Genomic DNA, 144179 nt, shown 5'->3' on the forward strand with positions numbered 1-144179 from the left:
AAGGAAACCATAAACAAAAGACAACCCTCAGCATGGGAGAAAATATTTGCAAATGAAGCAACTGACAAAGGATTAATCTCCAAAATTTACAAGCAGCTCATACAGCTCAATATCAAAAAAACAAACAACCCAATCCAAAATGGGCAGAAGACCTAAATAGACATTTCTCCAAAGAAGATATACAGATTGCCAACAAACTACATGAAAGGATGCTCAACATCACTAATCATTAGAGAAATGCAAATCAAAACTACAATGAGGTATCACTTCACACCAGTTAGAATGGGCATCATCAGAAAATCTACAAACAAGAAATGCTGGAGAGGATGTGGAGAAAAGGGAACCCTCTTGCACTGTTGGTGGGAATGTAAATTGATTATAGCCACTATGGAGAACAGTATGGAGGTTCCTTTAAAAACTAAAAATAGAACTACCATATGACCCAGCAATCCCACTACTGGGCTTATACCCTGAGAAAACCATAATTCCAAAAGAGTCATGTACCACAATGTTCATTGCAGCTCTATTTACAATAGCCAGGACATGGAAGCAACCTGAGTGTCCATCAACGGATGAATGGATAAAGAAGATGTGGCACATATGTACAATGGAATATTAGCCATAAAAAGAAATGAAATTGAGTTATTTGTAGTGAGGTGGATGGAGCTAGAGTCTGTCATACAGAGTGAAGTAAGTCAGAAAGAGAAAAACAAATACCGTATGCTAACACATATATATGGAATCTAAAAAAAAAAAAAAAAAAAAAGAAGTTCTTAAGAACCTAGGGGCAGGAAAGGAATAAAGACACAAAGGTAGAGAATGGACTTGAGGACACGGGGAGGGGGAAGGGTAAGCTGGGACAAAGTGAGAGAGTCGCATGGACTTATCTATACTACCAAATGTAAAATAGATAGCTAGTGGGAAGCAGTCACATAGCACAGGGAGATCAGCTCGGTGCTTTGTGACCACCCAGAGGGGTGGGATAGGGAGGGTGGGAGGGAGATGCAAGAGGGAGGAGATATGGGGATGTATGTATATGTATAGCTGATTCAGTTTGTTATACAGCAGAAACTAACACACCATTATAAAGCAATTATACTCCATAAAGATGTTAAAAAAAAGATCATGTAAGTTATCATTTAATTATTTTCCCCATAAGTTTTATAGCCAGTAATACATATTATTGGTAATCATATATTTTAACTATAAAAGTTTATGATTTTTTAAACTGAGATTTTCCTGCTGTCCTTTAATGTAGCTGGTGTTTTTTTCTTCAATGAGTTTAAATCTATATGTCATGTCTTACACACTGTCCATGTACTTGTTAAGCACACTGTGAGACCTCAGCTCTAGATAAGAGGTGTCCTGAGGCAAGGGCTTAAAGACTAAGTGAGGCCACCTTGTGAATCAACTGAGTACCTCAAAAGCACTTTCAAAACCCTCTCAGGAATGCCGTGCTCTTGCACACTCTCGAGTGGCTCAGGATTAACACCTCCACCCGCCCAAGGTGGGCCAGTGGAAGCCATCACCACTAGCCACATTCAGCTGCACAGGTCCTGGCCCTTCTGTGTGGCAGGTAGAGATGGGAGGCTTTGGTGCCTTGGCCGGCTGACCTCCCCGGTGTGGAAGCAGCTCATCTGCTCTGCTGTGGGAAAGCACGAACATTCTGAGAGAAGCAGGGACAAGCAAGGGAAAGAAGGGTCTGACAGAATTTGATCCTGGTTCCATGTGCCCAGAGGCCAGATACCTCCCTGCACCAGCCCCCCACAGGTACAGGAGTGACTCAGTTCTCTTTAAAACACATCACAATACGCCTCTCTTTGAATTACAGAAATGAGGATGTGTCTAGAGCCTGGCACTGCTTTTGGTCACTCCACGAGCACTCCAGTGTCATGAATCCCAGCTGTCAGGAAGCCAAAAAGAGTGGGCTCCCAGCCCAGGGTCAGGCGGCCCCTAGAGAACGGGGGCACCAGCACACATTCTTCTGAGATGTCCGTCCTCCTAAGCTTTGGGGTAAGTGGGGATGCTATCCTGGCCCAGCACCCCTTAACTTTCACCTCTTTTCTTTAGAAATCACAGCAAAACTACTATACTGGGAGTTTACAAGTCATAGGAAAATCTCTTTTACTGCTTATAGAATTTGAGATGTAGTATTATAAATATAAAGAAACCATCAATTAATAAGTATTTCAATATTAAAGTAAGACTTTCTTATTGTTGTTACGATCAACAATATTAATAAACAAAAGGAAAACGCTCTGCCCTTTGGGGGTCCAAGGACAAAGAAACATGCATCCAAGGAAGCAAAATGAAACCAAGAAGCCATAGATCCAGACGATTTGTTTCATATGTGTGTGTGTGTGTGTGTGTGTGTGTGTATGCATATATAAACATATACAAATATGTACACACGAACTAACAAAATGTAACATAGGGATTATATATATATATAGTATATATTGTATATATATATGTATATATGTATATATATATAGTATATATGTATATATATATACATATATATATGTATATATATAATTGTATATACATACAATTCCTTTTTAGTGTGAGCACTTAAGAAGGTGGCTCTTCATGTTAACAGCTTGACTGAGGACAGCTTGGGGAGAAATTATGCCACACTTAACAAGTTTTTATGCTTTTGTTCTACTTATGTAGGAGCTTCCTTCCAGGACTTGTTTCATAACAAATAATGGCAGAGTTTAGATAGGGTTTCTTAAAAATTATCATAAATTGTGAATAATGAAATACAGTCATCCCTCAGTATCCCCGGGGGAGTGGCCCCAGGAACCACCACCCAACCCCTGCCACCTCGGATACCAAACTCTGCAGATGCTCAAGGCACTTATATAAAATGGCATTAGTAGTATTTGCATATAATGTAGGCACAGCCTCCTGTATACTTTAAATCATGTCTAGGTTACTTACAATAGCTAACACAATGTAAATGCTATATAAGTAGTTGCCAGGTGAGGCAAATTCAAGTTTTGCTTTTTGAAACTTGTTGGAATTGTTTTTCCCCAACATTTTCAATGCACGTTGGACTGTATCCGTGGATACGGAACCGTGGATATGGAGGGCCGACTGTAAACAAACTTGATAAACGAGCACTAAGACATGATCAATGGGAGCTGAAAATGTAGATCGAAGAGACAACTGTGTGGCGATAGTACGTGCAGTTTCATTGTGGCTGGATAACTGCTTTAAGTCAGTGTCTCTCTTTGACCCTGGGAGCTAAGGGAGCTAAGGAATGACATGGATTCTAACAGGTTACTCGGTGACTTTATTTATTTATTTATTTTGCGGTACGCGGGCCTCTCACTGTTGTGGCCTCTCCCATTGCGGGGCACAGGCTCCGGACGCGCAGGCTCAGCGGCCATGGCTCACGGGCCCAGCCGCTCCGCGGCACGTGGGATCTTCCCGGACCGGGGCGCGAACGCGCGTCCCCTGCATCGGCAGGCGGACTCTCAACCACTGCGCCACCAGGGAAGCCCATCAATGACTTTAAAAGACGTGTCCTCGTAGTGATCAGACCAGTGTCTCGATCTAATTTCTAACCATAAAAATGATGTTTCTTTGCCATATTATATATATATATATATATATATATATATATATAATATTTATAAATATGTAAATAAAACTCTAAGATCCTTTTTATAGAGAACAGCTCCTAGGGAGGAGAAATTAAGACTGTGGCCATCGAAAGCCAAACAGCCTGATATACAGAGATGTTCAGGTTTTCCTTTGAAGGTGGCAACAACCGTAAGCCCAAGTCTTTTTGTGTATTGCGTAGATTGCCCAGCAGTGTGGCATAGACACGTTCCCCCTTCTTTCAAAAAGGGAGGCAGCATAATCACACCATGACTATAATGATATGTCATGATATTTCCTGATATTTCATGCCAAAGATAATGGTAGCTTATCTTTATAAAATCTTACCTGAGTATGCGAGAAATGCTCTAAAAATTCACAATCTTTGAAAATAAATAATAGAGATCTTAAGTCAGGAGAAACCGGAAAACTGTTCAGCTGTTCCATGTTGACCCCTGCTCAGGAAACTTTCTTGTTCCCCAGATAATGCAGAGAATGTGCACTGCACTCCTTGGACAGATATTTATTGGTTCATTGCTTGAAAAGCCTCTATGTATGGGATTATTCACAACTGGTCACATGTATTAATTTTTAAATACTTTTCCAGTTCCTTCTGGGTTAGAGAGGCATCACATTACAGTGGAAAGAACAAGAAACGGATAGACTGACAGACATGGAAAGAGGGAGAAAGGGGCAGCAAAGGGGAAATGGATTCATTATGACACAGATGTAAAATTCCCTGGTTAAGAACAATGCAGCATTAAAAATATAAATGTAAAGGTCTGGTTTGTTACTTTTCCATTAATTTTTCAAAGGTCTTGACCTCCTAAAGAAAAATTTCTGACTAAAAGGGGGTTTCCTCACCACTCAGTTTTCTTCTCCGGCTGGGTCCTACAGCGAAACAGCAATCCTATGTTTGGCCCTTCAGACAGTTGCCATGGAAATGAGAGTGGCAAACACTTTCAGCTTTCTGGCTTCACTGTGGGATCCAATGTAGAACATGATTAAGTTGTCAGAGAACCACCTTAAGTCAAGTTTTACCTGATTATTAAGAGTTTCCAGAAAAAATGGTGACACATATTGGAAGGAAAATAGATTGCTTAACTCACTCCGAAAAATCCCTTTTGATTCATAGACTGTCTACATGATTGAAACATAAGAAACCATCTCTTTCTCTAATCAGACACTTCTCAATTCACAGACTCATACCTCAGGGGGCAAATAAAACCTCCCTGTGCTTGCATGAGGAGGAATCACATTAACAAAAGGAAAATAGGGTTCCTGAGTGCTGAAGAAATGAGAAAGCAAGATGCTAAATTAGGGGAGAGGAGTGACAGAGGAAATGAGAGGGAGGGAATCAAATGCTGTTTAAACCATTTTTAAGGAAAATTGCATATCTTTTTACAAAAAAAAAAAAATCACTGTGGATGTCAAAGAACACTGGCTTTTCATAGCTGGAACCAGAGACGACTGGGAACTTGAGGGGCTGTACTGAAATGGACTTGAAACTTTCTTTGTACCATTTGTCCCCAGCAAACAAGACCTTGCTGCTCTGGGAAAACTCTCTAGCTGTCACTCTGAATCCACTGAGAAGTTCTGTTCCACATCACTGACCCCTAATGAAGCTCTATTGGATTGAGTAATGTCAGTCATTTTTATATTGGGATTAAAGAGGAGGACAGACCACTCCATGTAGCACAACGGCTACAAATGAAAGAACCGATTGGCAGAAGCCAATACTTAGCTACTTGGAAGAAGACTTTCCAGATATTGGTGGAATTGGAAAAAGTTGCAACTTGAAAATATACACTCTGTCTTCCATTTGGGATTTTTTAGTTCTTGTAGTTAAAAATATCCCTTCACTGGGACTTCCCTGGTGGTCCAGTGGGTGGGACTTCACGTTCCCAGTGCAGGGGGCCTGGGTTCAAGCCCTGATCGGGGAACTAGATCCAGCATGCATGCCACAACTAAGAAGTCTGCATGCCACAACTAAGACCTGGGGCAGCCAAAAAATAAATAAATAAATATTTTTAAAAATACCCCTTCACCTGTAAACTTGCTGGAGAGTGTGTAAATTATTACAACCACTTTGGAGATCAATTTGGAAATATCTAGAGAAGTTGAAGATGCAGATTTCACACAACCCAGCAATTTTACTACTAGGTGGCTACAATGGAGTGAATTGTGTCTGCCCAAAATTCATAAGTTGAAGACTTAACCCCCATGGGACTGTATCTGGAGATAGGATCCTTAGTAGGTAATTAAGGTTAAAGGAGATCATAAGGGTGGGACCCTAAACTGATATGATAAGAAGAGGTGAAAAGAGACCTCTCTCTCCTTCTATCTGCCTTGTGAGGACAGAGTTAGAACGTGAACATCTACAATTCAGGAAGAGAGCTTTCACCAGGATCCAACCAGGCTGACACCCTGATCTTGGACTCCCAGCCTCTGGAACTGTGAGAAAATGAATTTTTGCTGTTTAAACCACCCAGTCTATGGTATCTCTTTATGGCAGCCGAAGCTAAGACAGTGGCTCTCCTAGAAAAGCTCTCATGCATGTGCATGAAAGAAATATAAGGATGTTCATAAGAATATTGTTCCTAATAGTCAAAATAAGGAACCAATCTGACTTCCGGTAGAGAAAGAAACATTTGTTCACATAACAGAATTCTATAGAGCAGTTGAAATGAATGAACAATATTAACATGTACCAATGTAAATAAACCTCAACAATATAATGTCAAGTAAAAACAATCAAGCTGTCAAAGAATACTTACATATGCTATCATGTAATATTTGAAACACCCAAAACAATAGTTTATAATTTTAGAAGTACATACTTACATAGTTAACAAACATATGCCTGGAAATGATACACACCAATGACTTCTGAGAAAGGAGGGAAAAATGATACCGGAGGCAAGGGGGTGATTTTTGCTATATCTGTAGTGTTTATTTTTTAATACGAAATGAAATTTGTGCCAGTTTCAGCAGATTGTTCACATCTTTTAAATCTGGGTGGTAAATGCATGGTAGCTGTTAATTGATTTTCTGTAGGTTTCACATATTTCATAAATAAAAGACGTTTTCTCTTATCATCTGGGTTTTCAGCAGTACAATAGTACATTTTAGATGGTTTTCTTATCTACCTTTTATATATGCTGTAACAGAAAGCCTAGAGAACTAAGCTGACATGGGCAAAGTGTCCAATCTAGTTAAATGGTAACTTGAGAATTAGAAAGTAGTTTTCTGTTCCATAGTGTACCCTGTATGTCTGTTAATTATGTGCTACGGAGTCCAGGACTCCAACTTTATCATCTAAACCAGAAATAATCCAAATCATGCCCAACTGTGGAAGAGCATGTTTGAACCCACCGCACCCTTCCTGTCCCCCAAATCATACTCCACGGTTGATGTGTTACCTAGTTTACTTACTCACAGGCATCAGCCCTCCTTAGGAGGGTTCGGATGTTCCAGTTTTTTTTTAAAAAAGATATAAGGAAGTAAGACTACTGAGCTAGAAGTTTTCCAAAACAATTGAAAAGTTGGCAGAAGCTTTAAAATGGAGGTTTACTGATTATAATTAATTTTGGCTACAAGATTTTAATTAGGACATTTAAATTCTTTGTAAGATAGATTTTTAGTGCTGTTCAACATAGATTTATAGCATGAGAATGAGTAGTCACATACTGAATTTCCAAATTAATCTAAATAATTGAATTTTTTAAAAATAGGTGACATGAAGAATTCTGCAATATAATTCTGAAATAATAAGTAGAAAATATCCAGGGACATTAAGAATAAGATTTGTTGAGACTTCCCTAGTGGAGCAGTGGTTAAGACTCGGTGTTCTCAAGGCAGGGGGCCTGGGTTCAATCCCTGGTCAGGGAACTAGATCCCACATGCACGCTGCAACTAAGGAGACCATGAGCCACAACTAAGAGTTCACATGCCACAACTAAGGAGCCCGTGTGCTGCAACTAAGGAGCCCGCCTGCTGCAAATAAGACCTGGCACAACCAAATAAATAAATATGTTAATATTAAAATATATATATATGCATATATAAATTTTTAAAAAGAATAAGATTTGTTTCTGCAACACCTAACATATCCAGACCAAAAAAAAAAAATGTTTATCAGATGCTCTTTATTATGTATTACACAGTTGGGGTAAAGAATTTTGGTTACATTAATTAGGTAGTGTCAACCCATTTCAGACACCTGATGGTATTATCTAACCTACATTTCATAAAAAATAAATACGTAAATAAAAAGGACTTGAAGGAAGACAACTTATTTTGAGAAATAATGACTAAATATGCAAGTTATGCATAGTTTCATACTACAAATTTACCAAAAATACACAGTTGGGGGAAATGTGGTATTATTCAAACACAGTGACTAGTACACACACACACACACACACACACACACACACACACATCCTGTGTTTAACCAGCTGTAGGTAAGAAAATGGTCTCTATTCTTGCTCAAACAAGATTGCTGTCTTTTTTCTTCATTGTCTGGATTTTGCTGGTTCTCCAAAGTGTGTCCCATAGTATTCTCATCTGTTTCTTCCATCATCAGAGCCCTCATCTCTATTTCCAAAAAAACCAAAAATAGCCTCCTGCTTATCTGATTGTTCAAAATTTATTTTCTTAATTCTATCTTGATAATTAGTATTCCTGAAACGTTCTTTCCTTTCAACATGCTTGGTAAAACGTACTTGTGCTCTGTGTCCCCCGGCTGGCTGCCTCTGTGATATTCCCCTGCTGGGTTGATGGAAGGGATGTTTTAACTCTAGTCCTTTGGGCAGGAAGAGGGCCCCTTTGATTGGGTTAGCAGTGAAAACATGAAGGCCCTGCCACTGCTTCCACCCAACCATCCGACACTCCTCAGGGCACAGCAGTTCAAGAGTGCTTAGTCAATGACAGTATGGGGTTGCTACTCACATTTATAGGTTTTTACTTCTTATTTTTATATGGTTTGATATTCGATTTATCCACAATATATTCCTAAGAGAGGTAAAAGGTACTTACATATTTCTAATAAAAACGCAGAAGGAAATAATGTAATCAGTGCACCTATATATTTTCCCAACAGCTTATAATTAAAGGACCCCATCCCAGGACATAATTTATTTTGACTATAAGTGTTTCTGTGTTTATATATAGTTAATTCTTTTGTATGTCACTTTTTTGCAAACAGAGGGTTATACAACTGTGTTATTCACTCTTTTGTTAAGTGTGAAGAAAGTGTTCCATTCTCAACTAAACTGGAGCTAGAAAAAATTGTTTCATTTTTGAAGACTTCAGAGCCTGTGTGTGACTATCCACTACACAACCCAAGAGATGCTAAGGTATACAGTGGTAACAGCAACCTTCCTGCCTTTTTCGGTGTTCTACTGTGGAATGCTTATTAATATTATTTGGACACTGAATTTATACTTAAGCAGATTATATTGACTTCTATTTCTAATTCATTTTTATAGTAGCTTCCTAACCAAGTTTTAAATGCAATTGAATTTTCTTCTTTTTATTTAAATTATAAACTTTATGTTCATAAAAATTCAAACCATATATAGGTATGGTGTATAAAAAGCAAACATCTTCACCCTCTCCCAAATCACACTGTCCTCTCCCGGAAGTAACCATTGTTAACAGTTTAGGGAGTCCCATTTTGTCATTTTTACATGAAATAATTGAATTCTTACCTCAGATAGAGGAAAATGTCAAATATCTTCAAAATCGGGTTGGAGGGAAAAAAGTCTTTTTTAAAAATCTTCAAATAATATATTTTCCCCTGATAATTCCATGGCTTACCTTATGAGTAGCATCAGATTTGGTTTTAAGAGAAACTCCTGACTTTTCATTAACATAAATAATTAGATACCAAGGAAGTGGGTTCAAGAATAATACAGTTTCTATAAACTTTTCCCCAAATTGTGCTAGATAAATTACATCTTTAACTTTGATCTTTCTTTAAATCCTTCACTAATTTAGGTCAAACTATCAGAATAAGAATAAATCAAACCACACCTTTACTCACCAAACTGAGAAAAGACCTCAACGCCCTCTAGTGGAGTGACCTCTCCATGCTCCATCATGTGGGACCAACCCTCTGATTCCAGTGGGTAAGATGAATTGATACAAGCTCTTCATATTCGAATTGTACTTCCTTCTTTAGTTCATTTAATTAATATTTAACTTGTATTTTAAATTTTCTGGTTAAAATGAACCATCACCAAGAACACAAGGGAAAATACTGGGGCGGGCCATGCCCATATATAAAATATCAATTAATAACTTTTATCACTCTAATTATCTCAGATCTTCCAAGTTATCTGCTTGTCTCGACTGCCTACTCTTGGCCATATCATGACTCTACCATTAAATCTACAAAGACTTGAATCTATTCCTTTGTTTAAAGAAATTGTCTTTTTCTTGGGCTTCCCTGGTGGCGCAGTGGTTAAGAATCCGCCTGCCAATGCAGGGGACACGGGTTCGTGCCCTGGACCGGGAAGATCCCGCATGCCTGGAGTGGCTGGGCCCGTGAGCCATGGCCACTGACCCTGCGTGTCCGGAGCCTGTACTCCGCAACAGGAGAGGCCACAACAGTGAGAGGCCTGCGTACAGAAAAAAAAAAAATTGTCTTTTTCTTTAATTTCACTTCTCCAGATTTATCACTTCCCTTAAGTATTACTTCATTGATTTTTCCAAACAACTGCAAAATAACCACTGAATTCATTTTTCTGCTTTTCTCCCTCTGAGAATACGGATTATCAGCCTCTCCCGTTTATAATACCTGTTGCAAGGAATGATGAGAGCAGCAGAGCATAGTAGTTAAGAGCAGCAGGTGGAGCTAGAGGCCCTGACTCAAAGTCCAGAGCAGCCAGTTACTGTCCATGTGATGCTGGGCTAGTCATTTAAACCCTCAGTGTCTCAGTTTCCTCGTCTGTAAAATTCAGAATGATGATAATAGTATCCGAAAAGCATAGGACTTAAATGAGAAAATCCATGTGAAAGAGATAGAACAATGCCTAACACATAATAAGCACTCAGTGACTATTGCTTAAGATTGCTATTTCATCAGAGCCTTATGAATAAATAATAAGGTAGCCTAAATGAAAGATTCGAATCCAATCCTAAATGCAGCTCTTCACTGGTCAGGCTCTCACCATCCCTTGTTTACATGATTGCAGTAGCCTCCTAACAGACCTTTAGGCCAGCAGTCTCTCCCAGTTATAGTCCACTGTCATCAGTCTGGTTACGGAACTGACCTAGGGTCTGCTTGCCTACTGCACAGCAGAGCCAAATTATTGACACTGGGTTGTGGTGGAAAAAAGTACAGTGTTTATTTGCAGGGATCTAAGCGAGGAGTGTGGCAACTCATACTCAAGAGATCCAAACTCCCCACTGGCTTTCAGGGAAAGGTTTTTAAAGGCACCATTTCAGGTGAGGACTGCAGGGTGCACGACTTTCTTCTGATTGATTGGTGGTGAGGTAACAGGGTGATGTTTCAGGAATCTTAATCATCAACTTTCTGGTTCCAACCGGCCTAGAGTCTAGTGCTTGTGCTCAACAAGAAGTCACCATCCTCCATCTGGTGGGGGTGGGGTCCTTAGCTCCTGCAGAACAACTCAAAGATATATATCAGATTGTTATGGATATCCCTAATTAGTAACTGTTTAGGTCTGCTTTTTGGAACTCAGCAGTGGCCCAGGAGACTAAAGCCTTTTTCTACAAACAAGAAACGGGGCAGAGGGGCTTTGGTACCTGGGAGGGCCCCTTAGGGTCCTGCTCGGTTTCAGTCCCCCCTTTCCTCTGATACTCCTCAATCCTGAGGGCAACAGGTATGGGACAAGAAAGAGAATAAAGTTTTGGATAGAGAGGTTAATTATAAACTCGGCAGGGGAACTCGGTTTTAGGGCGACTCAGTTTCAGATTTATTGTCCTAAAAATAATGTTGACATTTCTGGTTCAGGATATGATGAACTAATCTTCCTCCTGAAAATAACTGTAAAAGCTAATATGTGAAACAACTGCATGAAGGAACTGAAAAGCACCCAGTTCGGGTAGGATTGGAAAGGAAAGATTACAATCCTTGAGAGAAGAGAAGCACTGGAGTGCAGGTCTGCACTCACCATGACTCTCCCCTGAGGGCATTTTCTAATTCACAAAATAGGGGAAATAGGCCCCAAGCAGAAAGGTAGGAATCTTATTGGGCTCAGGGGAAGTAGGCTGGAATCTGGGCCTGCCTAAGTGTCTAGGACTTGAGAGGAAAAATTATAGATAACAGGGATTCAAGGTGGAGTGAAATGAGAAAATTGTCCAAATCCTCCAAGTTTACCCCCTCATTGACTAACTCCTTAGTTACACATGCCCAGGGTGAGACCCCAAAAACCTCAGCAGAAAATAGCATCTGAGAGAACAAAAGAGCTGAGCAAAAGTTTAATTAAATAGCTGTGCAATGTTGCAAAGATTGAAATTTGAGTTCAAGCCCAGGTAAGATGAAGGAAGGCAGGAGGTGTTGATAAATACCCAGGGCTTTCAGTCAAAACACGGAAGTACTGTATCCTGGGAGTAAGGACAAACCTAAAATATAGAAACCTTGATAATAACTAAAACCATCTCTCAAAAGAATTAAAATAATCCTTCTGTATTTTACATACCTACTGGAAGAAAACTTAATCTTCTGTGGAGGAATATGATAGCATTTATAGCCTCTCCAATTTTTCATCCATAATATCTGGCAAAAAAAAACCAACCCAATAACTAAAAGCCATAATTTAAAATAACAGTAAAAATAGAACTAGGGATAATTAAGATATTGAAGCAATCAGACAGGGACTTTAAAATAAAAATAATAAACGGGTTCAATAAAACAGAGGAAAATATGGAGAATTTCAACAGAGACCTGGAACCTATTAGTTATGGTAGAACAGAGACCTTCTGGTAAACTGGAAAACAAGTAAGTAAACTATACTTAGTTTGAAGCAGAAAGAGAAAAAGCGATAGAAAATACAAAAAAGAATGTAAGAGATGTATGAAGAATAGTGATACAGTCTAACATGCATGTAATTAGAGTCCTAGAAATGGAGATGAAATGATAGTTCAGAAAAACCATTTGAAGAAATACTGGCAAAACATGTTTCAAAGTTGATAAAAGACATTAAACCACAGAATCCAGACACTCTATGAACCTCAAGTAGAATAAAAGTATAAAGAAAACCACACCTGGCTACATCAGAGTTAAGCTGCTAATAACCAAGAAAAACAGAAGAATCTTGAAGCACTCAGAGGGAAAAAAAAAAACACACATTACCTTCAAAGAAGCAACAATAAAGCTGTAAGCTTACTTTTCAACAAAAATGATGGAAATCAGAACATAATGGAATGGCATTAAAATGCTAAAAGAACAAAAAAATCTTCCTACCTTCTCACCTAGAATTCTGTACACAGTAAAAATATTATTCAAAAAAAAGAAGGCAAAGATTAAAGCCTTTTCAGACAAGCAGAAGCTGAGCTTATCACCAGTAGATCTTTACCACAACAAATACTAAAGAGTTATAAAGGCTGAAGAAAATGATCCTAGATGGAACGACTGGCTTGCATAAAGGAATGAAGAGCACCAGAAGCGTTATGTGGGTAATCTAAATGAATACAGACTGGTTTATAAAAGACGAATAATTATAATATCTGGTAGGGATTTTAATATATATAGAAGTAAAGTATATGACAATAGCACAATAAAAGAGAGATAAATGGAGTTAAACTTCTTTTGATTATCATTATAATGTAAAATTCTATTGGGGGCAATTGGTAAAAGTACTAATTAAAGGAAAACTGTGATAAGTCTAGGATACAAAGTGTATTCTATTATTACTTAATAAACCACCCCAAAATTTACTGGTTCAGAAAAATCACAGCATTTATTTTGCTTACAAATCTGCAGTTTAGGCAGAGTTCAGTGGGGACATCTTGTCTTCAGTGGGGACATCTTGTCTTTACTCGGAATCAGCTAGGATTGCTCAAAGTCTGGATGCTGGAAGCATCTGAAGGCTTCCTAACGTTCCTTCCTGGTTAGTTGATGCTAGCTATTGGCTGGAACCTCCATGGGGCTATGCCCAGAACACCTACATGTGATTGTTCCATGTGGCTGCCTAACATAGCATGGTGGCTGGGTTGGAAGCTTAGAAAGAGAGCCAGACAGAAGCTATATCACCTTTTCTAATCTATCTTCAGAAGTCATGTGTCACTTCCATTACATTCTATTGGTTAGATGCAAGTCACTAGGTACAACCCATATTCAAAGGAAGGGAAGTGAAGACTCTTCCTGTTGATGGGAGAAATGTCACAGAATTTGTAGACATATTTTTTTGTTCTTTCTGTTGCTTTTTGCTTTGTTATACTGGAAGAATCACAATTCTCATTCTTTTTTTAAAATTGAATTATCGTTGATTAACAACATTGTGTTTATTTCTGCTGTACAGCAAAGTGATTCAGTTATACACATATATATATACATTTTTTAATATTCTTTTCCATTATGGTTTATCATAGGATAGTGAATATAGTTCTCTGTGCTATACAGTAGGACCTTGTTGTATATCCATTCCATATATAAAAGCTTACATCTGCTAACCCCAACCTCCCAACCCATCCCTCCCCCAACCCCCCCACCTTGGCAACCACAAGTCTGTTCTCAACGTCTGTGAGTCTGTTTCTGTTTCATAGATAGGCTCATTTGTGTCATATTTAAGATTCCTTATGTAAGTGATATCATATGGTATTTGTCTTTCTTTTTCTGACTTGCTTCACTTAGTATGATAATCTCTAGTTGCATCCATGTTGCTGCAAATGGCATTATCTCATTCTTTTTTATGTCCAAGTAGTATTCCATTGTGTATATGTACCATATCTTCTTTATCTATTCATCTGTCAATGGACGTTTAGGTTGTTTCCATGTCTTGACTATTGTGAATAGTGCTGCTATGAACATAGGGGTGCGTGTATCTTTTTGGATTAGAGTTTTGTCTCGATATATGCCCAGAAGTGGGATTGCCTGATCATATAGTAATTCTAGTTTTCGTCTTCTGAGGAACCTCCATAATGTTTTCAATGGTGGCTGTATCAACTTACATCCCCACCAACAGTGTAGGAGGGTTCCCTTTTCTCCACACCCTCTCCAGCATTTGTTACTTGTAGAGTTTTTAATGGTGGCCATTCTGACTGGTGTGAGGCGGCACAATAAAACTAAAATTAATGAAATAGAAAATAAAAACACAATAGGATAAACAAATTCAAAAGTTTATTCTTTGAAAATTCTAATAAAACTGAGAAACCTCTAGCAAGATCGATTAAGGAAAAAAATAGGGCATAAATAAACAATGTTATTATTGAAAAAAAGGGACATAACTAATATTCAACAGAGATATATTTCATTGAAAAGATTTTCATATTCATTACAAACATAGTTTCTTTCCAGTATTGGCTCTGACGATTAATAGGAGTACATAAGAGATAAAGTTTCACTAGATCTTCTTGTAACTGAATGCTTGGCATCCCTCTCTAGTCTATCAGTGTGTTGGCTGATAACTTCCCTCACCCCAGGACTCTCTCCACATTACTGATGTAAATGACACAAAATTATCATGCCTAACAATATGACATGAATTTTTTTTCAAATTTTTTTTAATTGAAGTACAACACTCACACAAATGCACAAGCCAAATAAACAGCTCAACGGATTAAGACAATGTAAACGCTTAAGTAATTACTACACAAGCCAAGATATATGAAGTTACCAACACTTCAGAAATCCCCTGCAAGCCCCCTCCTAACTACTATTTCCTCCCCCTTCCCCAAGGTAATCATTATTTTGTCTTTTAGATATGCCTGAGTTTTGAACTTTATAGAAATGGCATTTATGCAGAACATATACTTTTGTTCCTGGCTTCTTTCTGTCGATGCTATGCTTGCAATCCATCCATGTTGCTGCATGTGAGTGAATTTGGTTTTTCATTATCATATGCATTCCACTATACAAATATATAGGGCTTCCCTGGTGGCGCAGTGGTTGAGAGTCCGCCTGCTGATGCAGGGGACACGGGTTCGTGCCCCGGTCCGGGAGGATCCCACATGCTGCGGAGCGGCTGGGCCCGTGAGCCATGGCCACTGAGCCTGCGCGTCTGGAGCCTGTGTTCCACAATGGGAGAGGCCACAACAGTGAGAGGCCCACGTACTGCAAAAAAAAACAAAAACAAAAAAACAAATATATAACTATTTATTTATACATTCTACTGTTGATGGACAAACTGAATATCTTCAGTTTGGGGCTATTATGTATACTGCTGCCATGAACAGTTTTTATGTCTCATGACCCATATGTGCACACATGTCTGTTGGATATGTTCCTAGGAATACATGCTGACCATAACATATGCATATGCTACTCTTTATCGCATAATGCCAACTGTTTTCAAAGCAGTTGAAGTGATTTACACTCCTAGCAGCAGTAGTTGAGAATTCTCATTGTTTCACGTTCTTACCAACACTTTGAATGACTGGTTATTTTAGTTTTAGCCATTCTGGTGGATTTATAATTCTCTCATGGCGACATTAATTTGCATTGCCCTTGTATTTGTTTCATGTGGCTATTGAAACAAATTATCAGAGACTTGGTGACTTAAAATGACAGAAATTTACTCTCTCATAGCTCTGGAGTCCAAAAATTCGAAATCAGTTTCGCTGGGCCAAGATTCAGGAGCCAGCAGGGATACGCTGCCAACAGGTGAGAATCCATTCCTTAAGTCTTCCGGCTTCTGGTGGCCGCCAGCACTCCTTAGCCATATCACTCCAATCTCTGCCTCCATGGTTACATTGCCTTCTCTTCTTCTGTGTGTCAAATGTCCTTCCGCCTCTCTTTCATATGGACACTGTGATTACATTTAGGGCCCACCAGATAATCCAGGAAATCTATCTCACAATCCTTAATCATATCTGCAAAGTCGTTTTTTTGTCATATAAGATAACATCCACATTTTCTAGGGCCTAGGACAAGGATATCTCCTGGGAGGCCATTACTCAGCCTACTACGTTCCTTATTTTGATTAATTTTCACATGTTTTTGATCACTTGGATATCTTCTATGATGTGTCTGCTTAAGTCTTTTGCTCATTGTTTTAAACTGGGCTTTTTCTTATGGATTTTTAAACAGTTACTTATATATTCTACATACAAGTACTTAGTCAGGTTTATTTATTGATTTTGAATTTTTTTTTATACAGCAGGTTCTTATTAGTTATCCATTTTATACATATTAGTGTATGTATGTTAATCCCAATCTCCCAGTTCATCCTACCACCAACCCCCCACCACCACTTTCCCCCCTTGGTGTCCATACATTTGTTCTCTGCATCTGTGTCTCAATTTCTGCCCTGCAAACCAGTTCATCTGTACCATTTTTCTAGGTTCCACATATATGCATTAATATACGATATTTGTTTTTCTCTTTCTGGTCAGGTATATGTATTGAAAATATCTTTTTCCACTTAGTAGCTTACGTCTTCATACTCTCTGTTTATGAAGAGAGGTTCTTATTTATAATATAGTCCAATTTATAAGTGTTTTCCTTTAAAGTTAGTGCTTTTTGTATCCTAATTAGGAATCTGATTCCAAGATCATGATGATATTTTCCTAGGTTATCTCCTGGAAGCTTTATATTCTTATTCTTCATGTATAGATCAACAATCATTTAGAATTAATTTTAACGTATGGTGTGAGTTTGGGGTCATGTTTTCCTTTATTCCTTATGGATATCCTATTGACTCAGGACCATGTGTTATAATGAAAACGTCCCACTGATCTGCATAGTTACTTTTGTTTTAATGCAAGAGCCATATATGTATGAGTCTGTTTTAGCACTTTCTGTTCTATTCCATAGGTCCATTAGTCTCTCCTAGTCAGCACCACACTATTTTAATTACTATGGTTCTATAATCAATCCTGATATTCAGGCAAGCTAGTCCTCTCACCTTGTTCTTCAAATGTGTACTGGCCCCTTGGATTTCTGTAAATTTTAGAGTCAGTTTGTCAAGTCCCACACAGGCTAGGATTTTGGTTGCACTATATCTACGGGTCAATAAAGGGAGCACTGACACCTTTATAGTATTGAGTCTTCCAATCCATGACCATAATAATATTCCTCTATTTATTTAGGTCTTTAATTTCTCTCGATATTCTTTTATAGTTTTTGATGTAGAAGACCTGTATAGCTTCTTCAGATTTAGTCATAGGATTTTTATATTTTTAATACTATTATAATTAGTCTCTTAAATTTTTTCATTTTCCAGTTATTTGTACCTGGTATGTAAAAATACAATTGTATTTATAGTTGCATTTGCGTAACAACCTTGCATCAGCTATATATGAGTTCTTTTCAATATTCTGTGTATACATCATGTCATCTGCAAATAAAAAGAATTTTATTTCTTCCTCTATTGGCTAGCTCATCAGGACAGTATTGAATACAAGTTAGTGATAAAGGACATTCTGTTGTTATTCCTCATTTCAGAGAGAAAGATTTGAATGTTTTGCAATTAAATGATGTTTGTAGGTTTTAAAGATACCTTCACATAGTTAACAGAAATTCTCTCCTATTCCTGGTTTGCCACAAATTTTTATAATGAATGTAGGTTAAGTTTGGTCAAGTGTGAGATTTTTTTTACCTACTGAAATGATTACATCATTTTGGGGTTTTATTCTAAAATGTGATATATTAATTACATTTATCAAATTTCAAATGCTAAACAAATCTTGTTTTTCTGAAACAAAACTAACTTGGTTAAAATGTATTATGCTTGTAGCTTCTGGTAACAAAGTTTTGCCAACCTCACAAACCAAGTTTGGAAGAGTTACCTCTTTTTCTATTTTCTGGAAGAATTAAATATCCTCTTCATTAAAAGGCAGAAATCACCAACGAGTTATTTGGACCTGGAATTTTCTTTGAAGTAACATTATAATTTTCAGAGTCAATTTCTTTAATAATAAAAGAATTGTTTAGATTTTGCTACATATTCTTGTATCCTTGGCTTGCTGCTGATTCCTAGGCCTGATGGTGATCCATCCAATATGTATTTTCATCCATTTTAAGGTGTTTGTTGGTCTGCTTTTGTAGTTGCCAAGATTCTATCAGCACCAACCTTGAAATCACCCCACTTTTAGCGCTGCCTGAAGCCCAGTAGTTAGTTACTTTCACTGCCAACACCTGCTTGTTAGCAACTGAAATATCAGTCAGAAGAACTCTAGGACATCTATACCAACCAATGGCTCTAAGGAAAGGGTCATTTGAGTGACAGCTTCAGGTTGCAGGAACTGCAAAATGGAACTTTATAATAAAGTTCTTAGGGGTCCTCTCATTGGTTGGCTGAATTCCTGATATCCAAGTGCTATGATCTGAATGTGTATGTTTCCCCCCACCAAATTCATATGTTGAAATCCTAACCCCCAAAGGTGATGGTATTAGTAGGTGGAGCCTTTGGGAAGTGATCAGGTCATGAGGGTACAGCCCTCATGAATGGGATTCGTGTTCTTATAAAAGAGAGCCCACAGAGCTCCCTAGCCCCTTCCAATGAGGATACAACGAAAAGCCTGCAATCCAGAAGAAAGCCCTTACTTGACCATGCTGTCAGTCTGATTTCAGACTTCCAGACTTCAGAGCCATGAGAGGTAAATTTCTATTGTTTATTCTGTGGTATTTTGTTATAGCTGCCCAAACAGATCAAGTCTCCAAGCTACAAATATTAGGTAGAAAACTTGCTGAATTTCAGATATGTGGCTGAAAGTGAGTAGTCAGAAAACAGTAGCACCCTAATGAATGGTACTGCTGTTTAACTATATTCTCATGTGATAAATCTAATTAATCTCCTCTATATTTAGTATGGATAGTTGTAATTGTTACTTGGTTACTTATATATCTAGCAACCCAATTGGTAAGAAGTAAACACACAAGTTTCAAGATGGGGGACTGTATTAGTTATCCCTTGTTGTGTAGCTAATTATTCCCAAGACTTAGTAGCCTAAAATAACCTTTATTATCTCAGTTTCTGAAGTTCAGGAATCAAGATGTGGCTTAACTGAGTCCTCCTCTGCTTCAGGGTCTCTCAGTGGTTGTAATCAAGGTGCCAACAGGGGCTGCAGCCCACCTCAAAGATAAACTAGAAAAGGATCCATTTTCAAGCTCCTTCAAATGGTTGCTGGCAGGATTTGGTTCCTTGTTGACAGACTGAGAGCTTTGGTTCCTCTGCTGTTGGCCAGAGGCTGCCCTCAGCTCCTTGCCATGTGGTTCTCTTCAGAGGGCAGATCAAAACACAGCAGCTCGCTTCACCAGAGCAAGCAAACAAAAAGGCAAGAGAGTGCTAGAGGGAAGTAAACGTCTTTTAAGACCCAATATTGTAAGAGACCTCCCATCATTTTTGCCATGTTCTATTCATTAGTAGCCAATCACTGGATCTACTCCACACTCAACGAAGGGATTACACAAGGGCAAGGATACCAGGAAACGGATCGCTGAGAGCCACTTCAGAAGATGCCTACCACATGAACTACCAGCCAACTTAGAGACAATAAGATCCACATCGAATTCATTGTATCCTTCACAGCCCCCCTACCTAGCAGACAATCTAAAAACTTTGATGTGGATTAGTGATTGAAATGATTTTTCTTTTAGTAAGTAGTATTCTAATTTCGACCACCTTTATGAGAGCTTCTTAAGTTGTCCACATACTGTTGGATTTGATCTTGCTCCCAGAAGAGGAAGGAAAATGTAGAAAACTAGGTAAGTTTGAACTTGTTCTGGGATAAAAGTAAGTGAATTCTAAGATCTTTGGCTAAAATGATTCAAGCCTTTTAAGTCTTATCATCTTACGTTATCTGCCTTTATTTGTGAAACCATAAAATAGTCATAATTTTCAATTTTTTCATTTTTTACAAAATTTATAAACCTCAAAAAGTATTTTTAATACATTTATTTATTTTATTTGTACATTTTTGGCTGCATTGGGTCTTTGTTGCTGTGCGTGGGCTTTCTCTAGCTGCGGTGAGTGGGGGCTACTCTTCGTTGCAGTGCGCGGGCTTCTCATTGCGGTGGCTTCTCTTGTTGCAGAGCACAGGCTATAGGCACGCAGGCTTCAGTAGTTGTGGCACACAGGCTCAGTAGTTCTGGCGCATGGGCTTAGTTGCTCCGCAGCATGTGGGATCTTCCCGGACCAGGGCTCGAACCCATGTCCCCTGCATTGGCAGGCGGATTCTTAACCACTGTGCCACCAGGGAAGCCCTCAAAAAGTATTTTTAATAGGGCAACATTTTGAGATGCAAATACCCCAACAAATTTCACCTCATCTTAAGGAGTTAATTTCTGCCACAGCAGTCATAGAAGCCTGAATATGTTCCAAAATAGCTCAAGAGTTCTGGCCTGGTCCTGGATTTTCCCTTCTAGCAATATTCCCAGGGCCATTTTTAGAGTTTGAGGAATTTTAGTTGGGTTCAGTCAAACATAAAGCAAACTCAAACAGATCTAATGCTTATAAAACTCTCCCTTACTCCAGCATTGGATTAAATCCAGATCATCTCATCTAAAAATTAAAGATGATTATTTTTCCAATGGAAAATTCAATGGCATGATAAATAATCACCTTGTCCCCCACTTTTTAACTCTCAGAATTAGACTACAGTCTCATAGGACAAATACAGTTATTGTGAGAATAAATACTGATAAAAGACACATCATTGCCATCTTTCTGTTACAATAGTTTGAACATCTATAGAAATAATCTCATGAAGTAAACTTTTTAAAATTTAAAAACTGATCCATAATTAAAATCAAAAGACAAACAACAAACAGGAAAATACATGCAACACATATGACAAGATTAATTTCCTTTGTATATAAAGAGCTCCTAGAAATCAATAAATTTTTTAAAATCCACCAGAAAAATAGGCAAAGGACACAGATAGACAATACACAGAAAGGGAAAAATAGATCCTAAATATGAAAAGATACTCAGTGCCTCTCATAATAGAATTGAACATTTAAAGCTGCAATGAGATATGACTTGCAACTTGTTACATTGGCAGAAATCAAAAAGTTTGGTAATACTTTATCAAAAACTGGGCATTTTCATATACTATTAAGAACGTAACTTGGCAAACATATTTTTAGAAGACAATATCTATCAAAATAAAAAATGTTTAAATTAAAATGCATATAGCTTTTGACCCAACTATCTCACTTGTAAGAATTAATTCTACAGACATACTCACATCTATACAGAGACATATGTATAAGGATATTAAGGAAAAGATTAGAAATAAAGAAAATGTCCACCAATAGAAGACTATTAAATAAAATATCTTTACAATGGGATATTATATAGCCATTAGAATGAGTCATTTTATTTGCATTGCTCTGGAACTATCACTAAAATATATTAAGTGAAAAAATTAATATATACAATGTATGTAGTATGCAATCATTTGTGGGAAAAAATCTATTCTTTATTCATGTGCATAGGTATATGCACCCTCTGCAATGATCCATAAGAAACTGGCAAAAATAATTATCTCTGAGGAGACCTGGGGCTGAATGGTAAGGAGACTTATTTAGAACTCTTTGAACTTGTTCATGTGTATTTTTAAGTATATTACGCACTTAAAAATATAAATCTTTTAACAACTTAAAGGCCATAATTTTCACGTATGAAGCATGTTTAGTAGGTATATCGTTCTTTAGAGGAAATGCTACATAATTAGGAATTTTAAATACTGTGAAGCACTTAAGAACATTCATTAGCATATGCCAACCTAGCTTAAATCAAATTAAAACCTCTCTTGTGTTGACAAAACAAAACAAAAAACTTTAGTCTTCATTTCAGTTGAGCTAAAAATAAATTAGCTGGGGCAATTAAAGCGACATTTTCTACCAGCCTTTCTTGCTCCAAAGACGATTACCATGTACTTGATTTTAGGAAGAGTTTTGTCCAGCAAGTGGCATCTGTTACCTATTATCAGGAGCAGAAGCCTGAAGCACTTCTGCCCACTGCATCTTGGTATCAGAGTTGCTAAGGAAAACACAATGCAGTTAAGTACTGGCTGGAACAGTGCTTTACTAGAATAGAGAAGAGACAGAGCAAGATCAGCTTCACTAGTGAGTGTCAGTTTCCTATAGCCAGCAGGTCCCTCCCAGAAGCCAACACAGGGCAACTGGCCAACACACCCCCTTCTTGTGCAACAGAAGAACCCCGTCCTCTCCCCAAAGGGGACAGATAGGCACTGGGGTTGGCCAGGTGCCATAGGACACATGTATTAAGCAGAACAAAGTAGTACACACTGAGTCTGAAATAGGGAAAGATAATTACAGACAAGGTGACAAGTCCAGCGTAAGCTGTTAAGGATTCCATCTCTTGGTAAGGCAGTGTTCCAGGCCCGAGGCCCATTCTTGTGCGGCCCAGAGGGGGTCAAAAGACTCCCCATAGTTTGGCTCTTTCATAAAAAACAAATAAAATTAAATTACAAGAGGGTCATAGAATTTTATGAGTTAGAAAGTACACACAATTATCCTAAGAGTTTTTATCCATAGGGAAGCAACATAATGAAGAGTAAGGTTATAAGATTTAGAATCCATATTTTATCCTCTATGGGCAAATTAGCAATTTTAAAATTTAAATTCTCTGAACTTTAGTTTTCTCATATGTAGTAAGATGGAGCTAATAGTACTGCTTCCAAATAGTAACTGAGATAATATATGTAAAACCCCTAGCACCTGTCCTAGGACACAGGTATTAAATAAATGCTAACTTACAAGGTCAAATGTATGGGGAAATCTGGATGATATAAGTGCTGCTGTGAATTTCTTTATAAGAAGAAAATTAGCAAGTAATGAAGTTGCCAGATGGTTTTATTTAAGGCTTTACGTATCTGAATAATTGGTTAAAAAGCAAATGTTCATCAGTTTTAGAGTTGCACAAAAGGAAAGTAACAGGGAAAGTAATGGCTTGCTTGTCAAATGCATATGATGTGGGGCTGATTTCCTTAAATTAAAAAAAAAAATCTAAGTCTTTGGAGCCTGGGGCTCTAAAAATAGCACTTGGAATTAATACTGTTCTCAGATTCATGGTTCAAGGAAGTCACTACATTTCCTTTGTTTCTTGATGCTACAGATTTAACAAAAAATTGGTAGAAACATGTAACTTCTCACATGGACTAGATATCAAAAGACCAGTCTGTGTATATAAACACTGAAAATGAATACATACAGATATTATGGAACTTATAACAAATACGAACTTGTTAACAACTTTCCAGAAGGAATGAAAAACAGTATTAATAAAGAGTCATCTTTTGCATCATTCTCAAAAATTCTTCCTCATTTATTTCTCCATCCCCATCATGATCAGCTTCATCAAGCACTTCCTGTAAAATGAAATGTAAATAGGATATTTGAAATCTATTAAAAAGGAATCATGATATAAATAACATTCAAATACATACTCAAAACCAAATTTTATTTTAAATGTATTTATTAATACAACTAAAGAATATAACAATAAATTATAATAAATTATAATTGTATATGTTATATGTGAAATTATAATTATACAAATAAGTAAAATTTATCTGAAGTTCATCATCTGTCAAATTATCCCCTAGTTCCTTAGCAACCCTCTTGATATTGTTTAGTGATATACTTCCTGTATTATCATCATCAAATAATTTGAAAGCCTTCAATATTTCTTCTTTTTCATCTTTTTCACTCTTAAAAACAGAAACAACTAAATGTCATTAGTCTTTATTTATTTTATCAGTCTGGATGTATAGGTCTTTGAGGTCTAGAACAGCAATACAGCAGGTAGCTGAGCTCTATTTACGGCTCTGACTTTTAACAATTATTCCAATGCATTCACATCTGCCCTCAAGGTACTGAAACTCAGGGTTTATTTAAGTGGAAGAGCCACAGGGTGATAAAGAGAATCTATCCTGTATTAACCTCAGTAACTGAGATCCATTTCAAAAATGTAAGCTCTAAGGGCTTCCCTGGTGGCGCAGTGGTTGGGAGTCCGCCTGCCGATGCAGGGGATGCGGGTTCGTGCCCCGGTCCGGGAAGATCCCACGTGCCGCGGAGCGGCTGGGCCCGTGAGCCATGGCCGCTGAGCCTGCGCGTCCGGAGCCTGTGCTCTGCAATGGGAGAAGCCACAACAGTGAGAGGCCCGCCTACCGCAAATAAAAAAAAAAAAAATGTAATCTCCAAGAGAACAGGGAGGTTGTCTCATTCAATGCGCCCTAGGATAGTGCCTGACAAAAATAGGCACTCAATAAGTTGTTTGTTGATTTCAAGGCTTAAAAATGCTGGCCCTGTTCTCTCTATCCAGCCATATATCCTTATTATTTCCTAACAAAAAACCTGTTCTCCACACTGGACAGTCTTCATTACTACCCTGAAAACATCTTTAATCTTGTTATTCCTATCTATCTAAATCCTACCCATCTTTAAAGACCTAGTTCCAATTCTTCCTCTGATTGCTTCAGCCAAAAATTGTAGAAGGCTACTGTTTGTATTTCATTGAAAAACAAAATCACTACTATACCATTTTTACACTCATTATGAACAAAAAATCTTCAAAACTAATGGTGCCGTGGGCTTCCCCGGTGGCGCAGTGGTTGAGAATCCGCCTGCCGATGCAGGGGACACGGGTTCGTGCCCTGGTCCGGGAAGATCCCACATGCCGCGGAGCAACTAAGCCCGTGAGCCATGGCCGCTAGGCCTGCGCGTCCGGAGCCTGTGCTCCGCAACGGGGGAGGCCACAGCAGTGAGAGGCCCGCATACCGCAAAAAAAAAAAAAAAAACAACTAATGGTGCCGATTCCTTCTTTGTCAATTTCAGCTATCATTTAAAAAATTTCTTCTTTCTTTGGTTCAAATCCTAAGGCCCACATTGCAATCTGAAATAGAAAGCAGATAAATTATAATAGGCCACAATCTCATTCCTAGCTCTTAAACTACCTATTAATTACTAGATTCTCTCTTTTTCACTATGGACTAGGCTTAAACCTACAAAGTCAGGTCAGCAGGCTTAGGTTCCAATCCTACCATGCCATAGGATGTCACTGTCACACGATGGGCTTTGGCCTACTCATTCATAAAACAAGAATAAAATGCTTAACAAGATACTGTTTTGTTAATTCAGGCCAGGCATGTACACTGCAGGGGTAGGTGTCTGCACTGAAGAGATTTTATATCAAGCTTTCAGAAGGCTACTATTAAAGATTTAAATATTGCAACAAACCAATGATAGTTTTTCAAATGTTTTGGAATTATAAGTAATTTCAGAACCTTCAATTCTTTCACATCTCTGGTTCCAGACCCATCAACATCGAATAAATCAAAGCCCTCTTTAATTTCTTGCTTTTGGGTTTCATTCAATTTCTGCTGCTCTTTTCTTCCATTGGCCTGAACTTGTGCGGCAGTTGGATGCCTGTAATAAATACACATGTGGGTGAAAGATAAACTGTGTAACTGGAAAAAGTACCAGAACCAGAAGAGTTAATGATGAACTACTTAAATATAATAAACATATTCAAGTATTCTATTCCCTACCATATAATGAACTTCAAGAATTTCCCCCTTTCCCTTTGCTAACATTTGTGCTTTTAGTTATTCATATCTTGCTGGAAAGCCTGGTTCTTTTTTACATCTTAGGTTTTTCCTTCAAACTAGTGACTTTTGATAGGGAAAAGAGGCAAAGAAGACATGCTAGAATAGTAGATGTTATGTTAGAAAATAATTGGCCTTACTTGGTATATCTTTTCTTAAATTTTATTTTATTTTTGGCTGCATTGGATCTTCGTTGCTGCGCGCAGGCTTTCTCTAGTTGCAGTGAGCGGGGGCTACTCTTCGTTGTGGTGTGCGGTCCTCTCATTGCAGTGGCTTCTCTTGTTGTGGAGCACGGGCTCTAGGCGTGGGGGCTTCAGTAGTTGTGGCACATGGGCTCAGTAGTTGTGGCACACGGGCTTAGTTGCTCCGCGGCATGTGAGGTCTTCCCCGAGCAGGGCTTGAATGTGTGTCCCCTGCATTGGCAGGCAGATTCTTAACCACTGCACCACCAGGGAAGTCCCTTACTTGGTATATCTGAACAGCAGTGTTTAAGGAATATTTACTTTCATCTCTGCCTGTATGTCTCATAATAAAATTTATTTTGTGAGACATGATTGATTGGAACATCATTTCCTTTCCCACCTTCTCACATACTTTTCTATGTTGCAGAGACTGAGAAATGAAAAAAATACATTTTCCAGGTGAAAAATTACTCCAGGGACCTGGAGAAGAATAAATGTTGGACCAATTATCAGTATCTGGGGAAGACGGAGGTCATCTTCCTGCTACTTGCCATTTTCTGCTGGCAAGCAAGGTCCCAGAGTTACTCCTGGGATTCTTCTGCAGCCTCATTTCAGTATCTTGTCTCCAGCTCTGGGTTAAAAAGCAGTGGTGGCAGAGACTCCACGTCTCGTGTATCTAGACGCCAGCTTCACATATGTTAAGACTGGTTGTGGCAGCATCAGATTCTTGATCCCTGGACTGCAGATACTCTCGTCTTCAACAGTTCCAGTGGCAGATTTCGTAGCTCCCCCGGCCAGTTTTTTCAGAGTTCTGGATGTCTTTCCTAGAGGCCCAGGCTCTCCAACGGTTTTAAAGCATCTTATTCTCTGTATTCAGTTCATTTCTGGCTAGAGAGTGGTTTCTGTCTCCAACACCGTCGGTAGCAGCGGTCACTGGGGATGAGGAGGGGGAAAAATGAACTGGAGAATCGCTCTTCTGTCTCTAGAGTTATGGACAGTGCGCTTCTATTCAGCGACGAAGGGAGGGTTTACTAATGACAGTCGAGGATCATGAAAGGAGGCGAATAATACATTTCATAAACTAAACTCCTTCCTTGTTCCGGGGAGAAACTTCAGCCCCAGCCCAGCCCAGCCCCAGTAAGCGGTTGCAGCTTCGCACGCACCGCGTCCCCGACCGGCGCCCTCAACCGGGACCTCCGGGGTTCAGCCGCCTGCCGCGCAGCCCGACTGTAGTCTTCAAAGCCTGCTAGCCGTTGCTAAGGCCGCTCTCGGCGACCTCTCTGCGGCCCCGCCCACACAGGCTTGCCCCCACTGATTGACAGTCATCCCACCCAATGGTCAGAAAAGAAGGTCCTTGAGGCCATCCCCCTCTCTCTATTCTCTACCAATAGCGTAACGCTCTGCCTTTCCCAGGCTACCGTTAAGCAGAACTTTCCATAGGGTTTCTTAGCAACCAGGACTGTCTGTCAGCCCAGCTGGGCCTGCGGCGCACTTGCGCAAAATGCGAACCGGAAGGGAAGGTTCTTCCCCCGGGCGTTTTGGCGTCCCAATGCCAGGCAGAACTTCGGGGAACTGGAGCCTCCCGTAGGGATGGAGAAAAGAGCGAGGTTCGTAGCGAGGTGCTTCTACCAACTGCTAAGTCTTTGACGGAGATGTGGGGAGATACTGTTTGCTTTTCTAACCTCTTGGGGCCGGGGGAAGGGATAAGACTCTAGAGCCTGGTGGGTCTGGGGAATTGGTCCATTTTCGGTTTACCGGCTGGATTACCAGAGGCGGAGGACACTGCCCTTACCTTGCGCCGCTAGGCATCCCTTAGCCTCCACAGTGCCTGGGGCTTGGCCTTTAGCGGCTTCCCTCCTCCTTGGTTCACAGCGATTCTGGCCTGGTAGGCAGCATTTCTTTACAGGAGGGGTGTGGTGTGGGCACGGGGGCAGTGCGGGTCTTAGGATGCACATGAAGACTCCCTGCATAGGAAAGAGTTTTTACCAGTGTTGTAGCGTTTATTTACGGGTTTGGACTTTGGACCCACCCAGAATCACCATCAGGCTTTTACACGCCCCCGACATTCTCACCCACAGCCGTTCAATTGGTTGAATCCCAAGATTTGGCCGGTTTTCCAAGTATATCCAGCATAGATCCGCACTGATTCCGACATAGGTAGCCTGAAAATCCACTTGATTCAGTAACTGTCGAGATTCAGATGCCCATATAACTGCTGTAAATCAAAGCAAATTCTTTTTTCTTTAAAAATTTTTATTTATTTATTTATGACTGTGTTGGGTCTTCGTTTCTGTGCGAGGGCTTTCTCCAGTTGTGGCAAGCGGGGGCCACTCTTTTTTTTTTTTTTTTTTGCGGTACACGGGCCTCTCACTGTTGTGGCCTCTCCCGTTGCGGAGCACAGGCTCCGGACGCGCAGGCTCAGCGGTCATGGCTCACGGGCCCAGCCGCTCCTCGGCATGTGGGATCTCCCCGGACCGGGGCACGAACCCGTGTCCCCTGCATCGGCAGGCGGACTGACTCTCAACCACTGCGCCACCAGGGAAGCCCCGGGGGCCACTCTTCATCGCGGTGCGCGGGCCTCTCACTATCGTGGCCTCTCTTATTGCAGAGCAGAGGCTCCAGACGCGCAGGCTCAGTAGTTGTGGCTCACGGGCCCAGTTGCTCTGTGGCATGTGGGATCCTCCCAGACCAGGGCTCGAACCCCTGTCCCCTGCGTTGACAGGCAGATTCTCAACCACTGTGCCACCAGGGAAGCCCAATCAAAGCAAATTCTTGGCCAAAGGGCCAGACTTGCTGGTTCTGTCCAGTTCTGAATCTGGTCCAGAACCAGCTAAAGGGTGAGGGGGAAGGACTGAGGTGGTAGGAATGAAGAGGTGATAGTCTCTTAAAACTTCTAACGCTTAATCGTTTACACATCAGGACTCTTTTATGCCTCCTGCAGTGCCTTCTCTAGAGTAAGTACTTTATTTTCTAAAAATCATACTGGATTCTCCAACAGTGGATTCAGGAAGAACATTAAGTTTTGCCTAGGTCTTTCCCTTTATCCCACTTACCTCCTTGAAGGTAAGGAAAGAAAAATGTGCAAAGTACATTCTTGAAGTAGTCTCCCAAATCACTTTTCCTACTTTAGTTAGTTGAAACATGGCACATTTTCCAAAACCATCATCCTTTCTTGCTCACATTATATACCAGGCAGCCACCCAAGCATTGTAATAATTGATCTAAAAAAAATCCCCCAAAAACAAAACCTCATTAGGATTCTGGAAAATAGGTAAAGTTATTCTAATATTAGAAGTGATTTTTCTGTGTAAAGTTACCCCAGTGGAAATTAAAATGATGCAAATTCAAGATAGTTCGTGAATTAAGTAAAATATTCACTCAATTATAGTATATTGATTTTTCAGGCCATTAATCTCACTGAGAAAGTTGCTCTTGATTAGTTTCAAGGACATATACTTCTTCTTTACTAGTAACATTAAAGGGATTTCTGAGACCAGAAATGAATAATGACCAAATATGTAGAAACAATTCTAATTTTTAGGCTCTCCTGGATCAAGTTTGATCTTATGGCAACTAAAAAGCTGCGTAGTGTGTTCACCTGCTTTAGGCTTTTATATGTTGTACATTAACTTCTAGTGAAAATGATTTTTCAGTTATAGGCTCAGATTGCAGTTTCTAGGTCTTAGGTAAGAAGTACTCAGTCTTGAAAAATGGCTGTTCCTAATCTAATTTTACTATAGAACATTAATAATATTAATCTGGAAAAATGTTAAACCTATTATCACTCTTAAATCTACTAAATTTATTTAATGCTTTCTACATATCATGTACTATGCCATGTATTGGGTGAGTTTGAAAGGAACTGAGTGTAGAGTATAAAGATGAATGAAAGCAAGGAACCCACAGAGTAGTGGGGGAGATAGGCACAGACATAAATACAGTATTTTAAATTCAGGGTGCTAAGTGCTTTAGTAGATGTGTGTAGACAGTACTTTGGCAGCCCAGGAAGGAGGTGCTACTTCTCCTTGAGGCATTGGAGGAGGCTGTATCAAAAATGTGGCATTTGCCTTGGGTCATGAAAGATATATAGCATTTGCCAAGGTGAAGAAAGCGTAGGATATTCAAATCAGAGTATAGTATGTGCAGAAATGAAAGTAAATGTGTGTTGTAGTGTGACTAGATCATTGGATTTATAAGGACATGTGGAAGATGAGCCTTATAAATTAGATTGAAGTCGATTATGGGACACCTCTACCTAGGTAAAGACTTTATTATCTAAGGTGAATAGTTATTTTAGACAGTGGAGTGATCCGATTAGGTTTGTGCTTTTCAAAGATAATTCTGACAGCCATGTGAAGGAGGAATCGTTTTGGAAGCAATTAAAGGGCCTCAACCAAAGCAGTGCCAAATAGCAGTCATGTCGACTCCAGAGGTGGTAGAACCTTAAATTTATGGTGGAGGAATACTGACGATGGCATCTGTTTAGTCTTATTTCAGTTCTGTACTTAAATGTAAGATAATAAATGTGGTGGAAACCGCATTGTCAAATATTCATTGAGTACTTGCAATGTGTCAGACAATGTTGTCAGTATATGGGATACGTCAGTGACTAAAACCGCCCTCCTGGGAATTACATTCCAACAGAGGGACATAGTCAATAAGTAGTAAATAAATAAGTAGAGTATGTACTATTTTATAAAGTGATAATGTTGTGGGAAGAGAGAAATTAGAGCGAATAAAGGGGATCCAGAAGTAAAGGGAAAAGAGGAGTTTGCAGTGTTAAACGGGGTGCTCAGGATAGGCCTCGTTGAAAGGGGGAGATTTGCATAATTATATAAAGTTGTGAGACAATAGACTTCTTGGGGTAGAGCATCCCAGAAAGAGGGAAGAAGTAGAACAGAAACACAGGTAGGAAGCATGTCTTGCATGTTCCAGGAGCAGAAAGGAGGCCAGAGCAGAGCGGTCAAGGGATAGAGTAGTAGAAGAGAGAGGTAAGAGGGAGGAGTGCAGGTTCTTAGGGCACCCTGAGGACTTTGACTTTCACTCGAGTAAAATGGGGAGGCTTTGCAGATATTTGAGCCGAGGAGTGAAAACATTTCAGTTAATTTTTTAAAGGGACTTCTGTGACAGACAAAGGAGTAAAAGCTTTACTTTCTAAGTTGGAGGTTTTTAAGCAGTGGAGTGATATGATTAGACTGTATTGGGAATGGACCGGAGGTAGGCAAACTCTTGGTTTTGTAGCTAATCATACTTGTCAGAAAATATTAATTTTTTTAAAATGCAACTCCTGAAACGCATTGCGTATCTTAGTGTTTGAAGCCAAGTACCTTAGACAAGACTAGACGTGATCTTAGGGAAAGAAGGCTACTTCTGATGTCAAAAATCTCAGTCAAGTAGTCTGACTCTGCTCTTCTATGACACACTTAAAAAGTTAAAGGAGGGCTTCCCTGGTGGCGCAGTGGTTGAGAGTCCGCCTGCCGATGCAGGGGACGCGGGTTCGTGCCCCGGTCCGGGAAGATCCCACATGCCGCGGAGCGGTTGGGCCCGTGAGCCATGGCCGCTGAGCCTGCGCGTCCGGAGCCTGTGCTCCGCAACGGGAGAGGCCACAACAGTGAGAGGCCCGCGTACCACAAAAATTTAAAAAAAAAAAAAAAAAGTTAAAGGAACATTAAGGTGGCAAGTAAAGTTGTTAGGGATCCCAGTAATGAAATGGAGAGCTGTTTGTGGAAAACACTGGTGCTGACGTATAGCAGACAAGAATCAGATCGTGTCAGTTCAGTGCCAAGAAAAGTCGCCAGAGGTATTTTTCATCTTTGAAATTATCTATTTCGCCGTCCTCTTTACGGTCTTTACCTTTTTATACTCAGTCTCTTCTAAGAGGGATTCTTGTTTGAGTTTTTATTTTATGTTAATTATAGGGAATTGTAATCTCTTCAAAATAATCATTTAGGAACTCTTCTAAACTTGGGAATGCTAAGACTGTTTTTTAAAAAAATTTACTGCTGAAACTTGGAATAGATTTTTCAAATGTTGAGACAGATCTCTTGAATATTAACTTTGCTAATCATCTATATATGACTTTTTGCTTGTAGATTAGTTTTGTTTAATTTCATACCTTCTCTGGGAAAGGTTTTTCACATAAATTAAATACAGACTAAGTTTGAAATAGCCCATGGCTTATTGCTTTTGCTCTAAATTCTCTATGACTTTTCCATTCATACAGTGATATGCTGTGATTTAAACATAGTATAGAAAGGAAACCATAAACAGAGACTCTGACACCTGCAAAAAATTGGGCATATCCATGTTAAGGCTATAAACAAGGCTTGGAAAAAAGCTGAAAGGCTTGGAAGTGGGAATTGCCGTGGAAGATTCTACAAAAGAGAGTGTGAATTACTATCATCCTAGGTAGAGGAGCAGCCAGAAAGCAGTATTGTAATAATAACATGGGACTTTGGCATTAGACACATGTGGGTTTTAGTTCCAACCTTTTACTTACTAGCCGTGAGATTTTATGTGTTACTTAATTATTCTTCATTTGATACATAATTAAAATAGGTTAATTATAGTATATTTATATATATGTGTGTGTTAATTATGGTACAGTAATAAGTTAATCATATTATTGTTGTGAGAGCTACATTGCGTAATGCATGTAAACTGCTTCATATGTAGTAGGCTCCCCAAATGTGTTAGGAATGAAAAACAAAAGGAAAAGCCCAGTCTTGTCTTTTTAAATTTATCTTTTCAACAAATTATTCTGGAGCACCTGGATATCCAGAAGGAAAAAACAACCCCTACTCCACACCATTTACAAAAATCAGCTTAAGATGAATTATAAACATAAATGTTAAAGTTAAAACAAAAAGAACAAAGTCGGAGGACTCACACTTCCTGACTTGAAAATTTACTACAAAGCTAGAGTAAAGAAGTGTGGTCCTGACTTAAGGATGCTCATATAGACCAATGAAATAGAATTGAGAGTCCAAAAGTAAACCCATACATGTGTTGCCAACTGATTTTTGACAGAGGTGTGCCAAGACCAATCAATGGGGAAAAGAATAGTCTCTTCAATGAAGGGTGCTGGGACGATTTGATATCCAAATGCAAAAGCATCAAGTTGGAAACCTACCTCATGCCATATACCTAAATCAACTCAAAACATATCAGTTAACTTAATATAAGATATGAAATGATGAAACACTTTGAAGAAAAGATTGGGTTAAATCTTTATAACTTTGGATTTGGCAGTGTGTTCTTAGATATGACACCAAAATAGACAAATTAGACTTCATTAAAATTAAAAACTTTTATGCATCAAAGTACATTATCAAAAAAAGTGGAAAATACAGCCTACAGAATCAGAGAAAATATTTGCAAATCATATTTTGATAAGGTGCTGGTATCTAGAATATATAAAGAACTCTTACAATTCAACAACCAGAAGACAACCCAATTTTTAAATGGGCAAGAGATTTGAATAGATATTTCTCTAAAGAAGGTGTACAAATGGCCAAAAAGCACATGAAAAGATGCTCAGCATCTTTTGAAAAACAACCACAATGAAATATCGTTCACATCCACTAGGATATCTATTATTATAAAACAAAAATGATGCAAAAAAACAGAAGTGTTGGTGAGCGTACTGGGTTGCATAGTGTTCCCCCCGCAAAATTCATGTCCACCCAGAATCTCAGAATGTGATTTTATTTGGAAATAACTTATTTGTAGACATAATGAGTTAAGATGAGGTCATACCGGATTAGGGCACACACTGAATCCAGGGACTGGTTGTCTTTTTAAGAGGCCATATGAAAGGGAAGCAGAGATTGGAGTTATGCTGCCAAAGCCAAGGACCTCTGGGAACAATGAGAGGCTGGAAGAAGCAGGAAGGATTCTTCCCTAGACCCTTCAGAAGGAGCGCGGCCCTGCAGATACCTTGACTTCAGGCTTCTAGGCTCTAGAACCATGAGATAATAAATATGTATTGTTGTAAATCACCCCATTTGTGGTAATTTGGTAAAGCAGCCCTAGGAAACTAATACAGCAAGGGTGTGGAGAAATTTCAGTGCTTGTACAGTGCTGGTAGGAAAGTAAAATAGCTCAGCTGCTACAGAAAAGTTTGGCAGCTCCACAGAAACTTAAACACAGAATTATCAAATGACCACTCCTACGTATGTACCCCCAAATAATTGAAAACAGGTCCTCAAACACTTGCAAACAAATGTTTTAGTATCACTGTTCACGATAATCCAAAAGTAGAAGCAGGGGACTTCCCTGGTGGCACAGTGGTTAAGAATCCACCTGCCAGTGCAGGGGACACAGGTTCGAGCCCTGGTCCAGGAAGATCCCACATGCTGAGGAGCAACTAAGCCCGTGCCTCACAACTACTGAGCCTGCGCTCTAGAGCCCGTGAGCCACAACTTCTGAAGCCCACACACCTAGAGCCTGTGCTCCGCACCAAGAGAAGCCACCGTAGTGAGAAGCCTGCACACTGCAACGAAGAGTAGCTCCCAATCTCCGCAACTAGAGAAAACCCACGCACAGCAACAAAGACCCAACGCAGCCGTAAATAAATAAATAAAATTTAAAAATAACAAAAGTAGAAGCAATCTAAATGTCCATCAACAGATTAATGGATAAACAAAATGATAGCTACCTACCTACATACATAAAAAGGAATGAAATACACATACTACAATGTGGATGTACCTCAAAAACATTATGCTAACTGAGGGGTGTGGGATGAATTGGGAGATTGGGATTGACATACATACACTACTGATACTGTGTATAAAACAGATAATGAGAACCTACTGTACAGCACAGGGAACTCAGTGCTCTGTGGCGACCTAAATGGGAAGGAAATCCAGAAAAGAGGGGATTTATGTACATGTATAGCTGATTCACTTTGCTGTACAGCAGAAACTAACACAACATTGTAAAGCAGCTATACTTCAATAAAATTTTTTTAAAAAAATTATGTTAAGTGAAAGAAACCAGACACAAAGGGTCCCATATTATATGATTCTATGAAATATCCAGAATAGGTAAATCCACAGAGACAAGAAAGCAGCTTGGTGGCTGCCAGGGGCTGGTGGGGAGACATACAGGGAGGGACTGCTTAATGGCTACAGAGTTTTCTTTTGGGTGACGGAAATATTTGGGAACTAGGTAAAGGTAGTGGTTGTACAACACTGTAAATGTTCGAAGTGCCACTGAATTGTATACTCTAAAATGGTTAAGTTTATGTTATATGTACTTTACCTCAATTTTAAAAAATGACTAAAGCCATAAAGCTTTTAGAAGAAATATGGAATGTCCTTTGCACTCAGGGGTAGATGAAACTTTTAATAATAGAACCCAATAACCATTAAAAAAAAGACAAAAGGACTAACAAAATAGATTGCCAGGCAGTATTAAGGGCCACTTGCAGTGTGGAGTCATGAACTTAAAATGACATCAGTCAGCGTGGTTGTGTGTGTTTTTCTGTTTATTTTCAGCTGCCCCAGGGTAAACGCGGAGTAGACAGAGTTGGAGTTCATCAAGGTTAGTGGCTTTGCAAGGTGAGTAAGATGAGCCAAAAGAGAGACAAGGACTTTGAGAATCTATGTACAAGAGAGTGATTATAATCCACAAATGGGAATTTAAACTGGGTAAGTAGAGATTTGATAATGTGGGGTGGAGGACAGCAAAAATATGGTAAGATTAGAGAGCTGTAAGACAGGATGGGTCTCAGGATTGTTGGAGTCCAGAGTATAATTTGATGCTGTCTAGGGATATACCTGGGTATATCAAGAGTTTTATTTTTATTTTATAGAACTGAAAGTTTCACAAAAGAGGTTTTGAAGCTGAGTTCGAACAATTCGTTGTATGTTTTCTTAGGCTGTACTGGCTTTTCTCCTTAGTCCTTGAAAGCCTCTAGGAAGCTACTCTTGAGCAACAGGTGCTGTGGCTTCCTGCTGATCCTAAGGTGTATCTGGAGCTATGGAGCTCTTCAGAATCAAGGATGGCTCTAGGTATTATAGGAACAAATTTACCAGTGCTGTGGCCAGCATTAGAGGAAAAGCAAAAACTCCCGAGAGTTGTTTGCTTTTTGATATTTTGGATTTAAAAGGTTGTGGTAAAAAAATATGCTTGAGGGACTTCCCTGGTGTCCAGTGGCTAAGACTCCGCGCTCCCAATGCAGGAGGCCCAGGTTCTATCCCTGGTCAGGGAACTAGATCCCGCCTGCTGCAACAAAGATCCCGTGTGCCGCAACTAAGACCTAACGCAGCCAAATAAATAAATATATTTTTAAAAATATTAAAATATGTTTATATACGTACTTGAAGAATTATAAAGTCTTAGAGTTGGAAGAGAAGTGTATGTTATCTACAGTTTTAGCTGTAGTGCTTTAAGAGCCCATACCTCACAAGACAGGTTATTTTATTACAGACAGCTTTTCAATTAGAGGGTACTGGGGCTTCCCTGGTGGCGCAGTGGTTGGGAATCTGCCTGCCAATGCAGGGGACACCGGTTCGTGCCCCGGTCCGGGAAGATCCCACATGCTGCGTAACGGCTGGGCCTGTGAGCCATGGCCGCTGAGCCTGCGCGTCCGGAGCCTGTGCTCTGCAATGGGAGGGGCCACAAAAGTGAGAGGCCCGCGTACCATTAAAAAAAAAAAATTAAAAAAAAAAAAAAAAATTAGAGGGTACTTCGTTAAAAAGTTCTTTCTATTGGGCTAAAGTCTTTCTCTTATAACTTCTTCCTATTAGTTTCAGATGTGTATTCTGAAATATTACCTGGAAAAAGGCTAATTGCTCTCGAACTTCCTTTTTTTAAAATTTAAATTTATTTATTTACTTATTTATTTTTGGCTGCATTGCATCTTCATTGCTGCATGCGGGCTTTCTCTAGTTGCAGCGAGCGGGGGCTACTCTTCGTTGCAGTGCGTGGGCTTCACATTGCGGTGGCTTCTCTTGTTGTGGAGCATGGGCTGCAGGCGCGGGGGCTTCAGTAGTTGTGGCGCACGGGCTTAGTTGCTCCGTGGCATGTGGGATCTTCCCGGACCAGGGCTCGAACCCGTGTCCCCTGCGTTGGCAGGCGGATTCTTAACCACTGTGCCACCAGGGAAGCCCTCGAACTTCCTTTAAGACAGTACTTTTCCCCCTTTATATTCTAATCAATAGCTAAATCCATCCTTTACCTCCATCCCTCTTCCACATTTCTCATCTAGATGACCATGGCCTCTCTGCCTCCAGTCTGGCACTCATTCAATCAGTTCTCTACACTGTTATCAGAGTGGTAATATATCTAAAACACTAATAATAAATAATAATTTTAATTTTACTTTATTTTTAATATTATTTAGGTTTATATTATAAATTTATTATTATTTTTTTATTTTTAAGGTCTTTGAGTATAACTGTTTTACAATAGTGTGTTAGTTTCTCCTTTACAACAAAGTGAATCAGTTATACATACACATATGTTTCCATATCTCTTCCCTCTTGCGTCACCCTCCCTCCCACCCTCCCTATCCCACCCCTCTATGTGGTCACAAAGCACAGAGGTAATCTCCCTGTGCTATGCGGCAGATTCCCGCTAGCTATCTAATTTACATTTGGCAGTGTGTATATGTCCCTGCCACTCTCTCACTTCGTCACAGCCCACCCTTCCCCCTCCCCATATCCTCAAGTCCATGCTCTAGTAGGACTGTGTTTTATTCCCGTCCTACCACTAATCTCTTCATGACATTTTTTTTTCTTAGATTCCATATATATGTGTTAGCATACGGTATTTGTTTTTCTCCTTCTGACTTACTTCACTCTGTATGACAGACTCCAGGTCTATCCACCTCATTACAAATAACTCAGTTTCATTTCTTTTTATGGCTGAGTAATATTCCATTGTACATATGTGACACATCTTCTTTATCCATGCATCTGTTGCTGGACACTTAGGTTGCTTCCATGTCCTGGCTATCGTAAATAGAGCTGCAATGAACATTGTGGTACATGACTCTTTTTGAATTATGGTTTTCTCAGGGTATATGCCCAGTAGTGGGATTGCGGGGTCGTATGGTAGTTCTATTTGTAGTTTTTTAAGGAACCTCCATACTGTTCTCCATAGTGGCTGTATCAATTTACATTCCCACCAGCAGTGCAAGAGGGTTCCCTTTTCTCCACACCCTCTCCAGCATTTATTGTTTCTAGAGTTTTTGATGATGGCCAATCTGACCGGTGTGAGATAAAGCACTGTGTGCCAGGCACTTTTCTTAGCACTGTACTCATTCACTCCAGGTAATAACGCTATGAAGTAGATTCTGTTATTATCCTCATTTTTCAGATGTGAAAACAGGGCAAAGAAGTTAAGAAACTTGCTGAAGGCTACACAGTTAGTAAGCAGTAGAGACAAGTTCAAACCCAGACTTCTAGATTCAGAATACATGCTTTCAGACACTACATCAAGCTGTTTCTTCATCTCCCTCCCCTTAAAGCACTTCCACGTTTCCCGTTATAAGTAGGGTCAGGTTTGACGTGGCGCTTCCTGCCCTTCGTGACCCAGCCCCTTTCCTCTTCTAACGCTTCATGTCCTACTATTCCCCGCTCCTTGCTTTATATTCCTGTGAAACTAAGTTACTTGCAGTGCCCAAATACACTGTGTTTTTGTCACATATATGTGCATTTACTACTACCTCCTTCAACTTGCTAATTATTTTTTCAAATTATTCTTCAAGACTCATTTCGGACATTGTGTTTCTTCTGGAAATATTGCCTGTTGCCTGCATGATCCACTCTCCCTGCTGGATGAAGTGTTCCTCCTCCACACACCAATACCCTTATCATTAATATCATTATAATGCTGAATCATTGCACTGACCATATTTAATGGAAACTACATATATCAGAAACTCCTCGAGGGCAGGGACTGTATCTTACTTTTCTTTTATAAGCATCTTTTATAACCATGAATTGCACTGAGTAAAGTTCCAAGTTTTAATTTCATTTGCAGATGATGATTCATGGTGATGGCTTGCAGGGTCATAAACAAAAGAAGGCACGTGGGACTTCAACAGCTTTCATCGTTTGCAGAAACAGGAAGAACTTTCCTAGGCCCAGTAAAATCATCCAAATTTATTATAGATGAAGAGTGTCATGCAAGTGTGTTAGTCAGTTCAACAGTAAGGCTTCTTGAGAGTTTGGATTTAACCAGTGCAGCGGGACAACTTCTCAGTGAAGCAGTTCGAGCACAAAATAACACATACAGAACTGGAACCAGTACTCTTTTGTTTCTTGTTGGTGCATGGAGCAGTGCTGCTGAAGAATGTCTTCATTTGGGCGTCCCCATTTCGTTAATAGTGTCTGTAATGTCAGAAGGCTTGAATTCATGCATTGAAGAGGTAGTTTCCCTTCAAGTACCTATCCACAATGTATTTGACCCTATGGGCAACACAAAGACATTTTCTGGACCTGAAACATTTAGTGTCAGCGTATACCCTTTTCTCCAAATCCCTTCAGGTACTGGTTTGATACAGAAAGAGCATGATCTCAAAGATGTTGCCTCTCAGTCATTGGCCATTTACAGTCCTTCTGGGAGACCTGTTAAATCACCTCAACTCTTTAGGTCTCAGGCTAAGGTTGAAGCAGATGAAAACACATCACAAACTCCTCAAACTCTGAAAAACAGTCTGCTTGCAGACACCCGCTGCAGAAAGTCAGTACTAACCCACAGTAGACATTTTAGTAGGACAGGTAATAATCAATGGATAAGCAAACCAGATGGAGTTCCAGAACAGCTTAGTGCAGCTGCTTCCAAGACTTATAGATGCGATGATTTGGTGGAGTTGGAGGTGGGTTTGAGTCACGGAGGTCACAGCAGCATGAAGTTAGTAGATGAAGCAGTACGGCTACAATATCAGAACGCAGGTATGCAACAAGGCAGCTGTACAATGCCATTTCTTTTTGACATTTCAAGAATCTTCACTTGCTGCTTACCGGGTTTACCTGAAACTTTTTCTTGTGTCTGTCCAGGATATATCTCTGTTGTATCAATATCTAGTACTACTCTGATCAAGGAGCTGCAGAATCAGCCTATTCGGGTAGTTCTTGTTGAAGGGGATCTCACAGAGAATTATCGCCACCTGGGATTTAATAAGTCTGCAAGTATTAAAACAGTATCAGAAAGCTTGAAGGTTCAACAAGGTGGCTCAGAAGAACTGTGGACAGATCGTGTGTTACAGGTATTAATCAAGTTCAATGTGAACCTTGTCCTGGCACAAGGAAATGTGTCTGAACGCTTAATTGAAAAATGCACAGACAGCAGGAGGTTGGTAATTGGGTCAGTGAACGGCAATGTAATGCAGGCTTTTGCAGAGGCTTCAGGAGCAGTGCAGGTGGCCTACATGACACAGGTGAATGAGAACTGTGTAGGCACTGGCGTCTGTGTGACCATCTGGAGAAGCGCTCCCTTCGATGCTGTACGTCGGACCAACAGAATGGCAGTCATGTTAAAAACGGAAGGAATTAATTTGGTTACAGTAGTGCTGACTAGTCCAGTCACTGCCCAGGTGCAAACCAAAGAAGATACCTTCTGGACTTGTGCCTATCGTCTGTATCATGCTCTGAAAGAGCAAAAGGTCTTCCTTGGAGGTGGCGCCGTTGAATTTTTGTGTCTTAGCCATCTTCAGATTCTTGCGGAGCAGTCTGCGAGTGAAGGAAACCAAGGCTGTTCGGGGTGGCTTCGTAATACTTCCTCTTGGCTGGCCTCATCTGTGACACAGTACAGACCGACTGTGCTTAAATGCCTGGCAAAGGGATGGCACAGATACCTTTCAACTCTCCTGTATAACACTGCCACTTACTCATCGGAACTTGAAGCCGGCGCATTCATTCAACATCATCTACAAAATGCTACAGACTCTGGCTCTCCTTCATCTTACGTCTTGAATGAATATAGTAAACTAAATAGTGGGATCTTAAATTCAGACATTTCAGATAAACTGGAACAGATTCCAAGAGTTTATGACATTGTTACACCAAAGATTGAGGCATGGCGCCGAGCTTTGGATTTAGTACTGTTAGTTCTTCAGACGGACAGTGAAATTATCACTGGACTCGAACGAACGCAGATAAATTCGCAGGAATCAGAGGGCTTTTTATTTTTGTAGTGTTATTGGCTAAGTCTTTGGAAAATAATCTTTGGTAATATGTCGTGCTAATAATAAATTTTCTAGTAGCCAAGTCACAGTTTCTAAAATGCCAGCTTTTACCAAGAGAAAATAATTGATCTGTGTCAATAACTGTACAGAGTCGGAGATTTCACCCTACTTACAATTTTGTTTTCTATTTCTATAATTTTATTCTATTCTATAGCTGGACATGTCTCTTTTTTTAAAACATTTTATTGGAGTATAAATGCTTTACATTGTTATGTTAGTTTCTGCTGTATAAGAAAGTGAATCAGTTATAAGTATACATATATCCCCATATCTCCTCCCACTTGCATCTCCCTCCCAGCCTCTCTATCCCACCCCTTTAGGTGGTCACAAAGCACCGAGCTGATCTCCCTGTGCTATGCGGCTGCTTCCCACTAGCTATCTCTTTTACATTTTGTAGTGTATATATGTCCATGCCACTCTCTCAGTTCGTCCCAGCTTACCCTTCCCCCTCCCCATGTCCTCAAGTCCATTCTCTACCTTTGTGTCTTTATTCCTGTCCTGCCCCTAGGTTCGTTACCACCTTTTTTTTTTTTTTAGATTCCATATATATGTGTTAGCATACGATATTTGTTTTTCTCTTTCTGACTTACTTCACTCTGTATGACTGATTCTAGGTCCATCCACCTCACTACAAATAACTCAATTTTGTTTCTTTTTATGGCTGAGTAATATTCCATTGTATATATGTGCCACATCTTCTTTATCCATTCATCCGTCGATGGACACTTAGGTTGCTTCCATGTCCTGGCTACGGTAAATAGAGCTGCAACGAACATTGTGGTGCATGACTCTTTTGGAATTACGGTTTTCTCAGGGTATATGCCCAGTAGTGGGATTGCTGTCCACCCTACTTACAATTTAACAGGTTAGCCTGTTGCTGTTTCATGGGATGCTACAGAATACACAAGATGCTTGGATCAGAGACAAAGGACTTTTATTATTCACAGGAAAAGCAGTAGCCAGAGCTTCGGGTTGGTTTGCATCAGTTCCCCAGTTCTCTAAGTCCCACGAAAGCAACCCAGAGGGCCGCTGGTGGCAGCCTGCACACGCAGTGTGTTGTGTTATGGGAGAGGAACACTTGGGGTCGCCACTGCTTTTACAGTAAAGCAGAGACAATCCTGCTCTTTGTCCAAGGGCAGTTGTCACCTCACGCCTCAAGGCTGCTCAGTGTAAACACAAGCCTGAGCCGTGGACTGGGTGAGGCTAGGCCTGGCGTCCTGAGAAAGTGTGCAGAGCCACAGTGGATAGGCGCCTCCAAAAATTCACTCTTCAGCCTGATACGTTCTTGGCCGGACATGAATTTCCACGCGAGCATGCCACTCTGTCGGCTACTCCGATTAATCTGGCAAACAGGTTGCTTAGTCACTACCAAATCTGTTCAATTGGTCTCATATACCAACTAAATTAAGGCTACTAAAGCAGACTCTGAGCGGCAGGGTGAAGCCGGGCTGCAGTATTGACCTCGCTCATGTTCCCAAGGGTCTTGGATTTAGTCAAATGTAAGTTCCAAGGGAGGGCCAGTAGGTCTTTTTATTAGCCAGAATGTAGTCTAAGACCAATTTGTTATCCATTATGAACCACGCAAGGGAGCTTTGACTGTCTTACCTGTCTTTGGCGTCATTGCCAGAAATTACAGGAGGCAGTGGATGGGCCAAAAGGCAACTCCCATCGCTAGCGGAGATACCTTTGTGGCCCATTTTCCCCACATACAAGCACATAACCCCAGTAGGCCCAGGTCACTGTATATCAGGATTTCTCGTTAAACCTGAATTGAATCACCATTATATAAATTTGATTAAGTCACATAGGTAGTGTCACCCGGTGGTTTCAGCCTCAATTGCGATACATGGCAAAATCCAAGGCCACTCAGGCTTTAAGAGAAGCATATGATCGGTCACATTGAAACAAGGCTGTCCTGGTTCCTGTGTTTGTAAGTGTTCTTAACTGGGGGCTGCCATCGATGGCATCATGTCCTGCCTCCTGTACCAAATAAGAGGCTTAACAAGGAGTTGAGCCTCCTTTGTGGTGGTGACTTGTGGTGGTCAAGGAGGTATCGCATTTGCTTGTTTGACTCCCGGAGGGATGAGTGCTATGCATCTCTCCAAGTGGTATCGAGGAACTTTACTTGGCAACCAGTGTTCTGAATTTTATTCAGGTTTATCAGTCACTCCTACTGGTAGAGGTAGATAACGCCGCAGTCAGGGCCATTGAGACAGGCTTCTAACTTGTCAACCGCAGAACATCTATATATCACCTGTACAGTGAAACATCTTGAGGCATCAGAGCACAGAGGCACGCACACTCAGTCTCAACCTGTCGATGGGTCAGGATGGGTTAGGGCATGGTGGTGGCTGGCAGGAAGCTTGTCTCACTTCTCTCCTTGTAGCAATACCCCGAGTGGGAGAATCTCCTCTGGCACTTTATGAGCGTTTAAGTTTTAGCACCTAACACCTCGATGCCAATTATGTATTTTCATGATAATAGTACATCGAATTGGGCCATTGGGGGGACCCACCCACAGGGTCACTTTTTTCCCTTACTGCCAAGATTTGCTCCAATCCTATCAGTTACCTTGGGTCACTTTTGCCGCCTATGGAAACATGGACCAAGAAGTTTAACACTTTCACACTAGGGGCTTTAACAGTCGCCAAGAGTTGGTGTTATCTCCCTGACGGGTAGCTCAGGAGGGAGCAGAGAGTGAGGGCGGCAGGCAGGGAGGTTTTGTTTGGGGGGTGGTTTTTTTGACTCTACATTTCAGTGTTGGTGCCAGCGTCTCTCCGTGCCCTTCCTAGTATCTGGAGAGCGCCCAGGCTCCAGGGATCTTTCCCTTGGGCCACCCTGTGCCCAGTAGCCACGTCCCTCAGGGACTGGGTAGCATGGTCCCTTGGGCACCTGTATCTAACAGAGCTATAAAAGTTTGAGTGGCTTGCTTCCCCAGAGTTCCCCCGTTACACTTGGCTTTTTCCGTACAGCAGATGACTTCAGGGTGGAGGGTGCCGGAAGTATTAAGTGTCGAGGGAGAGGACGGCTCCTTGCCAGGAAGCAACACTTCGTGTTTACTTTTGGTTTTGATCAGCTGCTCAACTTGTGCTCAACAAACTGGTATTTTTGGCCTACTCAAAGTTGTATTTCTTCCGCCACTGGCGGTCCAGCGGTTAAGACTCTGTGCTCCCAGCGCAAGGGGTGCGGGTTTGACCCCTGGTCGAGGAACCAAGATCCCACATAAAAAAAGTTGTATTTCTTCCCTGCTGACAGCATTTCTTTCAGCTCTGGGGACCCCTGGACTTGGTGGCCGCAGCCGGTTTCTTCTCAGGTTGTGCCATGGGGCACGCTGCCTTGTCGTCATGTTCACATTCTCCCTTCTCCCACCCAGCGTGAGTGGGCAACAAGCAGGACACCGTTTGGTCGTATGACCTCTCTCTCATACTTAGTCTCCAAACGTTCATTAACAGGTAAACAGTAGGCCCCTCCCCCTTACCCACTACTTGAGTGAAAGCATTCACTATGGAACCCATGGAATCATATCTCTTAACCCCACCCACTGGGGCTCATCTTTTCCAGAGAAGCATGGCTCTCTCAAGTTAAAACTGGCAAGAACTGTGCAGGGTCTGGGATTTTGCTCTGTTTACAAGCTAGCAAGTTGGCCTATTAAAATTTCATGCGACACTGGCAGAAGACTCGAGACTCCTGGGTCAGAGACAAAGGACTTTATAAAAGTAACCAGAGCTTCATGTTAAATTATGTTGGTCCCCTGTGCTCTGAAGTCCCTCAGGGGTGACATAAGGAGCCCATGATGAATGCCTGCACACATGGTAGTTTGTGTTACAGTAGAGAAACACTGAGCTCAGGCGATTCACAGCTTTTATAGTAAGCACAAGTAAGCCTATTCTTAGTCTGGAGAAAGATATTACATCATCATTCAAGGTTGCTCACTGCAAACACAGACTTGAGAAATGGCCTAGAAAAAGAGAAATCAATACCCAGCAAGGACATGCAGGGATGCTCAGAGCCCATGGCAGACTGCCTATCCCAACAAAGTCTCTTTTGCTACTTAGCCATAAATTGAACATTATAAGGCCTGAATTTATGTGTGTAGTTTTGGGAAATGAATATTAGAAGAGCTCTGAGAAAATAATAGTATTAATTAAGTTACTGATTACCTATCATGTTCCAGGCACCATTCTAAATTCTTTATGTATTGCATTACTTTGCTAAGGTCGCCTCGACAAAGTACCACATACTAGGTGGCTTAAACAACAGAAATTTATTTTCTCACAATTCTGGAGGCTAGAAGTCTGAGATCAAGGTGTGGGCAGGGCTGGGTTTCTTCTGTGGCCTCTCTCCTTGATTGGTAGATGGCTGTCTTTTCCCCGTGTCTTCATAACATCTTCCCTCTGTACCTGTCTTTGTCCAAATTTCCTCTTCTTGTAAGGACACCAGTCATATTGGATTAAGGCCCACCCTAGTGACCACATTTTAACTTAATTACCTCTTTCAGGACCCTATCTCCAAATACAGTCACATTTCGAGGTACTGGGGTTTAGGACCTCAGGGTATGAATTGGCGGAGGGACACAATTCAGCCCATAACTCATATGTAGTCTCAATCTTTGCAACATCTATTTTCTCCATTTTATGGTTGAGGAAATTAGCTTAGTGAGGTTAAGAAACTTGCCCAAGTAATAGGTAGTAGAGCTGGAATTTGAACTAAGGTTTTATCTGGCTCCAAAGTCTATATTTCTAAGCATTAATTGTGATATGAAGCTTTTTTTTTTCTATAAGGTAACAACAAAACAAAAGAGAATGCCTGGTTTATTTACAGGGCTAATTTAAATGTATCCGAAAATGTAATTTGATTATGCTCATGCTTGGGTAAAAGAATTTTCATTTTTGGTTTGGTGCTTGTCTTATAATGTGATAATGCGAGAACTTTGCACAAATAATCATTCCAGTTATATATATCATCTTTGTTCATAGTTAGAATAATAACAATGTTGAGTATTGAACTGTTTTTTTTGTTTGTTTGTTTGTTTTTTTGCGGTACGTGGGCCTCTCACTGTTGTGGCCTCTCCCGTTGCGGAGCACAGGCTCCGGACGCGCAGGCTCAGCGACCATGGCTCACGGGCCCAGCCGCTCCGCGGCATGTGGGATCTTCCCAGACCGGGGCACGAACCCGTGTTCCCTGCATCGGCAGGTGGACTCTCAACCACTGCGCCACCAGGGAAGCCCTTTGTTGAGGATTTTTGTGTCTATGTTCTCCAGTGTTATTGGCCTGTAATTTTCTTTTTTTGTGGTATCTTTGTCTGGTTTTGGTATCAGGGTCATTGTGGCTTCATAGAATGAGTTTGGGAGTGTTCCTTCCTCTGCAATTTTTTGGAATAGTTTAAAAAGGATAGGTTTTAACTCTAAATGTTTGGAAGAATTTGCCTGTGAAGCCATCTGATCCTGGGCTTTTGTTTGTTGGGAGTTTTTTAATCTCAGTTTCAATTTCAGTACTTGTGACTGGTCTATTCATATTTTCTCTTTCTTCTGGGTTCAGTCTTGGGAGATTGTATCTTTCTAAGAATTTGTCCATTTCTTCTAGGTTGTCCATTTTATTGGCATATAGTTGCCTGTAGTAGTCTCTTATGGTCCTTTGCATTTCTGTGGTGTCAGTTGTAACTTCTCCTTTTTCATTTCTGATTTATTGATTTGAACCCTCTCCTTTTGTTCTTGATGAGTCTGGCTAAAGGTTTATCAATTTTGTTTATCTTTTCAAAGAACCAGCTTTTAGTTTCATTGATCTTTTCTATTGTTTTCTTCATGTCTATTTCATTTATTTCTCCTCTGATCTTTATGATTTCTTTCCTTCTACTACCTTTGGGTTTTGTTTGTTCTTCTTTTTCTAGTTGCTTTAGGTGTAAGGTTAGGTTGTTTATCTGAGATTTTTCTTGTTTCCTGAGGTAAGCTTGTATCACTGTAAACCTCCCTCTTAGAACTGCTCTTGCTGCATGTCAAGCTTTTGCATCATTTTGTTTTCATTTTCATTATCTCTGTTTTTTGATTTCCTCAGCGATCCATTGGTTGTTTAGCAGCATATTGTTTAGCCTCCACATGTTTGTGTTTTTTGCACATTTTTCCTTGTAGTTGATTTCTAATCTCATAACGTTGTGGTTGGAAGATATGCTTGGTATGATTTTAGTTTTATTTAATTTATTGAGGCTTCCTTTGTATCCCAGCATGTGCTCTATCCTGGAGAATGTTCCATGTGTACTTGAAGAGAAGATGTATTCTGCTGTTTCCAATATAAATAAATATAAATATCAATTAAGTCCATCTGGTCTTATGTGTCATTTAAGGCCTGTTTTTCCATATTGATTTTCTCTGGATGATCTGTCCATTGATGTAAGTGGGGTGTTAAAGTCCCCCACTATTATTATGTTACTGTCGATTTTTCCTTTTATATCTGTTAACATTTGCCTTATATATTGAGTGCTCCTTTGTTGGGTGTATATATATTTACAATTGTTATATCTTCTTCTTGGATTGATCCCTTGATCATTATGTAGTGTCCTTCTTTGTTGCTTGTAACAGTCCTTATTTTAAAGTCTATTTTGTCTGATTTGAATATTGCCATTCCAGCTTTCTTTTAATTTCCATTTGCATGGAATACCTTTTTCCATCCCCTCACTTTCAGTCTGTATGTCTTTAGATCTGAAGTGGATCTCTTGTAAACAGCCTATATACGGGTCTTTTTTTGTATCCATTCAGCCAGTCTGTTTCTTTTGGTTGGAGCATTTAATCCATTTACATTTAAGGTAATTATCGATATGTATGTTCCTATTGCCATTTTGTTAATTGTTTTGGATTTGCTTTTGTAGGTCTTTTTTCTTCCTATTCTCTTTTGTTCTCTTCTCTTGTGATTTGATAACTATTTTTAGTGTTATGTTAAGATTCTTTTTTGTGTGTGTATCTATTATAGATTTTTGGTTTTTGGTTACCATTAGGTTTTGATATAGCAGTTTATATAAATACATGCTTGTTTTAAGTTTCTGATCTCTTAATTTCAAATGCATTTCAAGTATCCTGCATTTGTACTCTCTTCCTCTCATGATTACTGCCTTTGATATCATATTTGTGTGTGGATGATTTCCTATCTTTACTATATGTTTGCCTTGACCAGTGAGCTTTCTCATTTCATAATTTTCTATTTCTAGTTTTGTCCTTTTCTGCCTAGAGAAGTTCTTTTAGCATTTGTTGTAAAGCTGCTTTGGTGTGCAGAATTCTTTTGGCTTTTGCTTGCCTGTAAAGCTTTTGATTTCTCTGTCAAATCTGAATGAGAGCCTTGCTGGGTAGAGTATTATTGATTGTAGGTTTTTTCCTTTCATCACTTTAAATATATCGTGCCACTGCCTTCTGGCCTGCAGAGTTTCTACTGAAAAATCAGCTGATAACCTTATGGGGATTTCCTTGTATATTATTTGTTGCTTTTACCTTGTTGCTTTTAATATTTTATCTTTGTCTTTAATTTTTGTTGATTTGATTACTATGTGTCTCAGTGTATTCCTCTTTGGATTAATCCTGCCTGGGACTCTCTGTGCTTCCCACATTTGGGTAACTGTTTCCTTTCCCTTGTTAGGGAAGTTTTCAGCTATTATCTCTTTAAATATATTCTCAGGCCTTGGCTCTCTCTCTTCTTCTGGGACTCCTATAATGCAAATGTTGGTGCACTTAATGTTGTCCCAGAGGTCTCTTAGACTGTCTTCATTTCTTTTCATTCTTTTTTCTTTATTCTGTTCCTTGGCAGTGATTGTCACCACTCTGTCTTCCAGCTCACTTATCCGTTCTTCAGCCTCATTCATTCTGCTATTGATTCCTTCTGGTGTATTTTTCATTTCAGTTATTGTATTCTTCAACTCTGTTTGGTCGTTCTTTATATTTTCTAATTCTTTGTTAAAAATTTCATGTAACATCTTGCACTCTGCATCCATTCTTTTTCCGAGATCTTGGATCAACTTTATGATTATTACTCTGAAGTCTTTCTCTGGTAGATTGCCTATCTCCACTTCCCTTAGCTGTTCTTCTGGGGTTTTATCTTGTTCCTTTGTCTAGACCATATTCCTATGCCATCTCACTTTGAGTCTGGGTTTGCAGACTCAGTTCCACAGGCTGCTGGATTGTAGTATTCTTGTTCTGATGTCAGCCCCCGGTGGGTGATGCTAGTCTAGAGGCTTGTATAGGCTTTCTAGTGGGGGCGTCTGGTGCCTACCCCCTCGTGGGTAGAGCTGGGTCTTGTCCCTCTGGTGGGCAGGGCCATGTCAAGCGGTGTGTCTAGAGGTGGCTGTGGGCTCAGGAAGTCTTGAGGCAGCCTGTCTGCTGATGGGTGGGGCTGTGTTCCCACCCTGTTGGTTGTTTGGCCTGAGGTGTCCCAGGACTGGAGCCTGCAGGCTGTTGGGTGGAGCCAGGTCTTGGTGCTGATGACCCAAGCAAGATGTCTGCCTCCTCAAGAGCTCACGTAGATGAACACTCTCCGGAATCTCCACTACCAGTGTCCATGTCCCCAGGGAGAGCCACGGCCACACCCTGCCTCCCCAGGAGACCCTCCAACACTGGCAGGTAGGTCTGGCCTAGGCTTCTATGAAGTCACTGCCTTTGCTCTAGGTCCTGGTACATGCAAGACATTGTGTGTGTCCTCCAAAAATGGAGTTTCTGCTTCCCCAAGTCCTGTGGAGCTCCGGTGGCCAAGCCCTGCTGGCCTTCAAAGCCAAATGCTTTGGGGACTCCTCCCACTGATGCCAGACCCACAGGCTGGGAAGCCTGACATGGGGCTCAGAACTCTCACTCCTGTGGGAGAACTTCTGCAGTATAATTATTCTCCAGTCGGTGGATTGCCCACCCAGGGGTTATGGGCTTTGTTTATATTATGAATGAGCCCCTCCTACCACCTTGTTATGGTTTCTTCTTTATATCGTTGGAGGTAGAATATCTTTTTTGGCAGATTCCAGTCTTTTTTATTGCTGGTTGTTCAGCAGTTAGTTGTATTTTCGGTGTGCTCATGGGAGGAGGTGAGCCCAGGTTCCTTCTACTCTGCCATCTTTTCCATCTCTGACTCTACAGACCCTTAAAATGACAACTTATTGCTTTGATTTGAGGAACATCTTCCCTAGAGTGACATCTTCTAATAACCACAATCACCCACTTCAAAGTACTTGTTTAAACCTGAGAGTATCGGGCTTCCCTGGTGGTGCAGTGGTTGAGAATCTGCCTGCCAATGCAGGGGACACGGGTTCGAGCCCTGGTCTGGGAAGATCCCACATGCTGCGGAGCAACTAGGCCCATGAGCCACAACTACTGAGCCTGCGTGTTTGGAACCTGTGCTCTACAATAAGAGAGGCCGTGACAGTGAGAGGGCCACACACTGTGATGAAGAGTGGCCCCCTCTTGCCACGACTAGAGAAAGCCCTCGCACAGAAACGAAGACCCAACACAGCCAAAAATAAATAAATAAATAAATAAATAAATAAATAAAAATAAACCCTAGAGTATCACCTTATCTCCAGGTTCTGGGAGCAACAGAATATAGTCTCCCATAGACCAACTAAAGGTTCTCCCTTCCATGATAAAAGAATGATGACAGGAAGGTATCTGTCAGCTTCTAAGATGTGCTTCCCATGAGATCAAATATGCATTGGACTGAAAACTAGGAGACCTTTATTCAAATTCTGACTTTCTCCCATGTGTGACCTTGGGCAAGTCACTTAACCTATTTTAATCTGTTTCCTTATCTGTACAATGTATTCTTAAAGTGGCTTTGAGGCTTAAGTTAAATATGCATTATGATAACCTAACTCAATAAATATTAACTGTGTGTATATACCCAGGAAAGTAAGTCAGGCATTTGGAATGTTGTTATAAAACAATTGTATGAGATTTTTGTTCCTTTCCTAGGTTTACAATTTAGCGATTCTCCTCTGTGCCCCTCCCTTCCTTGCCCTCTTTCTGGTAATTAGAAATAATGCCCCATGAACAAAAAGGGTCAGTGTGCCTACTTTGGAGATAAGAGCAATAGGAAAGGAGTATACTAGGTAAGATGCATTCTACTTCTCAAGGTGGCTGGAGGAGATCAGAACCCGGGCAGCTGAAGAACATAATGACAAATAATAATAATAGTAGATTTGGTGTAGTGCTTTACCCTGTTAAAGAGTTATTAGACTCCTGTGGGCCACTGGTATCCTGGGTAGCAGGGCTGCTCTCTCCCACATGGGTTTGCTGGCCTAAAGCAGCAAAGCCAGGCCCAACCCAAGGAGACTCAAGAGTTAGCAACAGATGATTATGGACCACACCCCTCTTCAGTCAGCCTCCCTTGAAGTAGCTATGTGTCATCTGTTACAAACCATGCTCTCAAGTTCTCACTGTGGGTGCTGCCTTCCTTACTGTAGTATTTTGTTTACGTAAAGCAGTAGTTCTCAACCTTGGCTTCTTATAAGAATTGACTGGGGAGCTTTTAAGAACTACTAATGGCCTGACCACATCCACAGTGATATTTAACTAATCTGAGGTCAGGGTGCCAGGTGTTGGTATTTTTTGTTTGTTTGTTTTGTTTTTTAGAAGGTGAGATTTATTTGAACTAGACAGGTAACTTGAGGTAAAATACAAATATGAATATAGACATAATCTGAGCTAATTTTTAAAAGAAATATATTGTGGTGATCATTTTGTAATGTATAAAAATATCAAATCGCTATGTTATACACCTGAAAACAGCGTAATATTGTAAGTCAATCATACTTTAATAAAAAAAAAAAGTACATGAATCTCTGCTATGCCAGCTACTAGAATGCCAATCTAGTAAAACGCTGTTTCTTGGGGTTCAAAGGGAAAAGTAGAAACTCAGACTTTCCTAGCATCTTTCTTGACTATGTTCCTCCTCCCCAGTCCAGGTTAGGCACCCCTCCTATGTTTTCTGAGCAACCTATTCATAGAAATACCATGTACCTCACCCTATTACAGTCACCTATGTATTTATCTCTCCCCCAGTAGACTGAGTATAGGCTCCTTGAGGGTGGGCACCTTGTTGGATCATTTTATGTCTCCAGGTTCAGGGGGATCCGGCACTGGTGTTTTTAAGGGCTCCCCGTGTGATTGGAATGTACAGCCAGGATTGAGAACACTGACATAAAGGGATGATTTCCCCCTTGTTCAGTGGTTTTCAATCTCTGGCTGCACTTTAGAAGCAGCTGGGGAGCTTTTAGACAAATTAAATCAGAAGCTCTAGAGTTGGGGGCCAGATATCTGGATGTTTAAGGCTCCCCATAGGATTATTATGTGCAGCCAGGATTGATCAGCACTACTGTAACTTAAATAGAGTGTGAAGAGATTAGACAGAATATGGAGAGGTATTTTTAATACAAAGTAATTGCTAATCTTCCCTGAGAAAACTGTGAACCCACACATTCTGGGGGAATACACGGTTGCAGCTTTGCAAAAATATGAAAGTCATGCACTTAGGTCCAGGCTGGGGAGGATAATGTAGGAAAAAGGCACAGTGACAAAGAAGGATAAGGAAAGATGACAGATCTTCATGCGTTATTTTATATGAAACAGCTGCAATTCTAAAATATCAGATATAATCAGCTTTAACTCAGCAATCATCTAAAGAAGGATTGCTCCTGGCAAAGTGTCAATCATAGATCACAGCTACCAACAGAGAGCACTTCTTCATGCCAAGTGTGATGGGGGACACTTTACAGACGCTGGCTTACTTAATCTTCACAGCAGTTCTGTGAGACAGGCTCTACTATTATCTTCATTTCGCAGATAAAGTGAGGCACAGAGGCCGTGCCTTGCCCAAAGTACACCGCTCTTTAGAGGTACAGTCTGGCAGTGGAACTAGAGAGACCCTAATGGTAGCCAGTGGTCTCTGAAGAGGGGCAGATGCAGAGATGAGAGGGTCCATTGGGGGGCAAGAGGAATATAGTAGAATTTCTACTTCCTTTTGCTTTTGTTTTCTGTAATTTTAATTTTTTAATGTTATGTAATTTACATATCATATTAGTTTAGTAGGATATATATATTATTTATAAATAAGTAAATGTGCACATACTGGGTCTAATGATGAGAAAAGTTTGAAGACCATTTCTCTAGGAGCTAATGGGTATACAAATAGCATGTGGCAGAATATGAGTCTGTTTTGAAAGAGTAGAAAGTAACCTAGGAGCAAATTTCCGCTAAAGGGTGAAAATCAGATGAATTTTGGTTAGCTCTGTCTTCTTCTATAGGTAAAAACATTGAGACTTTAAAAATATATATTTTAGTGACATACTCTCAAATACTTTGAAATACTTTTCAATGAGCCATTCTAAAAAAAAATCTAGTTTCTTTGTTACTTTAATTTATTTATTTATTTATTTTATTTTTTTCTTGTGTGTGTGGTATGCGGGCCTCTCACTGTTGTGGCCTCTCCCGTTGCAGATCACAGGCTCCGGACGCGCAGGCTCAGCGGCCATGGCTCACGGGCCCAGCCGCTCCACGGCACGTGGGATCTTCCCGGACCGGGGCACGAACCCGTGTCCCCTGCATCGGCAGGTGGATTCTCAACCACCAGGGAAGCCCTCTTTGTTACTTTTAAATGAGTTTTCATCTGTGACCACTTAGCAATGTGTTTTTATGGAGTGTTTTAAACAGCATAGGTCTTTATTTAGACTAGAGAATTTATTATGTCTTTTAGATTGACCCCTGGGGGAACAAAATCCACCTTGTGCAAAGCAGCAGGCATGCGAATTTGCCTGGGCTGCTTGTGACCTCAGTTCTAAGCGCCTCGATCTTGTCGTACAGGCTCTCTTACTTGGCATCTGACCTTATCCTTTGCCAATTTGGTTGCATGTTCTGGCACCTCCGCTCTTCCTAAATACTTTTTTTTTTTTTTTTTTTTGCAGTATGCGGGCCTCTCACTGTTGTGGCCTCTCCCGTTGTGGAGCACAGGCTCCGGACGCTCAGGCTCAGCGGCCATGGCTCACGGGCCCAGCTGCTCCGCGGCATGTGGGATCTTCCCGGACCAGGGCATGAACCCGTGTCTCCTGCATCGGCAGGCGGATTCTCAACCACTGCGCCACCGGGGAAGCCCCCTAAATACTTTTATTTCTCTCCTCATAGCCAGGCCCCATTCTTTTTATCTTTAACTATGCATTGTCTTTTCCTCTTCCCCTATTCACACTTCCATCCTGGGATTTATTTTAACACATTAATTATTCTTCAAGAACATTTTTAGAGGAAACTCTTGATCTCTTTTCCCCCCACACACGAAGGTAACCATTATTAATATTTGGGGGTTGGTTTTCCCAGGCCCCTTCTGTATGTATGGATGTAGATGTGTTTTTTTATAATCTCTAAGTGGGATCATATGGAACACACTGCCATATAATCTACTTCTGTCAAGTAATATGTTAAGAAATAGCCCTAATATCATTAGAGCTCAGTAAAATAGTTTCAAAAGCATCATATTATTACAGCACAATAACCTACTATAATTAACCCATATCCAATCAGATATTTAGTTCAGTTACAGCTTGGCTGCTATAATAAACAAGGGTATAAAAATGTATTTATAGATGAGTCTTTCCTCTTAATGATTATATCATGTGAATAATTCTTAGAGATAGATATTGGATCAACAGGTAGTTGGACATTTTAGCTTTTCTAATACATTTTTGCCAAATTGTTCTTCCAAAAGGCTCTGTAAATGGAAGTGTCAGTTCCACAGCCATTGTCAACACTGGATATTATTACCAAAATTTTGTTTCACTAATCTGAGTGAAAATGCAGTCTCATTTTGATTAACCTTTCTATGATTATGAGTGTGAAAGAAAGAACAGTGATTTTTCTTTATATTTTTTTAATGTTTGTAAAATGTCTATGTTTTCTTTTGATTTTCTTCCTTTGGTGTTAGGTTTAGAAAGGTCTTTCCAACCCCAAGATTATATTATAATCACCTATATAGACTTCTAGAAATTTTAAGGTCTTATTCATCTTTTACATTTAAATATTCAACCCATCTGGAATTTATTTTAGTAGATGATATGGCTCTGAAAGAAATTTTTCTAAATGGTTATCTAGTTGTCCCAATATCATTATAGGGTTTTCATTGTCCATTCAGATATTTCTTAGCAGTGAGGAGGAGATACCAATAGAAAGAGAAATACGATGTTCTCAGTTGCTTTTCATTCTGGGCTAATTGTGGATTCATGCTGTTCAGTGTTCCATCATTCTTTTCTGCTACCATATACTACTGAAAAAAGAATGTAGTAAAAATTTGTCACATCAACAGTGATGAGAATGAAGGCAGAGTCCCCTTTATAAAAGTCTTCCTGTGCTATATTGAGAGCTACTGTCTCAAAGAAATATTCTAAAACACTTTTGCTTCAGAAGGGGCATCAGAGCTTTACTCTGAAAACCCTAAAACATGTCTTCCTTCTTTGGACCTGTAGGTGGCAAACTTTCATTCTTATGCTCTTTAAAATTTTTGACCTGCTTGCTTAAAGTCCACAGAAAGAAAGATGAGATTATTTTAGTGTGGGTTAGCATAAATATAAAGGTAAAGGATATTTAAAGAAAAAGGACCAATAAAAGTAACAGGCAGTTCCTTTTTAATTATTATATGTTTTGAGATGGTCGGCACAGACCTGGGTCAGAGTCCCAGCTCTGCTGTTAACTAGATGGGACTAGGGAAGGTGATTCAAGTTCTGTTAGCCTCTATCTCACCTTTAAATCACAGAGGTGAATGAGGTCATCCCTATTATACTTTCCAGCTCTAAATTTTATGATCCTTGTAACAAATTTAAATCCCTGGCAGATTTTTAGTGACAGTGAAACTCATTTGAAAGGGAGCAAAAATGTCCAAAATTCCTTCTTTAAAGATTATAATGAGGGCGTCCCTGGTGGCACATTGGTTAGGAATCCGCCTGCCAATGCAGGGGACACGGGTTCGAGCCCTGGTCCTGGAAGATCCCACATGCCGTGGAGCAACTAGGCCCGTGCGCCACAACTACTGAGCCTGTGCTCTAGAGCCTGCGAGCCACAACTACTGAGCCCGCGTGCCACAACTACTGAAACCCATGCACCTAGAGCCCATGCTCCGCAACGAGAGGCCACGACAATGAGAAGCCCGTGCACCGCAATGAAGAGTGGCCCCTGCTCGCCGCAACTGGAGAAAGGCCAAGTGCAGCAACAAAGCCCCAACACAGCCAAAAATGAATAAATAAAATAAATAAAATTTTTTAAAAAGATTATAATGATAAGAACAGACTTTAAAATTGATTACAAAAATCTTTAGTACATGATGTGTATAACATTGGAGCTTCAAAAATTGGCCAACTATAGATTCAAACCATTATAATAACTTATTGCAAACAGGGAGTAATACAATAGAGAGAGAGACAACTTTTTTCAATGATATGAAAAAGAATTAACTTAGATCTGTTGTCACTGCAGCCAAATTAGTAGTAATGGGTTCACAAGTAGAACATAAAATATAAATCTGCAAGAAACCAGAATATAAGATATAAAACGCAAAGAAGCCAGAATAGTATATGTGTCGCTTTTGTGGAAGGGAGATGAGTTAGTGGATTTTAAAAAGCAGAAGAAGGTATTAACATGACATATATTTTTCTGCACTACCCAAACACACCACACGCAGAGGCACACACACATACACATACAGTCCTTTTGCTTCTGTTTTTCCTTTCTTAACACCCTTTACTTCTCTAATCTTAGTGTCTACAGCTAATCTACCCATTCATATTAAGCACTTTATGGGCTTTTAAAAGTACTTTATTAAAGATCTGAGTAAGTTACAGAGAGGGCAGGATTCAGAATGTGGAGTGCTGACATTTCACTATTTCCTCATTGCTCCCTCCTTTCTTGCTTTTCCTCTCTCGCTCTCCCCTCGTCCTTAATCAGTTAAATCATCCCTAGTTTCAGGAAGAGTTCTTCTTACATTCACCCTTGACTATAAAGGCCCGTTGTCCCAAAAGGACAGTTCTCCCTAAGAGGCATATTGGAAAATAAAATTTTCACCGTCTAATTTCATCCATAGCGTTGGCATTTAAATTCCACTTTTAAAAGGAGAAACAATGTACACAAGGAGACCTGGAAAATGCACAGCTTGCTCCTATAATGCAGTGTTTGCTTTAACGCAGCATTGCATACTAGAGTGGAAAATATATAAAAGATAAAGCTCAGTGTTGGTGAGCATGTGGGAAAGCATGCATTTATATACATGGCTGGAGAAAATGCAAATTGGTTCAACTTTATTTTATTATTTTTTAATTTAATTTATTTTATTAAAATTTATTTTATTTATTTATTTTTGGCTGCGTTGGGTCTTCGTTGCTGCATGCGGGCTTTCTCTAGTTGTGGTGAGCGGGGGCCACTCCTCATTGCAGTGCGCGGGCTTCTCATTGCGGTGGCTTCTCTTGTTGCAGAGCACGGGCCCTAGGCGCCCGGGCTTCAGTAGTTGTGGCTCGCGGGCTCTAGAGCACAGGCTCAGCAGCTGTGGCGCACGGGCTTAGTTGCTCCGCGACATGTGGGATCTTCCTGGACCAGGGCTCGAACCCGTGTCGCCTGCATTGGCAGGCGGATTCTTAACCACTGCGCCACCAGGGAAGTCCTGGTTCAACTTTAAATTGTTCTTGTACACAAGTGTTAACGGTAGTATTACAGAAAGTGGAGACAAACCAAATATTCCACAATGTGGAGTATTTAGATGAATATATTAATATGATGGAATGAGTACTGTACTGCTTTTTAAAATGTCAAGTATGCATTTTACTTCAACACATAAACAAGTTTATAAATAATAACAAATTAAAAATCAGAACTCAAGATAATATTAACTTTATGGCTATGTGGAAACAGTAACAATGACTGGAACCCAGAAGAATGTAAATCATTTCAATTCTTATTACTTTGTAAAGTTAAGTTCCAGTTTTTAGAAATGACAATAATTCTAACTACTAGTCATACTTTTATTCTATCTCGTATCATATCTCTATATACACTAAGACCAAGTATTCAAGTCTATTAGAGTTGATTCTAATAGTTTGAACCACCTCCCAAAGATTTTTTTTTCCTTTTAATATTGCTGTAAGTCAAATTTTTCTAGTGCATTAATTGAATATAGGAATAAATCAGGTATCTTTAAAAGTTTGTTAGTGTGGGACATTCGAAAAAATGTCTGACCAGCACTGCTTAGGACTATCAAGGTTATGACAAAGCAAGGAAAGTCTGAGAAATAGGCACGGAGGAGCATAAGGAGACATGATAACTGAAAGTAATGTGCTGTCCTGGCTGGGATCCTGGAACAGAAAGCGGACATTAGGTACAAATTCAGGAAATCAAAATAAAGTAAGGACTCTAACGAATAATTATGTATCAGTACCGACTCATTAATTGTAATAAGTGTTCCATACTAAAATAAGATCTTAATAATAAGGGAAACTAGATGCGGGGTATATGGGAATTCTCTGGGCTATTTTCACAATTTTTCTATGCATCTAAACTATACTAAAATTAAATTTTTATTTTAAAATGTATTAGTACATTCAGACAACTTTAACACCATCTCATGTATTGAACTAATGCATTAAATAACAGAACCTAGTTTACTGTTAGTGTCCAGCTGCTAAGGTGAACGATTTTGAGGTCACGTCTATAATCAGGCGGTAGAACAAGAGGACACCTCTTGTTATAATGGAAGATACCCTTCAGTGAAGAGAGCGATACATTATTAAGAGCTGAGGATCTGGAAAGTGCTACATAAAGCCCTGCCCTTGCCCCTGGCTACATAAGCTGTCTCCATCAGGAGCAGGTGATAAGAGCACATTACAAGGGCTATTACAAGGGCACGAATCAAACTCTAGCTTCTAACAAAACGTTCTCACTTCTCTGTATGTGAAGTTGTTAGTATCATACTACAATATGAAATGAAGTCTGTTTCAGACTATTTGGAGTTTTCTTTTTCTTTTCTGAATTTTCTTTTTCCTTTTCCATTTTGTTTGCCATTTTTCTTGGCAATTGCATTTTTAAAATTTCCCAGTGTGTTTATCTGGTGACGTGAAGAAGATTCTTTGTGCACTTTCCACTGCGAACAAAAAGCAATTGGGAATTGCACAGTCTGTTGACGGCACTGAGACTGGTTTGACGTCTAAAAAAAGTAGACCTGTTTTCCTGTGTTAACCTCAGAGCAGGAGGTGGAAAAGGCTACTTCCCAATAGGTTTCCACTTTGGGCTAGTAGCAAAACAAAAGAAGTGAGGCAGATGTAATACATTTGTCTCCTCATCACTCTAAATTTTACGTTAAAATAGTTTCTTTTTGGTGTATTAAAAATATTTTAAGCTAGCATTTGTGTTTTCTTGTTTAAAGGCAGTAGAAACCTCTGTTGATGAAGTCATTTATTTTCTTAGAAATAATCATTGGTTTCCTGCAGCATTTCTGAAACTGTATTATAAGGAGCCCATGAACCTCTTGTCAAAATGCAGATTCCCAGGCCCACCCGCTGAAGATTCTAATTCAGTATGCCCCAGAGCCCAAGAGAATCAGTCTTGTTAACTAGAGCCTACTTCTGGTGAGGTTAAGTCTTCTGATGAGTTGTTTGTAGTAGTTCCCAACCCTGGCTACACAACAGAATCATCTAGAAAACTTCTCAAGCTGCTAATGCTCCTTCTACACCATCGAACTGTCATTTATTTATTTGGGATGGGGCCTACACATCAGTGATTTTTAACTCTCCCTGGTGCAACCAGGGTTGAAACCGCTAGTCTTGTGTATAGAAGCAAAATTAATTAGAAAAACCTGTGCTTTACTCCTTAGGCTCTATTCAAAAGAACATTGGCTGCTAAACACAGCATATGGATCTCACAAGCATACCAGTGAACGAAAGGTTGCTAACAGGCACAGGGTGTTTGGCAGGTGCCCGGAGGGGAGGGGTGGCGGCAGAAGTGTTCTGGAACTGGATAGTGGTGACAGATGCACAACACAGAGAATATAGTAAAAAAACAAACAGACAGACTGATGGACACTTAAAGTGGGGGGTTTTATGTTGTGTGAAGTATATCTCAATTTTAAATGCTACTAAGAAAGGGAGAGCACATGGTTTAACCATTGTAAATTTCCAAAAACAGGCATATGTAAATCAGAGCATTAGAAGTCAGGTCAGTGGTTATCTTTGGGGAGGCAGCAGGGGTGGCGATTGGCAAGGAGAACAAAGGGGTCTTGAGTGCTGGCAGGGTTCTTACTTCACGACCTGAGTGGTGGTTACAGGGGAGAATTCACTTCGTGATCTTTCATTTTTGAGCTCTATATTTATGATTTGTGCTTTGGGAAAACTGAGTCATCAAGAGAAGGTTAAAAGATATTCAGGCTCCTCCACTTGAGAATACAGGAAAGATTGACTAAGATGTTACCTTAACTTATGAGAAAAGCAAGTCTGATGAAACATAAAGACAATGTTTGACAGTAGGGTTCGTTTAATATTGGATTGTTTACCAAAGGTGCTATAGAATCTCTGTCCTCAGAACTCTCTGAAAAACAGCCTTGCTGTAAAATCAGTTCTATTTGGGGATGGTATCTTATGGTAATTGGCCAAATAATATTTTGAGATTTAATCCAGTTCTTTGAGACTACCTTTAGTTTACACTTACTTTTTATTCTGGGAAATTTGAATTGCTATAACAGGGTACTTACCAAAGAGAATTAGCTAATTCAAGTATTTTTAGTTACAGCAAACCTTATTGCAATCTGTTTTACCAATTATCAAACTGAATTTCCCTAAGCTCAATTAAATTTTTTCTTTTATAGTGTTGCCAGTAATTTTTTCTTAATTGCTACTGATATGCTGACAATCCTAGATTCTCCTTCCTTTCTTTTTTGCTTATGGCTTTTCCAGGCGCTATGAATTTGAACGTTTCCCACTTTCTTTCTTCATATGCTCCAGAGTTTCAGACCTCTTTTTATATTTCTTTAGCACTATTCGTATTTCTAAGACCTTTGGTTTCTAGAAATGACTACACTATTGTGAGGTTCTGGAAAAGGTCCACTTCCTTTTGCAATAATGTTTGTAGGCTAAAACAATATGGTTCAACACTGACTCCTCCGGTTCCAGGATTACATGTTTAGAATTGACTCAATTTAGCATTGCCACTGATTTCATAAGCTGTTTTGCAAGCAGTCTAATTCCTCTGAAATCTTTTCATGAATTTCCAGAAGTCCTTCTTTCCATTAGCCACTTGTATTTTATGCCTTTATATTCTTACATCTAAGGTTTTACTTATTTTACAAAGAAAACAAACATCATTTTAAATTTGCTTTGTTCTTAATTGTCCTAATTTCTCTGAGGACATCACCATCCTAATCATAATATTATCCAGATTCAGAGATAATGAGTATTTTTTTCTAATTCTTAGTTTTTCCAATTGTTTCTTCACTGATTGACAAATCTTATGTCAACTCTTTATTAATGATGTTATTTTTTTTTCCCATAAGAAAAATACAGTTACAGAAAGAAAAGAAAACATCTTGGTTCTTAGCTACTAAGCAAATGTATGTAAAACACATATTTTAAAAAAATATGTATATATATATATATATATGCATATTCCCTTTTATTGAGGAACAAGTCCGAGTGGTAATATTTTCCAGCTACAAGGGATTTTATAGATTCTCTCCTCTAATCTCCTCATTTTATAGATAAAGAAACTGAGGCCCAGAGAAAAATCCATATAGTTAGTTGCTAATAAAGCCATTTTTATCTTCCACAATTCTTTACTGTTTCATTTTACTTAATTTACATCTTCTTTTCAAAGCAGTATTTTAACATGTGGGCATATCGAGCCACTCTGGCTTCTTCTCTTGTTTAATGTCTTTAAAACTTTTTGGTAAATCATTGAGCTCTTTTTCAGTACCAGTTGTTCAAGCTAACTATTTCAGCACCATCTATTTATTACGTTATCATATATATTAGCACAACTTTAAGAACTTCCTCAGAGCAAAGTATTTTTCTTTGCTGTTGTTGGTTTTTCAAGTGTTTTTCCCCTCCACCCTTACTAAATTATCCAAATGTAACTGCTCCAAGAAAAGATCCATCCCTTCACACACGCATACTCTATTTCCTTTTTTAGATACCCACTGGATAATAATAACAGCTGACAGATATGGAACTCTGTTGTTCATTGAACAGTGTTGATTGTCCCATTTTACTGACGAGATAACTAAGGCACAGAGATGTTCTTCATGGCAGAGTAGGATGAGACTTAGTCTTCCTTATTCCAGATCTAGTATTTCACTTTTTATGTATTCCTTTAATAAATTCTACTTTTATGTATTTCATAACGTTCATTATGCACTTACATGTAGAACTCGTGTATAATTTATAAATTTATAAAGGTAAAGAATTATCCTCATCTAGAGAAAGACCTGGCCTTTTCCCTCCGCTCCCAGGAGATGATCTCTGAGCCCTTGGAATGTCCTGTCTGATAAGAGTGTCTCTATTTACCTGGTGACCTCAGGCTACACTGGATAGTTTAACTATCTGACTTACAGTGGGAACTTTCAGCCATACAGTAGCATTGGCTTGACCTTCAAAGGCTCTGGACACTAAAGGCATGACCAAGCCCCAGTAACAACTCTGGACACCAAGACGCAGGTGAGCTTCCCTAGCTGGCGATCCTCCACGTGTAATGTCATATATTGTTCCCCAAAGTTAGCACTATTTATGACCCTACAGGGAGAGGGCAATTGGAAGCTCTATCCGTGGACGCCTCCTGGATTCGGCCCTGTATGCATCTTCCCTTTGCTGATTTTAGTCTGTATCCTTTCACTGTAACAGATCCTAACTGTGATTATAACAGCTTTCAGTGAGAGCCGTAAGTCCTTCTAGGGCATTATCAAACCTGAGAGTGGTCTTGGGGACTGCCTGAACTTGCAGTTGTTGTCAGAAGTGAGTGTGGTCCTGGGGACCCCCCAAACATGTGATCAGAAAAGTTTGGAGCCCACTAGTCTAGGCAATATTAGCAAATGATTGTCTATTTTCTTCTTAAAGGTCTATGGAGATGTAAATTTCTTCAGTGATCTATATTATATTATGATGATGGTGTACATGTAAAGTCACTTACAGCAGTAACCAGTAAAGGTCAAATTTCACCTGCTCTAAAAGAGTGAGTCTGTTTCCTTTTTTTTTTTTTTTTAATTTCCTTGGGTTATTTTGTTCTTATCTTCCTGGTTCCTTTGACTGCATTAAAAATTGTTGATGGTGCCATCCCTCTTAAAAAAACTTTCACCTGGGGCCTCCCTGGTGGCGCAGTAGTTGAGAATCCGCCTGCCGATGCAGGGGACACGGGTTCGTGCCCCGGTCCGGGAAGATCCCACGTGCCGCTGAGCGGCTGGGCCCGTGAGCCATGGCCGCTGAGCCTGCGCGTCCGGAGCCTGTGCTCCGCAACGGGAGAGGCCACAACAGTGAGAGGGCCCGCGTACCGGAAAAAAAAAAAAAAAAAAAAAACAACTTTCCCCTGGATGATGCCATAGAGTCAAAAGGCCCCAGTGGGCTGAGACCACAATTTATTTATATTTTTAGTCCGACCACTTAACACAATGCCTGAGTTTCCTTTGTTAGGAGAAAAAACAAAATCATGTCTCTAGGGTATACACAGTATTAGAGAAAAAGGCTGATTTCCATCTAGTCCCTGGTTTTTTATTTGCTTTGTCAACAGTGGGCAAGTCACTTACCTTCTCTGAACTTCTGTTTCATCCTCTGTTGAACAAAGAATGTGGTACTCTTTTCAAATAAAATCTCACACAGAAGCCGGGTTGAAGCCCAGACACGTTGAGGAAGCTATGGGAAGGCACCTGGGGCTCGCCCGCTCAGACGCCCCCCTCCCCCTCCCCGCTGTGGCTCGCAAAGCCTTGCAGGCTCTTTAGAACAGCACCAGAAACTCACTGGATAGTGTCCACGCTTCTCTTTGTGTGATTCAGAGTTTTGCTTTGTATTTTTAACATGATGTTTACATTGTAAAGCAGATTCAAGTTGAACTCTTAAAGAGGTGGAACAAAGAACAAAGTAAATTGGAAGCCAAATTTGTCGTTTTCCTTCTTCCTTTCCAACTTGAGTCCAGTAACACTAAACAGATGGTGAGTAGCTAACAAGGCCAGAAGTCTTCAATGGCATGGGTGCTTCATCTTGTCGGAGGCTCCCATTCTTGGTCTGCTGGGAGAAAAAGGAATCATTAAATGAGAGGCAGTTATGGAAAGCTGAGTAGTGAACTCTCTAGATGCTTTGGAAAGTATCTTTCGGTTGGTTTGTCTTAAAGGTCATTAGCAAAACCTGAACTTGGATTGAGAGTGAACATTTTGTGTTGTAACTAACAAAAATTTACAAAGCATCTAATTTCATTTAAATCTTAAAACTTTATGAGCTGAGTATTAATATATTATTGTCATTAATTCGTGCTAATAAGTTTAATATATTTACTTTTATTGTGACTAGTAATATAGTTGAACTTATGTTCACCACCTTTTCTGTGTTTATTTACCATGAATTTTCTTTACTTCTTTTTTTTCCCTTTTTTATTTTATTTTATTATTTATTTATTTATTTATTTTTGTGGTACGTGGGCCTCTCTGTTGTGGCCTCTCCCGCTGCGGAGCACAGGCTCCGGACGCGCAGGCTCAGCGGCCATGGCTCATGGGATCTTCCCGGACCGGGGCACGAACCCGTGGTCCCCTGCATCGGCAGGCGGACTCTCAACCACTGCGCCACCAAGGAAGCCCTTTTTTCCTTTTTTAAATTGAATTATAGTTGATATACAGTATTATATAAGTTTTAGTTGTACAACACAGTGATTCACAATTTCTAAAGGTTGTATTTCATTTATACTTATAAAATATTGGCTATATTCCCTATGTTGTACTATATATCCTAGTTTATTGATTTGTAGCTTATTTATTTTATACATAGTAGTTTGTATCTCTCTCTCTTTTTTTTTTTTCTTTTTTTTTTTTTTGTGATACGCGGGCCTCTCACTGTCGTGGCCTCTCTCCCGTTGTGGAGCACAGGCTCCGGACGCGCAGGCCCAGCGGCCATGGCTCACGGGCCCAGCCGCTCTGCGGCATGTGGGATCCTCCCGGACCGCGGCACGAACCCGTGTCGCCTGCATCGGCAGGCAGATTCTCAACCACTGCGCCACCAGGGAAGCCCAGTTTGTATCTCTTAATCCCCTATCCTGCGTTGCCTCTCCCCCCTTCCCACTGATAACCACTTGTTTTCTCTCTATATCTGTGAATCTGTTTCTTTTTTGTTATATTCACTAGTTTGTTTTATTTTTTAGATTCCACATATAAGTGATATCATACCATATTTGTCTTTCTCTGTCTAACTTATTTCACTAAGCATGATACCCTCCAAGTCCATCCATGTTGTTGCAAATGGCATAATTTCATTTTTTTTTATGGCTGAGTAGTGTTCCATTGTATACATATGCCACATCTTCTTTATCCATTATCTGTTGATGGATACTTAGGTTGCTTCCATATCTTGACAATTGTAAATAATACTGCTATGAACATTGGGGTGCATTATCTTTTCAAATTAGTGTTTTCAGGGTTTTTTTGGATATATACCCAGGAGTAGAATTGCTGGGTCGTATGATAGTTCTATTTTTAATTTTTTGAGAAACCTCCATACTGTTTTGCATAATGGCTACACCAATTTATAGTCTCACCAGCAGTGTAAGTGTTCCCTTTTCTCCACATCCTCACCAACATTTGTTATTTGTGTTCTTTTTGATGATGGCCATTCTAACAGGTGTGAGGTAATATCTCATTGTGGTTTTGATTTGCATTTTTCTGATGATTAATGATGTTGAGCATCTTTTCATGTGTCTGTTGGCCATCTGTATGTCTTATTTGGAAAAATGTCTATTCAGGTCTTCTACCCATTTTTTAATCGGGTTGTTTGGTTTTTTGATGTTGAGTTGTATGAGCTGTTTACGTATTTGGATATTAACTCCTTATTGGTCATTTCATTTGCAAATGTTTTCTCCCATTCAGTAGGTTGTCTTTTCACTTTGTTGATGATTTCCTTTGCTGTGCAAAAGTTTTTAAGTTTAGTTAGGTCCCATTTGTTTATTTTTGCTTTTATTGCTTTCGCTTTAGGAGACAGATCTAAAAAATATTGTTATGATTTATGTCAAAGAGCGTCTGCCTATGCTTTCTTCTAGGAGTTTTATGGTTTCCAGCTTTACATTTAGGTCTTTACTCCATTTTGAGTTTATTTTTAAATATGGTGTTAGAGAATGTTCTAATTTCATTCTTTTACATGTAGCTGTCCAGTTTTCCCAGCACCACTTATTGAAGGGACTGTTTTTTCCCCATTGTATAGTCTTGCCTCCTTTGTCATAGATTAATTGACCATAAGTTTGTAGATTTTTTTCCGGGCTCTCTGTTCTGTTCCATTGATTTCTGTGTCTGTTTTCGTGCCAGTACCAGGAAATTACTGTAGTTCTGTAGTATAGTCTGACGTCAAGGAGAGTGATCCCTCCAGTTCTGTTCTGCTTTCTCAAGACTTTTTGACTATTTAGGGGTTTTTGTGTTTCCATACAAATTTCAAAATTATTTGTTCTAGTTCTGTGAAAATTGTTCTTGATATTTTGATAGGGATTGCACTGAATCCCCAGATTTCCTTGGGTAGTATGGTCATTTTAGTGACATTAATTCTTGTTTTCTTCTTTACAGTCTGTTATTGATCTACTAGACGAGAAGAAGGTTAACATATTACTTCTATTCTTTTGAGTGGTTACTCTTCAATTTTAATATGTATATTTAATTGAATAAAATTTAATCAATATATAACCCTTCTACCAAACAGAGATCCTTAGTAAGCAACCGGCTTTCCTCCATGCCTATCCCTGATAGATGTTGGAGTTTTCTGGGCCCCATTTTATGGCTGAAAGGCCATTTCTGAGCCTTTTGGGCCCCTAGGTTTATGAAGGAACCTCTGTCTAGCACCTAGCATGCATGGGTCCATACACACCTTAACCTGTTTCCTCCTATTGTTAGAAATCCCGAACCCATTAGTTGTATATCTTGTTCTAATGCCCCTGTGAGTGTTTTTAGCTCTCTCTCACCCTCTACATCTTAGTTTCTTATTTCCTCTTTATTTTATTTTTTGGAGATCTCTCTGTCTTACTTTCAAGCCTGTTTTAAAACTTTGTGGAATGAGTAGATCTCCATTATTGGCCCAATCTACCATAATAACTGCAAGTCCCAGAGACACTTTATCATCTTCTTTCTAATGTGGAAACAAGCATAAAGAAGTTATGACTAGCCTATGCCAGTATTAAAAAAGGATAAGCAGACTTTCCTTCAGATCTTATAACTCCAAGTCCAGTAATATTTCCATAATATTGGAGTTCTCTCTTTTCCTCTTCCTCCTTACTTATCCCTTGAAGTCGTTCCTAGATTCTTATTGACTCATAGCACACCAGTCTAATTTTACCCTTCCTAAGAAAGTCCTGTGCATTCATTATGGTCCCAGAAGCTTTAGCCCAACCTCTGCCAGTATAATTTTTTAGAGCCACTTCTGCATTTTTTTCCAAGCTTGTATCAGGAAAAAACTAGAGCTCTAAGGCCTTAGATGAATCATGAAAACTAAGGTTTACTTTAGTCCTCTGGCTTTTACCTCTTGTAGACTGATACAAAGCCGTGTGACTCTTGTCCCCTTTATTTATAAGTCCACACCTTTCTTTTACCCTCACAAATAAGAATGAGTTTCTGGACTCCTGTGAACCCTGCATGAGAGAGTTTGCATCCATAGCCATCAGTGTAGTTGGCTTTTGAAAAATTACACCTCTGTGCCATTTTTAAAGACATATTCTTTCTCTGAAGAATTATTCTCATCTTCACTATAACAAATATTTCCACTACCTAAGCTCACACTATTCCAGCTTGTATCTTAATGTCCACTATTCATTCAAGTAACATTTTTGGACTGTTATTCTGTGCTAAGTGCTAGAATCACAAAGATGAGGGAGGGAACAATTTTGCAGTGAAATCAGTGCTGGTAAAGTCATGGGCAGATTATGCTGTGGATATGTAAAGAAGGAACATTTACTCCCTTGGAAACGGAAAGGGTAGGGAAGAAAGAGGCTACAGCATGTGCAAAGGCATCAAAGTCAGGGTACCTTTGGGAACCTGCAAGCCTGTCTGGGGCTGGAGATATAGCATAGGAAGGAGGACTCGCAGGGAGGAGCCCAGAGAGGCTGGCTGGCAAGCGCTGGGTTGTCTGCCCCAGATATAGGTGTTTTTGTTTCATTTTGGAATCACTGGGCAGCCTCGGAATAATTTTAAGCAGAGAAGTGGTTTAAAGTAGGGAAAGCTGGACCCAAGGTGACACATGGGATAATCACAGTACCTGGCTCATGGTTAGCACTCAGTGACTGTCAGTTCAATCATTATGTTTTTATTCATGGATGAGTACCCCATCCTCCATATTGGCCTGCACAAATGTAAACATCTCTAACTGTGGAAGAATGAATGATATCTGCATAAGGTAGAAACTAGTTTGGCTAGACCACTTTCACTGTTGACATTAATCCAAACGGGCTCCTTCGGTTTGCTGTTTGCTTGGAGCAGAAGTAGCGCTCTGTGCGCCCAGAGTGGGCAGAATCCTTGCTTAGGGTTTGAACACAGGATGTTTGTTTTCACAGGCACTTTTTGGTTACTCAGAGCTTCTGTTATTCTGTTTATAATTCAGGTCTTTTGCTTTTCTTCTTATTCCTTCTAATGTCCAGTGTTTTACCTTTTAGGGAGTCTATTCACGTTCAGATAGTGGGGAGAATGAAAGAAGAAAATAAGTTAATTTTTATAAACATTTTTGGAGCAGGAATTTTCACAATAAGTTTCCCTAAATTCTATGTGCTTCCTTAAAGATTTTAATATCATAGGTGTATTTTTGCAGTTCTGAGAATCAGGTTCTTTTGTAGAGACAATATCTGTTTCACCCAAATTTTATTTATATGGAAAAATATTTACATGGTAGTGAATTTAAATTCCCAGTATTACTGATTTATTTTTCTGACTTTTTTTCCTTTGTGGACAGTTAACAATGACAAGGAAAAAAAAGAGAACTCATGAATTTTATCTTAAATATTTCAACAACTTGGAACCATTTATGTCAAAGTATTTGCACCTTTACTGACATATGAGCTAAAGTTTCAGATATTTACTGTACTTTTACAGCTGAGTCAACCCAGGCTATCTTTCCAGAGCACAGCTTTTTTATTTATTGAGATGCATTTATTGGTGGTACAGATAAACTTGTAAAGGTTGGTTAGGGGCATGAATAACAAATAATTGAAGTGCTGATTCCATGTGTTCATTACCGAAGGTGAGATTTGGGATAGGGTGGGAAGCATAGGTTCACCTTTTGGTGTATATATATATATATATATATATATATATATATATATATAAAGCTTATAAAGTTATAGTAATAAAAATCTGATACTGGCATTAGATTATCAAATGCATAAGGTATCAAACAGATTAATGGTGCAGAAAAATAGCTTAACAATAGATCCTATTATATTACAAAAATCTAACAGGATGATGCATTAAAACAACAGAAATTAGATATTCATATTCCAAAAAATGAACCTTCATCTGTATCTCACACCTCATACAGAAATTAACTTAAAATCGATCATAGACCTAAAAGTAAGACATAAAACTATAAAACCTTTAGAAGAAAACATAGAAATCTTTGTGTCCTTGGGTTATGCAAAGAATTCTTATGATACCAAAAGTGATACCATTTTTTAAAAAACTGATAAATTGGATTTTCAAACTTAAAAGCTTTTGTTCTGAAAGCTTTGTTAAGAGAATGAAAAGACAAGTCACAGACTTGGAAAGATACTTGTAAATGACATGCTTGCACCAAGAATACTCAAAATGCAACCTAATTAATTAATTGTGGTGATGATTACACAACTGTTTGACTATAGTAAAAAAAACCCACTGAGTTACCCAGTTTAAGAGGTGAGTTGCATGTACGTAAATTATATCTCATTAAGCCTTTTATTAAGAAGTGGAGGAAGAATTTGACCACCGAGGGGTCAAACTTTTTTTTTAGGATGATGAAACTTGATCCTGGTGGTGATCACATAATTCTATGCATTTGTCAAATTGCACACTAGAAGAGTGAATTGTACTGCACGTAAATTTGATAATAAATTTTTTAAACTTAAAAAAATTCAATGGAGAAGTTAAGGTTTAAGAAATAAATGGTGCTGGGAAAATTCATTAGCTAGTTAGGAAAAAAATGTTAAGAGGCTAACCTTGCACTGTCTACTGAAACAAATTCTGGAAGGATTGAAGAATTAAATTTTTTTGTCACAGAAAATAAAAGGAGATATTTATCAAGACTTTGGAGTGGGGAGAACTTTTTAAATTAGAAAAGATGAAGGAAGTGCTGAATGAAAAGATTTATGGATTTGGTTATATAAAAATGTAGAAATCTGCATATCAGAAAGCCCCCAAAGTAAACAAATTGGGAAAATGTATATTCAACAAATATGACAGAATAGTGTTTTTACTATGTACAGAACTCATACAGATCAGTGAAGAAATCACTTAAACCTAAATTGGTAAAACATGTAATTCCCATTTAATTTTGCAGTTACTGTTTTTTATTTTCTCTATTTTAGTTGTCATATTATGTTCTGCACATTTTAAAGAAGATTGAAGGAGGAAGAATGTAATCTACTTAATCATATTTCAGAAAATGTGTCAAATCTATCCCACCTCAACTACAGAAATACAGTTTGGGGTTTTGTTTTGTTCTTTTTAATTCTTTATGACTGGTTCTTTTGATTTCATTACTGACCTGTGTCAAGAACACGGCAGTGAAGGCCACGTCCAAGGCCTGCCGTATTTGGCCAGTAAAGACAAAATGAGCCCTTTTTAGCTTTAGATGATTTATTACTTACATAGACAACGAAAAGAAGAGTAGCCAAAGGTGCCAGTTTCCCACGGTTCTTGTCCTACAGACCAAAAAGGTGTCACTGAAACAAAAGAGCCAGATGACTGCAAAGCAGTTGCAGCAACCTCTTGCCAAGCAGGGACTTCTAGATTGCAACTCAACAGTTTTATAGCATGCACTTTGTCTAATGGGGGCAAGGCAGAAAGACTCACGCCTTCTCAGGACCCAGGAGGTGATGAGAACCCGTCTCCTGTCAGTGTCCCTGACAGATAGGGAAGCGAGTGAGGAGTGTCCTGGTATTGCAAGCCTTCATGCTCTCATGTTTCAGGAGGATCATAAGGAGTATCCGCCAGGCTTACGACAGGCTGCAGTCTGAACCTGGCCTATTTGGATATGTGCAGGGTCACCAGTGTGCCACGGTGGAGCTGTTCCTCTACAACTTGCTGCTTACTGCCCCAATCTGCAGAGTCACTCATCTCTTCCAATCTGCAATGAGACTTGCTTCATTTTCCCTCTTTCCTGTCTATGAAGTAAAGCATGTGATCCATCTTCATAGAGTTTACGGCCTGTTCTCCTTAGTTCACTACCTTTTTCCAAATTATCTAATATTTTCCACTACGCTACCAGGAATAAGAAGAAAAAGTATGAATTGTATATTTCTGTGTAATAAATCACTCCAAAACTTAGCGGCTTAAGCCAACAGCCATTTACTATTTCTCATGATTCTGTGCATTGGCTTAGTGCTACTTTGCTGGCTTTGCCTGGGCAAACAGCTGGAGGTCAGCTGGGCTGGAAGGTCCAAGATGGCCTCTGGCACATATCTTGCAGTTGGTGCTGGCCCTCAGTAGGGGCACTTGGTTCTCCAGTAGCCTCTCAAGCTAGACTGGCTGCCTCTGTGTCAGTCTCAGGGCACGATTCCCAGTGGACCAAGGCAGAAGCTTAAGGTCTAGTTTGGAAGTCACACAGCTATACTTCTACCACATTCTTTTTTTTTTTTTTTTTCGGTCTGCGGGCCTCTCACTATTGTGGCCTCTCCCGTTGCGGAGCACAGGCTCCGGACGCGCAGGCTCAGCGGCCATGGCTCACGGGCTTTGTTGCTCCGCGGCATGTGGGATCCTCCCGGACCGGGGCACGAACCCGTGTCCCCTGCATCGGCAGGCGGACTCTCAACCACTGCGCCACCAGGGAAGCCCTAGACTCCTCTTCTTGATAGAATGAGCTGCAAAATGAGAGTTCCCAGGTTTTTCAATCTACAACAGTGTAAAAAGTCTCGACCGGGTGCCTTCAAGTGAAGAGGTTCATTGGAACCCAAGCAAAATACGACTTTACTTTTCGTTCAGGTAAGTAAGAATGTCAGTTGACTAAACATCTTCACTTCTGGTCACTGTAATAAAAATCACTGTAACACTAACAAGTCAAGAGGATAGAAAATGAAGAAAACTACTAAAAATTGTCATAGGCCCAGAAAATATTTGCAAGAGGAAGTAGAGGTACTAAGTCTGATTTCTGTAGGCAAACTGACCTGACAAGGGTAGTTTCCAAACCTCAGAGAGTTATGCCAATTTGATTCCAAGCCTCTTTAGTTAATAATAGAATGGAGAACGCCCAGCCAAAGGTTTTATTACTTAAAGGGAATTTACAAATTAATTCTTTTAAGTAACCATTGGTTGGCCAACATTCGCTGGCAAGAGTTTGCATTTTTACCTTCTACCTTTTATAACTGATGAAAGTAAAATGAGATAATTAATGTAATGTGCCTAGTGTAATAACTTGCTTACCTTTGCCTCCAAAAAAAAGATTGCTACTCTCATTTTATTCAAGGCTTTACCAAGAACTTGCATTGTTTAATGATAGATGGACATTCTATTAGTATTTCTTAATATATTTTTATGGTCAAATTGGATGCTTGATAAACCTGCCTTAAAAATTTTCCAAGCTAAAATGATCATTGCCATATTCTATGGGGTAAATATTTAGAACCTCCGTTTTCTATTTGTACATGTGTTGGAAACTGACCTAACACTATTGCAACAGTCAGCTATTGCTGTGTAATCACAAAAAAATACCCGTGGCATTTAACAAAAGCATTTCTTTTGCTCACGGATCTGTGAAGTAGCTGGGGCAGTTCTGCCTCTGCCTGCAGCCCCTGGCTCTGCCTTGTGCTACAAGTCTGCCCATAGGCTGGAATAGCTCTTCTCAACGCACATTTATTCTGAGGCCCAGACTAAAAGGGCAGCTGCTACCCAAAGTAAAGTTCATCTCGTGGTGATAGTATACGCACAAGAGGACAAGCAAAAATATGCAGGATCTCTTAAGGTCTAGGTTCAGAGTTGGCATCCTGTCACTTCTGCCCAAGCCAGTGCAATAGCTAACTTCACCTTTAGTAGGAGGAACTACTGAGTCACAGGGCAAGCTCCAAGTTACAATATGTGATGAAGAGTCATAGCCAATAATAGAGCCTGCCACAATAATGACTATAGAATCTTGGCCTGTTGGCAGACACTCCCTAACCTTACTTCCATAAAGAGGCATGTACCCAGGTTAGGCTTCTCATACTTTCTCAATAGGGTAAAAATCTCTTAGCTGGCTGACTGTTGAAGCTTATGATTCTTTCTTCAAATAATCACATGGGATGTCTGCCTGTTAGTTACCTAACAGAGTACACCTGTGAATTCTGTGCTGCCTCATAACTACAAAATCCCAGTTTGGAAAATCATATTTGCAGAGGATTTCTTAATGGATTATCCATCCCTCAAAATGGGCTAAATTTCATACCTTGAACAAGACAGGTTACAGAAAAGCTTCTCTGTACAGCATAGCATGTTGGCCTCTTGTAAAATTGCTTTTACTTACCTAAGCTTGGATGTTAAACTCTCTGCCTACATTTCAGAAAGTTGCAAAGAAATAGTTTATAGACCTAAATATTAGTTAAGGTTGACATTGGTGTGATATACACATTCCATTTTTTGAATAACCATAGAAGAATTTTCTCTTGGCTCACAGAAACAAGAATTTTCCATACTCCTCCTGACAAATTGGCTTATTTCCATCTTATAGTCACTGTGATGTAGCTGATGATCTTTCCATTTCTATATTGGCCAGTAGGAAGCTCTGATGCAAATTTACAAGCCATCTCTGCTGGAGCACAAAGCCTTATGCATAGTATAGCCATTGTGTGTCACGCTTTAATACATATTAAATCCTTAGAAGTGCTTGGCACATAGAAAGTGCTAAATGTGTCTGCCACTTTTAGCATTATTTTTTTATTATTATGGATAATAATGGGATAAGTTAGGTATAAATAAAATTCAATAAAATAAGAGAATGGGATCCTAATATCTGATCTCCTGTATCATTTTGGAATTAAAAGTGCTGAATTCATCTGTTGCTTTTCAAGACTTCTGTAATCAAATTACCTAATAGGTAAGCAGGCCAAGTGTCAGATGGGGAAATTTTCTTCTCTCTCTGCTTAACTAATATTTTACTGATTAAGTTTAAGTTTGTACTGTTTGGACCCAAATAAATTTCCACTTCTTGCCAAGAACACTTATAATGAAATAACCAAACACCTCAGCAAAGACCAAAATAAATATTATTAAACAGTGGCCAAGAGACTGAACCTCTCTCTAATCATTTGTGGGATGAGGATTGGTGAGGGTAAGACGTCCAATAAGGAACTCTGTTCTTCACAACAGCTAGTTTTTGGCCTAAGCTGGGCCGCCAAAATTTCACTTTGCTCCCTTGTTCTGTGGACTGGGTGGAAGTAACGGGCCCAAATCAGTTAGGATTGATAATATCACTAGCAAAGACACTATTCCCCCAGGATCTCCTGCGGGGAGAACAGACCAGAGTACAGCTTTTGGTCAAAGAAAAGAAGCTGAATTTTTAAAAATTTTAAGAAAAGAATAGAATGTAATATGCAAAAAAATATATGAAAAATCTATACTAGAAGAAGATGTCCAAGTTAAAATTCTCAGGTAATAAACTGGAAAGGTTTTACACCCTAAAATAAATTATAGAGTATATCTACAGTGAGAAATCTGCAAATATTTTATATCCCAATGAAGAGGGTATAGGGAAAAAGCAGTTAAATTAAATTAGATATTAAAATGTAGGCTAATTTAGTTATCTATATTAAATTGTAGATAAATTAGTTTAAATGTAGATAGTTGGTTTTTTAAAGACAAAAATAATACCATGCAGTTTTTGTGGGCAGCAATTTGACAATATCTATAAAAATAACAGGGCTTCCCTGGTGGCGCAGTGGTTGAGAGTCCGCCTGCCCATGCAGGGGACACGGGTTCGTGCCCCGGTCCGGGAAGATCCCACGTGCCGCGGAGCGGCTGGGCCCGTGAGCCATGGCCGCTGAGCCTGCGCGTCCGGAGCCTGTGCTCCGCAACGGGAGAGGCAACGACAGTGAGAGGCCCGCGTACTGAAAAAAAAAAAAAATGCCAGTAGGAGGACTTTATTCTGTGTGACATATGTGTGTGTAAAATATGTGTAGAATCATATGTGTATAAAATGATGTATATATGAGATTATTTATTGCAACATTGTTTGTGCTAGTAAACTACTGGCAAAGACACTAATTCCCATTTGTTGGAGACCAGCCTAATAAATTATGACAATTCATACACTGCAATATGCAGCCATTAACAAAAATGAGGCAGATATTTGTATAATAATAATCCAAGCTCTCCAAGATGTATTGTAAGGAAGGTATAGAAAAAGGTCTATGGAATTACTGTTCATGTAATAATACTTATTTACATTTACTTGTTTTCACATACACATCTCTGGAAGGATCCACAAGAAAATGACAAAAGTGCTAGTTAAAAAAAAAAAAAAAAAAAAGTGCTAGTTCCTAGGCAGGAACTGGGTATCAAGTGCAAGGGAGTCTTTCACTCTATACCTTTGAGTTCCTTTTGAAGTTGATGTCATATGCATTTAAATTCATTAAAAATGATATTAAAGAAATAATGAATTCATCTGAAACAACAAGTAGCAAAATTGATCAGGCGCAATCAATCTGTGATATGGAGGACAAGCTTGAGAAAAATCGTGCAGAATGCCGAGAAAAAAGTCAGAGAAACAGTCCAAAGAGGTATGGAAGACACATCACAAAGGTTCAGCCTATAAATAATCAGTATCACCAAAGTATGTGTATTATGACCTTAATTTTGTAAAGATAAAGCTATATATACACATAAATTACCTTATATTTATATGTGTAAATATCTACTTATATGTAATGGTATCATCATCATCATCAACAACAAAAACAGCACTTAGCACGTACCAGGCACTGTTCCAAGTGCTCTATAAATACTACTGTTAATCTTCCCAACAACTCAGGGAGGTAGGTAGTTACCCCCACCGTACAGATGGGATTCCAAGGCACTGAGAGTTCAGCTTCTTGCCCCACAGTCACACAGTAAGTGACAGAGCTAAGATCTGCACCCAAGCAGTTTGATTCCCAAACCTGCCTTCTCAAATGCCAGGCCACAGTGGCTCCCCGTCGTGTAAAGAAAAATGTTTTGGAGATTAAGCAACAGTCAATTAATATCTGGAGAATGAAACTGTTGGGGAATTTTTTTCTCTATTAACATGTTTATATCATTAAAATTTTTATAATAAAGTACTACTTTTGTAATTTAGAAAAATAGTAGCTATAAATTGAAGAGGGAGTATAAAACACTAAGCAATGTGAGACTAGTCTCCCTAACTCACTCTTATTACCAGAAGTTTTGTAAGAAACCATGTTTTTGGAAGAAATCCACAGAACTCATGACACACTTCCTACAAGTCCAGTTTTTAGGGTTCTCCCTGATGCTTATGGATCTGTGAGCCAGTAAAGTTCTCTGATTGCAGGTAAATAATATCTACTTTGCTCCGTGTGGCACTCTCTTAAAACAGAGTATGCCAGGATTCCTTGTCCCTCCAACTTAACGGTTATCCACCTGAACCACTTGAGTTCTGGCTCCTACATAAATGTATATAGTTGGACCTTGCTGCTGCTCTTCTAATCACCATGTCAGCTTCAAAACTCTAGCCTGGATAGTATGGTCCTCTCTGTAAGGATTACTGGGGTTTTTGTGTGTGTGTGATACGCGGGCCTCTCACCGCTGTGGCCTCTCCCATTGCGGAGCACAGGCTCCGGACGTGCAGGCCCAGCGGCCATGGCTCACGGGCCCAGCCACTCCGCGGCATGTGGGATCTTCCCGGACCGGGGCACGAACCCACGTCCCCCGCATCGGCAGGCGGACTCTCAACCACTGCGCCACCAGGGAAGCCCAGGATTACTGTTTTATGTCTTTCTCATTTCAATTAAACAATACTGGAGAGAGGAACCAAGATGGCGGAGTAGAAGGATGTGCTCTCACTCCCTCTTGCAAGAACACCAGAATCACAACTAGCTGCTGGACAGTCGTCGACAGGAAGACACTGGAACTCACCAAAAAAGATACGCCACATCCAAAGACAAAGGAGAAGCCACAATGAGACGGTAGGAGGGGCGCAATCACAGCAAAATCAAATCCCATAACTGCTGGGTGGGTGACTCACAGACTGGAGAACACTTATACCACACAAGTCCACCCACTGGAGTGAAGGTTCTGAGCCGCACGTCAGGCTTCCCAACCTGGGGGTGCGGCAACGGGAGTCGGAATTCCTAGAGAATCAGTCTTTGAAGGCTAGCGGGGTTTCATTGCAGGACTTCAACAGGACTGGGGGAAACAGACTCCACTCTTGGAGGGCACACACAAAGTAGTGTGCACATCAGGACCCAGGGGAAGGAGCATGGAACCAGACCTACCTGCTAGTGTTGGAGGGTCTCCTGCAGAGGCGGGGGTGGCTGTGGCTCACCGTGGGGACAAGGACACTGGCAGCAGAAGTTCTGGGAAGTGCTCCTTGGCATAAGCCCTCCCAGAGTCTGTCATTAGCCCCACCAAAGAGCCCCGGTAGGCTCCAGTGTTTGGTTGCCTCAGGCCAAACAACCAACAGGGAGAGAAACCAGCCCCACCCATCAACAGTCAACTGGATTAAAGTTTTACTGAGCTCTGCCCATCAGAGCAACAGTCAGCTCTACCCACCACCAGTCCCTCCCATCAGGAAACTTACAGAAGCCTCTTAGAGAGCCTCATCCACGAGAAGGCAGACAGCAGAAGCAAGAAGAACTACAATCCTGCAGCCTGTGGAACAAAAACCACATTCACAGAAAGATAGGCAAGATGAAAAGGCAGAAGGCTAGTTACCAGATGAAGAAACAAGATAAAACCCCACAAAAACAAATAAATGAAGTGGAGATAGGCAACCTTCCAGAAAAAGAATTCAGAATAATGATAGTGAAGATGATGAAGGAACTTGGAAAAAGAATGGAGGCAAAGATTGAGAAGATGCAAGAAATGTTTAACACAGACCTAGAATAATTAAAGAACAAACAAACAGAGATGAACAATACAGTAACTGAAATGAAAACTACACTAGAAGGAATCAATAGCAGAATAACTGAGGCAGAAGACGGATAAGTGACCTAGAAGACAGAATGGTGGAATTCACTGCTGTGGAACAGAATAAAGAAAAAAGAATGAAAAGAAATGAAGACAGCCTAAGAGACCTCTGGGACAACAATAAAGGCAACAACATTCACATTATAGGGGTCCCAAAAGGAGAAGAAAGAGAGAAAGGACCAGAGGAAATATTTGAAGAGATTATAGTCTAAAACTTCCCTAACATGGGAAAGGAAATAGCCACCCAAGTCCAGGAAGTGCAGAGAGTCCCATACAGGATAAATCCAAGGAGAAACATGCCAAGACACATAGTAATCAAATTGGCAAAAATTAAAGACAAAGAAAAATTATTAAAAGTAGCAAGGGAAAAACAACAAATAACACACAAGGGAACTCCCATAAGGTTAACAGCTGATTTCTCAGCAGAAACTACAAGCCAGAAGGGAGTGGCATGATATACTTAAAGTGATGAAACAGAAAAACCTACAACTAAGATTACTCTACCTGGCAAGGATCTCATTCAGATTCGATGGAGAAATCAAAAGCTTTACAGAAAAGCAAAAGCTAAGAGAATTCAGCACCACCAAACCAGCTCTACAACAAACGCTAAAGGAACTTCTCTAAGTGGGAAACACAAGAGAAGAAAAGGACCTACAGAAAACAAAAATGGACAACCTGGAAGAAATGGACAAATTCTTAGAAAGGTATAACTTTCCAAGACTGAAGCAGGAAGAAATAGAAAATATGAACAGACCAATCACAAGTAATGAAATTGAAACTGTGATTAAAAATCTTCCAACAAACAAAAGTCCAGGATCAGATGGCTTCACAGGTGAATTCTAACAAACATTTAGAAAAGAGCTAACACCCATCCTTCTCAAACTCTCCCAAAAAATTGCAGAGGAAGGAATACTCCCAAACTCATTCTATGAGCCCACCATCACCCTGATACCAAAACCAAAGATACTACAAAAAAAGAAAATTATAGACCAATATCAATGATGAATAAAGATGCAAAAATCCTCAACAAAATACTGGCAAACAGTATCCAACAACACATTAAAAGGATCATACACCATAATCAAGTGGGATTTATCCCAGGGATGCAAGGATTCTTCAATATACTTAAATCAATCAATGTGATACACCATATTAACAAATTGAAGAATAAAAACCATATGATCATCTCAATACGTGCAGAAAAAGCCTTTGACAAAATTCAACACCGATTTATGATAAAAACTCTCCAGAAAGTGGGCATAGGGGGAACCTACCTCAACATAATAAAGGCTATATACAATGAACCCACAGCAAGCATCATTCTCAATGGTGAAAAACTGAAAGAATTTCCTCTAAGATCAGGAAAAACACAAGGATGTCCACTCTCACCACTATTATTCAACATAGTTTTGGAAGTCCTAGCCACAGCAATCAGAGAAGAAAAAGAAATAAAAGGAATACAAATTGGAAAAGAAGTAAAAGTGTTACTGTTTGCAGATGACATGATACTATACATAGAGAATCCTAAAAATGCCACCAGAAAAATACTAGAGCTAATCAATGAATTTCATAAAGTTCCAGCATACAAAATGAATGCACAGAAATCTCTTGCATTCCTATACACTAATGATGAAAAATCTGAAACAGAAATTAAGGAAACACTCCCATTTACCATTGCAACAAAAAGAATAAAATACCTAGAAATAAACCTACCTAAGGAGGCAAAAGACCTGTATGCAGAAAACTATAAGACACTGATGAAAGAAATTAAACATGATACCAACAGATGGAGAGATATACCATGTTCTTGGATTGGAAGAATCAATATTGTGAAAATGACTATACTACCTAAAGCAATCTACAGATTCAATGCAATCCCTATCAAATTACCAATGGCATTTTTTATGGAACTAGAACAAATAATCTTAAAACTTGTATGGAGACACAAAAGACCCTGAATAGCCAAAGCAGTCTTGAGGGTAAAAAACGGAGCTGGAGGAATCAGACTCCCTGACTTCAGACTATACTACAAAGCTACAGTAATCAAGACAATATGGTACTGGCACAAAAACCAAAACATAGATCAATGGAACAAGACAGAAAGCCCAGAGATGAACCCACACACCTGTGGTCAACTAATCTATGACAAAGGAGGCAAAGGTATACAATGGAGAAAAGACAGTCTCTTCAATACGTGGTGCTAGGAAAACTGGACGGCTACATGTAAAAGAATGAAATTAGAACACTCCCTAACACCATACACAAAAATAAACTCAAAATGGATTAAAGACCTAAATGTAAGACCAGACACTATAAAACTCTTAGAAGAAAACATAGGAAGAACACTCTTTGACATAAATTCCAGCAAGATCTTTTTTGACCCACCTCCTAGAGTAATGGAAATAAAAACAAAAATAAGCAAATGAGACCTAATGAAAGTTCAAAGCTTTTGTACAGCAAAGGAAACCATAAACAAGACAAAAAGACAACCCTCAGAATGGGAGAAAATATTTGCAAATGAAGCAACTGACTAAGGATTAATCTCCAAAACATATAAACAGCTCATGCAGCTCAATGTTAAAGAAACAAACAACCCAATACAAAAATGGGCAGAAGACCTAAATAGACATTTCTCCAAAGAAGATATACAGATTGCCAACAAACTACATGAAAGGATGCTCAACATCACTAATCATTGGAGAAATGCAAATCAAAACTACAATGAGGTATCACCTCACACCAGTTAGAATGGGCATCATCAGAAAATCTACAAACAAGAAATGCTGGAGAGGGTGTGGAGAAAAGGGAACCCTCTTGCACTGTTGGTGGGAATGTAAATTGATATAGCCACTATGGAGAATAGTATGGAGGTTCCTTAAAAAACTAAAAATAGAAGTACCATATGATCCAGCAATCCCACTACTGGGCATATACCCAGAGAAAACCATAATTCAAAAAGACACATGCTGGGCTTCCCTGGTGGCACAGTGGTTGAGAATCCACCTGCCGATGCAGGGGACACGTGTTTGTGCCCCTGTCTGGGAAGATCCCACATGCCGTGGAGTGGCTAGACCCGTGAGCCACGGCCACTGAGCCTGTGCATCCGGAGCCTGTGCTCCGCAATGGGGGAGGCCACAACAGTGAGAGGCCCGCATACCACACACACAGACAAAAATGCACCCCAATGTTCATTGCAGCAGTATTTACAATAGCCAGGTCATGGAAGCAACCTAAATGCCCATCTACAGATGAATGGATAAAGAAGAAGTGGTACATATATACAATGGAATATTACTCAGCCATAAAAAGGAATGAAATTGAGTCATTTGTTGAGACGTGGATGGATCTAGAGACTGTCATACAGAGTGAAGTAAGTCAGAAAGAGAAAAACAAATATCGTATATTAACGCATGTATGTGGAACCTAGAAAAATGGTACAGATCAGCCGGTTTGCATGGCAGAAATTGAGACACAGATGTAGAGAACAAACATATGGACACCAAGAGGGGAAAGCCACGGGGGTCTGGGGATAGTGGTGTGCTGAATTGGGCAATTGGGATTGACATGTATACACTGATGTGTATAAAATTGATGACTAATAAGAACCTGCAGTATATAAAAAAACAAACAAACAAAAACTAATACTAAACTTTCTTTGGGTTATTTGTATGGAAATATTTTAATATAAATGTTTCAGACATTACATGAAATTCCTAAAAATCTTATATGTTCTGGTATAATGTTATAAGTCATAATTCTAGTTATTACTTTAAAATGTATATCTCAGAAATAACTAAATTTCTTTGTCAATTGCATTATTATGAACTTTCATCAAATCTTTAACCATGGTCATTTTTAAGTCTTTTGTCATTTACAGACAGTTCTGGGTGTACAAAAATGTTCCTATAGAAGGGTTTTATCTTCAAGGAATTCGTGGAAAAGACTCTGACAAGTACAGGTTTCTGGTAACTGACTATACTGCTGAACTGAATGAATAAGCATTTTCAGAACTCTAATGGAAAACTGATGAATTCATAAAAGTGCTAACAAAAGATCAAGATTAAAAAAATTAATTACATGGGACTGAGTGAACTGATGAAGAAGATTATAATTTTTGTGACTTTCTGTTTGAATTTAAAAAAAATTTTTTTAAAGCAGTACCAACATGTCTTGGTTCGGGCTGCTATAAAAGAATATATTTATTTCTATTATTAACAGAAATTTATTTCTCACAGTTCTGAAGGCTGGGAAGGCCAAGATCAAAGTGCTGGCAGATTCAACGTCTGGTGAGAGCTTGCTTCTTGGTCCATAGACTGCCTATGTGTTCTTCTCACTGTGTCCTCACCTGGCAGAAAGGGCAAGGTATGTACCTGGGGTCTCTTTTATAAGAGGGCTTTACCTTATCTCCATGACCTAATCACCTCCTAAAGGCCTCACGTCCTTATACTATCACATTGAGGCTTAGGATTTCAGTTTGTGCATTTTGGAGAGATCAAGCAATGTAGCAGATTTCTGGAGGTGACCCTTATGATAGCAATTGAGACACTTCTAATAGCCCCAAACTTTGGGGATGTTCCACATGGAAAGCAATGCTGTAAGCAGCCTTTCCACTGCTTATAATTTCTACACTATAATGCAATTTTTATAATAGTTTAATACAATTCCTACAATATATACTATTATATATGAACTGATACAAACTGATCTACAATATACATTGTATATAAATATAATATATATTATTTAATATTATATTATATTTATATACAATGTATATTGTAGATCAGTATGTATATAATAGTATGTACTATTATATACACACATGTGTGCACGTGCATGCGCGCGCACACACACACACACACACACACACTACATGTTCATCACATTGATGAGGGACACAGATAATTGAGTCTATTTGAAATTTAAGCTTTTCACCATGGTGTTGTTTGAATAGCTATGTTCCCTTTATCTTAAGACTTCTAGTGCTGATGGCATTTTCTCTTACATGACAGTGGGATATATTTAGTAAGACACTAAGTCTTATATATAACACTTAAAATATTAAGAATAAGCAATTATAAAAATCTTAAGAGCATCTTTCCCTCTCAAGAATCTAGATGTCTGTCAAGAGCCTAGATCGCCTTAACAGTTAAGATGATGGTAGAATTAACAAATTCAACTTGTTCCTGGTCTCCGTCAGGCTTATTTAGATATAATAACTCCTATGTGTGGGCACACCGTGAGAAATAGATATGACGAGATGTAGCTGTAATAAGTGTAGGTATAATAACAGCTTCTATGTATCTGCGTGGAGCGGGGATCCCAGCTTAAACTTAAAGTATGTCTACAGTTCTACTGACAACTCCCATCCTCTCCTGCCATTGACTTACCAGGAGTTCTTGGGGAGCTTGGCTTGAAGCAAAGCCTGTCTCCCAAACAAGCCCAGGCATGTCGGAACAATGTGTGTTGCCAAAAGATTAGAAATCACAAAAGGCCATGGGACAGAAAATGAGGTCCCAGTTGGCCTAGTTCCCTTAGTATTTCAGCCTAATGAGTTAATCCTGTAATCCATCCTTTTAATTTATTCTTTTCATTCCAGAATCTCATGTTTATTTAGTCATCTGACTACTAGGAATTACTCTTGAAGTATAATATTACAAAAAGACAAAGACCAGAAGAAAGTATTACACATAGGATTTCCTGTTTATAGATTTGCAAAATACTTTAGGAACTCCCTTAAATGATTAACGGCGGAGAATGGACTATATCCAGTGTATGCACTAGAAGTTTCTACACAAATGCATTGGATAGCTTGCTCCAATGTCTGACTCAGAGGGAAACAGTCTAGTCACTCGTGTACACAGAGAAGAAATCTGATGATAGATGGATGTAACTGTTGGGAATGAAGTGGCAGTGTTAATACTTCTGTTTTCTTTCTTTCTTTTTCTTAAATTAATTTTTATTGGAGTATGGTTGCTTTACAATGTTGTGTTAGTTTCTGCTGTTCAGCAAAGTGAATCAGCTATACGTATACATATATCCCCTCTTTTTTGGATTTCCTTCCCATTTAGGTCACCACAGAACATTGAGTTCCCTCTGCTATACAGTAGCTTCTCATTAGTTATCTTTTTTATGCATAGTAGTGTATACATGTTAATCCCAATACTTCATTAAAAAGATTTCATCAGGGCTTCCCTGGTGGCGCAGTGGTTGAGAGTCCGCCTGCCGATGCAGGGGACGCGGGTTTGTGTCCCAGTCCAGGAGGATCCCACATGCCGCGGAGCGGCTGGGCCCGTGAGCCATGGCCGCTGAGCCTGCGCGTCCGGAGCCTGTGCTCCGCAACGGGAGAGGCCACAACAGTGAGAGGCCCGCATACCGAAAAAAAAAACAAAAAAAAGATTTCATCAAAAATATAATACTGGGATGCTGAATTTTTTAAATGACAGCATATTCTGCTATCAAATTGTCCAATGACACCAGTCACTTTCTCTTTCCTTGTAACTTCAATTCTCTTCTGTTTTTCTACCAGTTTTTGAAAATAAATATTCAAGAAAATCACCAAAATAAACTGTCATCATTTTCACCTTTCTAACCTCCAACAAGTGCTGAGTGCTCCCCTTTTGGACAGTAATTCTGATGTGTGGAGCAAAGGGATTTTCTGATTCTTTTTAAAAAAAATATTTATTTATTTGGTTGTGTTGGGTCTTAGTTGCGGTAAGTGGGCTCCTTAGTTGCAGTATGTGGCATCTAGTTCCCTGACCAGGGATCAAACCCGGGACCACCTGCCTTGGAAGCATGGAGTCTTAACCACTGTGCCACCAGGGAAGTCCCTCTGATTCTTTTTTCTTTTTGGCTGCTTTGGGTCTTCATTGCTGTGCATGGGCTTTGTCTAGTTGCAGCCAGCGGGGGCTACTCTTTGTTGCAGTGCACGGGCTTTTCATTGCGGTGGCTTCTCTTGTTGCGGAGTACGGGCTGTAGGCGCATGGGCTTCAGTAGTTGTGGCACATGGGCTCTAGAGCACAGGCTCAGTAGTTGTGGCGCACGGGTTTAGTTGCTCCACGGCACATGGGATCTTCCTGGACCAGGGCTCGAACCCGTGTCCACTCTCAACCACTGCACCACCAGGGAAGTCCCCCTCTGATTCTTTTTTTTAAATTAATTTATTTATTTATTTATTTTTGGCTGTGTTGGGTCTTTGTTGCTGCACGCGGGCTTTCTCTAGTTGCAGTGCGTGGGGTTCTCATTGCGGTGGCTTCTCTGTTGCGGAGCACGGGCTCTAGGCGCGCAGGCTTCAGTAGTTGTGGCACTCAGGCTCAGTAGTTTTGGCTCGCGGGCTCTAGAGCGCAGGCTCAGTAGTTGTGGAGCACGGCTTAGTTGCTCCACAGCATGTGGGATCTTCCCAGACCAGGGATCGAACCCGTGTCCCCTGCGTTGGCAGGCAGATTCTTATCCACTGCGCCACCAGGGAAGCCCCCAATTTTATTTTATTTTTTTTAAATAAAGTTTTATTGAAGTATAGTATATGCTATATATAGTATAGTATAGTATAGTATATGTATAACTGATTCACTTTGCTGTACAGTAGAAACTAACTCAACATTGTAAAGCAACTATACTCCAACAAAAAAAAAAAGAAAAAAAAGAAACTTTACTGATTTTGACTAAAAGCACAATTTGTCTTTACTATACTTACGTTGTTAAGAACCATATATAATAAGGCAAAAATAATGCTTTAGATTATCTTTTAAAGTTGGAAATTGAATTATAAAATTATAATACTTAATAAAAATGGAACACATAGAAACTTAGAGAAGAATTATACAGAATATCAACTAAGGTAAAAAAAAATTAAATCAGTTTTGCCATAGTGACAAACAGAAATAGCAGTACAAGGCAAAATTGGTGTCACTGGCCGAACTGTATGCATCTTGAATTCATTTGTGGTGTGGAAGTTAATTCTGTTCTTCAAATATGTCCTTCTCTCTCTGTTTCTTTGTTTCTCTCTCCCAACGCGCACACGCATGGACACACACACACAAATACATACATTCAACTTCTTTGGTCCCAATCTACCAGAGAACATTATTTCCTGATTCAATTACCTTCAAAAAAATGTTTTTTGAATGCCCTGTATGTAGTAGCATAGTGCAGTAGTAGCTATGTAGTGGCAAGTAAGACACTGGTCCTCTAGGTACTTAGTGGAAGAAATAAATTATGCACACAAACAGTTATAGTAGAAAACAGAGTCAAACACCATAAATGAGACATCTGATGGTTCAAGAGATGTCATTTTGCTTGGGAACAAGTCTTATGGAAAAAGACAAGTCTTTTGGAAAAAAACAATGTAATTTAGTGTAGGCTTTGCAGGTGGTGAGGCTTTTATAGAAATGATGGCAGAAAAGCTGAGGGGACTGATGGAAACCAGCAGTGTAAGCAGTGACACAGAGGAGAGCCCAGTCTAGAGTGATTATGAGCAAGTCATTCTATTTAGCTGCAGTGTAAAAAGTGGTGAGTAGCTGGCAGGGCAGGGTGGGTGGAGAGAAGCTTGAGAAGATAAGTAAAACCACCAGTAGGAAGTTATCCTTTACTCAGAAGACAGTGAAGATTTCTAGGAGGTTCTGGAGAAAGAGCATGGCACGCTTAAGTAGCAGTTGAGAAAAAATTATTTTTAAATGCGACTGTAAGTTAGACTGTAGGTACAGAGATTGATTAGCAGGTATATGCACTGCCCAGAAAAATGAAGGAAGCAGTAGAAATGGACAAGAGGACACCAAGCCACAGATAGTTCAGAATCTTTAGGACCTGGCAATCAGAAGAACTTGGGAGCTAAAGGTGTTACTCTTGGTTACAGCCAGATAACAGAAGGTTAAATTGCATTAACTTAGGCAAAAAGAGTTCACAAAAATCCAAAGGGGGGCTGAAACCCAGCCCTGGGAGCAATTAGAGCCAACTAGAAGCAGGGACCCAAATGCCATCCTATCTCTCACCTACCGTCCTTCCTGCAAGCTGCTGTCAACCAACTTTCCCTCTTACAGAGGAGCTTTTTCCACGTGCCACACGTGGTCACTAATACCTCCTGACGTTTATATCTTTCAAGTTCGACCACTGAGAGGAAAAAATAAACAGACGTTGCTTTCTTCTCAAATCCAGACATCCCAGGAAATAACTGCTTTCCATGGTAATTTACATGTATTATCTCACTTGATACTCATCACAGTGCAATGAAGTAGGTACTTTATCATCAGAGAAAGCCATGCCACCGATCTAGAGGATAGATCCCACCATTTACTTCAGAGTCAAGCCATCAACAGCCAGAGAGTGCTGCTCTCCACAGGCGTATACTGTGGCTCCACCCTTTAGCCAATCATCTGAGGCCAGAGAAGGCTGAACCCTGTAAGACTGTGGCCATGTAGCTAGGATGGGACAGTTCTTGAAAAAGCAGGGCTGGCAGACAGAAAAGCCTCTAGAAAGCCACTGAACAAAGACAAGTCCAAAGTATCAAGCTAGGGTGCTGAAAGATAAATCATCAGGAAGTAATTATTTGCAAGAGAACGTAATGAGTTTGACTTTGACTAGTTTAGTTTGTGCTGGCTGCTCACGTAGGTAGATATAGCCACCTATATAGGTGGGAATGAGATGGCAGTGTACTCAGATAGAGGCTAATTTTATAAATCTAGGAGTCACGCTCAGAGCAGGGGTAATTAAAGAAAAGGGAGTGGATATTTGCTGAGGAAAAAAGTATAGAGAGGGTTCTAAAAATGAAAGAGAGAGTAGGAGTTCTTGGTGGAGGAGCCAGGGAAGGAACTTGGGAAATACTTCTACGTTTGGAGAACAGAAAAAGGAAAAGTCAGTAGTAATGGAAGCAGAGAAGAAGCCACCAGGAAAAGACAAAAGTGTGAGAGAGGAGGGTCCAAAGACAAGAACACTGCAAGATGAAGTAATGACAGTATCATCTTAAGACAGAGAAGGAAGGCCCAGAACAATCTAATTAGACAACAGTCACTGGCGTCCATTTGGCAGCAAAGCGTGGGAGGGAATATTTAAATTAATCATGGTTTAAGGAGTGGAGAGGGGCAGTGGGTCATGAAGTGGGTCGCAGGTGTAATGAGTCTTTGACGAGATTCAGTGATGAAGGAAAGAAGAGAAGTCGTCTGGAAAACAGCGTTTTACGATATGGGAGCCCCGAGTCTGCTGTAGGTCCAGGGGGAAGAGCCATTAGAAAAGGAGAACTCACACGTGGGAAGCCCTGAAGGAAGGAAGGCCTCGTAGCACCTCACCTACCTAGAACTTGGCGATCTGGCAACCTCTCCTATCCAGAATACAATCAAGAACCACGAGGCAAATATGGTCTCAACAGCCTAAATCAATGTCATTATACTTTTTCAATCAAGTTCATGGGAGTCACCTAAAAGAAAACTCTGATTTTTCTGCAAAACTGAATCAGTCTTCCTCTCCTCTAGGTCAGAGATGGAGAAATGTTCCTCCTGGACTCTAGTCTGACGGTAGAAAACCACACCCACATATACACATGATAAAAGGTTAAATCAAATTCCCATTTAATTAGCTAAGGATACACAATCTCATAGGACATCAGGAAGCCACAGGGCAGGAACAGAAGTAGCATATTTCAGCATGGGTTTCCTTGACCCGGGGTCCCTGGGAGCAGAGGTGGGATAGGGACAAGCAAATAAAACTGACACTGTCCATATGGGGTGGGGTTTTCTACCTGGAAACATAATTCTGGCTAAAATTCTGTCCTTTTATACTAAGTGTTCAATCACCATTCTAGAATTTACACTAACACCATAGGTCATTCCATTTAACGGAAGGCTTACAGATACCAGGTTTCCTGCTCCTTGAACCATTCTCAGCATCAGTGTGTAGTCAGTGCCAGGTATCCCCAAATAATAGCTCCGCCTCTGGTTCTCCAGCACCCTAGAAAGATCATTTCCCCTCTGAGTCAGAGATTTTCGGGCTCCTCCTATGTCCCTTCTCCACCCATCTCCATCCTGCTCTGTGCCCTGGGAGGGGGATCTGTATGGACTACGCCAAAGAGATCTATCTTGCCTTCTGTATTCCAGTTGGGGTTGGCCAATAGAAAACACTGGAAGGACACTGAAATAGAGGAGGGAAGTGAAGTCAGAGATTTGTTCTCATAAACTCTCTTCAAATCACCAAGTTTGAGGTGCCATTTATTTTTTGCAGGACCTGACCGCTACCACCATCCCATGACAGATAGGTTTCAGCTCCCATGCCAAGTCCATCCATTGGTAGGCTCTTCTGGGAGCCGGTTTTGTTAAGGATTCTAAGACCACATCCAGGGTCTTCGTGACTGGTGGGTCACGATCGGTTGGGTGCAGGATGGGGACGAGTAGCTCTCATGCCAAGTGTTGCCAATCCTCGTTTTGGATTTTAACAGTCACCTCATGTCCAGAAGGTCTCAGAAGGTTTAAAACCAGAGAGACAGAGATTTGTTACAAGTGGTCAATCTGGGAAAAATACAAAGTGGCGGCTGACAGAGTAGCAGAAGAGGAGCCTGAAAGGAAAGCTTAAAAAATAAGCAGACATACAGGCAAACAAACAGCTAAACACAATGAGATTTCTGCTGAAATCTAGCCTCAGCTTGCTGGGAGCCCTGGAGCGTGAGTGACAGCACAAAATTGAAGCTCCTTATAACTGTTGAACCAGCCCAAGCCAGCCCTATCCTGTATCTGAAAAGGTACTGAGTTGTTTTTCAGAGACAGCAGAACAAAACCCTCAAGTCATGTGGCCAAAGCGTGCCCAGAGGAGAAAATTTGGACCTAACATAACACCTAGAACCAAAGTTCCTCCCCGCGGAACCAAAGGACTGAGACATGACTGGAACCTGAACGCCGGAACCCTTTTAGAAGCAAAGGGTGGTGATTCAAGGGGGACAGGTTTTGGTACCCTGTGTCGGTGGGTCATTGGTTCCCTGGTTGGGTGGGTGGAGGTGGGGGGTGTGCAGTAAACCTCCCAGGTAGTTTTGGGCAGTTGCCTGGTGAGGGCAATGCTCTGGAGAAGGGTGGATCCACAAGCTACTATCAGCCAGCACTCACAACAGCTGAGGGTGGTGTACTAGCCAAATAAAGGGGGTGGGGTGGGACCCACAGTGTCTAGCAGAGGGGGCTTCCAAGGTGTCTAGGCATTGGCCAGTGTCCTGGATACTTGTTCTCCTACCACTCTGTCAACCAGAGGCCTCCATTTATCAGCACTTACCGACACTGGTGGCGCTCACAGCTATGCATCCCATGTGGTCTTCAGGTGGCCGTCATCACCTGAGATCTGATAACTCATCTTATCCCCAGGTGTAGTCAGTGCTGTAGTAGCCCCTCCGTCCCAGCCCTGAGAGCCCTGCAGCCTCTCTCTCTCTCTCTCTCTCTCTCTCTCTCTCTCTCTCTCTCTCTCTCTCTCTCTCCTCTCCTCTCCCTCTCCCTCTCCCTCTCCCTCTCCCTCTCCCTCTCCCTCTCCCTCTCCCTCTCCCTCTCCCTCTCCCTCTCCCTCTCCCTCTCCCTCTCCCTCTCCCTCTCCCTCTCCCTCTCCCTCTCCCTCTCCCTCTCCCTCTCCCTCTCCCTCCCTCCCTCTCCCTCCCTCTCCCTCCCTCTCCCTCCCTCTCCCTCCCTCTCCCTCCCTCTCCCTCTCCCTCTCTCTCCCTCTCTCTCCCTCTCTCTCCCTCTCTCTCCCTCTCTCTCTCCCTCTCTCTCCCTCTCTCTCCCTCTCTCTCTCCCTCTCTCTCCCTCTCTCTCCCTCCCTCTCCCTCCCTCCCTCTCCCTCCCTCTCCCTCCCTCTCCTTCCCTCTCCCTCCCTCTCCCTCCCTCTCTCTCTCCCTCTCTCTCCCTCTCTCTCCCTCTCTCTCTCTCTCTCTCTCTCTCTCTCTCTCTCTCTCCTTCTCTCTCTCTCTGTCTCTGTCTCTCCTTCTCTCTCTCTCTGTCTCTGTCTCTCTCTCTCTCTCACACACACACACGCACGCACACACCCCTTTCATCCCTCCCAGGGCCTGGAAGCACTGACAGCACACAGCACCTTCCCGGGTGAACGAGGTGAGTAAGCCTGCACCAGGCTCTGTGTGGGTCTTATGAGGCTTCCGGCCATCCCGGAGCTCCATCGTAGGACAGGAGGCTCCCCATCTTGGCATTTTGAAAACTTGTCAGTGGAGTCCCATCAGCTACCCTCCAAGGTTTCAACCCCTAAGGAAGTGGGACATATGCCTTCCCTGATCCACGTGCCAGTCACGTGCTCTGGGCCACTTTCCACCCCTCTTCTGGTGGCCTGGTAGATTCTTCAACTACTTCCTTTTTTTTTTTTTTTTTGCGGTACGCACAGGCTCCGGACGCGCAGGCTCAGCGGCCATGGCTCACGGGCCCAGCCGCTCCGCGGCACGTGGGATCCTCCCGGACCGGGGCACGAACCCGTGTCCCCCTGCATCGGCAGGCGGACTCTCAACCACCGCACCACCAGGGAAGCCCCAACTACTTTCTTTACAAGGTAATTTTTCTGTTAAATTTCATTAGGGGATTTTTTTATTGATACTGAAAACTAACCTTTTGGAACTGAAAAAACCTTTTCTCCCTCAAAAAGCCGTGATAGATATATATATTTCTTTCACAACTGTTGTCTCAGCTCTGGGTTTCAAAAGTCTGTTCTTGAAACACAAAGGCTGAACAATAATTTTTTTCTTTGTTTTTGCATTCCTGCCTTAATTATGCTGATCCTCCCTGAGGCAACGATGCCTCCGACTAAATAATAGAGCCTTTGAAACAAGGAGGGTTTCAGAAGAGAGGGCACAACCTCGCCACAGCCGAGATGGGACCTCAAGACCAGAGGCACGGAAACGTGCCGCCGGCTTAGAGGCTCTGGAGGGATAAGAAGTTTGCTAAAGAGGAGGGCGTGTGCCAGAAAGGCAAATGAAAAGGAATGTGGAAAAAAAATCAAGATGAGTTTTTAGAGGTTTCAGTTTCAGGCTTGGTAGGGGAATCTCTAGATCACTTCACCTCGCCTGGGGCTGGCCCTCGAAGGGCATGTCCAGACTTGCAGGATCTGGACCCTGGAGAAGAGAATAAGATGGAAAAGAATAGGAAGAGAAACCACTTTAAATTTGTTCAAGATACTTAAAATAGGCAGCGATGAATATTTGGTCTCGGTCCAGATACACGAACAAACATCCCAAATGTCTACTACTAGAGAAGAATTTAAAAGACATAAGAATTTAGTCCAAAATACGTCTGAGAGCTAGATAAAAAGAGTCATATGGAACCAGTGAAAGGAAAATGTTAGTTTTCTTCACTGTAGGAGAGACAGATGGAGAAGGAATATTGTTCTGGTTTTAAAACTGGAATTAATGGTGTTAGGGCAGGCTGCCGTCAAATGTGCCAAAGTGGCATATTGATTATTTTGAATTACTTAAGAAACAGCCGATGCAAGATGGACACTCTGACCCTCCTCTGTCTCCCTGAGAGCAGGAGATAAATCCCCGTGTAAAAGGTACCCTCCCTGTGCCAGGAGGTAGGGAGACATTCTTACCACCAGAGAGAGAGAAGTCAGTGCTCAGCAGGCTGTATAAACAACACTTGTGACTTTACTACCCGAAGGCCAAAGTTCTGTGTCTTGTCAGTTCTTCACAAATGTGTAGTTCCTTTGTCTAAAAAGTATAAAAGCTGCCTGCTCTGGTCATTTCTTTGGGTTCCATATCTATGAGACCTCTGTACACACAAAATTTAATTTGATTTTCTCCTATTAGTCTGCCTTGTGTCAATCTAATTATTATACCAGCCAAAAGAACCCAGAGGGTGGGGGAAAATTTTCCCTCTTCAACAATGGCATGATTGAAAATGGGCCCGGTAATCTAAATAAAACGTACAACTATCCATCGTGTTCCAGAAACTTACCAGAGTAAACTAAGGTTTGGCCACATAATTCCTCTTGGTTTCAGATATTTGGGTCAAACAAGCATTTGTAAACTGTTTTTTAAAGTATTTTTGTCTGTTTATAAATAAATGACAGAGTTTGTTTTTCACTTTTTGGTCTCTTAATTGATAATTTATTATCACTCATCTCTGAATTGGTTTATAATTGATAATCAGATTAACATTTACTGAGAGCTTATTATATACACTTTACATATAATAACTCATTTAATCATCACAAAAACACTGTGAAATGGATTCCCATTTTATAACTGAGGAAAAATTAATTAAGCAAATACTATGTACCAGGCACAAAGTGCTTTGTATGTAGTATCTCATTTAACCCTTAAATTAAAAAATAACTATTGTTACCAAACCAAACTTGGGTCTGCTTGCCTGCCACACAGCAAAACCAATCTAATGATACCAGGTTGCAAAGAAGGAAAGTACAGCATTTATTTGCAGCACACCAAACAAGGGAAATGGGCAGCTCACACTCAAAAGACCCGAACTCCCTATTGGCTTTCAGGCAAGGGTTGTTAAAGGCAACATGTGGGTGAGATTTACAGCTCCTGGGCTTTCTTCTGGTTGGTTGGTGGTGACGTGACAAGGTGATGTTTCAGGAATCTTAATCATCAACCTTCTGGTTCCAACCGGTCTGGGCTCTAGTGCTTGTGCTCAGAATGTAGTCACCATCTCCCACCTGGACAGAGGTCTTTGTTTTCACAGAACAACTCAAAGATATGCATCAGATTGTTATGTGTGTCTCTTGAGAAACTAGGACTCTGCTTCATTGCTGAACTATTGTTTCTTGACTGCTTTTCCTTTGTTTCTGCATTACCTCACTTTCCTAATTAGTAACTACTTGAGTCTGCTCTTTGAACTGAGGGAAGGTCTAGAAGACTAAAGCCTTTTTTTTACAAACAAGAAAACATGGACCACGGGGGGTTTTGTACCCGGGAGGGCCCCGCAGGTCCTGCTTGGTTTCAATCCCCTCTTTTCTTTGATACCCCTCAATCCTGAGGGGAACAGGAATGGGACAAAAAAAGGGAATAAAGTTTTAGATAGAGAGGTTTGTCGTAAACTCAGCAGGGGAACTCGATTTCAGGGGGACTCAGTTTCACTATGAGGGTCTATTATTTTCCCCATTTTATAGATGAGGACATTGAAACTCAGATAGATGAATTTCTTTTAAGATGATACAACTAGTAAGTGATGCAAGAAGAATTTTAACCCAAGCCTACCTATTAACCCAAATGTAATGTTAAAAAGCTAGAAATAATCTGTGTTTAATAGGTAGAAATAATCTATATGTTCAGTAATAAATAATTAGTTAAATAAGTTAGTGGTACATCCATATAATTAAATATTATGCAGGCATTAAAAACAATACTGAACATATACCATATAGACATATAAAACAAACTTCAGCTGAAAAAAGTAGATAATGTAATATGCACCTGTGATTTCATTTTAAAATATATAAAAATAAAAAGATGCACACTTTCTTAGAAATGAATGATGGAAGTTAAATGAAAATGCAGGGACCCTTGTGAAGGGTAGCAAAATATACCACCCCAAAATATGCCTCTTCGGTATAGGGATTATTACCTTAAACTGATTACTTTTGAGAGCCTGCAGACACAGCAGAAGCTCTAAAACAGCGAAGTTACCCTTTTGTAAGGGACATTTACATTTATAAAGGGAATCTCTGTGCCTCTCAGTACCAGGCATCTCAGGTTGACTAAGTCACAAGAGAATCCTACTACTAATAGAGAAGGCACAGACTTCAAATCTGCATAACAAATTTTACCTTTGTTTACCTTGCTTTTCCTGGTAACTTCCCGTAACTGGTCTCTCCGCGTCTTTAGCAGAAGATGGCATTTAAGGTAGTGGCTTGGGCCATCTGGAGAGCTATTCATTTTCCCTGGGTGTCTTCCACATATACATGAAGTATACATGTTAATAAATTTCTCTTTGTTTTTTTCTCTTGTTAACCTGTTTTTTTATTAACAAGGAGGCCTCAACCAAGAACTCAAAAGGGTGGAGGGCACTTTTTTTCCCCTCCCCTACACTTGTTCAACAATTACCAAGAATTTCAGGATGGTGACAGCAGAGCATTGAACCAAGTACAGGAGCCTTCTGACTGCCGGGCTCTGTGTGACTGTGCAGGTCACATGCCCATGCAGCTGGCCCAGTTATAAGTACTCTTTACTTTCTTCTTTTTGCTTGTGAAAGGAATCAGAACATATCACCCCAAAATATGCTACTTTGGCATAAGGATTATTTTGAGCTGAAGGCAAATGAGAAGAGGTGACACAGGGAGAACACTTTGCCTCCCCCTTTCTGCCTAAAACCGGGGCATAAATTGCCCTTCGTAAAGGTGATATAAATTTCCATTTGTAAATGTGCTTTCCTCTCCAGGAAGAGGAGAAATATAGCTCTCATCTGCCTAACTAAACAAGCTTTGTCTCGCGTATATTTCCTAGTCATCTTTCCACAGTTTACTACCCACAGAGGCCCCAAACCCCTTTTCCTTTGCTCACTTCTCCACAATTTATTACCCTTTGTTAAAAATGATACAGACGTAAGTCCACTGGTTTAACTGATTCTTTGGGTTTTCACTTTTTCTTGAAGCCCCTGTGCATGTGAAAATATTAACATCTATAAAGAAACACACAGCTTTTCTCCTATTAATCTGTCTTTCCTCAGTTTAATTGTAGGCTCCCAGATACAAAACCTGAAAGGGTAGAAGAAAAAGTTTTTCCTTTCCTACGCTTATCAGTATTACATTGCTTGTATGACTTGCTTTGGTAATAAGAAAAAGAAAATAAAGTAATAAAAGAAAGGGCATCAAGTATGGTGATGGGAGTTTTGGAATATATACATATAAATATAGGTATACATATACATACACATATATGTATAGATAGATGATTTTTTTTCTAACTGCCTGCCTTCCTTCCTTCCTTCTTTCCTTCATTCTTTCTTGCTTAAATAATTTGGTACTAAAGCCAGTAGGTGAAACTGAGCAAAAGTAAGCATCCACGCTGGAGAGTGTGTGCTAGTGACCCAGTGCAAGGAGGTGGCACCCAAGAGGGATGAGAAAGGCCTTTGCATGGAGTTACAGCCGTGGCGTGGCACGCGCCCACGCAAGGTAAGGACAGCATGCATACACGTGGGTGACTGCAGAACGAGGTGAGGAGGATGCCCACTCGGGGGCAGTGGGGATGAGAAGAGACTGATTACTGTGGGGGTGGATCCAACAAACGAATATATTGGGGTTATGGGCGCCAGGCTTCTCCCTCTTAGAAAAAGGATTTACAAATATGGAAAGGGAGGAAACTGGAATAAACCCTGCGGTATGTAAAATTAGAATTGGATATATCAGTCATTTTGTGTTTTCGATAGTATATGTATATAGGTGTGTGTGTGTGTATGTGTGTGTAGATATATATGCCCTAGCTCTTTCCATTGAGAGAGCCTAAGGGCTCTCATTGCAAAACCATTGAGCATACCTACTGTTCAGATCTGTTACTAAATACCATTCTCTGCAAAAAAAAACAAAAGAAAAACAGACAGACAAACAAAACAGAAAAAAGCCCAGAGCTCTTTGAAGATATACTTGATTCCAGGGCTGGGGGTGGAAAAGTATAAGATAAGCCTGGAAAATTTTTGTGTGTGTGCCAGAAAGTACAGAAGTGTTCAAAGAATGATGAGAATTTGTCAAAAGAACTGAAAGCCAGGCTAAAGGAGCTAGGCAAATCCAGGACAATTTGAGGGTCAGTAAATAACGATAGAAACAGATACTGCCTACTGAATAAATTAAGCAACCGTGAGTTCATACTAATATACAAAAATGAATGAATGAATGAATGAGAAGAAAAAGCTTTTCCTTACAGTGTACAACACTATATATATAATGCTCACTAATAAATGTGGAAGGAATGTTGGATTTAGGAAATCACCATTTGGCACCATAGTTGAAAATCTTACAAGGCTTCTAGACAAAGAACAAAACTTTCAAAGGCAATTGATAATCGAAAGATAACTAGACTAGCAATAGACTTCTTATTTGTAACCTTGGTTGAATCAGACAATTTGCATTTATATTTACAGACCACTGGCAATATCCCTCTATCAAGGGAAGTTCTCATCCCCATGTGAGAGCAAAGTAAAGAAGTTTTGGCATGTTGCAAAGGCTCCGAAAATATCCTACCTGTGTACCTTCCTGAGAAAATTTTCTAACCAAACGAAAATCAAATATCATGATAGGGAAGATGAAAAGTTCAGGAAACATTGATGAACAATGAATTTCATAATATTTACAATGATATCTAAATGGAATATGACAGTTAACTGGAGATTATACTCTAGTAAGAATTTTGAAAGAGGAGAGAGATTCTGTGAGGAAAAACTTGATGACTGTCTGCGACTGAAATCCTATAATTATCTCATAGAAACTCAAGATTTGGGCAATAGGGAGGGTATGGGCAGTTAACTGTTCTAAAGGTTTCATTTCAGTGGAAGAAGTGGAGAAGCATTAAGCTAGTAATAGAGTGTGGTAGGAAGGCAAAGTTGTTACTTATTTTTTTTATCCATCAATAGAAAGATTTAATTATTACAGTTGGGAAGACAACTATTAGTAAAATTGAAAAAATATATGTCTCGTAGGGAATGAGCAAGTTGAAGGACATTATTTAATTTTCACATATCCATAGAAATATAAAAATAACTGCTAAAGCCAGGAAAGTTATGAGTAAAAGAATGGAAATCCAATTTATGAGTGGAGGAGAAAAAGATAAAAAGAAACCTTATCAATCTAATAAGAGTGAGGAAAAGAGAGAAAAGAAAGTTTACAAATGTACAATAAAGTGGAAGAAATAAAATTAAGGATATAAATTTTCACTACAATTGTGAAATTCTCCTGTCAAAAGGCAAAAACTCTCAGAATGAGTTTGAAAATCAAATTCAATTATATTCTGTATCAGGCAGGGCCTCAGTAAGCTGACACATTGGAAACAGGATAATTTGAGAAAGGCCGACTCTGGAAGGTATGCATGGGGAGTGGAAGGGCTACAAGGCGTGGTGTTATACTGGCTGAATACCAGCGGAGCTGTGCCCACTCCTAGGCCCAAAAGGACGAAGGGAGGGTGGGACTCCCAGAACCTGGAAAGAAAGAATCATGTAGAGTAGGACATCCAGAGAGGAGCAATGACTCTTAGTTGAAGGTCATAGAGGTGACATCCCAGGAAGGAGCCAAGAATGAACTTCAGTCTCCCTCCCTTGATTTAGCCAGAGAGCAAGGGAAGAAGTTGGTGTGGTCCACACAAGTCAGCCCTTTTGCAGGGGCCAGAAGGGTGAATGGTGGGTCCAGAGTAGCAAGCAGACAAGATACTTGCCACACATGCTGTTTACAAGAACTGCACCAAAATTAAAGCAACAAGGAAAACTTCGAAGAAAGGAAAGGTACATAATTAGTAATAGGATATTAGTAGGGTTTTCCTGTTATCCAGAAGTTGTGAGATTTACGCTAGACCCAACGCTGGGGAGCAGACGGAGACAAATGTTCTCCCAGAAGAGAACTATCTGGAAGCCAACCTGCCAGAATATCCCTGCAGGACTTACTAATGGGCACACCAGCCAGTACCCTCCTCTCCCTAGTCTATGTGAAGAAAGATTTGGGGATGTGGAAAAGTGATTTTTAGGCCTTATTCCTGGAGGTAAGCACTTGAGGAGATGCACAGAGATTGTAAATGAGGTGACTTGTGTCCAGTTCCTTGGCTGGATGCTTGCTGAGTTGCAGAACACACAGGTCTAATCAGGTGATGCCACCAAAGTAATGCATACAGAGAGTTCTTGGGAGAGTCATGTGACCTCCTGAAGTATGGGGCATGCCAGAACATGGACACTGTGTCTACTTCTGGCCTGGAGAATCTTGAAGATGGCCACTGGATGACCCATGCCATCAGGGCTTGAAAGAACAGTGGTGAAGTGTAACCAGGAAGAAGATGAGGCAACAATCCTCCCATCCCAGGTCCAACCTGGTGTGGCATGGTATTACGGAGGATCTTATACTTTTTCCATAGTAGATAAAATACCAGCCACTATATCATAGGATAGCTATACCACATTTTAAATGACTTCTCTACAATATACATGGACAAACAATTCATACAAAGGCTACTGGTAAATTAGGAACATGAAGTGCTTAACCAAAGCAGTATTGGTAACAATGGTAAAATACCATCTAAATGGCCCAAAATAGTGGATGGTGAAATGAATTATACACATATCAACTAGATGAAATTTCATTCTTAAAATACGAATTCTTTAAATTGTGTAGCAAGATAGGAAATTATACTGTTAAGCAAGGAGAGTAGAATAAAAAATACTCCTAGTCTATGACTGGAACAGGGTAAGAAAGGGCATATACCAATGAGCACATACAAAAAGCGAGCACATACAAAAACAAGCACAAATAAAACGAGAACTGATGTCTTAGGCCAGTGGAATGTGGATGAAGTCTTTTTTGCAGTCATCACTTTTGTTGTCACACAGTTGCTTAAGCAATAAATGAAGTCAAAGGCTCCAAACAGAGGAACAAATGGGTGGAAGCAGAAGAAGCAACAATTAGACAACCCTTGAGGAATTTTGCTCTAGAGGGAAGCAGAAAATGGGGTGGTACCTGGAAAGGTCTGGGCCCAGGGAAGGGAGGGGCTTTTATGAAGTTAGGGAAAGAGCTACATATTTTTATGCTGATCATATTTTTATGATCTACTGGGAAGGAGCAAAACTGATGCTGGAGAAAAACCCTTCAGCAAGGGAGAGGAAATGTGAGCCCACACTCAGGTGGAGGTGGGCAAGGAAAGTCAAGGGCCACATAGAGTACATGGGAGCGGATACAAGTAGGTTGGCTGTTTGATGGTGGGAAGTTGAGGGAATTCGATTCTGATTGATTCCATTACCTTCAGTGAAATAAGAAGCAAAATGAGGAGTCAGCTAAGAATGGGGTTTGTTGGAAGTTTAAGATAAAAGGAGAAGTGTGAAATGGTCTCAGAGATTGAAAGAGTTAAGCGACCAAGGCAATATGGTAGAATTCCCTGAGAAAACTGAGGGTCTACTTGAGGTTTGGGCAGTAACAGGTCTTATTGACATATCCTGTGCAAGACAACCTATCTCAACTATATGATATGAACGCCTTGAACACATGGTCTTTCTTTTCGCTGTGTCTCTTAAAGAGTTCAGTTTAAGTGCCGTAAATTGCTAGTATCCTCCCTTTTCATTTTATGTGTGAACAACGACGTTGAAAGTACACTTGCAAGCAGCTGTCTTGAAGTATCAACTTCCATTTACTCTTTGAATGTTTTATCATTATACCAGGACATCTTCTGGAAATATCAGAATGAGCTGACCCTAGGCACTGACGCCATCACCCATCAGAAGCCATGACCCGTGATTTATGGGTGTGAATTAGATCATAGACTCTCAAGAGAATTGACACCCTCAGCAACTGCAAAATGAAGAAATCTGTGTCATTTTGCTCAGGATGAGTTATGTAGTTTTTTTTTTTTTTTTTTTGGTTTGGTTTTTGTTTTTAATGTGATGGCTTTAAGTGAAGACAGGGCCACACAAATTGCATGACTAACTCCTCTCAAAAGTTAGGTATTTTTTGCAGCCTACACGCTGATGTCACTAACAGTACTTAATACCGGTGAGGTGGATATGTTGCACAGTGGGATTTATTCAAGGTGTATCAGGAAATGGGGGAGAGAAGTGAATACATTAAGAGGGAAAATACATTTAAATTAAGCACTTATAATAATTGACCAAGAAAAACAGTCAATGAATATTTTGTCTTTTGTTCCTTTAAAAATGCATGCCGTATGGAAATGTGATGAGCAGAAAAGAACAATTAAAATGTACAGGTACCTGACTGGCTTTTCCTGTCTCTTTCCCCAAATGTCAGGCTCATAGGAACACCGATGGTCCACCTCTGTGCAAATGAAAATCTTTCCTTTCCAGACTAAAAGTCAAAATTCCGAATATTTATAGCCTGAAGTTATTGCCTGTGAATCTGTTAACTTAGACCAGAGAGTGTTGCTTTGGACACTGGTATTTTAGGCACTTTCCAGATAACATTGAAATGACCTTTTCTTAGCACTTGCCAAACTTATGAAAAAATTTAAAAATCTAAATTAAAACAGTAATTTAGTGAACTGACATTTTTTGCACGTCAAGGTGATGCCTGAGATGATACCCAAAGTAAATATGGAAAAAAGAGGGACTCTCATCATGCTTTCAGGAAAAGTGTAAACTGACACAACTTTTTCAAACAAACTTGATAAAATGTACCCCAAAGTCTTAAAACACTCATTTATTTAATCAAAAGTATTTATTTATTGAGTGTCTTCTATATCAAGGGCTGGAAATTATATTCTATCAGTGTGTGAATAGACATTACACAAATAATTACAAGTGCAATGAGCCCTGTGAAAGGGAAATCAGAAGGACCTAAGAGCAAAGAATTAGTCCTAAGAAAGTAATTAGAATTATACAGTAAGATATAATGTCCACAAGCAGTGGATTAAGTAAATTATTGTATATCCATGCAATGCAATAATACGATGGCATTAAGAGTAAAGCTATAGAAAAATACTTAATGACATGTAGAAATGTTCACAATATACTGGTTAATGGAAAATGTTATAAAAATGTGTCCAGTATGACCCAATTTGGTAAAAACTAAACAAAACTATTTATAGATCTCTATCCTTATCCATCATCTATGAAGGATACACCAGAAAATGTTAGCATGATAATCGCTGGCTAGGGATATTACAGCAATACTTTCTTCTTTGTGCTTATCTTCATGAACATTCTTGTAGTTGTAAGAAATAATAATAGTAATAAGTATATAGTTGGGCATGGGGTAACTGATATTTGAGAAAGAAGACCTAAGGAGTGTATTATTCAACTGCTCTTCTAAATTATGTAAAATCTGTTCTTGTATTAAATTAGATCAACAGAGTACAGTGTTCCTGAAGTACATTTTTTAAATCCTCTACAGAAATGCTTTCACCAAGTTATAACTGAATATTGAACTTGGCTTTATTAAGGCAATCTGAAGAATATTTTCTTAATCTTTGGCAAAATTACAGTTCAAAATATTGGCCCTTACGTTACTGACTGCTCCCTTTATAAAGAGCCACTTAACAGGTTTCTAAGAGAATTGATGCCAGGAAAGAGTTAACTTTTCAGTGAGCTCTTATCAAATGGCACACATTTTAGAACACATCTTATTTCCCTTATTGCCTTGTCTGCCAGGAAGATTAGAGCTAAATTCAGTGATAGTTAATGTAAAGATCCAGCTCCTGGTACAATTTGTTCTGTCCTTTTAAGTGACGTGTGTTGCTCATTTTTATAATTTTAAGTTCTTCTGTCTTTTAATAGGCAAGTCCCCTCAAATCGTTTTTCTAAATAGACATGTAAGGTAGAGAGATGTCCAGATGCTCTATAATAAATAAACAGGAAAAATTGGAAATTAGTACTCATTTGCTGTTCATACAAATACATAATGCTAACGTTTTAAAATAGTTGTCCTTATAATAATCAATATGCTTTTCCTAACTATGTTTGCCTTTTACATGGATAGTGAAAACATTAACTTTATCTCAGTCTATTTGAATTGCAATGGTTTTAAATAGAATCTTTAATATAACGTCAATATTCTATTCGTTAACTACTGGTCAGAATGTTAGTTGTTCAGACAGCATATTGTTTTGGAGAGTTTATATTAATGAAATGCATTTTCCTATCATAGAAGGAATATTGAGAGAACACTTGAAAATTTCAAGTCTAGTCAACACTGGTTCCAGTTTTTTTTGTTTGTTTGTTTGTTTTTAAATCACTGCTCCTTTCTGTATTACTTTTGTGAGAAGAACTTAACCTTAAGAACACTAATTTGAAATGAGATTTTGTATTCTCCCAATGACTAGGGGCTGAAGTGTTTAAATGACCTTTATCATCCCCAGGGAAATGACTGCTGTAGGTCAGGCTTGAGGTCATTGGCTGAAGAGTTACAAAGAAAGTCATAGTTGTGGCTGAAGGTTTAGTAAATTGGACGACGATAAAGCTGATGCTTCCTCTGAGATGAAAGAGAAAAATATTCAATCCTCTCCTCTGAACACAAACAAACACTGGCTATAGTTAGCAGTTTGAGTGGGTTGGAGTTTAAAATATTTCTAAATTTGGTACACATTACCCTCTGTAGTCAGGTTAAAGCTACTGATGTCTGGGAACATTTCTGGGAAAACAGAAGTATATCCAAGAAAAGGTGAAGAATCTTAGAACTGTAGAGATGGAAGAACCGTATGGTGGTCCATTCTCCTGCATCTAGAAAGGCTGACAAAGAGTCCATAATAAGTAGACACTCTCTTTGGAGAACTGAGGGAAGAGTGTTTCTGCAGCTTCTTGCTGTAATGAACTTTTATTCAGCCTTTGCAAAAAAGAACCTGATGAAAAGTGGGAATTTGCATGATTATGGTAATCAGTGTTGCCCTATCTTGAAAACTCTGTCAATGTCCCCTTAAGATATTAATGTTCCATATGTGGTGTATTCAAAGTTCAGAGAAATTGTACCCTCTTATCTGCTCACTAAACATCTATTAATGAAGCCCCGTTATGGTAGTTTGGGGGACAATTATTTACCCTATTGGTTTCTACTAATCATGTGATCTTTTATTTTTCTTTTTTCAGTATACCAACAGCAATGATCGCCTTTATTTTCAAATCATGGACAATCGGAGGTATAGATTTACATGGGGATTGTAGGCCTGGGATTAAGCCATTGAATTTTTAACTTCCATGTGATTTTTTTTTTCTTTTTAAATGAAAGCTTCTTTATTTATTTATTTTTGGCTGTGTTGGGTCTTCGTTTCTGTGCGAGGGCTTTCTCTAGTCGAGGCAAGCGGGGGCCACTCTTCGTCGCAGTGCACGGGCTTCTCACTGTCACGGCCTCTCTTGTTGCGGAGCACAGGCTCCAGACGCGTAGGCTCAGTAGTTGTGGCTCACGGGCCCAGTTGCTCCGCGACACGTGGGATCTTCCCGGACCAGGGCACGAACCCGTGTCCCTTGCATCGGCAGGCGGACTCTCAACCGCTGAGCCACCAGGGAAGCCCCATGTGATATTTTTTACGTGACTTTTTTCTAAGCCAGATTCTGCCATGCTATACTTGTTCAATGTATTCTTTTTTTTAAACTTAAAAGTAGAACTTTACTGTATCTACTAACTTTATCTTAATCCTTCTAACTTGCAGAAGGGCTTTTAAATTTTAATTTTATCATCTGTACTACTAATTAGCATTTCCAGCTTTACGATGCTAAAACTTTAGCAAGAATGGCAACTCTATGAAGGCACGAGCACTGTTCACTGGTCAGAATATAACACAGTACAGTTACTTTGGAGGTGAATTTGGCAATGTATTTTAAAAGTAAAGTTGAAAATGCAGGAACCCAATAAATCCGTCACTAGGTAACTCTGGAGAAAAAGTTAAATATATGCACATGGAGATATGTACAAAGATGGTCATCGCAGCACTGTTTGTAGTGGCCAAGACTTGTGTAAAACCTAAATGTACATCAGTCAGGAAATAATTAAGGACTCTGGAATACTCTGTAGCCATTAAAATGAACAAGGTAGATCCATGTTTAATTATCATGGAAAGAATTCTAAGACATACACTGAGCGAAAACACAAGTTACTGAAAGTTAGGGAAATGTGATACCATTCATGTAAAGATAATGACACTCATACTAAACAACACTGTATCTTTTCTATGGTACACACGTGCATGTAAATGCACAAAGAAAAATCTGAAGTGATACACCTCAAACTGAGAAAAATGGTTTCATCTGGGAAGAAGAGGGAAGTGACTAGGACTGGGGGTGGAGTCCAAAGGATTCTCTCGCCATTATCTGTAATGCTTTCATTTTTCACAAAGATACCGTATAACTTTGTATTACTGTACAAAGTTAGTTTTTAACCAGTTAAAACCCAACAACATAACGAATGAAAAGAAACCTAATTCAAGGTGTCAATAAAAATGTTTAAAAGGAAAACATCCTTAAGCTCACATTAAAAAAATACTCCTTCATTTTATAGAAATGGTAAATTAAGAAATAAGAAACCAATTATAAGACATTAGCTGCCTGAGAAAGTTCAGGAACATCTTCTCACTGGAAGATTCTCAAATGCCCTTGTGGACATTTGGGGAATGGGCACCGAATCCATCCATGCTCTCTCCTGTTCTGTGATGTGGCCTATTTCTGGGCCCTCATCCCTTCGTATTCAGTATGAATTTTGGTTTTATCTCTTATAATGGAACTGAAAATTAAAATACCTCAGAGTCCAACTTTGAGGAGCGAGGCAATAAGTGGATGAAGGGATACTTACAAAGATCTCCTCTCAAAATACAACCGCAGCCACTTTCCAACGGGGAGGATAAGATGGAGTGTAGAAATCAGCAGAGAGCTGTCCCTGGAATCCTGCAGGGCATGGCCAGAGATGACACAGGGCATCTTTACTTTATGGACCCTCTGCATTTACTTTCTGGTTTTATTGATGAATTTTACCTCAAATTATTATATTTTTCTCATTACATATGTTTTCAAATAAGTAGGAAAAAGTAGTACATGCATATGGTTTAAAAAAATCAAGTAGTACAAAAACAGTACAATGAGAAGTCTTCCTTTAACTGCAGATTCCAGTCCCCAGAGGCAGACACTCCTGAAATATTCAGTGTCTATAAAAAAAAGCACATATTGGGTTGCCAAAATGTTCATTCGTTGTTTTTTTTTTCCATATGATGCCTCTAGTAGCACTTAGTTGTCTTTAACTTCATTCGAAACAATTTTGATAGATTGTATTGTGACAGCTGTCATATCAGCGTGTATTTTTAAAAAAATTATCAATATTGGTGAATTTTTGTGTAGCCATTTTAATATTGAAGATGGAAGAAAAAAGCAACATTTTCGGCATATTATGCCTTCTAATTCCAAGAAAGGTTAAAACGCAACTGAAATGCAAAAAAAATATTTGTGCAGTGTATGGAGAAGGTGCTGTGACTGATTGAATGTGTCAGAATTGGTTTGCTGGAGATTTCTCGCTGGACGATGCTCCACTGTTGGACAGACCAGTTGAAGTTGACAGCGATCAAATCGAGACATTAATTGAGAACAATCAATGTTACACCATGCGAGAGATAGGCGACATACTCAAAATATCCACATCAAACGTTGAAATCATTTGCACTAGCTTGGTCATGTGAATCACTTTGATATTTGGGTTCCTCATAAGTTAAGCGAAAAAAACCTTCTTGACTGTATTTCCGCATACAAATTCTCTACTTAAACATAACGAAAACATTCCGTTTTGAAAACAAATTGTGACGGACAATGAAAAGTGGATACTGTCCAATAATGTGGAACGGAAGAGGTCACGGGGCAAGTGAAATGAACAACGACCAACCACACTAAAGGCCAGTCTTCATCCAAAGAAGGTGATGTTGTGTATATGGTGGGATTGCAAGGGAGTCCTCTATTATGAGCTCCTTCCGGAAAACCAAACAATTAATTCCAACAAGTACTGCTCCCAGTTAGACCAACTGAAAGCAGTACTCGATGAATAGTGTCCAGAATTAGTCAACAGAAAATGCATAATCTTCCATCAGGATACCGCAAGACCACATGTTTCTTTCATGCCCAGGCAAATACTGTTACAGCTTGGTTGGGAAGTTCTGATTCATCTGCTGTATTCACCGGATATTGCACCTTCGGATTCCCATTGATTTCAGTCTTTACAAAATTCTCTTAATGGAAAAAAATTCAATTCCCTGGAAGACTGTAAAAGGCACCTAGAACAGTTCTCTGCTCAAAAAGATAAAAAGTTTTGGGAAGATGGAATTATGAAGCTGCCTGAAAAATGGCAGAAGGTAGTGGAACAAAAGGGTGAATATGTTGTTCAATAAAGTTCTTGGTGAAAATGAAAAATGTTGTCTTTTGTTTTTACTTAAAAACCAAAGGCATTTTTTTTGCCAACCCAATATACTGCAGGCATGTGCATGTTTTCCCTTCATGTGTAATAGTGAGTAACCAGAGGTGTTTTTTTGTTTGTTTTTTGTGGGTTTTTTTTTGCCGTACGCGGACCTCTCACTGCTGTGGCCTCTCCTGTTGCGGAGCACAGGCTCCGGACGCACAGGCTCAGCGGCCATGGCTCACGGGCCCAGCCGCTCCGCGGCACGTGGGATCTTCCTGGACCGGGGCACGAACCCGTGTCCCCTGCATCGGCAGGCGGACTCTCAACCACTGCGCCACCAGGGAAGCCCCAGAGGTTATTTTTATAAAATAAAAATAATTTGACCATCCAAGGTATCAGTACTAACATTTAAACATATCTCATTCTAATATGGGTTTGGGGGTATATAACAAATGGGATATTATTCTATAGTTTTGTAAACTACTTTCAATTAACAATATGTATATTACAAGTATTTTTCCATGTTATGAATTCTCCTACAAAGCTGTCTATGTGGCTACATGGAACACACTGGTTTCTATGACTATGACATGATTTATTTAAATTAATTTGTTCACCTTTAATTATTTGGATTATCCTTCATTTTTTCCTTATTATAATCAATGTTGTAATAAACACCAAGGTTGTTAAATAAATGTACGTGTCTGTGATTTTTTTCTTTAGAGTAAATTTCTTGCACCAAACCTGTTGACCCAAATGATATTTAATTTCAAAAATTTAAGGACTTGGAACTTCCCTGGAGGTCCAGTGGTTAAGACTCTGAACTTCCAATGCCAGGGGCGCGGTTTTGATCCCTGTTGGGGAACTAAGGTCCTACATGCCAGGTGGTAGGGTGAAAAAAAAACAACACCTGCTAAGAAGAAAAAAAATTAAGGACTTGATGCATACACTTTTAAACTGCCTTTTCAAAATGCTACAATAATTTATCCTCCATCTGGCAGTTCATGAAGTTTCCAGTTCACCCTGTCCTTGATAACCTGGGGTGATATCGTTTCTTTTCTTCTCTCAACTATATAGGAGAAAATTTTCATTTTTATTTCATGCATTTCTTTATTTTTTTCTAAGATAATTCACTTGCCATAAAATTCACCATTTTTAAGTGTACAATTTACTGGTTTTTTAGTATATTCACCAAGTGGTGCAACCATTACCACTATCTAATTGCAGAGCTTTTTCGTCACTCCAAAAACACCTTACACCCGCTAGCAGTCACTCCCCAGCCCTCTCTTCTCCCAGCCCTTGGCTGCCCCTTATCTGCTTTGTATTTCTGTGGATTTTTGTCTATTCTTGACATTTTGTATACATGGAATCATGCTCTTCTTTCTGGCTTTTCTGATTCCACTGTAACAGGGTTCATCTATGTTTTAGCATGTATCAGTATTTCATTTGTTTTTAGAGTCAAATAATATTCTGTTGTATGGATATACCAAATTGTGTTTATCCATTTGTCAATTGATAGACGTTTGGGTAGTTTCCACTTTTTGGCTATTATGAATAATGCTTCTATGAACATTCATTGACGTGTTTTTGTGTGAACATAGTTTTCATGTCATATATATATATATATATATATATGAATGCAATTGCTAGGTCATACGGTGACTCTATGTTTAATTTTTTGAGGAGCTGCCAGACTCTTCTCTATATTTATGTTCCCACCAGCACTGTATGAAGGTTCCAATTATTCCACACCCTTGACAGCCCTTGTTATTTTCTGTTTTTTGTTTGTTTTTGATTATAGCTATTTTAGTGGGTGTGAAGTGATAACTCGTGGTTTTGATTTACATTTTACTAATGACTATCTTGAACATCTTCTCACATACTTATTGGCTATTTTTGCAGATTCTTTGAGGAAATGTCTATTCAAATACTTTGTCCACTTTTAAATTGGGTTGTCTTTTTACTGTTGAGTTGTAACAGTTCTTTATATATTTTGGAGACTAGACTCTCATCATATATATGATTTGCAAAATTTTCTCCCATTCTCTGGATACCTTTCATTTTCTCTATAGTCTGATTTGATACACAAAACTTTCTAGTTTGGATGAAGTACAATTTATCTATTGTTGCTTGTGTCTTTAATGCCATATCTAAGAAACCATTGCCTAATCCAAGGTCACAAAGATTTATACCTATGTTTTCATCTAAGAGGGTTCATAGTTTTTAGCTTTTACATTTAAGTCTATGATCTATGTTGAGTTAATTTTTTAAAATATAGTGTGAGGCAGGGGTCCAAATTAATTCTTTTCATGTGACTATGTAGTCCCAACACCTTTGTTGGAAAGACTCTTCTTTCCCCATTGAATGGTTTTGACACCCTTGTTGAAAATCAGTTGAAAGTAAATGTCAGAGTTTATTTTTTGACTCTCAATTCTATGGCATTGATTTATATGTCTATCCTTAATCCTGTATCACACTGTCCTATACATTGTAGCTTTATAGAAAGTTTTGAAATCAAGTCTTCCAACTCTGTTCTTCTTGTTCAAGACTGTTCTGGCTATTCTCAGTCCTTCACCTGTCCATATCAGTTTCATAATTGGCTTGTCAATTTCTTCAAAAAAGGAAGTTGGAATTTTGACAGAGAATGCATTCAAGCTGTAGATCAATTTGAGTATTACCATCTTAACAATATTGTCTTTCAATCCGTGAATACAGATGTCTTCCCATTTATTTACATCTTATTTAATTTCTTCCATATAATGTTTTGTAGTTTTTGGTATACAAGTTTTGAACTTCTTTGGTTAAATTTATTCCTAAATATTTTATTTATTTTGATGCTATTGTAAATGGAATTGTTTCCTTAATTTCATTTTTGGATTTTTCTTTACTAGTGTTAAGAAATACAACTGATTTTAATATACTGATCTTGTATCCTGCAACCTTGCTGAAGTCATTTATTAGCTGATAGTTGTGTGTGTGTCTGTGTTTGTGTGTGTGTATTCTTCAGGGTTTTCTATATATAAGATTGTGTGCTCTGCAAATACAGATAGCTTTACTTCTTCCTTGGCAAACTGGATCCTTTTATTTCATTTCTTGCCTAATTACTCCATTATAAGAACCCACCCTTATGACTTCATTTAACCTTAATTACCCACTTAGAAGGCCCCATCTCCAAATACAGTCACACTGAAGGTTAGAACTTCAACATAGGAATCTGGGGGAGGGGGGGACACAATTCAGTCCATGACAGTTATCTACAACTTACAAGAGTTGTAAAGTTTCTCAAAGAAAAAGGTACAGAGACCCCACAGAATCAGATAACCTAGATAATGCCTAGTTTTCCATTGAAGATATTTAGTAATCATTTTTGTCCACTTCAGAGTCTTTCAGATATTTTCCCTGAAATTAAAAAGAAAGTATTTGCTATTCTTATATGTTTATTTGTCCAAATGAATTTTACAATATTGTTAGATTGTTGTAAAATGGTGCTAAAATTTTAAACTAATATCGTTTAAAAATTTTAAATATGGTTAGGGGTATTTGACATTGTTATTTTACTGTATGTTTCCATCCAGGAACACTTAAAATTTTTTTAAGTTCTCATTAAGTCTTTGTACTTTTCATCATTTAGATTCTGAACAATTCTTATTAATTCCAAAGTAATTTACCTTGGTGTTGTAAGGGAAATTCCTCTTTCCTTTATGGTCCCTAAATAGTTATCACTGGAAACTAATGGTTTTTAAAAATAATGAGTTTTGTATCCATCATCTTATAGAATTCTCCTATTGGTTCTAGTTATTTTTCAAAATTATCTTTATTTTAATATTCATCCTTATAGTTGGGTAAATTGAGAATGTAAGTTGAGTGCTCATGGTTCAGCTGAGAGCAAATTGATTGCATCTATAAGAATATTTTGTCTGTCTCTCTGTATGTGTACAGGTGTGTGTTGAGAAGAGTCTGGGTAGGAACATGAGACAACTTTCTTAATGATGTCTTCTTGGAATTAACACTATTTGTCTTGGAGACCTAGATACCCAGAGCTGGCTTATCCATTTCATGTGACATCGCCTCCTCTGGTTTTGGAAGGAACTAGGATGCAGTTCCTGGGATGCAGTTCCACAGGAGCTGTGGTCTATTAGCATACAGATTACTTAACTGCTTGTAGCTGTTCCCCAAATTTCTGGATGCTACTGTTCAAAAATATTTTGACTTAGCTTTTATTCCTTTGCTCTTGGAATACTCGGGTTTGGGTGACATGGAGTTCAAGGCTTATTCAAATCTAACTTGATTTCAAAGTTAAGTGGCAACCTGATGCATGCTGCAGTAGCTTTAAGCATTCCCTGGGATACCCACAGAGATCATCTGGAAGGGAGCTGTTTGTCTTGACAGATTTTCAAAGCAGATAAAACCTGTCCATTTTGGAGAGAGACGTCAGAGACCATACATCAGCCCGGAGAAGAGTATTCGTGGTTTTAAAGCTCCAAAGAATCGATTCATACGTCCTAGAAATGCATCTAGAGTTAAACACCTCTTGGAGACTTATGAACAAGTGTGCTGATAATCTTTTTTTTTTTATTTTATTTTTTATTTATTATTATTATTTTTTTTGCGGTACGCTGGCCTCTCACTGTTGTGGCCTCTCCCGTTGCGGAGCACAGGCTCCGGACGCGCAGGCTCAGCGGCCATGGCTCACGGGCCCAGCTGCTCCGCGGCATGTGGGATCCTCCCGGACCGGGGCACGAACCCGTGTCCCCTGCATCGGCAGGCGGACTCTCAACCACTGCGTCACCAGGGAAGCCCTGATGGATAATCTTCTGAAACCAAATATGTTCTTAAATAGAGGAACTTATGTATTCTCACATCTTCCAAGAAGCTTTCCCTAACCCCTGCCCACCCTCAAGCTGAGTTACCCCTTATGTGAAATCTCACGAAACTTTCTTTTTACACTTCTGTGGCCTTGACACTTTCTTCTGGTATTTGTGTTGTGCGTTGTCCCCATGTATCAGCCTCACTGTGCCAGAAGATTGGGTATCTCCCACTGCACTTACTGAAATGCTTTGCAAACAGTAGGTACTCAGTATATGAAGTTCTGTGGACGGACATTTTGATAATCTGTAGCACCTGTTATAGTCTACTGAAAATTAGCAAAGTGCAATTAACTTCAATTTTGTAGTTTGGGATTTTCAGTAAACTACCCTCCCTCCAAGAAATGCCTAACAGTTTAGCTAGAATAAGACATTAAATACTTGTATCACGATGAGGATTTGAGGCCCATCTTCATCTTTCTACGTTTGTCTAATTCAAGTTAGTCAGGCCAGTAAAAGAAAAGCCTTTTCCTCTTAGCAACCCATCCCGCTCCCCTTCTCTGGCCTCTTTCTTCGCTTATGTTGGTGAGCTACTTCAGCCTCTGCCTTCAGTGTTAACAGTTTGTGCTTGTGCGTATCCCTCGTCCTTTGGTGATGAGAGGTGTTCGAAACCTATTCTGACACAGAACCCTCCCTCGCTTCCGATTCCTCTGCTTCTTGGAGGTGGAAATAGTTTCTCCGCTTTGAAACGCTGGCAGGGAAAAAGAATGGGGGAGAAAATTGCATTTAAACTTTGAAAAGTTGAATCACGGCTTGGTTGCACAGCAAAACCTCCGCAGTGTGGAGAAAGTCTGAATGTGATTTGGGTTGCGCGGGGTTGGGCTGGGCGCCTTCTGGGGGAACCGGCGGGGTCGAGTCCCCGGAGCGGCGGAGGCCCGGGCCGTGGCCTCCCGCCGCATCCCCGCACCTCCCCCGCCCCCCGGCTGCGTTCGGGCTCCCCCCCGGGCACGGAGGTCGCGCGCTTGCGTGTTGCGGCCAGAGCGCCCGACCCGGAGACCGGTCCCAGAAAACGCCGAGCGAGTAGGGGGCGGCGCGCAGGAAGGGAGGAGGACCGGGGGCCTGCGGGGTTGGTGGGCGTTCGCGGGTGGAGACGTAGAAGATGTGACGCCGCGGCGCGGCTGCTGCCAGACCAGCGGACGGACGCTGTGCCCGCGGTTGCAAGGATCCCTGGCGCTGCAGCTTCGGGAGGCGGTCCTCCCGAGAGCGGCGGCCGCGCAGACACCCAGCCCTCACCCCCCAGCTCCCGGGCCGCCCGGCTCCCCGCGCTCTAGGGCCGGCGGAGAGGGAAGCGGCGGAACAGCTTGAGGCTGGGGGCCCGTGGGCGCGGCCGCGTGCCGCGGGGAGGGAGGCTGGGGGGCCGGGGCCGGGGCCGCGCCCCGGAGAGCGTCCGAGGGCGGGGCCGGGGCGCGGCGACTCCCCGCGCGGCTCCAGGGGCTCGGGGACCTCGGCAGGGCGCTGGCGGGGCCATGGCAGCCGGGAGCATCACCACGCTGCCCGCCCTGCCGGAGGACGGCGGCAGCGGCGCCTTCCCGCCCGGCCACTTCAAGGACCCCAAGCGGCTGTACTGCAAAAACGGGGGCTTCTTCCTGCGCATCCACCCCGACGGCCGAGTGGACGGGGTCCGCGAGAAGAGCGACCCTCACAGTGAGTGCTGCCCGGCTCTTCCTCCCCCGCGCCGTCTCCATCCCCTGCGGTTCTCTCCCCCGCCCCTGCCTTCCTGCCTTCCTGCCTCCGCGCTCCTTCCTTCTCTTCACTCTGATCCCAGTGGGGCTTGTGGTCTCTCCCCGCGCGGCCCTCGGCGGTTTCGGGTTCACCGCTCGACCCCTCCCGCCCCGAGCTGCGGTGGCGGCTAGACGCTCGCCCATGCCTTGGAGTGCGCCGCTTTCCGCTGGTAAACCAGTCCCCCGGGCCCGGAGCCGCAGGGCGCCCGGGCCTTGCCGGCGATTCTCTGGGCGCGGACAACCTGTCGCGTCGGGGATGCGCGGCGGCCGAGCAGAGGTGGGTGGCTCACGGAGGTGCCGCCGGCGCCCCCAGCCTGAAGTTCCGACCCCTTCTCTGTGGGATGCGCGCAGTCCCCGGGACAAGGCCAGGAGGGACCGCAGCCGAATTAAACGTTCCTTATTGGAAAGATACCTTTCCAGAGTCGTGCCCTTAAATTCCAGTTCGGTAGGATCCAAGGCAGTTGGCACGCTGCTCTCACCCATCCATTTCTATTTTTTCCCTCGAATTTCGGAAAACTGAAAACGCAGAAAATATGGACCGTATTAATAAAGTGCTATAGACCTGTGTTGCAGTAGTGGAAAGAACTGCAAAAACTTTAATCTTCCACTTGCAGTTATTACCTATGGGACCTTGAGCGACCCTTAACCCTTGAGCCCGTTTCCTCATTCCGAAAGTGGGGACAGTCAACTTTGCATCAGGCTGGAGGAGCAAATGAGGATTTATATAAAGTGCACAGAGGACTCAGTTTACTAGTATGCAGTTTCATTTTCTGTTAAAATAAAATAAAATGTATCTGTGGTTATAGAAAGAAGATTGGCCTTAGTCTTAGTTCTCAAACTTTAGGAGTGCATTAGAATCACCTGGAAGGTTATAACACATGGCTGAACCGTCTCCCAGAGTTTCAGATTGCTTAGGTCTAGAGTGGGGCCTGATTTGCATTTCTAACAAGTTCCCAGGTGATGCTGACCAGGGAGCACACTTTGAGAACCCACTGGTCTAGAGAAAAGATGGAGAAAAAGGTGTAAAATGGGCTGATAAAAATGCTGATGAATTGGAAGTGAGAGAAAGAGATCAGGTATATTTTCACTGTCATCCTGTAAGCGTAGGTAGAACATCGCTTTTGAAAGCTGTTTGTTGCCATGCCGTCCTTTATGGGTTTCAGGTGGAAAACCTGATCCTCTTTTTGCCTGAGAAAAGACCCGCAGGAGTCTCTCTTTATTACCTTATGATGCTAATGGTGTGTCCTTCACTTTGGAATGCGGGAGTAGGAAGAGGAGGGAGCTCTGCAGCCAAGCCTGCATTGACAAATTCGGGAATGGGAAATGTGCTTTCCTAAGAATTGAGCCTTTCTTGGTTCCAAAATAGCAACAAGCAAAAGATGCAGGTCTGTAATTTTTCTCAGGCTTGCCATAATTAAAAAGTTTTCTCATGTACTATCCGGTGAGTCTGAAAAGATACTTGTAGTCCAATCTGTCGGTAGCGCTCTTTCTCTATTTTGGTAACTTAAATGGATTTCACAAAATTATCTTTGTGTTTGGAGTTTGTTCTGCAGTTGTCTGCCAGGCTAGCCCAGCTGGTTAGGGCAAGGTGCACATATGTCCCAATTAGTTTTGCTCTTTTCTAGTAGCACAAAAAGTAGCATGTTATTTGACTAGAAGACAGAAGAACTCTCCCCCAGGTTGGGTTCATATTGAGGCTTCCCCTAGTACTCTCTCTCTCTCTCTTTTTTTTTTTTTTCCCCAGACATTTTATTAGTTACAGTTTTTTTCTTTGACACTCTCGATACCCTATTTCCTTTAGAACAAAACTGTATAGGGGCTAGCGAGTGAGGGTAATTCTGAATTGCATACCGCATTAGCACCCTTGTAAAAACAACTGTTAACTTTTTATTCCCAATTCTGGGCTGGGCTGTCATTTTTGTAATCTGATTTTAACTCAGTGGTACTCAAATAGGATTGATCCTGCCTGCCCCCTTCCACCTCCAGGTAACATCTAGCAATGCCTGGGGACATTTCTGGTTGTCACGCCTGGAAGGGTGCTATTGGCATTTAATAAGTAGAGGCCAGGGATGATGGTACAGTGCCCAAGATACCACCCTAATCCCTCAGCAAAAAATTTTCTGACCCTAAATGTTAAAAGTACTAAGGTTGAGAAACCCTACCAACTTGATAACTAGCTAAAGACAAGATGTTTAAAAGTGAAGAGTAGAATATTCATCCAGGTCTGTGGAGAGCACTGATTTTTAAAAATCACCTTGTACCAGGTGATAGCCTGACAAGAATATAAACCTAAAAATGATAAATTTAGGCCACTTTTGTATAGCCCAACCTGGACATAAGTTTAAGTACAGTGTTTTTTTCTGGCATGTCGAAGGCGTACTGATAGTTGACCAAACCAGGAGGAGACTGATGGGAAATATATAAGAAAAAAAAATGACATAACAATATCCTCTGAACTACATCCCCTCCATTCCCCTGAACGAGCAAAACTGATCAGGAGACATGGAGAAATCAGTTAACCTTTGCTACAACTTCCCTCCGAATTAAGGCCCAGATATCGAGACCGATTTGAAACGTTCGAAAACCCAAGGCCCCATTCCTCAAACTGTTTTGCCCAACGGACCCTAAAATCTGTCATTGGAGATTTGTTCCTTTGGCGTTAACACTTTCTTTCCGGACGTTTCTAAAATGCAAATGCAGTCTGCTCTCCGTATCCGAGGGTTCCCCGTCTGCGGAGGTGAGGGTCAATAGCGCTATGCCACGTTCCTCGAGGAACTTGAGGCTCCACGGTTGTTGGTACCTGCGGGGGATCCTGGAACCGGCCCCCCACGGATACCGAGCGAGGAGGGTCCCTCTGGAAGGAAGAGTTCAGCAGCGTTCGGATTTTACCGTTTAGCGTGGATAAAATTGCACGTGCAGTTTCTTCCCCAAAACCTGACCAGGAGGAGTGGAGTTGCGGGAGCGGGGGAGCTGTGAAGGCTGTGGCATGAATGTGGAGCGCTGCTTAGGGGCCGGGCCGTAGCTCAGGTTCTGGAGAGGACACAGGGCGGGGCGGACGGTGAAGGGATCAGACTCCTTGAATACCCGTGTTTCCAGCTTCTCAGTGTTGCTGAAGATCACCTGTGCTTCTCAGCTGGGTTCTCTCTTGAATTGCTTTCACAAGTTGCCTTTGAAAAGGCAGCTTTCCTGCACTTTTCTTATAATCCTGGAATAACCTGTGTTTGACACGAGAGTCTTGCTAAAAATAAAAAGCAAGATAAAAACAAAGACGGAGCCTGTGCTTCCCCCAGCGTGCGCGGCGCACACCCACCACCTTCCCTTCGGCGTCCTGGATGTTTTCACAGGCCCCTTCCAAAGGCCCATGGGAATGGGTAACGTCACGTGTATGCTCTAAAGGAGTGAACCACGTGAAAAACATTCAGAAGAGAGAACATTTTATCCCAAGCAGCACGTACAACATGTGGTGGGGTATAGTAAGGGCAGAGTATGCTGCTTGTGTGCATTTTAGCCTCCGATTTATTCCAGATGCTCGTATTTTGGAAAAACTGAAGGTAGTTAGAAGTGCTGGATCGACCCTTGGGTCTCTCCCAGGAGGGCTTCTCCCAGGAGATGACTGCCTGCTTGCCCTACTTCTCGGCTTCCAGGCTCCAGAGGACACTGAGCCTTGAGGAGACCGAGGGACCCGTCCACTCCCTGTCTGTGTGACTCCCGTGCCCTGTGCCATGGCACATACCATGCAACCCCTCATCGTGAAAAACACGAACTTCCGAAATTCAAAGGGAGGCTTCAGACCTTTTATTTCACAGATTTTTAAGGTATTCTTGGTGGGGGGGGGGAATACGGTTTTTTTTGGTTGTTTGTTAAAGGAAGTTTGCATAGTGTAGTAATGATCTGACTAGATTCTGTGAGTGGATTATTCTCTGTTCGTGATTTACGCACTTTGAGAAAATGCTGGCACCTTAAGGTAGGAACCGTGACTTCTCCATATAAACAAACATCATAAAAGGTTTGTACCTTTTACTCTGGGAATTCTCACTAAATGTCAGCTGCTGATGAGAACGTTCTGTGTGGACCATCCCGTGGAATGACTCCTCCTGGACCACAGGCTGTATAAAGCACGGTCGAGGTTTATAGTTCTCTTGGTGCAGCCAACACATACGTTTAGACACTTGGTCAGTCTTTTAATGAAGATGATTATGTGTAACAAAATTATATGTGGGAAATATTTTGGAATCTTAAAAGCTGGCTATTAGCATTTTTAAGGGTGATCTATAAAAAGATGAATCATTTCTGAGGATAATTAGCTTAAAGCTCTCATTATGAATCCTGTTTTCTTTAAAAGGCACCTAAGTTTTTTACCATGTACTGTGTACTATAAAATTCCTCAGGTATGCTGTGCATTGTTTGTTCATTCTTTCTTTTGTGGCCAATACCCTAGAATCCTGTACGCTCTTCTTCTTCATCTCCTTGTCTCTCTTTAACTCTGGTTTCTGCACCTGGTATTCTACTTAAATCATCCTGGGCCCCAGCAGTCTTCCAGTTCAATCACATGGACTTATCCAGTGTGTCACCCTACTTCGGACACGTGACACCATTGTCTGCCTCTGTCTTCCCGAGAATTCCTTGGCTTCTGTTACACCACATCAACCTGGTTTCCTCCCACGCATCCGAATGTCTTTCCCTGGGGTTTCTCCTTCTTTCGGTCTTTTGCTGCAATATTCGCCAGGGCTCTGTCTGGGCCTCTGCCCGTCTTCCTGTGTGCTCATGGCCCTTCAGCAGATCACTTATAGTCTTGTCTCTGATTTCCCATCTCTGTGTTGGTACTGTGTTTCTCACTGCCCAACGGACAGATGCGCTGCCATGGCCTCAACGCAACCCACGTAAAACAGACCATAACACCGTTTTCTCCACCTGGCACCCTTCCTACGGAATTTGTAGTGAAATTCTCCTTCTAGTCTCCAAAGCTAGACGCCTTGGCGTCTTCCCTACCTCACTGACTTTTCTTTGCCTTGTCTCTTGGTTTCCCCTGCCCTGTATTGACCTACAACCATCCCCTCCCCGACCTTCCCGCTCAGTCTTACTTCCCACTCTCTGCCATCCACACTCCCCTGTGGCTGTCAGTGCTCTGTGCTTTCACTGTAGTCTCTAATCTGACGGACCCATCACTATTACAATGATGGGCTTCTCCACGTGTGATCCTTGTTTTTGGAAAATCCTTCTTTTATGGTTTTTTTTTTTTTTTTTTTTTTTTTTTTTTTTTTTTTTTTTTTTTTTGCGGTACGCGGGCCTCTCACTGTTGTGGCCTCTCCCATTGTGGAGCGCAGGCTCCGGTCGCACAGGCTCAGCGGCCATGGCTCACGGGCCCAGCCGCTCCGCGGCACGTGGGATCCTCCCGGACCGGGGCGCGAACCCGCGTCCCCTGCATCAGCAGGCGGACTCTCAACCACTGCGCCACCAGGGAAGCCCGCCTTCTTTTTCTTATCAATTCTTCTCTCACAGCCTCCTCCCACTTCCACCTTTCTCTGGAAAGATCTTTTATGAGTCAGCTCAGTGGTCTTCTCCTTTGTGAAACTTTCCCCTGCCTTCCCAGGGAGAATTAATTGTTCCTCTCTCTGCATTTCCCATAGTACTTGGTACTTATTTTTCTACGGACTTCACGATTTTTGTTGTAGTTGTTTATGTGTTTGTCTTCTGCGCTGGGACCCTGCGGGCTGTGTCCGCTCAGAGGATGTGCGTTAAGTCCAACATGTTCCCAACACATTAGCCGAGTCTTCTAACTTCCTTTCTGATCGTCTTTGCACATCCTTCTTCTCTTAGCCTTTAATTGGCCGGTAATCCTCCTACCTTACCCCAGTCCTAGGCGTGCGTCGGGCCCCATTTCTTTCATACCGCCCTGCACCTGTCTTTCCTCTCCTGCATGCTATCTAAAAATTCTCTCTAATAGCTTGATATGTTTTAACTTCACATCCCTCGGTTTTACTGGAAATTTCTAGTTGGCAAGGATTTTAAAAACTCCAATGACATTACCTAGCAGCCCTTTACTCGTTTCTACTCTGAGGTCTGAGACTGCATTTACTTTCCCCAGGGTCCCCTTGACTCCACTGCTCAGTGAATGAGCAGGCCGAGGCCCATTGCAGAGGTGCAGAGTCTGTATTGTTGAATGAGCTAGAATCTTAAATAAATAAGCATGCGTACTTCAGCACGAGGTGTGTAAAATGGATACATTGAATGTGGCATCACTGTAGCGCCTGCTGCAGCGACACCTTTCACATCATTCGAAGGAAGCAATAAAGGTAAAACACAATCATTTGTTAGGATTAATTTTTATTGTGGAAGATTTTCTTTTCAGCTATTGAATAACACAACATTTCTAGCCAATCCCAGAACTAGTTATAACCCGCTAATTAAAAAATACAGATCTGAGAATTCATACTTGAATCATATACTTTAATCCTTAAATCTCTCTCTCTCTCAAGTCTAAAACCTGTGAATCATTTTATAAATTAGGATTAAGAGCTACTGTCTGGTACCATTGTTAGTATCTGCTTTGGCTGTGAGGAAATGACACAAATAGCTTCACCCTGATATTCATTCAGATTTGTGAGCCAGTATTCATCACAACAATCATAAAACTCTTAAAAGGAGAGAAACTGTATGACAAAGTGAGGCATAGTCTTTGTGATGTGATGTCTGCGAGGGTGGGTGGGAGAGATTGCTGAATGACCCGTCTCATTCTACTGCGCTCGGAGCTGAATCATTTTATAAAGAGAAAACAATTCATAGGTTTACAGATGGTCATAACATAAATAGGAAATGGAAGAGAGTAACAGAGACAAATAATACCTCCTTTTAAAAAATTACTTTTTGAAATATAACACTTGATAAACAGTGTTTGTTTTGAATTAGAAATGAAATTCTTTACTGCCTAATAACATATTTTAATTTAACACCTGCTATATGTCTTCTTTATATTTTTTCATTTTTTCTATTAATTATGTTTCTTTTCCCATCTTTTTATTTTTAAAAAGTTTTTTTATTCTCTCGTGTCATTTGACCTTTCCCTTCTTAGCTATTCCTACCTTTGGCTTATTTGACAAGTGTGTGTGTGTGAGTTTATGTAGGGGCAGGTGTCATTCTTCACTGGTTGGATGGCTGCTTGAATTGGATGGGGACTCGAGAAGAAGGTCCCTTTCATCTTGGATGTTCTGATCCTGCGACGGTATAATCTTGGATTTTGCGTGGTTGGTCCTCTTTCGTTACTTTTTTTTTTTTTTTTTTTTTTTTTTTTTTTGCGGTACGCGGGCCTCTCACTGTTGTGGCCTCTCCCGTTGCGGAGCACAGGCTGCGGACGCGCAGGCTCAGCGGCCATGGTTCACAGGCCCAGCCGCTCCGCGGCATGTGGGATCTTCCCGGACCGGGGCACGAACCCGTGTCTCCTGCATCGGCAGGCGGATTCTCAACCACTGTGCCACCAGGGAAGCCCCGTTACTTTTTATCTTACTAGAATCAGAAATTTGGAGAGCCTCTCTCTGAGTCACATTTAATCTTTAATCTTTAAATGTAAGATTGATTAATCTTATCTCCTTATCTTCTTTGAGGCAAAGCATTTGTCAAAACAATTATGTGAAAAGAGAAACATTCTATTTTGAGTGTGTTTCTTAGTTTTAGAAGTAGTTCTTATATACTTACACATTACTCTGAATGCAGCAGTTCAGTCATGGGAATGTAATGCAAGTCAAATTGGGAAGCCAGTCTTGCTAACTGGTTTAGTAGAGCACAGCAGTACATGAAGAAGGTGTACACAACAAGTGTGTTAGACCAAAAAGTAATGGATTTCAGCAGCACCTTCAGCTGTGACCAGGTGGGGAAAGTGAGACACAGACTGTTTTGGAGGGAGGGTATTAAGGCATGAGGGGTTGATGGGGTCTGTCCAGCCTTAGCCAGACACCTAGGGAGATTACCATAATGACTAGGCAAAGTCCCTGTGCCTTCACAGGGGAAGGGCCAGTTGTTTGACCTTCACCTCTGTATTCCTTGGAGCTTGTTACTTTCGGAGTGTTTTTTCAATGAACGAATGAAATTCTTGAGAACAACATGCTCTGTGTCAGCTTTAGGAACAATATGTTTAATCTTATTACAATCTTCTGAAACAAGTATCATTTTCATTTTACGGATAAGGATAGGGTTTTTGCTGCTGGCTTTTCAAAACATGATCTCTTTGTTTGTGACAAGAAGTAATTAATTGTGCCTTCCATACTTCTTAGTGTTTAGAATACAGTTCCTGGCCAGAATTCCAGATGGATGGCGTAGCAGAAATTTGAACAGAATTAGTGATTTTAAAAAATTACTTAAACTCTTCCCAGAGCCTTTACCATGTCTAGCAAAGTTAGCCTCTGTCATCTTTTCTCCCACCCCTTGCTTTATTGTGTTCTTTTTTGTTTAGAAAGTATTTCTGTCATGATTTATTATGAAACAGCTCTTTAATATTTAGGGGTTGTTTTCTGAAGCACTCAAAGATTTTGAAATGGCATATTTAATTTAAAAAGTAAAATAGAAAGAGTAGGACGTAATTAAGGATAAATACTGTATAAGAATGGAATGAACCTCAAAGATGGGGTCTGGAAGATTAAGATGCAGAATAAGCTAAAGCATGCAGAAAATGCAAAGAGAATAACTAAAAGGATGTTTAAAAATTACAGCTAGGGCTTCCGTGGTGGCGCAGTGGTTGAGGGTCCACCTGCCGATGCAGGGGACACGGGTTCGTGCCCGGGTCCGGGAGGATCCCACGTGCCGCGGAGCGGCTGGGCCCGTGAGCCATGGCCGCTGAGCCTGCGCGTCCGGAGCCTGTGCTCCGCAACGGGAGAGGCCACAGCAGTGAGAGGCCCGCGTACCGCAAAAAAAAAAAAAAAAAAAAAAAAAAAAAAATTACAGTTAGGCCCTTTCAAGGAAATTCAAGATAGGCTCACTCTTTAAGGACATGTGGTGTAAGATTTAAAAAGCAACCCAAAGAAAAAAAGCAGATGTACTTGGACCTGTTTTATTTTAATCTTCTTCACCAAGTGAGATTTTCAGTCAACCAGTAATTGTTTGGATGGTCTAGTATGTGAGGAAATAAAGACCAAGATGACACAAAAGATACAAAGAAAGTGCTTAGCCAGACACATCTAGAAATGTGTCTAAAATCAAAAATGAAACTCCTCTTCCCTTGGAATCACTTGCCTCCCTTTTTTGACTCCCCTGTATTTTAAAATATAAAATATACTTAAAAAAGTTTCTTGCCAACCATGCCCATCTCTTGGAGTAAATGTCTACTCTTCATTTTCCTCAGTCCTCACGTCCCTTTGTCAGGCCCTGTGTATTTCGGTCCTGCAGTGCCTTTTCCACTCACGCTGGCCTCTGCATTGTTGCCACAGCTGCTCTAGTTCTGTGCCTGACTGTTGCCAGTGGCTTCTAGCCTTTCCCATCTGTGTAAGTTTGCTAGGGCTGCCATAACAAAATACCGTGGGCTGAGTGATTCAAACAACAGAAATTAATTTTCCCGTAGTTCTGAAGCCTGGAAGTCCAAGATTAAAGTGTCTGCAGGTTTGGTCTTTCTGAGACTTCTTCTTGGCTCACAGACAGCTGCCTTCTTGCTGCCCTTTCACGTGATCTCTCTTTGCACACATACAAACCTCCTCTTCTTGGTTCAGATTTGGTTAGGGCCCACCCCAGTGGACTCATTTTAATTTCATCACCTCTTCAGAGGCCCTATCTCCAAATAGTCATTTTCTGAGCTACTGAGGCCTAGGGCTTCAACATATGAGTTTGGGGCAGCGGGGGGTAGGAGATACAGTTCAGACCATAACACATCTAATCAACTGGATATTGTTCTTCGGAAGAGTAATCTTTCCAGAGAGCAGCTCCTATCTTGTTATTCCTCTCCTCAGAGAAACATGGACTCGAAACAGTCCGGTCCCCTGGTACACACATTGCTTACAGATGTGGGCACTGTTGAAAGTCTGTGCGAATGATAGAGAATAGGAAAGTTACCAGCAGATGAGTGGTTGTCTTATATATCAAAAAGTGGGATAAAGCTATTTTCCGGAAACTCTATATAGGTAGTAAGCTTGATGTAGTTCCTCGGAAAAAAAAAAAAAAAATTCCAAGAGTCTTGAGAATACTGAGAAAAGAAAATAACACAGAAAGTAGTAAATAGGGTAATATATAATGGGAGAGTAGTAACATACATAGGCTTGATATGTTCAGTTCAGTGGAATATCAGACCAAACTTCTCATAGTAACCTTCTACAAAAGAAATACATTTTCTTTGGGAGAGAGTCTAGAGTTTTTCATGTTTGGGTTTCTAAGGCCAGGCGAAGGACTGTATCACTTTTAATGAACTGGAAGTATGCTCTCCCTCTAAAAGGTAAAAAAATTGAAGATAAATTGGTGATATGAACTTATTATCATAATCTAAAAGTATTCTTAATAGACAGCTGACTCTGTTTTCTAATTATGACCCAAAAGTGAAGCTTTAGATTCTTATTCTAATTCAGGGTTATAATTTTGGCTAGACTTCCACCCAACTTTTAACGGCAGTGTAGCTCACATCCCCATACAGCAGGAGAATTCATTTAGTGATTTACACATATGTTTTGCAGCTCAACTAATTTTTCTTGGAACGCATTGCAGGAAGTTACATGACGTAAAAAGTAGATAGTCTTTGAGTGTTTTAATGAGATTAGGGGGAAAAAAATACCAGTTGGGATATCTATTTGGTTATACCTATGTTGAATATTTTCCAGACTTAAATTATTTTTGGCCATGCTTAATGATGTAGGACTGCAGAGCTTTTGTGTTGTAGAATTCTGGAGATTCTTGGCCTTGCCCATGGTATCACCTCCAGAAGTGACTGGGTGTTCCTTGTAGGCACCTCTGTTTTTCTAGAAGGAGCCTAATGCTCACCATGGCTGACAGTTAAAGCACATGGTTCTTTACAATTCAGCCCATAGGCCAGAGAGCAGCACTTTTTTAAGGTCCCGCTGTGGGAAATAATACTTATGGAGGCCTGACTCAAGGATCTATAGTACATCTTTCCTCCGGGTTGTGGATTTTAACATGGGTGGTCCAGGTTTCCATAATCTCCTGAAAATAGATGCAAAATACGATGTCAGGGTGTTGTTTCTGAGGAGAAGATACATAACATTTTATCAGGTTCTCAAAAAGTTGTCCATGGTCCAAAATATGTTAAGGATACTACCACTAATAACTAAGGTGTATCTTCTAATTAACCTGACCATCAGCGAGAGAACCAATTTGAATGTGTTGGTGTGAGACTGTCGTTTATGGTAAACGATTTTCGAGAGTAACATCTCTCCGAAACTGGTGTCTGTTAATTCTAAGAAATATGTAAAGCTGCTGTTTACCTCATTACATAGTGTCCCCTCTGAGGACTCCTGAGAGAAATTTCTCTGTGGTAACCATGTCAGGACTAGTTATGCTTCTCCTTAGTGGCCAGTTTGTTCTAACCTTATGGACTGGGAAACTTGTTTTGGCTACTGGCTTCTAGAAAGCTGAATATGTGGTGTGCTTCTAGCAAGTATAGTAATCTAGTCCTGGCCTCACCAATTTTTTTTGTTGTTTGTTTGTTTTTTCTTTTTTTTTTTTTTTTTGCGGTACGCGGGCCTCTCACTGTTGCGGCCTCTCCCGTTGCGGAGCACAGGCTCCGGACGCGCAGGCCCAGCGGCCACGGCTCACGGGCCCAGCCGCTCCACGGCATGTGGGATCTTCCCGGACCGGGGCACGAACCCGTGTCCCCTGCATCGGCAGGCGGACTCTCAACCACTGCGCCACCAGGGAAGCCCCGCACACCAATTTTTAACTCTTATTTTCTATTTGTCTTATTTAAAAGCCATTTTTAAAGTTTTTGTTTGTTTGTTTTTGGTCTTGGTATATTGTCAATATCTTTGTAACTCATCTTAAATATTAAGTTGTACCTCAATAAAAATAACATATTTTTTGATTTGCCATTTTAACCACAAAATTTCTACTATATTGTCATATATAGCATTGGGTGCTGGGGATTAAAAGTCAGATAATGTAGGCACCTACCACCTGAAACTAACACAATATTTTAAGTCAATTAAAATTGAATTTAAAATACTTTACTTCAATTAAAAAAATGTAGGCCTCTGCCCCTTACGGTGTATATTGTCCAGCAGGACAAGAAAGAGATGTAAGTCAGTAAGGACACCGAAATGTTATGGATGCTTTGCTTGTGTTGTGTCCTGGGGGAAGAGTGAGATCATACTAAGGAGGACAGTGATTCTACAGGGAACTCAGAAAAGGTTTCAAACAGGAGGGGCTCCTGGCCTGGGTGTTGGGAGGCAACTAGGTGTTTGCCTGGCAGCTGACTCTGTTATCTAATTGCCACCAAAAAGTGATGCTTTAGGTCCTTATTCTAAACAGAATTAACAGTTTTTGCTAGACCCTCTATACCACTTTTAACAGCAGCAGTATGGCTAACATTCCCATACAGCAGCAGACTTCATTTGGTTATTTATATATGTTTTGCAACTCAACTAATTTTTCTTGGAAGGCACATAAGGGCATGCAGGCCAAGGAAGCAGCTCCAGGCCTGGTCTGCTTTGGGAGCAGCAAACATTTTGGCATGGCTAGAGTGTAGGGTTATAGTAAGAGGTAAGGCCAGCCACGTAGGAAGGGCCAGGATTCTTTTTTTTAAATTGAAGTATAGTTGATTTACAAAGTTGTGTTAGTTTCTGGTGTACAGCACATGATTCAGTTGTACATACACATGTATCTATTTCTTTTTGGATTCTTTTCCCTTATAGGTTATTACAAAATATTGGGTATCCTTCCCTGTGCTGTATATCTTTGTTGTTTATCCACTCTTTATATAAGACTTTGCATCTGCTAGTCCCGAACTCTCAGTCCAACCTTCCCTCTCTCCCCCTCCCCCTTGACAACCACAAGTCTGATTTTTTACTTTTTGCGGTACGCGGGCCTCTCACCGTTGTGGCCTCTCCCATTGCGGAGCGCAGGCTGCGGACGCGCAGGCTCAGCGGCCACGGCTCACGGGCCCAGCCGCTCCGCGGCACGTGGGATCTTCCCGGACCGGGGCACGAACCCGCGTCCCCTGCATCGGCAGGCGGACTCTCAACCACTGCGCCACCAGGGAAGCCCCACAAGTCTGATCTTTATGTCTGTGAGTCTGTTTCATAGATAAGTTCATTTGTGTCATATTTTAGATTCCACATATGAATGATATCATATGGTATTTGTCTTTCTGACTTTGCTTAGTATGATGATCTCTGGGTCCATTCATGCAGCTGCAAATGGCGTTATGTCATTTTTCTTATGGCTGAGTAGTAGTCCATTTTATACGTATACCACATCTGCTTTATCCAGTCATCTGTTGATGGACACTTAGGTTGTTTCCATGTCTTGGCTGTTGTAAATAGAGCTGCTGTGAACACAGGGGTGCATGTATCTTTTCGAATTGTAGTTTTGTCCTGATATACGGAAGGGCCTGGATTGTGATGTGCTTTGTAAGCCATGCTAACAATTTGGTCTTTATCCTCAAGGCAGTGGGGAGTCAGTGAAAGAGTTTAATCATAAGAATAAGAATATCAGGGCTTCCCTGGTGGCGCAGTGGTTGAGAATCCGCCTGCCGGTGCAGGGGACGCGGGTTCGTGCCCCGGTCCGGGAAGATCCCACGTGCCGCGGAGCAGCTGGGCCCGTGAGCCATGGCCGCTGAGCCTGCGCGTCCGGAGCCCGTGCTCCGCAACGGGAGAGGCCACAGCAGTGAGAGGCCCGCGTACCACAAAAAAAAAAAAAAAAAAAAAAAAAAAAAAGAATAAGAATATCAGATTTGGGCCTTTGTAAACTCACTCAGGCAGGTGTGTGGGTGCATTGAAGGGGACACGGCGGGGAGTCGGGAGGAGAGTTGGGAAATTTATCGTGGTAGCCATGTTGAGGAATGTAGATCTCTTACATCATTGCCTGACCCATCATAAGTGAGGTACATACATTAGAATAGAAGGGTCTCCGTTTTGTCAAGCGAAAAAAGGAAATGATTGGACTTCTGTCCAGGCCAGAACCCAAGATGGCTGTGCTCTTGTTGAGACATGTTGGCCGTCATTGCCTCTGCACCCACCTTGGTCCTCAGCTCTGTATCAGAAATGCCGTTCCTTTGGAAACCACAGCCAAAGAGGAGATGGAGAAGTTCTGGAATAGCAACAGTGGCTCAGAGCACCCTTTGTCTCCCTGTATCGCTGTGTGTAGCTGGTCTCTTCCCATGGTGATGTTCATTTGCCACCACGGCACTGGGATTGCCTTGAGTCAGGGGTCTCTCTTTGTGCTTGTCGGCCCTTTTGATCCCTGGGAGCTTTGAGTCTCACTTGGAACTTGTGAGGTTCCCTGTATTTGGGGCCGGCACTGATCCACACAGACAAATGTGCACTCATCTTCCTTCTCCCGTGTCCCACCTGGAATGGGATCTGACTCCTGACGTGGGATCCAGAAAGGGCCTGACAATTCCCCAGCTATGCCAGTCTGGAGTGCTTGTCTTGGTTCCTACTGTGTTGTCCTCCGTAGGGCTGGCAGCCCTGTGAAGAGCCGACGTTGCCAGCATCATCTGCCTACAGAGCTGTCTTCCTGCTGTCACTCTTATCCTCAGCCAGGGCAAAGTGCTCCTGATTTGTTTAGACCCTTTTGTGCTTGCAGATCCCCTTGGAGCTCAGCAGTAGAGGACCCATAGAACCATAGGAGTGGAAAAGGGTCCAGGATTCCCCGTATTTATTTCTAAAGGTGGAATGACTGCAGTAATTCCCTGTTCCTGACCGTAGCTTGCAGCCTACTCTGGGCCTGGGAGCGCTCAGTCTTTCTTCATATTAGGCCTTGCTTTGTTCTGAGGGTCAGCTTTTGGCTCCTTTTCCCTGAGACAGTGGAAACAATGCCAGCTCTGTGGCCTCTGCCATGGGCACTGGGAGTGGCGCTTTAGGTCCCGCTGCGTGTGGGTTGCTGGCTTAAAGGACGATTCTGTTCATTGGTCGGAGACCAAGGTCTTTAGCACCAACACAGGGTGACTGAAAGAAGAGAGGGCTGGTGGAGGGGACTTAGCCTGTCCCGGCTAGAGGCAGATAAAGAGAGTGAGTTGGCTCTTGGGGCAGGTGCTTTGGGGAGAAGATATACAGCGTTTGATGCAAGAGGAAGATCCAGAAAATTATCATTGAACCTATGAACGGTTATTTCTTTTCCTTGCATTTACAGAAAAACCAAGCCTCTTACTGTCATGTCTTCTAAGCCAAATTCGTGTGACAGCTTTTTCTGAAACTGAATTAAAAAGATCATTTTGTCTTTGGAAACAAAAAGGAAATTATTGGAATAACACAAAAAATTTACCCCATTTATAAAAATGCACACACACACAAAAGAACTATATACTTATGGAGTCAATAGGTAGGCTAAGAGCCGAAAAGGATGTATATACCAAACTGCTAACTCGTGCTTATAGCTTTGGAGAGGGGGCTAGGATTGAGAGAGAAGAAATGAAGGGGAATCTTTACTTCTTTATCTATGTATTTGGAAAATTTGAACAGTTACATATCCACCTATTATTTATATAAACATTTCTGAGAAGGATGAATGGGAGTGAGGGAGCAGAGACAGATGGTGGATACTGTTCTCTGGGGTGTGTGAATATGAAGGGACAGAGAGAGATGAGACGGTAACCGAGAGGCTTCTGTCTTGGGAGGGTGGAGCTGTGGGCGGGGTCTTTAGCCATGGGTCACACAGATGGACGCTGCACCCTAGTTGACTGATGGTTGGTGAGCAGTGCCCAGGCCTATGCCTGCCCCCTTGAAGGAACCCACTTCTCACTCCCTCATCCATTCTTTGGCTTATTTCCTCTTAAGCCCCACTCAGATGCATGGCCTTGGTCGTTATCAGTAAAACTGCTTTACTTTGCTTTGGGAAATGGTGCTTAATTATTTCTAATTCACTGTACATTCTAAGTCAAAGCATACCAAAAATCTAAATCTAAACATATTCTGCATAATATCGTTTACTTTTTTTTTTTTTTTTAATAAAGAAGATGTTGGGGGTAGGAGTTTATTAATTTATTTATTTTGGCAGTGTTGGGTCTCCGTTTCTGCGCCAGGGCTTTCTCCAGTTGCGGCGAGCGGGGGCCACTCTTCATCGCGGTGCGCGGGCCTCTCACTATCGCGGCCTCTCTCGTTGCGGAGCACAGGCTCCGGACACGCAGGCTCAGTAGTCATGGCTCACGGGCCCAGTTGCTCCGCGGCATGTGGGATCTTCCCAGATCAGGGCTCGAACCCGTGTCCCCTGCATTAGCAGGCAGACTCTCAACCCCTGCGCCACCAGGGAAGCCCTCGTTTACTTTTTTAAGGTGAATCATAACCGTGTTCTTTGGGAAAGTCCTACACTGGTGCAACAGTGGGCTGGAAGAGACATGAAGGGACTGGATCAGATCACAGAGGATGGAGTAAGTTTAATGGAAGCAAGGAGACTCTGGGAAGGGAGGAGAGCAGCGCGGGTGCAGTTTGGACTGACCCTGTGGACGGGGTTTGACATCCGAGCAGCAGTGCTCACTGAAGGTCAGCCTGACTTTGGAGTCTCATCACAGAGGCTAGCCCTGCTGGTGCAGATGCTGGTGAAGATGTCACCCTAGGGCGGCAGCTAAACAGCTGCTTATCTCCTGATGACCTAGCAATGCAATTTGTAGGAGGACTGAATCAGTCAGGGTTCTCCAGGGAAACAGAACCATTAGGAGATACAGATGAGATAGAGTAGGAGAGGGAGGGGGGAGAGGGAAGGAGGGATTTATTTTAAGAAATTGATTCATGTGATTATGGAAGCTGGAAGCCTTGTTAGGCTGGAGAGCCAGAGGAGAGCCAGTGTTGTAGTTCAAGTTCAGAAGGCCGTCTGCTGGCAGAATTCCTTCTGGCTCAGGGAAGGTCAGTCTTTTGTTCTACTAGGCCTTCAAAGTGATTGGATGAGGCCACCCACATTATGGGGGACGGTCCACTTCATTCAAAGTCCACCACTTCAAATATAAACCTCATCCAAAAACACCCCTCACAGAAACATCCAGAATAATGTTTGACCAAATATCTGGGCACCGTGGCCCAGCCAAGTTGACACATGACATTAACCATCGCAGGGCCCTTGTTGGCATAAATCCTAGACTGGCCTAAGTGTTCAACCCTGACTTGGATAGGACCCCCTTATTGACAGTGATATCCCAAGGACGTGGGGTGGAGGGTTCCTGAGAGAGGCACGAGACTGAGACTGGCCTCCTGTTCATGCTGAGATCATTTTGCTTTGGTCCTCACTGAGACCCCAGTGAGGCTCCACCTTCCATGACTGGTGCTCGCCAGGGAACATGGAGGCTAGCTTCTTTCTCCTCTCCCTCCTCCCCTCCCTTTTCCTCTTCTAAATTGAGATATAATTGACATACAGCATTGTACTAGTTTTAGTTATACAACATAATGATTTGATAGATGTATATATTATGAACTGACCACCACAGTAAGTTTAGTGAACATCTATCATCTCACATAGATAAAGATTTTTTTTTTCTTACGATGAGAACTTTTAAGATCTACTCTTCTGGGCTTCCCTGGTGGCGCAGCGGTTGAGAGTCCGCCTGCTGATGCAGGGGACACAGGTTCGTGCCCCGGTCCGGGAAGATCCTGGCACGTGAGCCGTGGCCGCTGAGCCTGCGCGTTCGGAGCCTGTGCTCCGCAACGGGAGAGGCCCGCGTACCACAAAAAAAAAAAAAAAAAAAAAAAAAAAAAAAAAGATCTACCCTTCTAGCAGCTTTTAATTATACAGCACAGTATTGTTAACTATAGTCACTGTACTATACATTACATCCGCAGGACTTAATTATCTTATAATTTGAAGTTTGTGCATTTAGACCTCCTTTACCTATTTTGTCCACCTTCCCAGCCCCCTGGCTCGGCAGTTGATTAATCAATCTGTTCTCCGTATCTAAGAGGTTTCTTTTTTTTTTTAAGATTCCACACATAAATGATATCATACAGCATACATCTTTGTCTGACTTATTTCACTTAGCATAATGCCCTTGAGATCCATCCAGATGGATCAGGATTTCCTTCTTTTTTATGGCTGAATAATATTCGTGTGTGTGTGTATTTCACATTTTCTTTATCCATTCATCCATCAATGATGGACGCAAGTGGTCTCCATGTCTTGGCTATTGTAAACAATGCTGCAGTGAACATGGGTGCAGATTTTCTTTTTGAGCTAGTGATTTTGTTTTCTTTGTATAAATAACCACAAGTGGAATTGTTGGATCATACGGTAGTTTTATTTTTAATTTTCTGAGGAACCTCTGTACTGTTTTTCATTAGCTTTTTTCTTCTGGTTCTCTTTTCCTTCCCCCAACATACGTGAGTTAGTTTTGCTTCCTTAGGATTTCTGAAAACAGGAATAATGATCCTATTCCAGAAGAAAGGATATTATTAAAATCAACAAACAAACAAGGATTCCCAGCAAGATCAGAGTAATACTTACATGTGGAGATGTTTGAGGCCGTCGCCTGTGGTCACAGATAGTACTACTGCTGTCCCTGCTCTCTGTCAGCTGCCATCTGCTCCAAAGGCCCCCCTGCTCGTCCCTCATCACAGAAGTGAACTGGGCCTCAGATGCCTGTTTCTGAGGACCAGACAGCAGAGGGCAGTTGAGGCTGCAGTCTGATGGGGCAGAAGAGGTGTTAGGTTTTTTTTAAAGTCATATTCTAGACTGTGATTGGAAACATCTGTTGCTCCTGTCTTACATCATCCTCAAACTAGCACTGATTAGGGCTTCCCTGGTGGCGCAGTGGTTGAGAATCCGCCTGCCGATGCAGGGGACACGGGTTCGTGCCCCGGTCCGGGAGGATCCCACGTGCCGCGGAGCAACTAAGCCCGTGAGCCATGGCCGCTGAGCCTGTGCGTCCGGAGCCTGTGCTCCGCAACGGGAGAGGCCACAACAGTGAGAGGCCCGCGTACCGCAAAAAAACAAACAAACAAACAAACAAAAAAACTAGCACTGATTAGAAGCAGGGGTATCAGCATAACTAGAGGCGCTTCCGTTGTCAGTTGTCTGAGCCTCCTGAGAGGTCCAAGATGACAGAGAAGTAAGGGAAGGGGGAGATGTGCTGCCTTTCTACTTCGCAGACTACATCACCAGCACTATAGGGAGGGAGCTGGGGATGTGAGGGACTTTGATTAGGTGCTGGGCCAAGAGCAGGGGAGATTTTCCATGCACTGCCCGTCTCCCTTACCTGCACCCTGGACTGTTGGGTCTCCTTGACTGGGCCTCTTTGTTTATCTTTATGTCCTCAGGGGCGAGGTGCCTCCCCACTGGGGAGCTATAAGGCCATGCCAGACACCACCACCGGATACACAGAGATTTCAGTGTGCCGATTTTGTAGCAAAATAGCACAAAATGACAAACCCTCTTTGGTGGCTTAGTGGCTGTTTAAAAAAAAAAAAAAGAGAGAGAGAGAGAGAAAGAAAAGACAAATGTGTTCCACTAAATGATGAGCTTAGCTTGGCCAGCACAGTATGAGTGAGTATGCTTTAGGTATGAGGGGGCCTAGGTCTGCGATGTTCAGTTTTTCTTTGAAGCAGGAGACAGTGTTACCTCCGGGAGGGAGGTATGGCTGTGGGCTGGACCTGTAGAACCAGCTCTGAGTCTTACGGCTGCCGTAGGGAATGGGAGCGGACGGAGACCAGTGCCCACGGTCGCCGGTGGCTCGCCTGAGGCTGGAGACCCACATTCATAATAACACCAGTCTGGATGGTTGTGTCACTTATGGGGACGTTTCCACTGTGTAGGTTTCAACAGCGCAAGTGCAGGAGTGGAGAAGCCAGATGGCTATATCGATCCAGAAATTGGAGCTTAGGTTGCAGAAGTGCGAGAAAGAAAAAAGCAGGAGAACTGAGTTATGCCCCGCAGAGTTCAGAGCGATAAGGAGGGAAGCCCAAGAGGCTACGGACGGGTAGATAACTGAACCTGACTCCGCCATGTACGTCAAAGCGGCTGAAGAACCAGCCGAAGGAAATGAGGTTATACCATGTTGGAGTTTGAGGCGAAGCCGCTCTCGAATGATGGCCTGGCCATGAGAGTGGTGAATGCAGGCTGCTAGGCTCCATAAGCCAAGGATCTCGGAGGCTCGATTGTTGGTTGGCCTTCTGCACGAACACAGTGCCATCTCTCCAGATGATGGCAAGAGGTGCGGGGTGCCCAATTCCAAGGTCTTCAGTGAGTGACAGTGGCAGTCAGTGGGTAGCACTGACAAGGAGGAAGAGAGGGCGTGGACCTTGAAGGATGAAAGACTTTAGTATGGTGGTGGGAAGTTTCTATTAGATGCCGTTGCAGGAAGCCAGAAAACAGCTGCATGTGCTGAGAGGGAAGAGGCCCGATTCCAGTGGAAAATGGCTGTTTGGAAGAACTGGCTGGGCCCCAGTGTGTTTAGCTCCCAGTGGTGTTGCAATGGCCTGTGGTGGCCAGCAGCCCTTAGGATTTGAGTGTCGCGAGGGGGAGAGGTCTGGGTGGGGTAAGGAAAACATCTTTTGGTCAAAGCGACTGTTTCCTATTTTAAAAAACATCGGTGTTGCGACAGGTGATCTGCAAAGCACCTTCCTGGTTTAAAAGTTCTCTCCATGAATCTGAAAAAAATGCAAATCAGGAGTTTGATCCCTGTATTGTCCAGCTGGAAGAATGTGCCTAGATTTTGAATAATCTTTTCTTCATGTGAAAATCACCCTTCCCCTAGAGATAGAAGGTAAAATACTTTAGAAATTCTTGGGGGTGGGGGGAGAAAGATAATTACAGTAAGAAGTATGAGTTGAACAAAGTGAGCTGTATTTTGTGTCTGGTCTTGGAACAGTTTACTTGGGAGGACGACTCCCTTCCATGCCTGAGATAAGAGGTTTCAATTCAGAGCATCTCAAGAAGAATCACTTTCTGTGCCTAAATTAGGCCTTTCCTATTCCTCTAAAAATAATGTCGAGATAATGGTGGATGCCTTAATAGATGTCTGATTTTTTTTTCTCTTTGTAGTAACCTCATATATATTTTGGAGGAAGCAGAAAGGATAAATTAAATCAGGGGAGGAGACAGGGCAAGGGAGGTAGAAAGTGGAGAGGGAAAGGAAGAAAGAGAAGAAAAACAAACACACACCCAGGAATATGCAAGAGAAGATTTAGGCTGAAACAGACTTTCATATTCAAAACTCCTGAGAAATTAGTTGTGTGGGCTCTTGGCATTCTCTTCAGAGAGGTATTCCAACTCTGGGAAGGAGAAAGGAGCAAAAGAAAACCAAATGATGACTTTCCGTGGCACAGAGAAAGGAAATACATTCAATAATTATGATTTTAGGCTCCTTTTTGGGATCGAAGTGTGAGTATTAGAGCCAGATGCTATTTGCTTTGCTATTTGTGTACTTTTGTGACTTTTTTTTTTTTAACTTGATAAACTATAGCAATTAACTCTTTGTCTTTTTATTAATGAGGAATAAGAAGACATAGTATAAGAAGATTTTCTTTGGGGAGATAAATTCCCTTACTTCTTCGTATTTTTCTCCATTCGCCGGTTTCCCCCTACCCTCTCCATCATCACACAACTCACTGCTTGGAACAAGGCACAATTTCAGTGTTATTTCAACCAGCTATTTCTTGAAGAATGGCAGATGAGAAAACAATAGTGTGACATGCTTCTCAGGGAAGTTTGGCTCTGCAGCCAGCAAGAGAGGAGGGTTAGGACTGCTGCTGACTTTTGACCCTGGGTCCTTAGGTGATCTTGGGCAAAGCAATCCACCAACCTGGGACACTGCTTCCTTATCTTGAACTGAAAAGTCTGCACTAGATGATTTCCAAGGCCCAAGCGCTCAGGATTTTTTACTCAGATTCTGCTGGAGGGTTTCAACAATCAGTTTTGGGGAAGGGCTGATGATATCATCAGAAATAGGCATGACCAAAGGAAAAGAGTGTGAGCCCAGAAAAGAGGGCACTTTGTGTCAGGCGTGTCCCTGGAGATGGCCAGTGATGATCTTAAAGCAAAAGACGTATGGGGTCAACCAGTGACTGTACACGTGGCTGTAGTGTTCACCTGCTGTTATCAGAGTTAAGTGCAGAGGGAGAAGGACAACAGAAGCTGGCTTTCTAAATAGGGGCTAGATTTGATTCACTCCCTAACTAGACTGTGTTGAACAGCTATTCTTGAAATTAGAGAAAAATGCAAAACTGTAATCAAGTCGTTGTTCTTTCTGCCCTGGTCCTACCCCCAGCCCCCTCTCCCCTTTATTCTCACTCCTCTGTTAAGGTCATTCTTGTCTTTCACATTTGTGCAGGCAACAGGTAGACCTGGGTTTAGGTCTCAGCTGTGCCTTTCTAGTTGTATGATCTTGGGTGAAGTTACTTCATTTCTTTAAATACCAGTTTCCTCATCTGTCTGCCAGGCAGGGATGCTAGCTGATAATAGCTACCGTGTTAATAATGTTGTATTAATGTGTCAGATAGTAAGCCCTTAATGAATGTTAGCTGTGGCTGCTGTTTACTGATAGACTTATATCTCGTCTGTCCTCCAATGCTTGAGATATTTATTGCTGTGTAACAAACATCTCAAAATTTAATGGCCTAAAACTACCATTTTATTGTTTCTCATGATTCTGTGTATTGACTGTAGTTCAGCTAGATGGTTCTTCTGCTAGCACAGTTTGAGATTTCTCATGCAGCTGCAGTCAAATGGTGGCTGGAACAGGAATACCTAAAATGGCTTTACTTACGTGTCTGGTGCCTTGGCAGGGTAACTGAAACTCCAGTGATTTGTTCCTTTCTCCACGCGGTCTCTCCATGAGACTAGCTAGGGCTTCTTTACATAGAGGCTGGATCGCCAGACCAGAGCTCCAATCTGTAAGCACTGTTCACGTCATGTTTGCTAATGTCCCATTGACTGAATTCAGGCAACATGGCCCAAGACTAGAGTCAATATGGGAGGGGCTACACAAGGTATGACTATCAAGAGGTGTGGTTCATTGGAGCCACCAAAATAAGTCTCTACCACATCCAGTTTCCAAACCCCTACTGTCTGGAAAACAACTTCACTTGGATGTCACTCTGTAAGCTTGAACGTAACTAATTCACTTCCAATCAAATAAGCAATTCATTGCTCTCCTTGATGAGCAGGAAGCTGGTGCTGGATCATAAACTGGATATCCTCATTGTGTCAACTTTCTTCCCAAATTATTCCATCATTTTCCCTTATTTCCAAGTTGAAAACCCAAACATAACTTTTTCCCCCTTCTTGTTTTTTGTTTTTTACCAAAATCCAGACTTCATGAAACCCTGGCATTTATTCCTTTGTTCTCTGTTCTTACTGCCACTTTCAAAGTCCATATCCTTATTATCTTACACGTGTATGGCTGCAGTAACCTTTTAGTTAGGTTTTCTTTAAACACTGCTTTCAGTCTGATGCCTTTCTTTTCAAGAACCTGCAGTATATTTGTTGTTCTTACTGCATTAAATCTAACCTGTTGCATTAAACCTGCTTTTTTTCCCAAGGCCCTTTTTTTTTTTTTTTTTTTTGGTATGCGGGCCTCTCACTGCCGTGGCCTCTCCCGTTGCGGAGCACAGGCTCCGGACGCGCAGGCCCAGCGGCCACGGCTCACGGGCCCAGTCGCTCCGCGGCATGTGGGATCCTCCCGGACCAGGGCACGAACCCGTGTCCCCTGCATCGGCAGGCGGACTCTCAACCACTGCGCCACCAGGGAAGCCCCCAAGGCCCTTATTTATTGGACCCTACTCCATTAATACAACTCTTTTTTCCACTATTGTATGTCATCTACCCTTCAGAATCAGTGAGTGAGGAGGGAAGGTACTTAAAATGGAAGAGTTTCAGTCCATCTACATTATAAATATCTTTGAACACAGAGGGGAATGGAGGAGGTGATGTGGAGGCAGAGCAAAAATCTTGAAGATAAAATGTAATATGGAAGGGAGTTTATCGTTGCTATTTGTGTTTTTGAGAACTAGGTAGGAGGAAAAGGGGGAAATCAGATATTTCAGGGGGTTGGAAATTAGATCCGTTTTAATGGAATTCCTTAAGTTGAAAAAAAATCTTGAACTGTCTCGTTCATTTCACTACTCCTGGCTCAGTTGGGTTTTATATCCACGTAGTCTGGTTTTATTATCAGTGGTGCCGAGTGTATGTTCTCATGTGGTGCTTGGCGCACACGGAGTGCCTCATAAATGTTTGTTGGATGGAGAACATAAGCAAAACTTAAAGTTAGACTTTTTATTAACTAAAACGGACAACATCAACAAAGTCTAAAAAGATGTATGTTCTCTTATATTGAATGGAGAGAGATGCAGAAGGCAGTTCCATGAATTATCTTCACCATTAAAAACAGACATTTGGGGGGCTTCCCTGGTGGCGCAGTGGTTGAGAGTCCGCCTGCCGATGCAGGGGTCACGGGTTCGCGCCCCGGTCCTGGAAGATCTCACATGCAGCGGAGTGGCTGGGCCCGTGAGCCATGGCCGCTGAGCCTGCGCGTCCGGAGCCTGTGCTCCGCAACGGGAGAGGCCGCAACAGTGAGAGGCCCGCATACCGCAAAAAAAAAAAAAAAAAAATTTGTTCAGCACTCAGTACACGTGCTCTAGACGCTGGCCGCGGTGGGGGTGAGTGAGGCTTACTTAGCTAGTTACACAGCACCATGAGAGCACCTGTTTCTTCTGTAGATGGAGAATATAAAACATATTAGGAACATGGGAAGATAAACCTATTACATTTTTTACTTTTTAGATCTATAAACCTTTTGGATCAGATAAAAATTTTAAAATTAGACTTTGAAAGAATAACTTCCTGTTCATATGAGGGAACAACATTATAAAGTGATAAACATAGAGAGGCATTGACCTGAGGAAGCTGAACAAGCTTATTCAGTTAATCCCTGACATTAATTTGATACTGTTCATTTCCATTTCAGAGGCGTCGTATTTTTGTGAAACCAGCGATAGTGTTTAACCTCAGTAATTGAGATATCGTGTGCGGAAATGGCAAACATACTGGAAGAATCTCTCCCACTCCGCCAACTTTCAGCCACAGTTTCAAACACCCTATTTCAAAGAACTTAACTCCAAAGTGGTCCACTTAACTTTATTAACTTGGACTTCAAGGCAGCTGCATTCTTTGGGGTGGAGCCATGCTCTTCTTTGACTGTGACCCTGTTATTCCTTTAAAGATATTCCGTTAACTTCTCAGCACAGCCGAAGAAGGGGCCCTGTTTCTTCCTGGAGACTTTCGGGCAGAGGAGCCGTTTCCAACTTCCCACTAAGTCCACCCAGCTATGTCAGGCAGGGGATGCAGGCGAGAGCTTTCCTTGGGAGGGCCTCCTCCGAAGTTTTGGAGACGGGCCTTGAGCTCTTGGCTGCAGTCGGGGTTTTCCAAAGTGGAGGCCGCAGTACAGCTCGTCATTGACTGAGAGACGTGCCGCCCAGGCTATTTTCATGAGGGTCAAATAAAACTCTCTTGTCTTAAGGCTGCTTTGAGAGGTGTTTTCCGAATGATTTTACCAGTCAAGCAGAATGACTGTGTGGAGAGTGCAGTTAAATGGCCGGAACGCTCTGGGCAGCTGCCCTCCCCGCCCTGCGCCCCTGCGTGCCTTTCCCCCGCAGCTCCCCCTTTCCCGGGCACACACTTGCTGCTCTGTTTTCTGTTCTGGAGCCGCCTGAATTGTGTGATTTCTGAGGATGAATGTGAACTCCTCAATCCAGAAGGAAGTGCCAGGAACACAAATAGCTGATTGGCATTCACCCCTAGGGCAGGCGCATGACCGGCCCAGCCGGTCGCATTATCTCCACGGGGCACTTAGCTTTGAGAGAGACCTCAGCTCTCTCAAATCATCCCAGAAGTATTTCCAAAAGGTAGAAAGAATCGCCAAGAAAAGGCTGTAATCAGGAGGTGCTCTGTCTCTTGGGTGGGCCTCTCACTGTCGCGGCCTCTCCCGTTGCGGAGCACAGGCTCCGGACGCGCAGGCTCAGCGGCCATGGCTCACGGGCCCAGCCGCTCCGCGCCACGCGGGATCCTCCCGGACCGGGGCACGAACCCGCGTCCCCTGCATCGGCAGGCGGACTCTCAACCACTGCGCCACCAGGGAAGCCCTAGGCAGTTTATATTTTTGCTATTACTCTCTATGTGAGCTTCTTGTGATTTCAGGGCACTCTGGCCAGATTAATAGCCTTTGAAACAGGGATTTCAGCTTGGTGATCCACAAGCCACATTCCAGCCACAACTCTGTGTGTGTGTGTGTGTGCGCGCGCGCGCACGTACTTGCAAGCGCCCGGCTGGCACTGAGTAGTGGCTGCCCCATCAGTTGGCAGTGGTATATGTGGTTTATATGCATGTGGTTTATCATGGTCCCCACTATTGGCTGCCCCTCCTAACCTTACCACCACGGTGCTTCTCTCTTGTCTGTTACTCACATGGTCCCTGTAGGCCTTTGAGTTTGCTACCCTGCTTTTAGTACAAGTATTTTCAGTGTTCCTTAAATGCTGAACTCTTCACTCTGAGACAAACCAAAGGAGTTGATAAGGATTTTTCAAGAATTGATTTGTATTATAGAACTAACATTTAGAAACATCAACTGTTATTTTTCAGTGAAAATATTTTTCAGCCTGTAGCAGGGGCTGCCCCTGACTGAAGGTCTGTCTGACTTTGAACAATTTGGTCCCTATTAGGCTGTTGACTTCCTCAGGGGCCTGCCTGCCTCTGATCTCCTCGGACGACAGAGCAGCAATTCTGAAACCTGGTGCTTCCACCTCCAGCTTTGGAAGGCCTCTGCTGGAAGACATCTTCTCATAAGTAGCACAGATGCCGGCCCCAGGAGCCGGTGCACATCCTGTTTATTCAGTAACATTACAGGAAATATGAAGAAATGTGAAGTGACCGCATGTTCTTGGGTCACCAGGGCAGTTCTCAGCGTTCTTTTACTGATTAAAACTGTAACGCTCTGTAACATTCAGCTGTCTGAGGCATACAAAATCTTTGTGTCTTGTCTTCATATAACCTTTACATAACCTCCTTCCACCACCTAACTTTTCAGTATGGCCACAGACGCGTAGCAAAAGTGGTATTTGAACTTCATCCTTCTCTGCTCTGCCTGCTGTTCCGTCACTGTCTAGTGGGAGTATTCAGAGGCTATGAATAGAGAATGGAAGAAATTGAGAACCCGTGGTGGCGGAATAGCCCATAGACCATGTAGTGAGCCTCTGAATAATTGAGAAGCTGATAAGTAGAATAAGCCGTCAAAAAAAAAGAATTTTCAAACAGTGATTCATCTTAGAATCATTTCATATTTTCCCCATGACTCTTAGGGTAAAATCATAAAAGTGGAGTGTTAACTGAAACTGCATCCGATCATTGTACTGTGTTGTATTGTGTTTTATTCCATGAGCCCAGATAGGACGGCACTCTTAGTGAGTGCACAAGTTGTAGAATGGAAAAACCTGCATACACTGGAGGTAAATTATTGGGTCTATGGGCCGTTCCACCTGTGGAATCTGTGGGTTCTCAATTACATCCATTTCTATTCTGCCATGGAAACGGAACTTACAGTAAAAATAATATCTAGAGGAGTCTATCTTCTTTACATTACTTGGCTTTTTTCTCTCTCAAATAATTCTTTGTATCTTAAAGCATGTATTTCAAATATTGATTATTAAACTAGATGAGATTTTGAACTAGTTGGTTGATATTTTTAAAATTAATTTTAAAAAACTTTGAGGTAATTTTACATTCACCTACAATTATAAGAAGTAATAGAGATTCGATGTCCCCTTTGCCCATTTTTCCCCAACTGTAACATCTTGCAGTACCTTTTACAGTATCACACCAGGATATTGACGTCGACACAGCCAAGACACAGAACACTTCCATCAGCACAAGGATTCCTCAGGTTGCCCTTTTATAGCCACACTCACTCCCCCAATCCCACCTCTGGCAACTGCCAATCTATTCTCCATTTCTGTAATTTTGTGGCCCGCTTATTTTTAGAACCAATTCTCCAACAGTTGGTCTCTGGGAGGGAAATAGCCTTTAACACTTATGTAGGGCTGCGGACTTTTTGTAGGTGGAAGCTGGTACCTGAGTGCCCTCAGTGTTAGACTTGGGGTTCTATGCCAGGAGACAGCGTCTGGTCCTGAAATCCAGCTCACTAAGATGTCGCTACTGCAGCTATTGCCAGAAAATGCCCCTGCCAAAGGTTGACGGAATTTTCCCTCCTGAATTACACACCGCTTCAAAGCAGGCCAAGAAATGACCTGGGTGGGAGGCATTTCTGCACTCTCCCTGACACTACAATAGTCAGATATTGGCTGGGGCCCCTGGTAGCTGTGGAAACGGTGAGAGAAGGTATTTTATTTTCTCCACCTATCAACCTGTTGTGATTGTTTACTGATGGGTGTTGAGACTTTGAACTCTTTCCTTTTCTCTCCGTCTTTGAAGTTACCTTTGCTGCTGTGCAGCTCTGCGTTAACCCTGTATTGCACTTTGAGCTTCTGGAATGCCACGAGGTGCCAAATAGTCTTTCCCTCTTTCTTGCTATCAGTATGACTTCATTATTTGATGCCACTTACAAAGTAAAAGCCATTGCCATTGTGTTATTAGAAGAATCAGGAATCATCTAATGTCTACAGCTGTTTGGGCCTGTGTTACACTTGCTCTTATCTATAGCTTAGCTACCTCAAACGCTTCCACTTTAGGACATGAAGTGTGAGATCCAATAGAGGAGATACTGGAGAAAATTGATTTCTGCAGGTTTTTATGGATTGCAATTGCTTGTAACAGCCCTGTCTTTGGCATAAATCAACTGTACATTAAAAAAAATTTTATTGCAGAAATTAAATGATATGGCTTAGACGTAAATGGCAAGAAATTTGGTATTTCAGACATATTATATTACACTTACCTTAAAAAAGGTTTTCGTTTATTTGTCTGCGTTGGGTCTCTGTTGCTGTGCGCTGGCTTTCTCTAGTTGCGGTGAGCTGGGGCTACTCTTTGCTCTTGTTGCGGAGCACGGGCTCTAGGCGTGCGGGCTTCAATAGTCGTTGCTCGTGGGCTCTAGAGCGCAGGCTCCATAGTTGTGGCTTAGTCGCTTAGATGCTCCGCGGCATGTGAGATCTTCCCGGAACAGGGCTCGAACCCACGTCCCCTGCATTGGCAGGCGGATTCTTAACCACTGCGCCACCAGGGAAGCCCCTATTACACTTACCTTTATTTAAACTGTTTAAAATATTTTGTCACCTTTGGTAGTCTTAAGTCCCACGATGAAAACAATTTCTACTTTGTGGATATAAGGTTTGATACACAGAGAAAGATTTAATAGACTCATAAAGCC

At 41.1% G+C, this 144179-nt stretch overlaps 3 protein-coding genes and 1 pseudogene across 10 annotated transcripts in view; 3 read left to right on the forward strand and 1 right to left on the reverse strand.

Annotated features, from left to right (window-relative positions):
• Positions 1-23991: 23991 nt before the first annotated feature.
• On the reverse strand, positions 23992-26157 carry LOC131758218 (centrin-4-like). Its single transcript, XM_067036255.1, is given in 5 exon segments — positions 23992-24087; positions 24292-24423; positions 25254-25306; positions 25514-25607; positions 25999-26157. Coding segments are annotated over 5 exon segments (534 nt in total).
• A 1802-nt stretch (positions 26158-27959) lies between these two features.
• On the forward strand, positions 27960-104825 carry BBS12 (Bardet-Biedl syndrome 12). 7 transcript variants are annotated; one of them, XR_010841146.1, is made up of 7 exons: positions 27968-28108; positions 36005-36067; positions 72756-73044; positions 83448-83574; positions 92554-92715; positions 97148-97290; positions 101517-104825. XR_010841146.1 is itself a non-coding variant. In XM_067036619.1 (4 exons), the coding sequence occupies exons 3-4, from the start codon at positions 39508-39510 to the stop codon at positions 41650-41652; spliced, it is 2040 nt and encodes a 679-aa protein (XP_066892720.1). In that variant the 5' UTR covers positions 27990-28108; positions 36005-36067; positions 39498-39507; the 3' UTR covers positions 41653-44832. The 7 variants fall into 7 exon arrangements, 3 of the variants coding, with proteins under 3 accessions (XP_058922762.1, XP_066892720.1, XP_066892719.1); XR_010841147.1 differs by lacking the exon at positions 72756-73044 and having other exon boundaries at positions 27990-28108; XR_010841148.1 differs by lacking the exons at positions 72756-73044; positions 92554-92715; positions 97148-97290; positions 101517-104825 and adding exons at positions 87289-88390; positions 92225-92468 and having other exon boundaries at positions 27990-28108.
• A 9587-nt stretch (positions 104826-114412) lies between these two features.
• FGF2 (fibroblast growth factor 2) overlaps positions 114413-144179 on the forward strand; it is a 61431-nt gene continuing 31664 nt past the window's right edge. For both annotated transcript variants that reach the window (XM_067036635.1, XM_059066798.2), the window contains exon 1: positions 114413-114677. In XM_067036635.1, coding sequence (XP_066892736.1) covers positions 114500-114677 — 178 coding nt within the window. In that variant the 5' untranslated portion in view covers positions 114413-114499. The remainder of the gene's footprint in view (positions 114678-144179) is intronic.
• On the forward strand, positions 128859-129366 carry LOC131758561 (succinate dehydrogenase cytochrome b560 subunit, mitochondrial-like; annotated as a pseudogene).

Source organism: Kogia breviceps, chromosome 6, assembly GCF_026419965.1.
Source record: "Kogia breviceps isolate mKogBre1 chromosome 6, mKogBre1 haplotype 1, whole genome shotgun sequence".
NCBI lineage: Eukaryota > Metazoa > Chordata > Mammalia > Artiodactyla > Physeteridae > Kogia > Kogia breviceps.

Bases quoted from the DNA above. Each gene is read 5' to 3' on its own strand.
- BBS12 (XM_059066779.2), top strand. From the start codon at position 39,508: ATGGTGATGGCTTGCAGGGTCATAAACAAAAGAAGGCACGTGGGACTT.